Raw genomic sequence first — 144,179 nt, forward strand, 5'->3', positions numbered from 1 at the left:
TCCACTTTCCTGATGCTGTGCAGAAACGCTTACATTTTTTTAATCCACTCCTTCCACTGTAGCCAGTATGACAACTGCAGAGTGTTTTTTTTTTTTTTAATGTTCAAGACTGTTCTCTTAAGTACTTTCAGAGCCCTTTTTCAAGTTTCTGTCTTGGCAATGGGGAGAGAGAGGGAAGCTTCCAAGAATTCAATGCTCACTTGTATCTTTGGAATCTTCTCTGCTTTTAGAAACAAAGTTTGAAGATTCTAGGCATCAGAAACATAATGAAATAGAAGAAGCTGAGAAGAAAGATAAGGATAGAAATTTATGAGCATGCCTTTATTGTGCTACAACTGCAAGGAAAAAAAGACAACTTGTCCATACTGAAAATAAAGTAGAAAGGGGAAGATGCCAACATAAAACTTCCAATCTGTCCTATCTCCCTTGTTTCCTTGTTTCTCTCATGAAATTTGCAAATTTGCAACTTTAAAGTAAACTTTGGCTCTTCCCTCTACCTCAGACTTCATATCTAACCAGTTACCACGTCTTGTTGCTCCCTTGTCCTTAACATCTTTCACATTCCCTTCTGTCCACTCACACAGCCTTTACCCTCATGTCCTTTCAACTCAACTATTCAAATGACTACCTAACTGGTGTCACTAACTTCAATTTTTTCTCTTTCCTATCCATCTACCACATAGCTGCCAAATTAAATGTTTCTAAAACACATAGCTCTCTAAATCTGCAATGGATTATGATATATTCCTTGTAAAATGGAATTTAAAAGTTCTCCTTCTGACATGTAAGAGCCTCCACAATTTGACTTCTACTTACCTTTTCAAGTCTTATTTTATACTAATCTTCACAATTTTTTGTTTTAGTCAAATTGAACTTTTAATTTTCTAATCTATTCTATCTTCCACTTCTGCCCAAGTGGTTCTCTTGGTTTAGAATTCACTCTTTCTTCATCTCTTCCCCATAGAATCCTTAGCTCCTATATGATGTCTTTCCTGAAGATCTTCCTTCTCTTTTTCATAGGTATTATCATTTTCTCCCTAATGTGTTACTATGGACAAGTTTTTTAATCTTTGAATTTCAAGCAACTTGGTGAGAACTTAATTATAGACAAGTTACAATCTGCATTGGTGAAGAGTTCCTACTTTGGGATTTCCCACATGACCACAGTATACTTCACATATCTATAGTAGTTAAGTCACATAGTATATGTCTATTTTACAAGGAGAGATTTAAAAATAAGCTAATGAATCTAGGCCACATAGAAAGTTAAGTTTGTACAATATAATCCCAACATTGATCAGACTAACCTTTACCTGTGCTTCTTTAACTATGTAAAACCAACTGACCTCAAGGAAAAGACATTGAAATAAGGGATTTGACATCTCTCTTAATACTTTAATTCTCTATTATTTCATCAGTATAGGTATTATTTTTACTAATTCAAATTACAACCTACTCTCATCCTTTCATTCTGTATAATTCTTGTGTGTGTCTTTCTAAAAATCTTAAACAAAACATTTGGAGGCCTACATCTGGTTTTTCTATGATTCTATGGATTCTATTATAACACTTGCATTGTACATTTCTTATTACCTTGTTCATTCCAAATATCTTAAAATAAGCATCTCTTTATATGATTCTAGTGAAAAATTTGAGGACAAATTTAGTCTTGTTATTTGAGTCACACAGAGAGGTACTTTCTTTTAAATGAATCCAGTCTAACAAAAAGAAATTATTGGGATAATACAACATCAAAGAATAATAAGGCTATTTACTACTAATCCTGAGGTAGTCTGTCAGAACCAATGGTTAATATCCTGGATCCAATATCAGGAATTATATTCCTAGCTTTCCCTCTTAATTTGCTTCCAAATTGAAGCATCCCATCTCATAAGATGAAATATTTTCCTTTATTAGAAGTAAATTTGTTAATTCTGCCCATAAAACTGCCAGGGCAATAGGTTCCAAATACTATGTTTGGTGGAAGCTTCTTGAGGGTAGAGACTGTTTTGGTTTGTATATGTCCTCTTACCTCAGGCAGTTTGTGGAGCATGGTCACCTTGTCCATAAAAAGTCTAAAAACACAAATGAGTGAGCCTCTTTTGAAATGCCCTCTTTTCTAATTGTTGTATGAGACTGACTTGGGCATAGCAGTTTCTAACTGGAAATGTGTGACAAGAAACTAGCATAGATTGGACCTAATTAGTTTGGATTGAGAGAAGAGGAAGCATGCCGTAGTGAAAAGAAAGTTTGTTCTGGGGACATAGAAGACTTTGAATTACTGTTCTACCCCTTTCTAATTGTGTGATTAGCAAGTTATTTTCCTTTTCTGTAGCTGTTTTCTAATCTATAAAACTGGCTAGATAATCTCTAGGATCTCTTCCAGAATTTCTGCTAAATTGATGAAGAATATATTTCTTCATTTATCGCAGTAGTCTTGTAGTTCCATTTAAATCAGCCCCCTTGTTAAATACCTCCTTAATTCGTCTTTCCCTGGGTTAAGCTGAAAACTTTCAAAAGCACAAATGAAAATTTTCAAATGATCCTTAAGAATACTTACATAGAAGTTACATTTTGAATTAGCCCATAGTCGTGCTCACAGACCTTGTTACTTACAAAAAGCACAACTGCACATTGTTCCTGAAATATGATCATGAATAGAACAGTCTTGGAATCATTTGACATTACCCATTGAACTTTGAGGATAGAATTACACTGACAACTTTTGTCTCCTGAGAAAACAAAGTACTATTCCTCTTAACTCAAAAAGTTGAAACAAAGAAATGTGGAAAGATAGAAAACAAAATGTTCTTACTTTTCCTCCTTGCATTCATCATTTGTCCTTGGGGCTCAGCTCCAACCCCCCTCCTATAATCAGAAAGAAATTTTCTAGGCCTCTCAAAATTTTTATTTAAAATATTTTATTTAAATTTTAATTTAATTTAAATTTTATTAAAAATAAAAATATTTAACTCTCAAATTTTTATTTCTAAGTATCATCTTTCCCTTCAACTCTATAATCACAATTCCAAAATATCCAAAAGGCATATTCATTTGAAAGTTCTATTACCACTGCAAATTCAACATATCCCAAATTTAACTCACTTTTCTTCCAAACCTTTGAAGTTCCCTATTTCAATTCATAGCAATGAGATGCTTCTTTTTTTTCCATATTAAAAATCTTACATCCTTTTAAAGCCTTTCCTATAGTCCTCACTCGCAATTGAATGGCAAATTCCACTGACTCTGGTACTGAAATAGACATCCCATTCATCCTCTCCCTTATATTTCTATATATTCCATTCCCTATCTAAGGTAGTTACTTTATCTACTCTAGGGTAGTATCTACTTTAGCTCATATTCTTTTTAACTCTTGCCTATGGTTGGCATAGATTCCTAAATGGTCTCGACTCCATTTTATATACATAATTTTATGTATATCTTTGCCAGCATACTCATCCTAAAACAACTCTGATAAAATAATTTCCCCCAGAATTCTTTAATAGGTTTTCATTTTCTAGCAAATAAATCCAAACACCATGCCTTAACATTCAAGAGCCGCATTCCTATAGGCTCTTTATTCAATGATGAGAATGGCTCAAAGGACCATGCTCAACTATTTTCCCTGTATTCTTAGACTGACGATATTCTCAGGGCCCTTCTCTTCTATCCAGAAAAAAAAGTCTTTTAGAATTCATATTCATAATAGGAAACATACTTTGCACATACAGAAAATTATTCTCTACTAGTGAGGGCAGAATCATTATATCATTGAGTATTTAAAGATTTTTCTCCTGGACTGTTGTCAAAAAGAACATGAATATCTTAACTTGAAGGATTCTGGGACTTTAGGAGTAAATATGGACCAATAAATAGTCAAGAAGTTTGATTTTTAGAAAATTAAAACCAACATAGAGAAACAGCAGAATAATAATAAAGAAAGAAGCTGAATGATGAGAAGTACTTTTTACCTATTGTATTTTTCTCCATAGGCAAGAAAGAGACTGTATGCAGCTGGGACATTGAATAAACTAGAATAATATGAATTCAGAGAATGAGGGCATCCTATGAGAGAAGGAAGCAAGATTCTAGGTCATCAAAGCCAATGGGGGAGGAGATGAGATCCAAGAAGAAAAAATTTAAATAGAGTTCAATTTCTAGCACAAAGTAAGCAGGAATAGGCAGAAGTTCTAGCCAATACTTAACTCAGGTCAAGGCAACTGGTATTTTGCCTCAGGGCCTCAATTTTGAGATTGAAAGTACATAGAGTCCTCCAAGATAGTAACTAATTAGCAAGAAAATTAATTAAAATAGGAACCTACTAGATAGTGGTCTGGGTTAATTCCTTCTTCTCCCTAACTCTCCTCTTCTCCTGCCCCAACCTTAATGACTTTCCTAAATTTCTTGCTACAGCTCAATTTATGATCAGAAAAATAGTAGAGACATAAGGGAAGGAGAGGCGAAAAATAATTTATATGATAATTATAATGTGTCAGGCATTATACTAAATGCTTTTTATAAATACTGTCTTATTTGATCCTTGTGAGATAAGTAGTGTTATCCTCATTTTATACTTAAAGAAACTGAGGCAGATAGAAATTAAATGAATTGCTCAGGATCACAGAACTCATATCTGAAACTGGATTTGAACTCAGATGCTTCTTCACTTTAGGCTTAGTGTTTTATCCATTGTGCCACCAGTTCTGGTTACAACTAGAACTAACAACTTATTGACATAGCAAAAGGTCTTAGCTTCACTTAGCATCTCCCCTATACTTACCCTAACTACCCCCTCTAAAAAATAAAAACAAAAGCACACTTATTACTTGAAGCTATGAAAGGATTTTTAGTGACTTAATAGCAGTTATTATATCCCAACTGAGTATTAGCTGCAGACATTTATTCCTTCCAGAACTCTCTCTGTCTTGCATTCCTAAAATCAAATTTTATGAGAATTAGAGGGCAATTTTGACACAGATATTTTGCTTAGAACTAATTTACTCTTAGTTTCTGATTAAGAAATATTAAATCATTCTCTTTCTGGAAATCCTCCATGGATATCTCATTGCATACAAGATGATGGTCTAATTATTTAAATCTGGCATTCAATGTCATCAACTATTAGGCTCCAAATAGGTTTAAAGCCTGTGATTTTTATGATTCTCACTGTTACTTCTCATTCCTTCCCTACATGAGCCTTCCATTGAAGCTGTTCTAGCTTATTTGTATTTCCTTCATTGTATACTATATATTCCAATCTCTGCCTTCTTAAGGCAATTCTACTTATGGGGAATGCTTTCACAGGCATTCCATATGTTAAAGTTATAGAAAGCAGAATCTCAGAGGTCAGAAGAAACTTGGAGGTCATGCTGACTAGTCCTCTACTCAATGTATTAACTCCCTTCAGTATATTCCTAACAAGTGGTCATCCAAATTCTACTTGAAGATTTCCAGTTACAGGAAATTCATTTTCCCCTAGGGTAGCTTGTTACAATTTTGGATAGCTCTAGTTGCTAAGAATTTCTTCCTTATGTGGAACTGAAATCTACCTTCCTGTCACTTTGCTTCGGAGGAGTCTTAGCTCTCTCCAGGGAACATAAAGAAGTATACATGAAATCTTCCTTGACTTATGTTGATTAAAAAACCAAAACACACGTGCACACACAGAAACTCTAGCAACATTTACTGTCTACACTACTCATCTGACAAATATAATTCCCTTTTATGAGAATAGTTTTTAAATATATCTATGTTGTCTCCTCAAGCAAGCTGTAGATATTTAAGGCCATGGAGAATATAAATTTCTTGATGTTTCCAACTGTAATGAAATAGTTAAATTGCCCAATACACCGATGAAATTCATCTAAATGATCTCAGGTGTTACTTCTTTTTCAATTGTGAAATGATAAATAAACATTATGTATTTTTGAGAAAAAAAATTATTCATTTACTTTAAAAAATAGGAGTTTTTTTTGGTCTACTACAAGTGATATAGTTCAAGAAATAGAGCACTGAGCCTGGAGTAAGGAAAACCTGTATTCAAATCTAGTTTCAGACATTTATTAGCTGTGTGATTCTGGTTAAGTTGCATAAGCTCTGTTTGCTTTAATTCATTGCATCCAGGGCCATCTCCAGTCATCCTGATCTATCTCTTGCCATTGGATCCAGATGATTCTGGAAGGGAAAGTGAGGCAGGTGACCTTGCACAGGCCTCTCTCACTTAAATCCAATTCACTTGCATGTCATGGCCTCAACTCCCTGATGTCATGGTCCTCTTTGAGAATGAAGGACAAACAACAACAACTGGAGAAGAAAATAGTAAGCCACTCCAGTTTCCTTGTCAAGAAAATCCCATGGATAGTACGATCCATCCAGTCAGGAAGAATCAGAGACAACTGAAAAACAATGTGCTATATACTGTTAGATGTGCTTTCTTTGGGGCCATTTTATATTTGAAAAATCAGATTATTTTTATTTGTTTATATTTATTAAATTAAAAAGATTTTGTCTTAAACAAACTCTACTTTTCCCATTCAATCTAACTTATCACAACAGTGCCACTGATAATGGTCCTTCCCTTCTATTCCTCAGGTTTTCCCAGGCAGTGTCTCATGCATGTGTACTGACATTCTATCTGTTTCTCTAGCTACAGACTAATTTGTAATTCAAAATATTAGTGACCAGTGGTTTTAGTGGTTCAGTGACTTTAATTAGAATTTCCAAAGGGCTGATAATAACTGGAATAATTAATGAGGGGCAAGGTCAAGAAAGAGAAAGATTAAAGAAAAAAAGAGTAATTGGCCAATCATTTATTTAACTATTTTAGTCCTTCAAAATACTGTTTTCGTTCTTCCAGCATTACATTAGCAAACTGTCTGGTGATTTTTGAATCTGAATATTACTTGAATAAATTTTCAGGATAAATGTGACAATCTAGAGCCACTCTGACAATGTGAAGTAGAAAATGGAAAGCTAATGCCAGATAGTGCCACCTAAGAAACCAGAATCTATTTAACAAAAATTTAACAAAAATTCCCTCAGTCAAGAATGTAGCTCTTCAAGTTAAGAGATTGAAGGTTTGGGCTATGTCTTAAGAAGTCAGTTTTATTTCAACTTTCACTCCAATTAATTATCTCTGACAGATGTCCCTTGATATTGGTGGTATCTTGCTATGCTATTTTGGAGGGCAGAGAGAACTTTCTCTGGCCTGGAAAAAAACCAAGAAAAACAGGGACAGTTTACAAACTGATTGATAGTATTAACCAAAAAAGACAAACTTGAACAAATAAAATTAAATTCAATTTTAAAAAATGAATAAGTGAAAAAAATGGAAAAAATATACAGAATCATTAGACATTTATCAGTTTCCTTATGTGATTTTATCATACCTTATTCTTTTGCCACCAATTCGGATTTCAAACTCCCTGTGTCATGGTAGATGTTCTTTGAATGAAGTACTATGACTGACAATGCCATGGTTTTGTTGCTAACAGGATGAGGAAGAGCTTTTTTTGAGGTTACATTAGTTGGCTCTTGGACAGCAGGGAACCATACAGTCAGCAAACCTGTGCTAGAAGCCTTTCCAGGAAGAAAAAGATTTGCTACAGTTTATATTTTGTTGAAATAGCCTTAGGGAATCCAGTTATCTTCCCATTATGATAGGTGCATGAGTCGATCTTTATTGGAGGCTGCTAAATAGTAACTTGAATTAAACTGATTAAATTCAGTTTTTAATTGCTTATTTTGTTTATCCTGCTCCTATCTATAAACTATTCCAGGCCATATTCATAAACTTTTATTCTGTTATTCCTAATGATTTTTATTCTTAGCCTCCTTGGCTTTACCATCAAATTTCCAAATCATGTCATAGGAAATCACAAAATTGCACTGATAAAAAAGCACAAAAATGCTATAAATTCATCTTCTCTGGTCTCAACTGAGCCCTCACTATGGTAGTTTTTTGTTTTTTTGTTTTTTTTTTTTTTTACTTTTCCCTTGTCTATTCCCTATAAATTTCCCCTAAATAGGGGAATGTTTCCCTTAGTTTCCAATCTAAACCCTTTTTGCTTATTACTTTCTCTTCTGATGATCTCATCAATTTTTGTAACTTCTATCATCACAGATACAAACCCGACTTCCTAATTAAAGTCCTCTAGATACTCCTTACCAAGCTCTAAAACCTTAAAGTCTCCTAAATGAGATTCATAATCCCATAATTTCATATTCATAATCCCATATTTCAAAAAAATCCCATTTTTTAAACCAAGAATCCTACTTTTCCCCCCAAATAGTTCTATAGACAGAACTTTGTAAGATTACAATAATGCTAAATTTAGCTCTTTTTTATATGTACTAAAATATAATTTGTATAATAGGTATTAAAAGTATAATTTTCATTCCAAAAATTAGTTATGTAGCACAAAAACACCATTCTAATGTACAATTTAGTTGTAATGAATGCAAGGAACATGTTATAAGGTATATAGAATTCATTGATGGGAGACATGTTTCTATACAAGCCTTTACCATCCTTTGTTAAATAAATATCATGAAAAAGAAAAAAAATAATTTTAAAAGAATCATTTTTATTTTTTAGAAACATTTGCTCAATATGTCTTCCTTTAGAAATAAAGAATTATGTTATTTATAAGAAATAGCAGAAATCAGATAACGAGTTGGATTTCTTTGTCATCTTTTTATCATATATCATTTACCATTTGAAATGTTTTGTGTTGTATTTTACCTTGGTATATTTTATGCTATATGCTGTTAATTGTTTGAATTCTCTTACATTACATAGAAAATTGTATTTAGTGCAAATCATCTTAAGGTGTTAACTGGATTTGGGCTGAGGAGTCACATTATCTCCTTCTCCTTTTCAGGATAATTCAATGGATTGGCCCCTCAGATTACTTGCTTACAACATACAATATTATATGTTGTAAAACTTTTGCAAGTAAAAAAACATTCAAAAATCTCTCAAAAATAATATCAGAAGTATGTTCAACATGAGAGAATGTATGTTAACACTTAATGAGGAAGAGGGTATGATGCATCTTCAAAAGAAAACCAAAGGTTGCACATTTACTTGTTAGTAGTTTTAAAAAAAAAAAGAAGTGAGAATGAATTTTTTAAAAAAGAATCACAAGTAGAAAATTCAACAGCAATTGGTACTGAGTGTAGAGGAATGAGTGACAAAAAAGTACACAGTGATGGAACAAAGCAGTGTGACAGAAAACCATATAAAAGGTATTGATTTTTCTTTAAAAGTCTTGATTTTAAAGGCATTTGTTTTCAAATTTTCAGAAAAACATAATCTAAATGCAGAGAGTTTGCTAGATTAGGAATTATCCTGCTTTGATAGATAACATCTCTTATCATGATGGCATATTAGATGAAAGCTGAATGGGAATTCAAGGGATTTAATTTTGGGGTGGTAGATTCTTAAAAATACTGATGGCAGACAAAAGGTTCAAGGCCACAAATTAAGCAATGTAAGGTGGTCCATTTAGGAGCTATTGCCTGCAGAGTGATTGTGACATGATCCTTTTTCTAAATAACTCATGCTTTTAGTGTTATTGTTGAAAGTGAGAATACTTTTTTTTTAACTAAGAAATTTATTCTTAGTTGACAAATTATGAATTACACTATAAATTTCTCCATAGTTCACTCTGTGTGTGGAAACTTTTTAAGTCTGTGTCCCTATTTTGGCATTCTCATATATCCATTCATTCATCCATTCATTCATTCATATCCAATCCATCTTGTAACAATGAAAACATAGGCCCACTGAATCAATCGACAATCATTTATTAAGTGCCTACTATGTGCCTGGTGCTGCACTAAGTGCTGAATACCAGTATGAAAATCTTGTACTAGCTATTTCTGTTTCTATATACATAATTTGGTCATGAACTTAATTCACTGAAAATATGTTATAATGTCTTCTGATCATATCTGAGCCCTACTGTTAACAAAAATTTTGAACAAGTTACCCTTGAACATTTTTCTTCATTGTTTTGATCTTCAGTCTTCTCATCTGTAAAAATAAGCATTTTAATTGGATGATTCCACAATTACTTTCTAGTTCTCAATGTAAGATCTTATGTTCTCTAGGATTTAATTCCCTCATCTATAAAATGAATGATTTTGAGATATTATCTAGCAGAGATGTCAAATACAGACCCGTGACAAGTAACTTTCTACTACAATTGCTTTTAATATCAGGTGCCATTGAGACAATGGGAAGATAAAATAGACTTTGGTGGGGGCTATAAAAATAGGTTCTTATTGTCACCATTTTGTTCTCTAATAAAGACCTTAGTCTTAGCCACAAACATTAACACCAATGATCATTATGGTACTGGATCTTTTTTCAATACAATTAAATTATTGTGGTAAAGGTTATTTAATAAGTATGGATAATTCCATACTCTCAGTGATTCATTGACTTTAGAAAGTCTTTTCCACTACAAATGCCTCTGGTTTCAAATTAAAACACTGATATTACTATTAGAGTGACTTAATGGTAAGACAAAGAAATTCATGTTAAAGAATGCAATGTCTTTGGAGAAAATTTAGTTAAGTACTGGGTCCTGTACTAATGTAACACCAGGGCAGAGATTAACAGAATGTAGGTTGTTTGACATCTGGAATTCTGGAGATTTACAGCTAAATTTTCATTGGGGAAAGAGAGAAAAACATGATAAAGGGGGGAACATATGCTAGTCCTGGGGAATCAAAGTAGAATAAGAGCCAATAACTGCAAGTAGTCCCAGAGTGATGGGGAAGAATCTGTAAAAGAATGAGAATGCATTGAAAAGATAATACCTGCTTCACAATTTTGTCTAAAGATGTTAGAGACTGGAAAGAGAAAGTAAAAGAGGCATGTAATCCAAAAGACATTAAAGAGAAGAAAATATGTTTTAAATGTTGTTTGAGAGATACACTCTAGGAATTCAAATTTCTTTCTTCAAAACACTGCTCTGTGCTATGTTCAATCTAGCATTCGTTTATTGACTGCCTAGAAAGTCCAGATCTTTTGATTGAAAACTATTGACAGTTCTCTGTGGTCATATTGCTCTGCTTATACTAACCAATCTAAAGAGTTTTAGGAGATTTCTAGAAAGATATTCTCTGGAAGGATATCTCTTGATATCCTTTTCTATGTTCAGATGAAAATCTGAATCTCTAAAATTTATCATAAATTGTTTATTTTTCTCCAGAAAATTTTACCTAATTCAATTTAACACCAACGAAGAAAAACATAAAGCCAGTAATTAACTTGGCCTTATTTTGAGAATGAACAGTATTATCCCGAACAAAACACCAGGGAGCAGAATTTTAGAAATTAATTTGGGGATAGGTAGGAGGCTGATCCAGATCTGTGGCATTATTAATGTGAGAACTCCCAATGTGGAAACTTCCTTTTAGAGAAATGTCAGCAATTCTGTGGAAACTTAGAAATACAGAATGTTGCTTGGATAGCACTACAAGATTAAGAGACTTGCTTATAGTCACACAGATAGTAAATGTCAAAAAGGGAACTTAAAATTGAGATCTTGAATAAAAGGACAGTTTTCTATTCAACACATTGCATTTTTCTCAACTGTTGTGTGCTTTTAATAAAAAGGACATGATCTATGGAGAATAAAAACATAAGAACAAAGTGATAGGGACTCATAACTCATCTTCAGTCTTGAATCTCTAAAAGTTGTAATGAGTAGAAGTAAGTCTGCAAATATGTGATTTCAAGGCAGAAGTTTTCATCCATTTGCCTGTTGCTATGATGATATTTTAGAGCAGAACATATATAGCACATTAGTTTGGAAAGACTATTTACCATAAATGTAAAATCAAACTATCAACATTCATATGAACAATATTTTAATAAAGTGGGCTCCATTCAGGATGTATTGAAACCATACCTTCAGAATGCTTTAAAAACTGATACTATAGTATTTATATTATCTCAAAAACATCACTAAGAATTTTGAGACACTGTATATAGAGCATAATTTGGAATTAGATATATAAGAAGAAAAAAAGAACAGGTTTTAACATATATATTAAAGATATTTCAGCAGGGGGAATGAGTAAGTAATTTAAAAATAACTGTTTTTTCATCTCCTCATAGTCATATAATGTCATTTAAATAGTTTCACTTAAATAAATATAATTCAATATTAGCAGATAATAAACTAAGCAGAATCTACTAGTCATATGCATCTGATTTCAATACTCTAAGTCTGTATAGTCGATACCAAAGTTTGAATTCTTGCAATCTCACCATTTTTATGAAAGTAATCTCTATATGATAAGAAAAGTTATGAAAATGCTTGAGGTGAAATGGCTTTAGGACATTGCCAGTGGCCTGACTTCAAAAAGACAGCATTTCAGTCACACCCAAATCATATGAATCATTGTGTTTTTAAAATGGTTGCAAAGATTTTTGCTATGTTAAAAAAAAAAAAAACAATAACAACAACAAAAGCACAGAATAATTCAAACTGTATAATAATCAGTTAAATAGAGCTTCAGTTTCCATAAATGTACTATATTTAGGCCATATAAATGTAGTCTGAGAGAAGATTCTGATGAATATGCCCTAGTTCCTGAAGAGTTATGTTTTAGTTTTGCCTTCCTTTGGGTTTTATTGCTAATCAGGACAACTTTATAATATAATTGAGTACCCAATATTATTTCTAGCGTCAGTACTTAATAGACAATTTCAAGCGATACTCTATCAAAAGTGAACATACATATCTAGGCAACAATTAGATCATTTGGTATTATCTGATTCATTTCAGGGGAATGCTTTTTTCACACAAATTCAATTCAATTAAGATATGAATTAAAATCCCTAGAGTAGGTAAGTAGTACACTAGTCTTTAGATATCATAGTTATAGTGGTGTAAGAAAATGCTAGAACTGAACAATCAAGGTAAGCTGTGTTTCCCTTCTGCATCTTGGAGCCATCTCCCAGAAGAGACAAGAAGGAGAAATATGTTTATATTTATGTTTATAATTTAGGAGGTTCATATTCATCAGGAAAAAAAAGAGTAAATCACATGTTTCTTGAAATAAAGGCCACATTGGGTATTTCTATAAACCCATATTCTATTTGGACATATTTTAACAGTTTAAGGAGAGATTATAAAAGCAAGAGCTTATTAACATGTATTTACCAAAAGAAATAGTTTCAATCATTGAAAAATAAACAAAAGCAAAAACTCTCCCTTTTAGGAAAGAATATTTTTATAGGATGACAGAGATTGTTACGAAACCCCTAATTTATTTGACAATATCCAGAGTTTAGTGGCAACCTTGTGGGACTATCTTAAAAATAAAACACAACCAACAAAATTACCTGTGATAAATGAGGGAACAATTATGGATAATAAAAACAGTTGATAATCCAAATAATCACTTATATTTATGGCCTTGGAACACAAAGAGACACATAGAACACTTAGACATAAACACAAACACACAAGCAAACATGCTAGAAACTCACAAACTTCCATCTGTGTTTAATCCTATTCCCATTCCATTCCCTGGATTTAACTGTTGGCTCTCCAAAATTTGGATGACAAGAAATACTAGTTAATACATTTAGTCTAGACTAATAATCTTATTACCAAAAGTGAAAGCTAATCACATGAATTTAGATTGCTCTATATCTTTTCCATAATGTTTGGTTCAGAAAAACTTGTATTGATGAAAGTGTTTCTAATAGGTAAATTTTTTAATAAATGTTCATATAGCTCCAAAGTCATTCATTTTGCAATATGGGCATTATTTTTTTATTTATATCTTTGATTTCATCAGTGTAGGGAGCTCCCTTCACTCCTGCAGATCAGCATCTTATCTGCACCTTTTAGAATTGCCTATATAGAATGTGTTGTTGAATTATCCATTATATACATACATATATATATATTTTAAGTTTCAAGAAGTATTCTATCATTTAATTTGAAAAATCATCCATTAAATCCTTACACTAACACAAATACTACTACAGAATCATTTTTCACACACTTGGTAAAATTTTTTTTCCTGAGAAAGGTATAGCACATTTATAAAAAAAAAATCATACAGATAAAGGTGGAAGATTTGTTTTTGTCAAGTGTATTGCTAATTCATTTAAAAGGTACTTAATATGAAAATGGCATGAATGTGTAGGTTGACATCTACCTTACCAAGAGATGGCATCTATATTAGATCCTCTAAAGTAGAACACAAACAAGTACAACAAACTAGTCAGGCATTCAGGTATTATTATTAGGTCCTTCTTACCATGCAAAAAAGTACTGACTTCCCAATAAGTGCAGAATTTTTATACCACAAACCAACCATGCTTCTCAGAACTGTTCAGTTCTCTCTTTCCTTCCCCACCCTTCTCTAGCTCCAAATTAAAAAAAAATGCATGTTTTGAGAGTCATATCATTTGGAATTTATGTAGATTTTCTCTGAAGGTGGCAGCATTGTGTTATGATGAAGGCTTGAAATGCACTAAAAAGATGGAGGGCAATGATCTTGAAATCTGAATGGCCCAAATTTAAATCCATTGAGATGTCTGGAAGCAAGCAATTTAACTCCTGGTAAACTCCATCTGTTTACAGGTAAAAATTAAATCTCAATCTATCACAATGCAACAGCCCTGAGCTTTTTAAGGCAAGGGGGGAATTTAAGACCTAAATATAAATACTTCAAGACCTCAAGACCTCATCCAGGGTAAAGTACATTTCTATAATCTGACTGCTGATAAAACAAACAAACAAACAAACAAAAAAAAAAAAACAGGCTCTTTGAATCCCTGTGGGCAAAGGACTCCAATCATGTGAACCAACTAAGTTTTTGGCAGCAAAGGAAGCTCTTGAAAGAAGTTAATATCTGAGAAATAAATACAATGTAAAACTTGTCAGAGAGACAAGTAAAAGATCATGGTTATTTCTAAACCTTAAATCTTAATTTTTCAGGGATCAGAATACTTTGATTTTCCTTAGAAGGGTAAAAAGAAATATATATACTCTCTAAATTCAGTTTGTTGCCAGTTCACAACTGTAAAACTGTAACTGATGTTATATAGGAATATAGATACATAATAACTTGTTTGAAGCAGAAAAAGAGAAAAGTCACCATAATTTAGGTGAGAATCAAAATATGTTTCTTCTTTGATAATATAAAGTGAATTATTCTTTTATACCAATAATTTTAAGAAAGAAGGTGACAACTGTAAAAACTGAAGGTGTTGGTATAGATTTACCCACTGCCCTAAAGTTCATTAGTCTAGATAGTATGACTACACAAAAACTTGATTAAGCATATGCTATTTCCCACCAATAAAATATAAGCTCTTTGAGGGCAGGTACTATTTTGCTTTGAGTCCCCAATGCTTGGTATATAATAGAAGCTTATTAAAGTTTTGTTGAATTGAACTGATAATTATTCACTACAGAGAATTTAGAACAAAGCAGACCTTTGCTTCATGTCCCTTTGCAGGGGAGTTTGTTACTAAAACACCAAAAGAAGCTCCTTAAGGTCTAGTTTCCCATGAATTGGAGTTCCCAAATTGTAGTGAGGCAAACATGAAGTAAAAGCTACCTCCTGTACTGAGCAATACAGAAAAGTATCTGTGGGTATTTTAGGCAGAACTCTCAGCTTCAGGAGGCTACTCTGGTACAAATTATGCAATTTTTCATTACAAAAGGGGGAAAATCAGCCCAACTATGGTGTTTTCTCAGTATAAAGGTTAAGAAGTGCTATAAGAATATTATCAAAGATACTCCACTAAGCTTGAATCTGTATATGATACATATTTTGCGATGCATATTGTTGCAGTTGGGGTGCCTAAGATAACTTTTTCTCTGAACCCCAAACATCATAGCTGAATACCTAAGTATTCTTATCTAAGTAAGAAATAACCAAAATATAAATATCAGTACTGCATATTTTCAAACTTTTAAAATAAACACAAAGGATATATAGATATACATGTTATAATTGTAAGATCAACACTAGCACATAACTTTGACTCACCTAAGTACATACCAGGATACTTCCTATTCAACACATGCACCTACAGACATGTTGTCATGCATACAAGCTCACTTTCTGCTGTTAGCAGGAACATTAGAATATATAAATATGTACACCATTTAAACATAAATCCAATTGGCAAATCAATGAGGATGATATTTAAAAAAAAAAAGCTGTGCTGAACTATTAAACAAAGGAAAAATACAGGAAGATGGTTCATCGGTTGATTAAAAACACTGAAGACTGATGAAAAGTTAAGATTGTTAACTGCTTGTTCTGTATATTGATAGATGGAATTCTTAATCTTGAAGGATACAGAGCAGGACACAACTGGCTACAAACACACAGAATGCTCTGTTTGTTAAGAAAGTCTAGAGCTTTGGCCATGGGATCTACCAATCCTGTCTTAGGAAGACTCAGACAACTGAGGTCTCTGATTGCAGAGAAAAAGAGTAGTCATACACAGTCTTCTTCAAGGCGAGGGGTGCAGATGGGGATCTGGGTGCCCATCGGGAAGGTGGGCGTCGATTTGCTGGCCGGGTAGGCCGAGAAAACCCTTTTCCATCAGTTGATTTCATTGCCACAGACTCCTAGAACACAAATACAGTCATTCACTTGGGGAAGTGCCCACCAATACTACAAAGTAACATTTCAACTGGGGAGCTTAGAAACATTTTTCTTAATACTGAAAAGACTCAGAGAGATATTTGTGTGGCATCAACCTGCATTCTAGAAACTTTTCTTAATGGCCATTTTCATATCATTCCTACTGTGAAATAAAGTATTTAGAGAGTTAACAAAACTTTCATATTTTCAAGATTTTTATTAGAAAAAATCCTTTTTATTCCCATTATGAACCCACATTTTAATAAATCGCTCTCCTCTGGGATGATTGGGGATCCAAAACCTTCCTTAGTGGAATCTTATTTTTTTTTAAATCTGTAAAGCTGCAATTTTTTAAAACCAGAAAGAGTTGGGTTCCATTCGTGATGGTGTTAGGGTTAGGGTTTACTAGAAGATAAATGAGAACTGAAAGAATAAAAAGATAGGGATTCTAGGCAAAGATAAGATAATTTCCCTGGTTCTGGGAACTCCTGGGTTAAGAAATTCTCTCTCCTGGTACCCACCAACACTTATACCTATTAAGAATTTTAGGTTCTTAAAAGTCTAAGATGATGCCTTTGAAGTCTTTGAATGTTTTGGTAACATAAAGAATCCCCAGTCCTAATATGCCTATTAGTAAATGCTTGCAATTTGTTAAGTTGTAATTGTTAAATCATAATGCTTTTTTAAGACCACAGGGGCTTTCTTGGTAGAGATAATGGAGGCTTGCCTTAGTCATTTTGCAGATGAAGAAATGGCGGCAAATAGGGTTAAAATAGGCCCAAGATACACAACTAGTATCTGGATCTAGATTTGAACTAAAGTCTTCCTGACATCAGGCCCAGTACTCTATACAGCATCTAGCTGCCCTGGAACTAGTAAGATCTTAATATATGCTTGTTGACTAACTATTTTCATCTCTTCTCTGCATCTTCTGCTCTCCTCATTTCTAATTTGATTTTTGTAAAGATTCTATTTCTTATGCCTAGGGTAGTCACAATTATTTTTGTGACCAGTTATTTTTCTTGTGGGTCATATAACTACTTCTTTTCATGAACAAAAAAAAAATGAGGCAGAAGGTAAAGAAAGAACATAACCTGACATTTTCTAGTTAACTGGCTCATTGTGAGGCAATTAGAAATGTAGAGAATTTTTCAGATCCTGATATTACTCCACTTTCCTTATAAAAATGTTGCAAGACTATCTTTCTGAGTCAAAATGAAGTAATGGAAAAACATTCAAGCAGGGATTCTTAGTTTGATATCATGTCACCCTTTGGCTTTCTGGTGAAACTTATGAACCCCTTCTCACAATGATTTTTTGAATGTATCAAATAAAAAAAAAAGGATTACAAAAGAAGTAAGATCTACTGAAATGCAATTATAAATCTTTTTAAAGTTTACAGAATCTAGTTTAAGAACTCCCTTATTAAATCAAAGTTCTCCTTTGGGCTATTTGACAAGATTCAAGTCTCTAATGGAATAGGTGAAAATTCATGTTCACACTAGGATTTGCAAAAGACAAAAAAGGAATGTGGGCGAGGGAAGTTGGATTAGATCATGCCCAAGATTCTTTTAAATTCAAAACATTTTGATAATTTAGTGTTAAATTTTTCACTTTAGCAAAAGGTATCTCTCAATGAAAATTATACTATATCATCCTTGCTTTGGCAGTTTTTATGCAATGTTACAAGAAATATTTTTAGGATGCTGGTGAACTAATGCAAGCAAAAACTTTTTCTAGCTAACCTCAGAAACAATAAGTAAAAAAATCCTGTATACTTTGCTTCAACACTTCTATCTTTAGTTTCCCTGTGGTACTCCATAAATAAAATCTGTGATGATAGACTAATTTTTTTAAAAAAAGACAGTCAGTCAGGGACTGTCATTCTTGCTATTATCCATAATAGGTTGTAATTTACATATATATATATATATATATAATCAAGTAAATGTCTATATTTTTATTTTCTTAGAGATGCTCTTTGATATCAAAGAACAAATCTGTCCAGAGATATGTCCATTGGTGAGATTCTTAACTAAAACAGATATGCATGTCTTTAATCTCATGAAGAAATAAATGAAGCTGATTCTGGAAAGAGTGAATCTAATATTACAAATTATTTAAAAAATCTTTTCAGTAAGATTTCCCCCCTCATCATCTCATGCTCAGACTATTACAAATTCCTACGGTTTATCTGCCTCAAGTCTCTCATCACTCAAGTCAATCCTCCACTCAATTGTAAAACAGTTCTTCATAAAGTACATGTCTGAGCATTTTATTCCCACCCCATTCCCACTCCATTCAATAAATTCCACTGGTTCCTGGTTAGCTCTAGAATAAAATATAAAATCCACTGGTTTTTAAAGTCCTTCATAACCTGACCCTTCCTATCTTTTTAGTCTCCCTATACCTTATTACCTTCATGTATTTTACAACTCAGTGATACTAGCCTCCTTGCTATTTCTCACTCACAACACTTGGTTTCCCAACTAATGTGTCTAATGACTGTCCCTCATGTCTGGAAAGCTTCCCATTCCTCAAGTCTACCTCTTAGCTTCCCTGACTTTCTTCAAATCTAAGTTAATGTTCTACTTTCTGCAAGAAGTCTTTTCCAGGGGTCAGAGGTAAGCCCAGGAATTTTGAACTTCAAGACCAGCTATCATTATAACCCTAAGCCTATTTAATGACACTTAAATTATCTTATGAGACTATAAAATTCATAAATGGTGGTTTATTGGTTCAAGTAGAATAAAATTCAACCTTCATTCAAATACTACTCTAAGGTCTCACCATGTAAAGAAGGTAACTCTGAGCTTTTGATGCTTATGGCAGCCAATGGCTACCAAATTGGAAAAGTTGGTAAGATAATCTGGTGATGAATTATATGTTTTCTGAGGACCAGAATAATCAAGTCTAAAGAAGCAATCTGCTAATGCACAAGGTTAGCTGAAAATTACTGAATTTTAAAATTTAATTTATTATAATTATTATTTTTGCAATGCAAAAAAATTATCTATAAAGGTATAGACGAGTATGTGATCTGTGTTAGTGAAGAAATATAGGAATGAATTTGTGAAGTTATAAATCCTCAAAATACCAAAGAAAATAATAAAGTTGAAACTTTTAAAGTTCAAAGTTAGTTATAGAATCAAAGTCCCAAAGGTTCAATAAGTTAAGAAATTGGCACATTATGAGTCATTTAGACTAAAGAATAATTGGCTAACTTAATGCTTACCTATTGCTAAATTCTGATTCAGCACTACACAAAAATGCAATATCTCCTCTTACCTTTGTTAAGTTTTTCCTCTCTATTCCTTCTTTGCTTTGCTGCTCCATAGACATAACTGACTTCATCTGAAGTTCTTGCTTTTCTTGTTCTGGTGGAAACATTTCTAAACACTGACTAAAGGTCTCATTGTCACTGTTAATGACATTGCAATCCAATTTTGTCCACTGATCTTGGAAGGATTTTGAGTTTTGTGACAAAGACCCTGTTGAGTTCTCATAATTTCTCAGCAGTTTTTCCACGACTCCATAGTTTGACTTGGGATCAGCTGATCGTGGACGACCTAACAAATTACTGGGTCTCCAGTTATGTTCATGAAGCATGTGATGATAATTGCTAGTATTAAGATGCTCCTGTGCTTGCTTAGCTTGCCCTCCCATGACTTTTTTGGTAAAACTATTTGACATTCTTTCTTTGAGCACTGAGAGGCTGTTCTGAGCGCAACACAGATTGTCATTTTCTTTTGCCTGAACTGCACATGTACATAATGGATCACAGGGCTTAGAGTCTTTGGAAGAATTTGAGAGCCTCTGATTATGCTGTACTGAACTGCAACATCTGTCTGTTCGAAATACAGTTCGGTTAAATTCATCTGTCTTTGCTGCCAATTTTTCATTCTTTGAAATCTTTTCAAAGTTGCAACCAGCTCCTGTAAATGAGTCACTGTTAGGTTTCAAAGAGGAATTCAGGTCATCCCTTTCATGAAAAGCAGCGCCAGAATTAGCCTGGTGACTTTGAATTAGCTTCTCATATGGAAGCTTATCAGAGTTAAGGCAAGTTTTTGGAAACCACAATATTGAGGGCATACTCTTCACACTTGTTCCAAGATTGCTTATTTCATGTGGCCATATATTAGTCACCAAGTCCTTATTACATTGAGTTTCACTATCTGTTTTGGCTATTTCCACTGAAGTGGCAAAAGGAATTTGATTTTTCAAAGTGTTCTGTTCATATGGGCTGGACACAGTTGCTTCATGTGGCTTTTCAGGGAAGTTATTACTATAATTCCTTTTACTGCTGCAGTCTTGTGTCTCCCACTTGTCTAAATTTTCCTTTGGACCATCAAAGACCAGGAAATCTCTAGAATATGAGCTTGGCAAGTTTCGAGAAGTACTCCTTGGAGGAGGGATTGGTGGAGTTTCATTTCTTTGCAAAAAAAGTGTATCCACAAGACTGTTTTTAATAGGAGTGTCATGGGCTATATTATCAAAATGGATTGGCTTTTTTCTATTTATTTGTTTTTCTATATCAAAACCAATTTGAGTCGTTGGGGGGCCATTGCTGACCATGTGATTCACATCAAGATTAACTGTTTCCTGGAGAAAAGGAGCTGACTTCATCCTGCATAGAAATTAAACAGAACAATTTAATGATAACATTATTTAGGAGAAGTCTTCTAGAAAAACAGTGGATTAGGTCTCAGGTGACTTAGTAAAGAGGAGACACTACATATTGCTTAAGCATTGCTTTCTGGCATCATTTTCCAGCACTAGAACTTCCTCCAATACTCTCTTTTCATGATTCTCAAGAGTCTTAATTATTTTGTTTTGGGTTTTTTTTTTTTTTTTTTTTTTTTTTGGTATCATAGATCCCTTTGGTAATCTAGTGAAGCATAGTGACCCGTTCTAAGAATAGTGTTTTTAAATGCGTAATATGAAATAGAAAATCAGGCTAACTCACTGTTGTGTTTGAATTTCATTTTTTTCTTATTAAACCTTTTGTTTGAGGAAGAAACTACAGGAAGAACTTGATATAAAACTAAGCGGCAGTGGAGGAGGATAACCAGCTTCAAGAGCTGTGTGGGAACCTTAATTAAATAAGGTGGCAATGGAAAGTAGATACAATAAAGAAAGTGACATGCTTCACCAAGTTATCTGTAAAAACAACCCCTACACATTAACTCTGTGAGAAATTTTTAAAAAATTATCTTGTGTATTGAGACTATCTGTACCCACTTCTGCAAAATTCCACTGGGTGTGTCTTATGTGTATAAAATTTAATTTGTTTGGAAATGAGTATAGATACAATGTCTACTTTTATGTCTCTAATTTGTTATATCTCTATTTTATGTCTCTAATCTATTGTGTCTATAATCAATTTCTTTTAGATATGAGCTATCATCTTAGAAAAAATTATGATTTGGTCCAAATATAACATATATAAAACTTAAATTCAATATGTATAACAGTCAATTTTAACAAACATATTTGTAAGGCTAGAAAATCAATCAGGCTATTCAAACTTAAAAATTTTTCAATAAATAATAGATATTTGGGGGGTTAGTTTAGTGAGGGAGAATATGCATTCTGTCTGGGGTCAAATTCTTTTTCTGATACCCATTACCTTTGTGACTTCAAATAAATCATTTATGTCTATGAGCCTTAGCTTCTTTCTCTGTACAAAAGGATTGGACTAGATAACATCTAGCATCCATTTCAACTCTGAATCCATGATCTAATCATTTTATCAGTCATAAGAATGACCAGACTATGTTAACACTCAAAAAAAAGAAATTTGTTTTTTTAAATAACAGCTTTTTATTTTCAAAATACATACAAAAATAATATTCAATATTTGCAAAATCTTATATTCTACTTTCTTCAAATAATCCAATATATTGACATTGATTTTTTTTTTAAATCGAGTTCCAAATTTTCTGACTTTCCCAATCTCCCTAAAAAGGTAAGTGGGTTGTTTTTTTTTTTTTTTGTTTGTTTTTTTTACAAATTTGTATTTTAATAGTGAAAATATATTAGTTACCAGAAGTCAGAAAACACATAATCATATTTGTATAGTTTTAAGAAAATGCTAACTATTCACATTAAGAAAATGACAGAGTATGTAATCAAATCAAGTTTCTACTGACTCTGGGTTTAATTTGGAGACATATTCAAATTCCAAATAGGGTCATTTTACAGAACAAGATCCTACATGAGCCAACATAAAAGAACCATAAATATATTAACTTACCTTCTAGGGTTAGATCTCTTTTGGATTTCCTCTTGAAAGTTGCATAATTCTTCACTAACTTTGGCAAGTTCCTCAAGAGCCTGTACACATATAAACAATGTCATGTTAGCACCCTTGAAATGTAAATATTTCTTTAGAAATAATCTTACATCAAGTTATATTTTACTCACTGTATTGAGAGCATGAGTACAGCTCCTTTTTTCTGCCTCAGAAATCTTCAAGTCAGATGCACCATCACATTTCTTTTGGTTCCCTGTAGTCAGAGGGTCCATGAACACCATTTTGGATTTATTCACTGATATATTTTCCTCAAGAAAGCTGCCTCCTTTCATAGAGTCTGGATTTGGACTTACAGGATAGAATCCATCATTCAGTACTGCAGTGTCACATTGTCCTGAATTTGAGGAATGTGGTCTAAATGGTGCTATTTTACTTTGGACATTCTTATTATGTTCAACAGTTTTGGAACAATCATTCTTCTTGCTCTCCCTCCTGAGCTTTACTTCCTGGCAAAGCTAGAAAGACAATAAAATAACATTTCACTCACAAAGTCAGTGATCCTTTCATAGTACTTTATATGTGAGGACCTCAAAGCTGCTTAAGAAGAAAGGATTTATTGATTGATCCTTATAGAACTGTTTATGGTAGCTAAGCTAAGGTCTAGTCCTAGACAAAATGACAATAAGAATAGCCCAACTAAGAGCAGCTACATGGCATAATGGATAGAATATTGGCTCTGGAATCAGGAGGACCTGAATTCAAATCCAGTTTCAGACTTCCCAATTGTGTGGCTCTGGGCAAGTCACTTAACCTTAATTGCCTCAAAAAAAGAGAAAGAAAAAAATAGAATAGCCCACCTATATCACAAAATTGTGATAATCACATAATAGGAATAAAGTATTGCACAAATATGGCATTTTATCAATTTTTACAATTCTTATTTATTTCATTCTTTGAGAAATTGAAGTTTGATGTAAGGAAAAATTTCTTAACAGTCAGAGTTTTCTGAAAGTGGAATAGGCTACTTGGAGAAGGAGTGGGTTTCTTCCAGTAGTGGTCTTTAATTAAAGACTGAATTTTCAGGTTACTCTTTTGTGTATACACCAGAATAAATATCCTCAAAAGTCCTTTTTAATTCCCAAATTCTTGGATTCTGTTCCTGTGATCCAGACTTTTTTTCATTTTCCTGACTATTCTAGAATAGAAGAGATGTTGGAGAAATGGTAATTAGAAAATAATACATAATACAGGTCCAAAGTTTTGTTTTTTGAGACAGACAGAAAAACTATATTAAATAAAATACCCCAAAATGCTTGATTGTGATAATTTTTATGTTCTTGTTTCTTTTTAAAACATAACAACTCCTGGATAATGATTTTTTCATGAGTACTAATGATTAAGTTCTGCAGAATCAAAATGCTTAAAGGAATCTAAGGTTGAAATTTTGACTATATGACTATATTAGGATATAATGTAATTAAATCAGTTTTGCTAATTTGTTGCAGCCTCCCCATTTAACTCCTCACTTTTGCAGCTAAACTATATCATTGCTGCAAGATTAAGCAAGAGATAATAATAAATTTTCAATATTAACAATATTAACAATAACTAAGCCTAGTTTTTAGATAGTGTTATAATGTTAATCATTTTAAATACAATTCACTCCATAACCATCCTTTAATTGAATGGTTCAGGGGTCCTCAAATTACGGCCCGCGGGTCAGATGCAGCAGCTGAGGATATTTATCCCCCTCCCCCAGGACTATGAAGTTTCTTTATTTAAAGGCCCACAAAACAAAGTTTTTGTTTTTACTATAGGCCAGCCCTCCAACAGTCTGAGGGACAGTGAACTGGCCCCCTATTTAAAAAATTTGAAGACCCCTGCTATAAGTATTCTTTTTTCCCTTCTATTTTATAAGTGAGGAAGGTGAGACTCTGAAATTTTGAGTCACCAAAGACCATACAAATAGTAAATAGGAACTTAGACTGAGACCTTCTGATTTACAGTGTCCTTTCAACTATATCATGTTGACCCTTGATGTCTTAGAGAGGAGCTACAGCACAACTCTTAAGATTATTTAGAATTGTGCTTGGTCCCAAAGGGACCAATTACCTAAGTGTGTACTATATTATAGTGTACAATCTTTGCTTGGGCAGTGAATAGCAAGGACATGAAGCATGAAAGAGCCAGAAGGAGAATGAGAGGAATTAATCCTAAAAGTTCATTATCACACCTATATTGTTTTACAGTAGAGTGCAGATACTCTTTGTTCAATTCATGCTAAAAGGCACAGTAGAGTCTGTAATCCATGTAAGTTACCTAATGTTCTGTATCTGGCTATAGATAACATAGTACAACTATAAATGAATAAATTTATGGTTTTGTCTAAGTAGGGATTAATTTAAAATAGGTGGTAGAATTACAAAACAAGTTTTTATTTTGTTTAGTCTGATACACCATTAAGTATCCAGCATCATGAAATCATAAAGTCAATGTCTTAATTCTACACACTCTTTTGTGCCATGCTGATTAATGTTTATTTGTCAAATTTATTCCAATTAAGGCATTATGCAATTTCAGTCTTTTAGAAAGGGCTGTAGTAACAAATATTTTAAATATTCATAATTAACTATGCTTATGAAATAATGTAACATAATTATTTCATTTTTAATGTCTTTAAATTGAGTAGATTCCCTCCTTTGTCCTGTAGAATATTTGTTCTGTCAACAATAGAATTAGGGACATGTTTCCTTGATCTCTTTCCCATCTAGTCTCTTTGTAGTCAGTAGAACACTATTGTCTATTTTAACCAAATATTATTACATAGGCATGAAAAATCCTATTAAAAGATTTAAACCAGGATTTCTTAACTTTTGGTCTGATAAGTTATTTAAAATATTTTTATAATTAGTCTCCTTTATGATCTTATGTATTTTATTTTATGAATTTTAAAACATGATTTTGAGAAGCATCTACAGGCTTCTCCAGACTGCCAAAGGGCAGATTTAATTGGAAGAACATTACTTAGCAAAATTACAATTGGAAAATATATCTTTCTAATCTGGAGATTTTATATGAATTCTGTCTCCCTGAAAAAATTATATGCTACATTTCTATTCAGCATTATAAAATGAGTGTATTCTCCTCTCTACCCAAAGCCATTGGATGAGATTATGTCTGTGTTGCTCATGTGGAAAAAGGGTAAAGGTGGTATTCAAAAGCCAGCATTAACAACATCCATTAACATGTATCTTGGCATTTATCAGATATCCACAATAAACGATCACTTACCTCTTCTATCTTCTTCTGCATAACTTTCCATTGGCTTTCCCATTCTTTTCTTTCATTGTCAAATTGGTCCAGCAATTCCATTCTTTCCTTAATCCAGTTTGTGTCCTTTGTCTCCCATTGCTTTTGAAGGTCCATGACAACTTATTCTTACTCTTAAGGGCCAGTGTAGAAGTGGGGATTTAAAAAAATTTTTTTTAAATTCTTCTTTATTTCTCCTTCCTGATTCTTGGAGGTTGGGAGTTACTTTTTTTGAGCCAATCTCTCTTGCCTTTGTGTCTAGCTTTTAAAATAGATCACAGTATAAATATAACAAGATACAGTTCCTCTTGCTTTCTTAAATGAATTTTATCATAATGTCAACGACCAATGAACAATAAACAAAATAGAAGAAAACTGGATGGGAAACTGTCTGCCAAAGAAAGGGAAATTAATACAGTCTGGAAACAGATCCAAAGCTTTTTTCTTTGAGAAAGACAGAAAAAACTATATTAAATAAAATACCCTAAATGCTTGATTGTGATACATTTGAATGTTGTTTCTTTTTAAAACATGACAACTCCTACATAGAGATTCTTTCATGAGTACTAATGATTAAATTCTGCTGAATCAAAATGCTTAAAGGAAACTAAGGTTGAGATCTTGGCTATATGACTCTGGCAGAATATAATGTAATTAAATCAGTTTTCCTAATTTGCTGCAGCCTTCCCATATAACCTCACATTCAAATTCAAACTACATCATTGCTGCATATTCAGAAACTCAGTTAACATGAAGTTAAAAGGATCTTTAAACCAAATCAAAAATTCTAAGTCAATCAGGTTAAAGTTTTAAAAATAATGATAAATTTAAAAATTATTAATAATTTAAATTATGCCTGGAATATTAAAATGACCTCAAGAGCCACAGTATAAAATCTGTACATACATATTTTTCCTTTCATATACTATATGCTATGACCCATATAGACAGTTAAAATTCAAGATGTTTAAGGAAATATTATACTCAAGTCTAGGAAAAACAAGGTTTGGCTAAGCAGTTATTAATAAAGGATAAAGAATATAATTGTTCTTTAATTATGAGCAACGAAATTACTGTTTACATTTAATTATAGTAGTAATTTTTTAAACAATAAATTCAGTTCAGTTCTTTGTCTCTATCTTTCTCAATAAGCAATTTCTCAATTCAAGAAATTTCATTAAATGCTATATGGATAATATATATTGCTAGGTATTAGGAATGATGTAAAGATAAATGGATCATGGGCCTTTTATGGTTTTTTTTTTTTTTTTGGTTTGTTTGTTTTTTTTATCCGGTATAATACTCATACTGCTGACTCCCACATCAATGCATGAAATAAGCTAATTTGGCAAGAATTGTTGCATTAGGCTATTTGCTTGTTAATAACTGTTTTATTTGAAACATGAGTCTATTAACCCTGTAATACTGGATATAGTTCCTTCCTATAAAAGAACTGAGGGAGTACTTTTGACATCCAACCATGTTCTATATGCCAACTAACACCTTAAACCAGTGGCATCAAGAGCCAAAATTTAACCTTTGGTGGCCTTGCCTAAAGTAGTTGTGAAAACCAGTATAAGAATGTAGTCAGCCTAGTAAAATCCCATGTCATTACATCAGTAAATAGAGGAAATTTCTTCAGCAATTCACATAGATTTGAATCTAAACAGTCTTAGAGGTTTACCTGAACTACAGGCAGATTAAATGCTTTGCCTATGGTCACAAAGCTACTAAATGTCAGGGATGGAATTTGAAACCGGATCTTAGTTCCAAATCTAACAGTCTATTTCTAGTGAGAGCACCACCATATTTCAGTCATCCAGGTTTAAAATTTCAGTCATTCTCTATTTTTCCTCTCCCTGACTTCTGAAAACTGATTTCTTGCCAAATCTTGGGTTCTCTATCTCTATATATTTTGCTTCCATTCCTTTCTCTCTATTCACATAGCATTTATTAATTTAGGTTTAGGCCCTCTTCTCTACCTATTAGACTAAACCTAATTGACCTCTATGTATCAGTACTTCTCTCCAATTCATTCACCATATATCTGAACATATTATCTTTTAAGGCACAGATCTAATGATGTCACTTCTTTGATTAAACATTTTAAAAAATTGTTCTACATGTCTTTTAAGTTAAAATAGGCACTTCTTAGCATAGCATTTAAAGCTCTCCACAGTTTCTCCAAACTTATATGATTTCTTTTTAATATTCACTATATATATGTTAAATTAGACTATTCCTTGAATTCGGTATTTCCTCTTCTGGCCCTATATAGATTGTCTTCCTGTGTCTGAAATATAATCCATGCTCTCTGCCCATCTCTTCTAATTCTTAGTTTCCTTCAAAGGTGAAGTTAGCCCTCTACACAAAGTTTTTGATGATGCACCATTTTAGTTTTCTCCTTACAAATTATTGTGGATATACTTATTTGCAGATATTTTTCTAAGAACTATGGCTATCCATAAATATCAATTTAGTCACTGATTCTCTAGGTGTGAGTTACCTGTCACATGATCATTGAGTAGATATACTGAATGAAATAATGAAAACTTAACATTCTTACTATTAAAAAAATAACAACAGAGAAGCAAATTAAAAGAATTTGTGGATTTGGTTTAATGAACATTAAAAGTCAATAAGAAAAAATCATTTTATGGACAACATAGCCATCTGGTATTGCCATAATTGTGATAATTATTTGCAGAAATGAACACCATGAAAATAACTATAACTTATATACCAACAGATGTCACAGAGAATAAAAAGAAATTTTTTGTAGAATTTAATAAGAACTTAATAAAACCCTCCAAATCTCTAATTTTATCCAGTATTCTGAATCATTGTTCATTTACTATAAATAATTTTACTTAAAAGAACAAAATGCCACTTCAAAACTCTCCTTCAACAAAGTAAATATCAACATATATAAAAATTATATGATATACCCAAATGAGGAATATATTAAATAAAGATATTTTCAATATTGCCAAAAAAGTGAAAGTTGAAGAGGAATTTCTTATTGATAATGAGATCCTCCAGTTGGTGCTATTTTCCAATGACATTATGCTGACTATGTAAAGCCACAAAAAGATGTCTTTAAACAGCTACCCACAATCATTTAAAAGAGTTTAGTATAACTATGCATCCAGTAAAAAGCAAGTCGATAAAGACTCCCTGATGTTGCAATTAAGATAAGTTAGAAGGACAACCTAGAGATTATATCTATCTATACATCTATAATTTATCTGTATACATCCATCCATATGCACATACATGTATATATTTATCTGTCTTTGGTTTATACTACAAATAACTTCTCCCTGCAAAAAAGACCAATCTTTTTAATGCCAAAATTCATTTGGTGATGTAGGGACACTATGGAACACTATATATTCTCTGAAGAACTAAAACTGACAATCACTCAAAAGGCAATGAGGAGGAGAGACAGAATGGAGATGGTAAAGACAAAGACACACCTGAGTTCTGCCAAATTCTCTTCCAAAGAAATTTAAAACAATGCTTTAAAAATTAATTCCATTGTGCCAAATCAAGAAAAAGTTGAGGTGAAACAATTTTCCAACTCAAGGTAACTTAGATCAGCAGAAAAATTTCTTTCATTAGGCATGAGAATGGAGCACAGTTCAGCATAGGCTACCCCAGCAGTATCCATACCCCAGCAAGCCAGCAGCAGGCCTTGGGGGGGGGATTGAATCAGCAAAGGTGATTGAATGAGCAGTTGGGGCTTCAGAAAATCTCAATTCAGAGACAGTAAGGGGATGAGATAACTGGTCAGAAGAAGATTACAGGGAACCCTTTGCTGGCATAGGGTGCATGATTCTCTTGCATTGCTCATAACTGGTTTCAGGTCATGGTCTCAGGGTGAGGAGGAGGGGCACTAGCACACTAGAGTGTATAGCCACTAAGGTACAGGAATCCTGGTAGTAGTTCTAGGGCAGAAAAGAGTGTTTGTGGTCACTTACAGATTGGACCACAGGCCAAAAGAGCAGTGACTATACTTCTATTCAAATAATACCATCTTGAAAGAACTGAAAACTATATTTATAGAGATACCTCTAAAATAAAAAAGCACAAAAAACTGATGTTTGGAATGGTATCTTTTTACCCCAGGAAAAAAGCCCAACTTTAAAATAAAATGAAAAATTATGAAATAAGATAAATTAGCAAATGAGAAAAGTGAACCTGTTCATTAAAAATGACTCTGCAGATAGCAAAGATCAAAACATAAACTCAAAAGAAGTCCACAAAGCTAAAATTGCTTTTCGGGTTTTTACAAAGTTTCAAAATAAGATGTGAATTGGTCTCAGACTCCAAAAGAATTTCCAGAAGAGCTCAAAAAATCATTTTTAAAATTAAATATGAGGAATAGAGAAAAATGGGAAACAAGAAAACATGAAAAAAAAGAATTAAAAGATTGGTAAAAGAGAAACCAAAATATTGAAGAAAATAATAGCTTAAAAAAGAAAAGAGGTCAAATGGTAAAAGGCAGCACAAAAATCAATTCAAGAGTAAAGATGCCTTAAAAAGAAGAATTGGTCAAATAAAAAAAATGCCTAAAATTTTTAAAGAGAATTCCTTAAAAAGTAGAAGTGTCACATAGAAAAATGTACAAAAATTCACTGAACAAAAGAGCTATTTATAATGTAGAATTGGTCAAATGGGAAAGGAGATACAAGAGTTCACTGAATAAAATAATTGATTAAAAATTAAAATTGAGAAAGTGGAAATTAATGATTTATGAGACATCAAACAACAACAAAACAAACAATGAAAAAATCAAAACAATGAAAAAATAGAAAAAATGTAAAATAATTTAAAAATTAAATTAAAAAATTAAAAAAAGAAAATTTTAAAAATCTGATCCAGAAGATAGATGCAGGAGAGATAATTTAAGAATTATTAGACTATCTGAAAACCATGGGGGAAAGAAGAGCCTAGACATCATCTTTCAAGAAATTATCAAGAAAAATTGCACTGATAGAACCAGAGGATAAAACAGGAATTTTAAAATCCACCAATCATCTTAATTAATTAATTAATTGTAGCCAAATTCTAGAACTTTCCAGTCATGGAAAAAATATTGCAAGCAGTCAGAAAAAAAGCAGTCTGAGCCACAGAAAGTATAATACAAAATTCAGCAGCTTCTACCTAAAAGGACCAGAGGTCTTAGAATATGCTATTCTGGAGGGCAAAGAAGCTGTGATTATTAGTAAGAATAACTTACACATCAAAAGTCTAATATAATCTTTTGGAGAGGGGGCAGAATAGATTTTTAATGAAATAGAGGCGTTTCAGGCATTACTGATGAAAAGACCAAAGTTGAATAGAAAATCTGACTTCCAAATACAAGATTCCAAAAAGGCAAAAAAGATGAAAAGGAAAGAGAAACATAAGGAATTAAGTAAGGTTAAACTGTTTATGTTCCTACAAGGGGAGATGATACTTGTAACTTCTAAGAACTTTATCATTATTAGGGTAGTTAAAGTAATATTTCTATGGACAAAGAACATGGGTGAGAACTAAATCTGATAGGATGATAACTTAAAAAAATAAAATTAAAGGGTGAAAAGGAGGGATCCACTGAGAGGAAGGGGAAGGAGGAGGTAAAATATTTCACATAAAAGAGACACCAAAAAGTTTTTATAATAGAGAAAATGTGGGAAAATCAGAAAAACACTCTCATCAAAATTGAACCAAAAAGGGAATAGCTCACATACTTAGTGTATCACTAAATATATCCTATCCTAAAGGAAAGAAGGAAGGGAAAGGTATAAGAGAAGGGAGGGAGACTGATAGAAGACAGGATGCTCAAAAGTAAAATATTTTTGAGGGAGAATGGGATGAAAAGAGAGAAAGAAAGGGGGTAAATAGTAGAAAAATAGGATGGAGGGAAATACACAATAATGATAAATGTGGGAAATATTTTACAACAAGGTTTTTTGATAAAGACCTAATTTCTGAAATACATAGAGAAATGACTCAAATTTATAAGAATATGTCATTCCCTGATGAATAAGTGGTTAAAAATGTGAACAGGTAATTTTGGGGATAAAAAAAATTAAGCTACAAAGTCACATGAAAAAATGCTCTAAATCATTATTGACTAGAAAAATGCAAATTAAAACAATTCTAAGCTACTACCTCACACCTATCAGATTGGCTAATATGACAGAAAGGAGAAAAGATAAATGTTGGAAGGAACTGGGATAATTAGGACATGAAAGCATCATTGTTGGGACTGAAAACTGACTGTGGAGAGCAACTTCAAATTGTGTCCAAAAGGCTACAAAACCATGCATACTCTTTGATCCAATCATATTTCTAGTATGTCTCTGTCCCAAAGAAAACTTTTTTTTTTAAAAAAAGAACCTATATGCACAAAAATATTTATAGAACCTCTTTTTGTGTTAACAAAAAATTGGAAAATGAGGGGGCATATCAACTAGAGAAGAGCTATAAACAAGTTGTGGCATATGACTAAAATGGAATATTCTTGCACTATAAGTTGTAACAAACATTGCTTTCAGAAAAAATCTGGAAGGATTTATATGAACTGATGTAAAGTGAAGTGAGCAGAACTAGGAGAACATAGTATGCAGTAACAGCAATATTGCATGATGATCAGCTATAGATGACTCAGTTATTCTCAGCAATACAAAGGATCCAAGATAATTCCCAAAAATTTATGTTGAAAAATGTAATCCCTCTAGAGAAGGAACTGATAAAGTCTGAATACAGGCTGAAGCAAACTGTTTTTTACATTTTTATTTTTGGGGAGGAGAGGGTATTTCTGTATTTTCTTTTACAACATGGCTAATATGTAAATATGTTGTGCATGACTTCACATGTATAATATAGCAAATTGTTTGCCTTCTCAATGAGCAGAGGGTAAGTTGGGAGAGAAGTGGAAATTCAAATTTTTAAAAAATGAATGTTAAAAATAGTTTTTACATGTAATTGTGGAAAAATAAGATATTTTAAAGAGAATGAAAAAGAGAATATACTCGGAGTTTAACAGGCTACAGTATCCAACAAGCAAGGAATCATAAAGGAGAAGCAATATAAATGATGTCTTAAGAGAAATACATGGTTGAAAAAGCAGATGTGATGATCATATGACAAGAGCAAAGGTTAACAATTGGGGTACTTTGGTATCCCCACAATTCAAGAGAACTCAAAGAAGGATACTGACATCTTGGGTGAAATTCTTGTGGCAAAGTTATAGGAGACTACAGATTTTCACAGGATGGGAGGCAATAATGTATTTCAATCTCAACCACTGAAGATAATACCTATATTGACAACTTTTGAATGCAGATGCAATATCTTTCTATTAAAATGTAAGTTTTTTTGAAGAAGGAGGAATGGTTGCTTTTTAAGTTGCACTCTTCAGTGTAGCATAGTGACATAGTAAGCAGTCAATAAATGTATATTGAATTGAATTTTTTAAATTGTATTTTTCCCTATTCTACTCATCTAATTTGCCTTAGGGATAACAAGTAATCTTTAGGCATGGGCAAAGTAGGTAGATGTTGGTTTTTATAAACTGGCTTAAAAGTTGGTTATAGTTAACTGGGGAGAAAATGACATGCTGAATAGAAAATCTTAGTTTATTAGAATTCCTTTGTGTTGTGATAATTTTGTATCATTTATATTAGGAAAGAAAAAAGTGAGAATGACATCTGTAAGGGCATATTTAATCAAGGGTACTTTAAAAAGTTAGCATATCAGTTTCAAGTCCTAAGAAAAGAAATGAAGACCTGCCTAGTTTTACCAGGCAAATCAATAACAATGGTGAATTATGGGAATCATTTATTCACCACTAACTTTGATGAATTCTCCCCTCTCCTCCAAAGAGTAGAGCCTTTCTTGGCTTGTCTGATACTCACATTTTGAATGTTTTAACTTCAAATGTTTCATCATTTCTGTTCTTAGTTATTTCTGATCCTATTCTAAACTAGAGTATAAATTCAGGCAAAGTTTTTCTGTTTTCATTCCCTAAAGAATATCTATAGGAAAAATAAATTAGCATTTCCTCAAGAAACACAATTTCCCCTTAGCCAAGTGATTTTCCTAAAGGAAAATCTAATTCTGTACTTATTCAAGTAAATCCCAACTCCTCACTTAATAAGGAAGAAAGCCAGTGGACAGAATTTGAACTTCTCCAGGGCCAAAGCTCTTGCTTAGTGTCAGGAATGTGATGCTTGGAGATCAAAAACAAGCACTGGTATACAGTAATTTTGTGGTTCTCTTTATGTTGGAATTTGTGCAGACATTTAAAGCCCCTTATCTTTGCTTTGGATCCATTATAAATCATTAAATGAAGGAAGATGAAAAAAGAGAAATGGAGGTTGATGATTATGAAGGGCACATGATGAAGAGAGCTACTGAGTATAAAGAAGATTTGAAACTCAAAAGATTGAAGATAGATGATGGAGTGTCATCAAGAGCTCCAATTAACTGCTTTGGGAATATGGGACCTAGAGTTGAGTGGTGAAGGAATAAGCACAGTGATCTTTTGTCTAGCTTTTTCTAGGTTTCTTCCTATGGTTACCATTTTCTTCTTTTTAGGCTTCTTATTACCTCTTCCCAGACACCTTTATATTCACTTTATATCCCCAAACTCCTGATTGTCTCTCATCTTGCCCTCATCTCAAATTTTCTAGCTATCCTTGTTCTCCAAGTGACTCATCAGATCTATTTCCACCTATTTCCAGGTTCCTTATCTTCCTTCAAATTTTCTTCCCTGTTCTTCTTTCAGATCTCCTACATGTTTATTACCCTGTGTGGAGAGTGAAAGTTGATTCCCTTCTTGACATAATTTAATAAAGAAACCATTATATGCTTCTAAAAGGCAATAATATGAGATAATAATTTGCTTCTCTGAAATACAGATTTTAATTTTGCCCTTAATTACATGTTTCCAAAGAAGCCCAATTGTGTATAAGCTCTTCCATTCTTAATTATTCTTTCTCATCAGTCTTAAGTGTCCCAGTGGTAGAGAATACAGAATAAATATGTAGAGGTAAGCTCCCTCATAATTTAAATGAACATAGATAATACTGATACAATACTAGCCTCTAATAACCACTGCTTCATTATAAAGCAAATTATTATCAAACTAAGAACACTCTTACATGAAGAGAGATCCGCAATAAAACAGTGAAATATATGTCACAGAAGGAAGGATATATAAAAAAAAATGTGGCTCCACTGCAATCACCATTTACTAATATTGAAACAACTATAAAAGTCCATTCTGTTCCCAGCTCCTACAGGCTTCTCTGTTGCCTCCTCTCCTACAGACTTTGGTATCTGTGTGGGAGAAAGGGAAGATTTCTAGGGTCTAGAGTCTCTGTTGTTCTAACTGTCCCATTCCATTCCATTCAGATCTGGAGATTTTTAAGGTCTACAGTCTCTGTTGTTCAATCAAGATGGTCTAGTGAAAACAATAGGAAAGTAACAGGAGAACTGAGTAATTCTATCACTGCTGATTTTCTTTTATGGCTCCAAAAACTGAAAGAGAGCTGGTGCTTGAGGACAATTAAGCAAGAAATATGATAAACAAGAAAGATAGCATGACAACAGAAAGATCTGGAGCCAGAGATTCTGGGTTCAAATCTCAGTTTTGTCAACCATCTGGCTGATTGTGGGCAACTAACAACATTGCTGATTTCAAATTCTTCATTTGTAAAGATGAGGTGGTTGGAATAGATGGGTTTTTAGGCCCCTTTCACCTCTATAATCTCTGTTTTAGTATGACAAGTCATTTTTCAGTCATGTCCAGTTCTTTGTGGCTCCATTTTGGTGTTCCCCTGGCAAAAATACTAGAGTGGTTTGCCATTTTCTTCTCCAGTTTATTTTTTACAGATAAAGAAACTAAGGCAAACAGGGTTAAGTGACTGACTTAAGGTCACACAGTGGGTGTTTGGGCCTGGATTTGAACTTATGAAGATGAGTCTTCCTGATTCCTAGGTATGCACTCTAACCACTATACCACCAAACTGTACTTGATTCTATAAGTGCCTACTACATGTAAGGTACTGAGCTAGGTGTTGGGGATAGAAAGATAGAATATGGCTGTAATGGAAAGGAGAGGGCCTAGATTCGAATCCCACTTCTGATGCTTATACTAAGTTTCTTCATATATAAAAATTATGGGTTTGGATCTGGAAACCTATGTTTTGTGTGTCCTTGGGTAAATAACTTAATCTCCATGAGCTTCAGATCCCTTACCTGTTAAATGAGGGAGCTGGACCAGATATGCTCTGAAGTCTGATTCAGCCCTACAGGATAAGATAGAATCCTCAATCTCAGGAAGCTATTTCGGATAACTTTCCAGACCAGGATGGTATGATGCTATGAGAGTTATCACAGAAATTACTTTCATTACTATCATTAGTCAAAACAGTACCTTCCAATCAAAGGAATGCTCTATTTTTTTTTTTTGCTGTCTCTTTAAAATACTACTGCTTTTTTTTTTAAAAAACCTGTCATAGCTCTTATCCAAAATCTATTTTGGTCCTTTGGTTTTTATTATTTAGTTATTTCAGTTCTATCTGATTCCCTGTGACCCCATTTGGGGTTTTCTTGGCAAAGATACTGATGATTTGCTCTTTCCTTCTCCAGCTCATTTTACAGATGAGAAAACTGAGGTAAATAAGGTTAAATTACTTGTCTAGGATCACACAGCTAGGCTGGATTTGAACTCTGGTCTTCCTGACTACAGATGTGGTGATTTATCCACTGTGCTACCTACCTACCTACCTACCCTATGATTTAGTTAGGATAGCTTTACTGAATTTTTTATACTTAAGTCTATTGAGCATTATCAAGAGTTAGAACACAGACTTCAACAGTAGCTTCCTTTTCTCAAAAGGCCTCTTTCTACTTCTTCTCCAGTGAAGAGTCTATTTTATCCATTCACATAAGCATCTTTTCATCAATTTAAAGCTTCCTGGACTTTGGAAAGTTTTGTGTAGAGTCACAGAGTTAGTATATATCAGAGACGAGATTAAACATAGGTTTCACTAACTAAGAAACATAGTTTTCTTTAGATGTGACATTAAATTGCCTGTCTTTCAAGAAGTAATTATAATCATAAAATAATTGGTTTTAAAATAAACCTTTGACATAAAGATGCAGGTATCTAAAGTTAACTTGCTTTTATGTCAGAGGATATAATGATCCCCATCCCTCTTTTAACACATTAACCTATTAAGGAGATGAAATTCTCTCTATATTTGATCAGTATACCTAATGTTCAATAAGAAAATGATAAGCTTGGATGACAGTAAGTGTATTTAACTTTAAAATCTTGAGGCTGAGCATTTTGATAACTGTACATTTAGAAAAATTAAGCCTCCCCAAAGTCCCTTTCTAAAAACTCTAGTCAAACAAAAGAATAAGCCAGACTATTTGATGACATTGTCAGCATTTTCTCATTGGAAAAAAAAAAATCAAAGTCTAAAAACACTGTTTAAGAACTGAACGTTTTTTTTTCCTCCTGAAACTCAGAACAATCCATTACAACATACCTCATTGTTTTCAAGTACAGACATGGGCAGACAGATGTTTAAATAATCCTGGGCTCCAATAGTTTCAAGCCATTCCCTCTCTCCTTTTTTTTTTTTAAACAATTCGATGGCACTTTTAGGCTGCCAGAAATAAAACATACCTTTTTTTTTGCAAGGAGAAAAATCCTTTGAAAGTTCAGTCAGTCCACTGATAAATCTAGCAGTAAAAACAATGTATAGCTAAGAGAATAGAAAATAAAATCCAGCTCTGTGAATTTCACTCCTTTAGGAGACACCAAAGCAGACGAGACAATTCAGCACAGCAACACTAATAAGCCTTTTGAAATCTTCACTACTTTTTACAAAGTAAAAAAAAAAAAAAAAAAAAAAGCCCAACAGTTCAGCTCAGAGTCAGACCAGCTGGGACTGGTGTGACGTCAGCTGTGAGGAGGATGGCCTTAGAGCCACCTCTTCCAACCCTAGCTCTGTAACTTAAGATCTGTTCATATTTTGTGTAAACAAGTTTAGGTCCAGGACATTTTTAGCTTTATAGCATAGCCCAGTATTTTCAAGCTTGCCAAAAGAGCTGATGTTAATATCAAACGGATGACAATGGCCCATTTTAGATCTCATTTGTTAGGGAAATTTAACTCTTGTTTTCAAGATCTTATTTTTTAAAAGTACCCTACTTGCAATCTCAATGTATGTATTTCACTGTCACCTGAAGTTGTGTGGTTAGGTGCTGATATACCAAATAAGATAGGCACTCACTACTTACATGGTAAATTTCAAAGTGGGTATGTGTGGGGGGAAGAAAGGAAATACTGTTCTTTCCAACTCTAGATTGCTCAAACTCTATGATTAAAAACCGAGCAAGTCCTAATTTATTTTATATTAAATGCCACTTGGAAAATGTGTTTTTGCTCAGAAGATGTATGACATATATGAAAAACCATTATAGACCTTAATTCTCTTAGTATTTCCCAATAGCCATTCTTCCAGCTAGTAAATCGTTAATTTTTTTTAAATGCTAGTATTATATACTACTTTAAGTTTTACAAATCACTTTACCTATATAATTTCATTTAATCCTTACCATTATCCTGTGAGGTAACAATTTTTTCATGTCAGGAAATATTGTTACATGTATCAGGTCATACAGTTCTAAAGTGGAATTTAAAATTAGGTCTTCTTAACTCCAACTCTTACACACTTTCTATAACACTAAGCTGCCTCTCAAAAGAAAAACAGCTCTTTCTGTCCATTCCTACAATTGAACATACATACTAAATAGGAAGGAGTAATGAAGCAGAAAGGCACCTACGTGGTGCAGTGGATAGAATCATGGGCCTGGAGTCAGGAGGACTAATTTTCCTGAGTTTAAATCTAGTCTCAGATGCTTACTAGCTGTGTGACTCTGGGTGCAAGTCATTTATCCCTGTTTACCTCAATTTCCTCATTTATAAAATGAACTGGAGAAGGAAATAGCAAATCACTCCAGTATCTTTGCTGAGAAAACCTTAAATGGGATCATAAAGAGTCAGAGATAACTGAACAAGAAATGCATTTCTCACTGTCCTAATAAGATATACCCTGTGAAATGCTTGCTCCATTTGAATAAACTCTTCAGTAGATTTCCAGTCCAAACAGTCAATGAAATAAATTCTTGTCATAAATCTTGTCAACTGAAACCAGGAGTATGGAAAAAATACAAGTGATTACAAATATTTTCAGGAGCCAGAAATGGGCAATAGTGATGTACTCGTAGAATGTTAGACTTGGATCAGGAGGACCTAGTTTTGAATTCCTTTTCATATATTCTGTAGCTATGTGACCCTGGGCAATTCAGTTTCATCATCTGTAAAACATATATAATAACTCCAACATGTAATCTATGTGAGGATCAGATGAACTAGGTTATATATAAGGTAGTATGTGAATATAGTTGTTATTGATTTATTATTATTTTTACTATTAGGTGCTCTTCACACTCCTGAGATTTTTTTGGCACTCTTTTGCTCTTTGGTCAACATATTATTTTATTAAAAGTGTTAATAAATTTATTTTGGGAAGTGAAAACTGTAAATACTTTGCATATTGTAGATATTTAATTGGTCTATGTTTGAAAGTGTCACTAGAATTCTCATCTTTTCATAATAAATGTGTAATGCCTTTGTTAAGTAAACGTACCAAAGCAGTTAACAAAGAGAATACTGGTAAAGTATTAATACTGTTGCTATTATTGTTACTTCTCCTCCTCCTCCTCTTCTCTCCTGCTCTTTCTTCTTTTCCTCCTCCTCCTACTATGGTTTAAGTTCTGCCTCTTACATATCTTAACTGTTTGACCTGTGCAGAATAGGACACCTTCTCACTGTTCTACACAACCCTCAAAGACAATAAGTTGCTGAAAAATGGCCTGCATCAGCATATAAGGGATATGACAGGTTCAGTCCTATATAGTTATAACAATAATAATAATAATAATAATAATAATGTACTGTGGTGGATTTAAATTAAAAAAAAACTTTAGTTTTAAATCCTGGTTCTATTATTTATTATCAGTGCAAATTTAAGAAACCACTTTTACTTTCCTGGGCCTTAATTGCCTCTATAAAATGAGGGGGTTGGACTAGATGGATATTTCATAGTTTGAATAGATCTGTTCATACTCATATAGAATGGGCCAAAGAAAATGTCTTTTTTAACTGGTTACCCATAAATGATTAAGAAAAGCATGTTGATACTTAAACATTAGGCTATAAAATCTTAAGTATGGTCCTATTTAGTTTTTGGTATATTTCTTGAAATAGAAATGTAACTAGTCATATAAAGGACTCATCTCGAGTAATCTCCTTAATTTTATTTGTTCATATATGATAACTACTTCCAAGAGAAAAAGTAACTATATTAGTAATCAAGTACTTTGTTATGGTGGGAAAGAATTGGGTTATATAGACAGAAGATATTGGGAGTGTGTAATCACTAATGAGCATGCCTACTGTTCAAAGCTCTGCCCTTAACCCTCTCTTCTTTACTACCCTAAGTTATTCAGTGATTCACCTACATAGATAGCTCCTCTGAAATCTCTATCACTCAGGAAAAGATAATGATAAATGTTGGAGGGAATGTGGTAAACTGGGATAATACATTGTTGGTGGACTTTGGAACTGATCCAACCGTTCTGGAGAGCAATTTGGAACTATACCCAAGGGCTATCAAATGGTGTATCCAATAGTGCCTCATTGAGTCTGTATCCCAAGGAAATCATAAAGGAGGGAAAAGAACCCATATGTGTTTATAGGTTATAGAAGCTTATAGCAGTCCTTTTTGTAGTGACAAGAAACTTGAAATTGAGTGGATGCCCATCAGTTGGAGAATGGCTGAATAAGTTATGATAGGTGAGTGTTATGGAATATTATTGTCCTATTAGAAATTATCAGCAAGAGGATTTCAGAGAGGCCTGGAGATACTTACATAAACTGATGCTAAATGAAATGAATAGAAACAAGAGATCATTATACACAGGAACATCAAGATTATGCAATGATCAATTTTGATGGACATGACTCTTTTCAACAATGAGATGATTGAGGCCAGTTCCAATACACTTGTGATGGAGAGAGCTATCTGAATCCAGAAAGAGGGGACTGAATATGGATCACAGCATAGTCTTTTTCTATTGTTGTTTGCTTGCTTTTTGTTTTCTTTTTCATTTCTTTTTTCCTTTTTGATCTCCTTTTCCTTGTGTAGCATGAAAATTGTTCAAATATGCATAGAAGAAATGCACTTGTTTAACATATCTTGGATTACTTGCTGTCTAAAGGAGGGGGTAAAAGGGAAAAAAAAATTGAAACACAAGATTTTGCAAGGGTGAATGATGAAAACTATGCAAGTATTTTGAAAATAAAAAACTAACTAAATAAATGAAATCTCTGTCACTAGTTCTATTTTTTGTCCTGAGTTTCAAACTTCATTTCCAATTGTCTATTGCACATGTCCATGTAATCCTAAAACATGTCCCAAATTGAACTCACCATTCCTCATGACATTTTCCCTTTAATGTCTCTATTTTAATGATGACAACATCCTTCTGCTCACCACCCAGATCTAGGACCTAAGCGTCCACTTTGACTAAGCCACATTTACATCCAATCCATGGTCAAACTCTATGATTTCTACTTTTAAAATATCTCCTTTTGATTTTTCTCAATACCTTTTTGAATATCTACCATGAGTCTACTAATAGTTTTTTTTTTACCTCCAATCTTTTTTTTTCTCCAAGTCATCCTTCATACTGCTACCTGGTAGTAGTCTTATTTCATTGACTTGATCACTCCATTACCTAGCTTTAAAAAGCCATCACTTGTTTTTTATTGGTTACTGAATAAAATATAAATTCAAATTGACATTTAAATCCACAATCTGGCTCTTCCAGATATTTTATGGTTCTCTCTTTCACACAGTCTGCACTCCAGCTAATATGTATTCCTTGTTAATCTTTTCTTGAACTTTCATAAAATTTCCCACTGGACAGGACTCTCCTCCCAAGATTTACACTGATTGAAATCCTTACTGTTTTTTGAGATCCAGCTTAGGTACCAAGTTATTTGTGAATGTTTCTCAAATTTCCCTAGTTAAAGAAAAATTCTGCTCCAAATCTCCAGTGGTACCATGCTTGATACCAACTAAGAACAGAATTATTTTCTAAATAATATTATGGTATTTTTTCTTTACCTGATTAAAAATAGCGAGCATTTACATACTTATTAAGGTTGGCAAAACACTTTACATGTTTTCTTATTTAATAAAAGATCTCATTTGATAATATTTGATAACTAATATCCTATACTAGACAGTTTGATTTTGACAGCAGGAATTATGCCATCTTTATCTTTGTATCTTCAGTACCTAGCAAAGAGTCTCATATAATTAGTTAGTCAATAAATATCTATTAAGCACCTGCTGTGTTCCAAGTACTGCATTAAGCTTTGGGGATTCTAAACAATGCAAAAATTAGAACAAAACAAAAACAGTCCTGGATCTCAAGTTGCTCACAGCTTAATGGGGAAAACAGCATACAAATGTTGTCTAGTGGGCTAGATTTTTAAAATTAATTAAATTGAAGGCAATTTAAACCAAGATAACTGATAAGTGATTATATTCACTCACTACAGTCACTCTTGGTTTTTGGAGGTTGTAGTATTGAAGAAGGGACTCTGAAACTCTGAAAATCCTTAAAAGAGAAAATCTCCTTCAACTCTGCCTCAGTGAGGGACTCTGCCCCAAGGACCAACAGTTTCATCTTTGTTATTTGGGTGGGGTCGGCTCAGTCCTGAAATCCATTGAATTCAATTCAAATTCCAGCTGGAAGCTGAAACCCAGCTAGGAGTCAACTTGAGACTCCACCCACAAGCCCTCTTCAGCTTGTAGCCAAAGCCCCCTATTATAAAAGAGCCAAACTAAAACCCTCTCTTTGCAGAGGTTCCAAATATGCCAGCCATACCATGCTTGGCACCCCAAGGAGCTTCTGCTCACTGAAATACTCTTTTTCAGTGCCATCTTCTCTTTACCCTCACCTATTTCCTTAATCAGACTTTAACTTTACTTCCAATCCCCATAATAAACTTCTTTTATCAATCTAGATTTTCAGGTCTGTAAATTCCTTTACAGGGAGCCTCTGTGCCACCAGAAGGGAGTTCCCCAAAACTCCCTACCCTTGCGACAAATCCTGAGGGGTTGCAAGGGAGCCAAAGCCCTCCATTTGATTCCCTGAACCCCTAACCTGCCACCAGACCTTATTTAATTCCTTGACCACCAGAAACCCTAATTTATTTTGGGTTCCCCAAATCTAAACCTCATCAGTATTATTTATATATCAAACTTAACAAGGGTTGTTTTCTAAATCCTTCCAGATTCAGAAAATGATTTGGACTTGTTGTGATTTATAACAGTAAACCTTAAGGAGGAATTTTCTCTTTTCATTTTAAAAGAAGTTTCAATGAAAAAGTAACATAGGTGCTTTGTATCAAGGCATAAAATTCAGAAATTGTGTACTGACAGCATCACTGGCTCTGAGAGGCTCTGGACAGATCTTCTACTAAAGTTTCTTAAAATTTTTGTATTAGTAACCACTTTTTACCTGAGAAATTTGTATGTGACCTCAGGTATATAAGTATATAAAATGGGCATACAAACCAACATTTACTGACAATAAATCATAGTATTATGATGCTCACCTTCAGTTATGTGACCTCCTGTGGGGCCATAAACCACAGTCTAAGAAACTGGGCATCTAGTCCATCTCTAAGATGTCATACAAGGCCATATATAAAGCATTCCAGACAAATAACAATTAGTTCTTTTTAAAAAAGATCTCCAAAGAAAGAGATTCTACAATGTCCATTGGCTGCTGCTTCCAATGTTTAATAACACTTGTTACTGGAAATTCCCTTATTATATGTAAATTAGTTTCCTTTTTCTGCCATTTACACATAAGAAGAAACAAAGGAGCCAGTTAAAGTAACAAGACAAATAGTTTCTCAGTGTATTTTTAAACCCTTTCAGGAAAAAACAATTACATCTTAAGATGAGTGCTTAGAGTTCTTACAGAAATATAAATAAAATGGAAGATGATCTCATGAAGCAGGGATAACATAACACCCTACAATGATACTTTGACCTTTCCATTGCTATTTAATATTTTAAAGAAAGTGTCAGAAAGGCTTAAATTATGATGGAAAAATACTACATTTATGTAAGGATAAATGAGCATTTTTGGAGCTCTTAATCAAGTCACTAAATTTATTGGAATTTTTTTTCCCCTCCCCTCTTGGGGAGGATTTTGATTTTTGTTAATCATGATATACATTTTTTGTGGGGGAACCAGACTTGATTCTGTTGTTATAAGGAACTCCAAGGTGAGGAAACCACTTCTACTGATGCTAATTGGGCACTTACTCACTAACTGTAGTCATACAATTGCCTGGAGCTCTTACAGATCAAATGACTTGCACAGGAGTCACACAATCAGTATGTCAAAAATAGGACTTAAACCCAAATCTTTCTCACTCTCAGACAAGCTCTCTCCATTACACCATACTACCCATAATTTTCTGCTTTTATATTCAGTCTAAAACCTAAAGATGTTGTCATGATATATATTAAACCAAAAACCCAAAGTAAAAGAATTTTTGAAGAGTAGGAGGACAATGAGGGACAGCACCAAAAATCTATAGGATTACAGAATTTTCCAACTTAAATGGACCTTAAAGTCTCTAACACCTCTCCCACTCAACCTTATATTTTGTTTTATGTGAGGAAGCTGGAGATCAGAAAGCTTTACGTTTACTTACTCAAAGTTATATATATTTATTTAGCAACAGATCTCATAATAGAACCCAGGGCTTATGACTGCCAGCCTGATGTCCCATATCAGATTCTAATTTAAAAGAAGACATTAAGTCCTAAGAGATGTGTTTCATAGGCATCTCTTTCGTAAACAGGATGGCTGAGCTTTGTGGTTTGAATGTACCAAAGATTAAGTAGGTATGGTAGAGTGAAAAGGTCACTGGATAGAAAGTCAGGAGACCCATATTTTCATCCCAGTTCTTCCATTAATTAGTCATATAAGGTGATAAAGGGTTGTATTAGATAAACTCTCAATCTTCCAATTCCTAAATTGTCTAGCTTTCTTATCAATTTAATAGGAAGGAAGTAATCATATATACACATATGTATACACACACATACATATATACAGCCCTCTATACCTTCACATTCTTCAAAGATATGTGATTTCATGTGGCATGAATTTACTGACAACCTTATATGTCTTATTTTTTATGAGCTGCTGTATCTGAAAAAAAATTACCTGGTGTTTAACCTTCCCATCATGTACTAAAAATGCTTTGTTCAAAGGTCATCTAAGAACTGACCTAGCTGTCGGTTATTGGGAGCAGCCATAACTTGATATATTTCTAGGCATATTTCAATATGCTAGGAATATATTGACACAGTCTTTGAGAGTTTATGAGTCACCTCCATACATCAATAAGAAATTGAAATAGAATATTAGTGAAGAAATGATTACTTTAAATGTATGTATTACATTCTAGTTATAAAGAGCTTCATATCATTATCTTATTTACCTATTTAAATAGGGTGTGTAACAAAGGATTACTTCAATTGATACCAGGTTGTGAAGTCATTGGTGGAGGCATTTATTCATCCTCAAATAGTATGTTAGCCTACTGTGAATATTGAAAGGGATCCTTAGAAAAATATTTATCTTATTATTAGGATAGTATGAGCTATAGAAATGCAGGATCACAAGGCAGAAATGGAAAAATCAAAAGTTGTGACTGAAAAATATGAAGGATTGATGGCACCAACCTTTCTAGTAGTATTATAGACTGAGTGAAATTAATAATTGTTACCCTAGACCCTGGAGGGAGATACAAAAACATCACTAGGAAATTATTTATTGAATCCTCTTGCACAGTGAGCCAAGGTTCTATTAATTTGAATGATATTAGAACTTTAACAGCATAGCTTGACAGCGTCATGTTTTTTGCTACACACAAATACTTTTTTGGTCTTTTTTTTCCCCATAAGTGTTTGCAACCATCCTTTTAAAGTGGATAATTTTTTTTTCAAATGTCCATAGGTGAAACATTAATGGCCTTCAAAAAAAGGAAATGCTTTCTTATGCCATGGAAACCTTTGAAATTATATCCTTTCTGGGGACTTTTAGAGGTGACGTGGCTTAACTCACTTCAAAACTTACAATCATGCCCAATTTCAGAAGCTTAATCCTAGAACTTATCTAACATGTAGAGAATGTTTTACTGTTTCTAAATCATATAAATCATATAAATACATTAACATATGTCTTCTATACTGCTCTAAAATTATATTCTACTTTCCTGGGCATTTTTCTTCTTTTTAGGAGTTCATAAATTAAATTAAAATCCTTGTTCTTTATATAAAGTACATTATGGGTTGATTCAAAAGTTATATGTTTTTATGACCAATGACTATGAAATGACAGTCCAATATCAAAACAAAGTTACAAAGCAGAATTTTAATTATCTTCTCCTAGATTTTGAGATATGACAAAAATTTTGATCACATCAAAGGCAAAGATGAAATTTGATCTTCTGTTACTTGAATCCTCTATTAGTAAAAGAAAAACTCTCCTCTTCAATTCTGTCCAAATAATTGTGGGAGACACATGCAAATTTGGTAATGACAACTTCATTCATGAATTGTACTTCAGTCAACATGTTCTTTTCTTCTTTGTTATGTCTAGCCCCAACTTCATAGGGATATTCTGCTTCTAGTTTTGAAGTCTTGTGACACTTCCTTATTGAACATATCTAATATCTAGGATTTATGTACAGATGTTTTCAGATGACAGAAATATTTCCCCTTTGGAAAATTTTCAACTATCTTCTCTTCTTCAAATGTTGCTCTGTGTTTATTTTGCAAAAACAGCGGAAAATCTTTAGGAATGAAGGCTACTTATTAACTACATTTATTTAATTTTTTTCATTTCTGTGACTTAGATCTAAATATAACATTTCCAAATTCACTATCTGGGAAAGTTTGTATTATTTAAATAAGGATGACCCACTTTGTCATACTTGCTCAATGAACAGAGAAGGCTATCCACCACTAGAGGGTGCTTTGAGTCTTTGTTTTTGCAGCCTATCTCCTTGGATTTGTATTACAAAACCAACAGGGAGAAAATTTGCTTTTTCTAGGTTTGGATTCAGAGATGGGCTTTTGACTTAGATATAAAAAGGAGTCACCTGTAGGGTGTGATTTGAGTGGTGTTTCCAATGTATTTCCTCTTCCAGCCTAGTCCCTCTTAGAAATGTCATTCCTTTGGGTTATTGCACTGTTTTATGAAGAGTTCCTGCATCAATTACCCCAGATATTTATTAAGCCTGTACTATTTACAAAGCACAGGAAATACAAATATGTAAAAAAATTATATTTTTTCTGTGTGTATGTGTATGTGTGTATGTATGTGTAATAGAGAAAGTGGTAGGTGTTAGAACAATCATAAAACATGTAGAAAGTTAAGAAAATCCAAAATATTTACCAAATGTATTTAAATTCTGCACTACCCATTAATAGCTTTGCTTAGATTATGTTATTGGTTAGTTCTTACAGTTCTAAAATATTCTGATTATAAAGCTACTTTTTAACTTCAGCTAGCTCAGACTAGGCTCCTAGTAGCAAGCAATATAAGACAAGTAACTTTGATGAGAAAGGGTTATATGTTCCTTTCCTGGAGCATGGGACCTTGCAAGCCATTAAAAAAAAAAAAAAAACCACTCAAATGAACTGACAAAGGGCAATACCAAGAGTCTTGTTTTTTAGGGAAGTATGAGGAAACATATTCAATGGAAGGAGTCAGATTTCCAATATGATGAAAAAGGAATAAAACTAAAGATACCAAAGGGAAGGAAAAAAAAGTTTACTTTACAATTTTAATGGGATTTCTTTGGTTGTATGAATTCTAAAAATCGGTCTACTCTGATTTTCAAAATACCAGGTAGTCTCCAGAGGGCATCAGACTACTAATGCATCATTTTCTACCTTCTAAAAGTCAAATAGCTGCAGGTCACCCCATAGATCACTAGGTAAGTGCCCAGTGGGAGATTTTCTAGTGCTAACTCTGGAATTAAGTTGTGTCCACCTAGGGAGGAAAGAGGTAATCTTTTATTCCAAAAGGAACTTAATTAGTTTTGATATGTATACCACACTATATTATCATCTACCAGTTAGGGGGCCAGTTCACTGTCCCTCAGACTGTTGGAGGGGCGGATTATAGTAAAAACAAAAACTTTGTTTTGTGGGCCTTTAAATATACATACATACATACACACACACATATCTAAATAAGCTTTGCCAATCTAAAAGAGCCATATAAATGCAAATTATTACCTTAATAATAATATGTTGTTATTATTAAGATTATTAAGATGCCATATATAGCAAAATGACTGGCTAGGAAAACTTTTGTGAATTTTCCCTTCTCTATTTATCTTCTTTCCTCTCTTCTTTTCTAACTCTTCCTGATAATATTAAATGGTCTCAGACAAACAGCTATGTTCCATTACATAGACCTTGAAGAAAGTTATAGATCCATAATATCTTTATATAGAGGCTCCTCACCTCAGATCTATTTAATGAGAGAATAGATATTTAAACTTGCTCCATTCACTTAGTTCATTTTGAACCTGCCTCTATATGTTTGTTATACATACTGATCCAAATGATACTTTCTTCCTATTGCATTTCTTTAAAAAAATTAAATTAAATCAATTAAAATAGCACTATTGACAAAATTAATCTTACAGTTCTGGTGAAAATAAATTAAATAAATTGTTAAGCCTTAAAGATGTCCATGTTTCCCCAATATTTAAATAAAGTCCTAGGACCATACTAGTCATTTAAGACTTGATATACATTTGGATGTCTTAACAAAATTTGGATTATATAATTTTATTCTATTTTCTTCTCTATAGAAGCAAGACCAATAGTTGTTTTGGTGGGTCTGGAGGAAGATACGTGTAAAAAAGAATTAAATCATGTCTTAAGGTTTCTTACTATAGTCTGTCAGAAGTATAGAATTACACCTTTCATTTTTATTGCTTAGCACTGCCTCTGGATTCCTCTCACAATACAGAGAGATATTTTCTCCAACTGTGGGGGTTTTTTAGAGCCAGTTTCAGTACTTTGCACAATGCCTTATATATACAGCACATATAGTTTGCACAAGGGAAGCCTTCAAAACCAAATGTTGATTGATCTTTGAAAGCTTTTAAAATAACTAATGAGTATCTTATTAGAATAATTAAATACATCTACTCATAAATCACTGGTCTTCTGAGCCAAATCTTCCATCTGCAAGTTGGAGAACTAAGCTGAATGTTGCATTGCATTTTTTACATTGTTTTCTCTACACTACTATAATTCTGAACATAAATTACCTGTAGAAATTGACTCTGGCAATTAATTCACTATGAGTTATACTTAATTTATATTTATCACAACAGTGGCATAGAAGGATCCAATTCCATTTTAAAGAATTGAAACAATTAATTCAATCTGAATCCAAGGGATGTAAGTAATAGTATCATTTAAATGATTGTCTCCTCTCTCTGATTCAGTGTCCAAAAAGGCAACCAAATTTGTCTGTGAAGGCACGCCCATACTTAAGACAAAGGAGAGTCATAGTAGTCAAAAATTAGAAAAAATCATGTGTAACAATGCACTTATCATATGACCTCCAAAATGTTTAATTCTGCTTAAAAAGCTTGGAAAGCTTCAGAGAATCATTAATCTGTAGAGCTGAAGAGGAACTTAGAGACCACTTAGTATAACTCTCTCTCTTACTAAAATAAGATTATTAATACCTTTCCTGAAATACCTCTTCTTCACCTTAATTGAATGCTCAATTGCAACACAAAAAAGCAATTAATCAAAACATTTTCCATCTGTTCTTTATCTTTACCTGAAGAATGGAAGCTTGTTTCATCTACTATTCTTCTTCCTCACTTTATTGATCTAGAAATTTTGACTTGTCCAAAGGCTTACAACTAACTAGTTGGTGGTAGAGTTGGAATGAAAAACCTAGATTTTCCCAATTCCCATCTTAATGTGCTTTTTATAACACTCTATTACTTCTCATTCCCACAGACCTAAATGAATAATACTTTGTCATGATCAAAAGGTTCATTTTTTTTTCCAGAACAATTTTGTGTCCAAGTAGGAAGCATACATTTCTTCTGATCTTCCTTTAAAAAATATAAACAGTAGCATTTAAGTTAACTATGCCTCTTTATTGTTTCTACTTAACAGTAGTATGGATTATTGGTAAAATGTGTTAAAGTTTTAAATTTCAAAAACCCTTTTAAAAGCTAAGTGTCAGGGAGAAGTAAGTATTAAAAATGCTTCCAAACTACCTCTTCACTATTGAGTGGGAAATTCAGTTGATTCTCTTTCATCTTTTTTTTTTTAATGTGAGAATATGCTACCTTCCAGGTTTCCCCCTACAAAATATGATGAGAAGAAATGAAAAAAAAAGTTCATAAAATCATTTCAAAATGTGAAAATTTTGTGAAAATGCCCTAAATACAAACACAGCAAAGAAAAACCTGAATTGAATGACAATACTTTAACTATTTGAGGGTATATGACTGAAAACATGTTTTTAATTGCTTTCATGGGGGGGGAAGCAATAGAATGAGATAAAGGAAAGAGGACTTACTAAACTTTTTGACTTTAATTTCTGTAAGACTGTATAATGCATTATATGTTATATAGTCTCCTCTGAAAAGTTTGAAAAAAGAAAAAAAGGTTTAGCTGTTTACAACACTGGGATAGTTTGGGTACAAACCTAGGGGATGCATTTCTCACGACCTCTCACTCCTATTGTTCTATAACAAGGCAGACACATTTCAACATTAATTCAAAAGCCTATGACAATATTGAAAGGCAAAGTTTTTGACTATGAAAGGAATGGTGGTTGGAGACAGGTGGATAGAATGTTAGACCTGGAGAAAGGAAAATTTGAGTTTGAATCTTGTCTCAGATGCTTTACTACCTGTATGACCCTGGATAAGTCACCTTGCTAAGGTTACTCATCCCCCTCTATAAAATAGGGATATTTATCTTGCAAGTTTGAATTGAGAATGAAAAATCTTTATACTATATATAAATGTTAACAAACAGCCTCTGCTCTCAGGGAACTCATATTCTAATGGAGGAGATCTAGTAATTCACATGATATTCTATGCAGAAAACCTTAAGGTCTCTTGCTCACCTTCAAGAAGAATAATTATTTTGCTCTTTAATCCTTTAAATCACTCCTGCCAACACCCTCAAGTTATCTGGAGGAGGTAATTCCAGGGTATACTTCTTAAGCTATCCCAGTATTTTAGCAATTTGTCAAGAAGGACATCCTAATTTAGAAATGATATGTCTTTCTATACTCATACATTTTTCATTTTTATGAACCAAAGGGTCTCAACTGATTAAAAGAATTGTGAATATATTTTAGAGCTATTTAGTGCATTGTTATACTACTGTTGATCTGGGATACAGACAAATCCCAGAAAGTAGGTTTATTTGCATAACATAAAACTTTCTGCCAATAGAAGCTTCTATCAGATATGTCTATTATACTTCTCATAGGACAACTATCATGGTACATGTCACTGAAGATTCTATTTAGGAAGAAGTAGCTTATGTAGAGAATGCTTGTTTCCTCATTTAGCTTATACACACATATATGACCTACATATATATATGTTTATATATATATATATAAATATATATATAAACATATATATATGACCTACACACACACACACACACACACACACACACACACACACACACAAACTTACTTTCCATTCTTCCTTCTTTACCACAGAATTACAGATGGAAGAAATCACTTAATCTCTTCAATTCCTTCTTCTTTCGATAAGGGAATTCAGGGCAATTAAATAACATAACAGAATCTGACCCCTGGTCCTGGAGTTCAAAAACCAAGTGCTCTTTTCCATCTCCTTATACTATTTTCTTCCTACCGTCCTTCCCTCAAACATTTATTTACTGCTAAACATTTATAATCTACTATACTCAAGGTGTTATATATATCCAGAAGAGCATATAAAGATCAATAAGCAATAATCCCTAAAGTATTGTCCAATAAAGCCAGTAAGTTTACCAAGCCTTGGTTATTGGCAGGTATATTTTTACAAAATTTGCTCTTTGTAGTATTAAACTTCCAAAATGTAATAATTAATATTCAATTTTTTTTTGACATTTCCACCTAACTCCACTATCCTCCCACTTCTCCACCCAAAAACAAATCCTATAAGTTTTATATCTTGGAATTGAATCGTGTAGTCTAAAGTGAGGGGTAATTTTGGAAGAACATAGCTATAAACATTTTTTTAAATGTAGAGTTAAGACTAAGCCCTATGCTAGCATGCATTTATTTTCTGGCAGCTGCTTAAACAACCCCATCCCACTCCACTCCTTGAATAAAAGTGAGGGCTAGGACTGCCCGCCAACTCACATTCCAGCCCCTGCTCTGAAGTTTTTCTTTGTTTTATGAGTTTGAGTCAGTTAGGCTTAAAAATAACCAGCTGAATTCCTTTTATCAAAGTCAGACTACCAATCACCTGCATTCTATACCAAAGTCCATGCATTAATGATTTGTTTCAGGAAGTGGGGGGGGATTTCTAATTGGGATGCTATTTTTAAATGGTACAGTTTAAAATGTGCTATGTGATACAGAAGTTTTCTCTAGAAAGGAAAAATGTTTCCAAGAATATTATTCTCCTAGCAGAAGGAAGTCCTAAAATTTCTCATATATAATTTTATATATTACTTTTCAGATTCATGCATTTATCCATTAGGATAGGAGTGGGGGGAGTGTAGAAAAGACAAGAGGGAAAATATTTCTACAGTATGGAGGATCTTTTTTGAGAGGGAGAGGGGCAGTTAAAACACTATTCTTGCGTATTGCTTTTCCTAGATCTATTATGTGAGCTAAGGAAAAGAGCCATTCTAGTCACATTGGAGGAGTATATAATTAAGTAGGAGGTAGAAATAGAAAGGATAGGGGGTGGTTAGAAAGGCAACTTCCTCCTCCAAGGTATGCTGTTGTCACCACTACCAGCAAGTGGGAAGAGTTTGATGGGGACAGGTTTCTCTGGGTGATAAGAGTCACATGCTACTCACATGTGCTGTCAGTAGAGATGTTAAGGAGTTGTGTTGGAAAAATCCATCCTGAAAAAAATGGAAGGAATAAATTCCCCATTGCTTTGAAGAATATATCCAGAGACTCTACTTTGAAACAACCCCTTCCTTGTCTCCAGTCAGTTAATCAATAAATATTCATTAAGTGCCTACTATGTGCCAGGTAGTGTGCTGTTCATTCTGAATACAAAAAAAAAAGCATAAGACAATTCTTGAATGAAAGGAGCTCACAGTTTGATGTGGTAAACAACTTGCAAATAACTATAGATAAAAAAGCTATATGGGGGGGGGAGTTAAGAAGAACTGTTAAAAAGCTTCATATAAAATGTGGTATTTTAGCTGAGACTTGAAGGAAGCCTGGAAACCCAAAAATTCCAGAGTTGAAAGATGGAAGATCTTGTTCATGGAACAACAAGGAGGATAGATCACTGGATCAAAGTATGAGTGAGTGTGTGTGTGTGTGTGTGTGTGTGTGGTGTGTGTGTGTGTGTGTTTGATGGTGGTAGTTTCTGGAGTAAGAAGCCTAGAAAGGTGGAGAAGGGGGGCTAGATTGTAAAGAGGTTTGATCTCTAAACTGAGGTATGTGTATTTGATCCTGAAAGTGATAGGAAGCAGGGTTTATTGAGTGCGGGGTAAAGGCAGAATGACATTAGGAAAATCATTTTGGTTGCTGAATGGAAGATGAACTGGAGTGGGGAGAGACTGTTGACAAACCAACCAACCAGCAGAACCATTTCAATATTTTAGGCCTGAGGTGATAAGGGCTAACACTAGAGTGATATCAGTATCAAAGGAGAGAGAAGGGGTGGGGGGAGGGATATTGAAGACATGTTATAAAGCTGAAATCAGTAGGCTTTGGCAACAAGTTGAATAAGGAGCCAGAGGAGGAAGGGGTGCCACTATATATGAAAAATAGTGATAAATTCAGGGTGACACATAGGTTGTGAATTAGGAGGATCAACAAGGATGTTAATGACTTGATACTGAAGAGGGGACCCCGAAACTCTAAAAATCCTTAAAGGAGAAAATCTCCTTCAATTCTGCCTCAGTGAGGGACCCCACCTTGAGGGACAAACAGTTTCACCCTTGCTATCTGGGTGGGATCGGATCAGTCCTGAAACTCATTGAATTCAATTCAAATTCCAAGCTGAAACCTAGCTATAAGCTAACTTGGGATTCCACTCACGAGTTCCCTTCAGCTAAAGCTCCCATTATAAAAAAGCCAAACTAAAACCCTCTCTTTGCAGAGGTTCCAAACATGCCAGCTCCATGCTTGGAGTGCCACGGAGCTTCTGTCCACTGGAATACTGTTTCCAGTGCCATCCTCTCTTTACCCTCACCTATTTCCCAAACCAGACTTCATGCCTCTGTCAGGATTTCTAATCTTACTTCCAATTCTCATAATAAACCCTTTTCTCAATCTAGGTTTTCGGGGTCTGTAAATTCCTTTACAGAGAATCTCTGCACCACCAGAAGGGAGTCCCCAAAACTCCCTATCCTTGCGCCAAATCCCAAGGGACTGCAGGGGAGCCAAACCTCTCCATTTGGTTCCCTAAACCCCGAACGTGCCACTATACCTTATCATTTAGCTCCCTGACCACCAGAAATCCTAATCTCATTTTGGTTCCCTAAATCTAAACCTTATCAATACCAATAGGGAAGTTTGGAATGGGTTAGGGTTAGCAGAAAAACAATGAGTTTAGTTCTGGAAATGTTGAGTTCAAGCTGTCTGCTGGACATCTAGTGTGAGATGGCTGAAGTACAGCTGGAGATGAGACTGGCCAGCAGCAGAGATGTTAGGGATGAATAGGTAAGTTTGAGAATCACCAGCATTGAAATGATAATTAAAGCCATGGGAACTAATGAGATCACCAAATGAAGGTATGTCCAAAGAAAAGAAAGGAAAGTCCAGGATAGAACCTTATGGGATAACCATAGTTAATGTACTTGACCTGAATAAAGATCTAGCAAAGAATTCTGAGAAGGAATGGCCAGATAGATAAGGAAGCGAACCAGAGAGAGATGTGTTCTGAACATCTAGAGTGAAGGGAGTTATCAAGGAGAAGATATCAAAGGCTGCTGAGAGATCAAGAATGAAAAGGGAGAAAAGACCACTGGGTTTAGAAATTAGGAGAGCATTGGTAACTTTAAAGAGAGCAGTTTTGGTAAAATAATGAGGTCAGAAGCTGGATGGTAGGGACTTAAAAAGACACTGAGAGGAGAAGAGGTAGCAGTATCTCTTATAGACAACCTTGTCAAGGAATTTTGCCACAAAGGGCAAAAGAGCTTCAGGGTGAATATGGAAATGGGAGGATCAAGTAGGTTTCTTTTGTTTGAGGAGAGGGAGATATGAGCATGTTTTTCAGCAGTAGAAGAACCAGTAAACAGTAAAATGATTTTTTTTCAATGAATATTGGATATGAAGCCAGGAAAATCTGATTTAGTATCCTGTGCATTAGGAAAATCATTTTGGTTGCTGAATGGAAGATGAACTGGAGTAGGAGAGACTGTTGGAAAACAAATCAACCAACAAACCATTATTAGTTTTGTGATCCTGGGCTAGTCATCTATCCACTTATCCTCAGTTTCCTCATCTGTAAAAATGGAGATAATGGACTAAATAAGTGAGAGAATGGGGATGACAGATGGGGTGATTTAATATAGGAGAACAGGATGGAATGGGATCACTTGTGTAAGGTAAGAGGCTTGCCTTAGCAAGAAGTAGGACCCACTCTTTCTATGAGATTGAGTGAAGGAGAAGGTAGTAGCAAAGGGCATCTGAGTAAAGGGAGATGATGAGGAGGGAATTCATGGCAGATGGCCTCATATTTTTTCTTTAAAATATGAGGTTTACAAATAGATATTCATTAAATATATGTAATTATATTAAATATTAAATATATGTAACATTCATTTAAATATATGTAATATATTTACACAAATAAATAAATATAAATAAAAATTCAGCTAAAAAGGTGGGGAGGAGCAACTAGGTGGTGCAATGGATAGAATACTAGCCCTGAAGTCAGGAGGACTCGAGTTCAAATCTGATCTTAGACACTTAACACTTCCTAGCTGTGTGATCCTGGGCAAGTTACTTAACCCCAACTGCCTCAAAAAAAAATGGGGAAGAGGGAGTCTTGTTTGGAGATTTGAGGACAGATGAAAATATTTGAAAAAAGCTGCTGTAAAGAGTAGGATAGAGAACTGAAAAAGGAATTGTAGAATGACTGCCTAGCAGAAGTGAGGGCTCAATTGATGTTGTGTAATATAAACCCACAGTAGATCCAATCAGAATAATAACTGCATGATTTTCTGCATTTTCATTCAGATGCATGTGGATAAAAAATATAATAAGGGCAAGAAGGACTTAAGGGGACAGTGTAGAACTGGTTCACTAGAGGGTCAAGATGGGGAAAAGAGTAGTTAGTGTAGGGAAGATAGGCGTCAGGAGAATGAATGACGAGTCCAGGAATAAAGTGATGCCGGCCTATATCATGGTGGTGGCAGGGTCAGAGGAAGAAACAGTTTACTAGAGAGATTTTGCCAAAGGCAAAATCAAGAATTTTTGTCAATAGATACTCAAAAGTATCAACTAGATTGCAAACCTAAGTGACCAGAATGATTGTGATAGTCTCAAAAGGAAGAGAGAAGTTAAAAAAAAAGTGAAGGGTTTTTGGGAGGATGAGGTGACATTAATGATTTTGGACAAGTGGAGTTTAACATGTCTATAGAACATCTTCTTGGAAACTTTGAATAGGCAGTCTGAGATATAAAACTAGGAGTCAAAAGAGAGGTTAAGGCTTTATAAGTATTGCCTCAGGAAAAAAAAAAAGGCAGTAACATAAAGCCAAAGAAAGGCTTTATAAGTAGATCTGAAAATCATCACCATAAAAGCAATAATTGCATCTGTGGGAGTTAAAGAGATCACTAAATGAAACAGTAGAGAGGGAAAAAGAGAAGAGGGTCTGGGGCTGAGCTTGTTGGTTACTCACAGTTAACAGGAATGATCAATATGAATTTCTAGCAAAGAAGACTAAGAGGGAATATTCAGATAGATAAGAAGAGAACCAAAAAAGAGTGGTGACCTGAAAACTCGAGAATATCAAGAAAAGGAAAATAAGGAGAGTGAAGGGAAGGATCAGTTATGTTATACTCTGCTGGTGGGAAGAGGGATATAGGAACAGTTTAAAGCTTTTTGAAATATACTGAAGTTCTGGATTTAGGTCAAGATGCCAGTCTGATTCAATTAAATAAGAAAAGATTTGAAGAAGAGAAGCGTTATAGATTAATGGATTTGAAGTTGGAGAACTAGATACAAATTCCATTCTCCCACTAGGTGGCCTATGTGACCTTCAGCAAGTGATTTAAATTCTCTGAACTTTAGTTTCTTAATCTGTAAAATTACAGGGGTGGATTCTATGACCTCTAAAGTTCCTTCCAACTCTAACTCCATAATCAGGTGGTCCCAAAAGTCTCTTCTAGGGAATTATGTAAGTCAAAAAGATTCATCATTCTGAGTCCAAATCTGGCCTCAGTTACTAGCTATATGACTATGGATGAGTTATATAATCCTGTTTGCCTCAATTTTCTCATCTGGAGAAGGAGGTGGCAAATCATTCCAGTATTTTTGCCAAGAAAACTCCAAATAGGGTCATGATGAGTCAGATATGATTGAAAATGACTGAATAACAAAAGTCACTTTTAGCTATAAATCTACAATCCTATGAGCTTAGTGGGTGTTTTGATTCCCAGTGATCTTTAATATAAAGAGTGCTAGATTTATACTCTAATATAAAGAGCACCTGGGTTCAAATTATGACTTTTCTCAATAATAGCATTTATACTTACCTTTAATGTATCTGTCTTAGAGATTTTGTGTCTAATCTGTGAAATTACATATAGAATGATAATCACATTTGCATAACTGTGTTCAATTCATTGAACATGACAGATCCCAAGGCGAATGTCATTTTCACTTTCATCCTAAAGAATTTTTTTACTTTGTTTTGATATGTTTTGGCTATGACCTGTGATTACATCACTGTGGTGAATTGGTTATGTATAAATTCCTTCAACCAATGTCTACCCAGTCACTATCAATGCACTAGTATTTTGTATTCTTCAGTAGGTAACTAAGATACTAACAAGCTATCTGCAATCCTGCAACCAGACTGTGTCAGAAGACCTTGAACTTCAACTTCCTAACTCCAAGAAAACTAATCCTCTATCTACTATGTAATGAGGTCTTTTTAGTTAAGGATATACTCTATGTTTTTTTTTTATTTTCAAAAGATTAATCACCTATTATTGTACAATTATGTGGTGATAAAACTCTTCACATGTTGCTAGACTCATCTCTAGACATATACAATATACTGGGTCTGGACTGAAAGCCTCTCCAGCCTTTCCACACTATAATGAAACAGTAGAGAAGGACTTTCTGTAAAGATTATGATAATGATGATAATACTAATTAACATCTATATAATAACACTAAGATTTGCAAAGAACTTTGCACAAAGATTATCTTACTTTGATCCTGAAAGGAATCCTAGGAAGTACATATTATTATTACCCCCATTTTACAGATAAGGAAACTGAGGTGGAGGGGCAGCTAAGTGGTACAGTGGATAGAGCACCAGCCTGAAGTCAGGAGGACCTGAGTTCAAATCTGATCTCAGACACTTAACACTTTCTAGCTGTGTGATCCTGGGCAAGTCAAATCCCAATTGCCTCAGGGAAAAAAAAAAAAAAAACTGAGGTGGAGTTTTAGATGCTTGTCCAGCATCTCACACTCTGTAGCAGGACTGAAACTCACACTCCGTTTCTCTATCCACTATGCCATCTATATACTACTATATGTCTTTATGATCTATAAAAAATTGTAAATAATTAAAAGGGAGTATGTGACCAATTTCTGGTTCCAAAATATTGATGTGAAGTATAAATGAATGCCACATTCTCCAAACTATGCATTTCATGTGAATATAATCCCTTTTGAAATTTGTAACAGTATTCCAACAGCATGTATGTACACAGATGGGAAAAGCCAAATCTAGTGTATTTTTAAATTTTTAAATAAGTTTTTCTTCCCAGTCACTTTCTTTTAGTAATAGAACCAAATGCTACTCTTGGAAAAATATTATTCCAAAAGTATATTTTAAAATCTTCATGCTAGAATTTGTTTTAGAGAGTAGATTGTGACTTTGGTTTGAGATCAAGGAACGTAGAAAAAGAAATCTGAATGATTCCATTTGAGTTATTTTATAAAGGACTAATCTCAATTTAACTGAACATCTTATAAATCTCTGCTTATGATCTTTGGCTCTCTGACTAAAAGAATCAATAGAAAGTGATGCTGTATTCTGACAAATTATGACTGCAACTAAGAATATTCAAAATTCACACTTTCTAAGTTTGTAAACAGTTTTAGCTATAATGAAGTATGTGTATATATGTAGGTTTATATACTCACACATGCATTTTTTTGATAAAAAAATCTATAAAGGATACACTTATAAATAAACTTATAAATATAAATAAATGATGTTGTATACCTATTAGGGGTTTCCAGAGCACTTTCTCTTTTTAGGGTAGAAGAATCTGATACGCTTCATAGTTAAGTACTTTTTATTTCTGGACCCAAGATACACTATCCCTATACTTCATCAAATTTCTTCAGCCATTACAAATTTACCACTAATTCTAGTGAACTCATAACTAAAATAAATACCTAAAAACATTTCTGGAGATTACTGGATCTGTAAGTATCAAAACTCAAATCACTAGAGAGATATCCATTCATTTGGTCCACAGAAGTCTATCCATATTTGTTAGAGCATGGGGAAGTTAAAAAATGACTTCTATATTTATGAAATATTGGGAATTTGAATGTGCCATTAAATACTTTCATTTCTGTGAGTAAAAACTGCAAATATTCATGTATTTTTCATTGAAATAGGTTTTCTTTTACAATATGACATGGAAGTGTTTTGCATAATTTCACATCAATGAGGAGAATAAAGATAAAGAGGGAGGGAGAGAATTTAGAATTCAAAATTTTAAAAACAAATGTTAAAAATTGTTTTATGTGTATCTGGGAGAAAAATATTATATTAAAACAAAAACAATTTGATATATTATAAAATTGTGAGGACATCAAAGGGGGCCTCCCTTGTTTGAGGAGGATGAATAGGGAGATAAGTTAAAAACATGAGAATATAGAGAAATAGGTGGAACTGATGAATGTAATTTTAATGGGAGCAAGTTGAAAGCTAAGCCACTGGAAACAGAACTGGAAATGGTAGATGATTTGAGAAGAGATTTGAAAATGGAAAACAAACACAATCCATTCCAATGACTAAAGAACTGAACTCTGAGCAAAGAAGATGAGAAGACCCTTACAAGTCATGGCCTATTTCAATTCTAACAATCTATGATTGGGTTTAAATACTTTTGAATGGTAAAGCCAGTTGAATTTACTGAAAGGAAGGACCATTTATAACTATTTTTAGGGATCATATTACAATTTCTGAGCTGACTACTGAGATAGGCTGGGGATAAAGAATATAATCTTTTATAATAGAAGACAATATCAAACAGGGTTGAACTGAAAATAATTTGCCTTTGTAGATTTTTTGTTTGTTTTACATTTCCCAAACCCTTAATTTTCTAGCAAAGCTTTTCAACTTCAACTTTTTTTATTTTAGATGAACCAAGGAAGAATAGACACTACTGACTCTGGGTCATGAGACTTGGTGGAAGAAAGAATGAGTCAGAGAATTAAAATGACTTCAGTATATATTTAAAGCTAATGATAGTTGAAGAGAAAAGGAAAAAAAAAAGACTTTAGAGAAGAAATTGAGAACTCAGATGCAGAAACTGTTTCCAATCTCTCTGGGAGGATTTCTTCACAATACACTGAATGTTATGTAGAATGCAAATTTGTATTCTTAGCATTTAGCTTAGTGTCTGCCATATAGTCAGTGCTTAGTTAATACTCATTTAATTGAATTGAAAATGTGGAATAAATTGGTGATAAACCTTTTAGGAAAATCATAATAACATAGCTAGGGAATTAGCCTTCCTTTTTTGGTGAAGGTTTGTTGTAGGGGTCTGTTACTGGATTCTAAATACAAGAAAAAAATACCTTACACATTAGACTACGAACTGATGGCTCTAGGTATGACAGAAGACAGCAGTTGTTGGATTTGTCTGATCTAGTTTAATGGAGCAATGCAATAACATTTACATTTCTAAATTAACTGAACTACTACCCACTTTTCTGTTACAATAGCACATCTTTTCAGAACATAATCTCCATTTCTGCATACTACCATGGTCCCAATCATTCCTATGCATCCCATTTCCAAGGAAGTTTCCTTGAGTAGTTATGGATTGATTATTGGACCTGGACTCAGGAAGATATGGACTTAAGATCCTCTGACACTTATGAGCTGTATGACCATGGATAAGTCACAAAACTTCTCAAAATTTCATTTTTCTAACCTGTAAAAATGGGGATAATACTTCATTCTTCAGAGGAATTGTTGTGAATCTCAAAAGACATAATATAAATAAAGTGGATTCCCCTTCCTCTCCTCCCCCACCAAGTGCCTTGCACATAGTAGACTCTTAACAATAAAGTTTAGACTGAACATTTAAATGAACCTGTCATTGTTAGAAAATGTAAATAAAGCTGTTTCAATTTTTCAAATATGCATTTTTATGACTATATGCATTTATGTGGCCAGTTAGAGCAATCATCATAGTATTCTTCTCTACCTTCTCCTGCCAAATTTTCTTTTTAGATTTGACATCTAAAAACATGGATCAACTGAGGAATTCAAAGAATTGTTCAGTCAAGATGATGAGGATAATTACAGTAAAAATTACCTAAAAGAAGAAATCCAAAGTTAAGGTGATTCACAGAAAATTATGCTGACTCTTTTCTTACCTGAAATATTCTTGTAGACAGGATTCTTATATCAATCAGTTGCTTTGGCTGTGTGTATATATGTGTCTTTTTTTTTTTTTTTTAAGAAACAAGCAGTCTTCAGTGTTTTTATACCATTGATTACTACAGAAACTATACTTCTGTTACTTCTTATCTTGGAAGGTGGACAAAATAAACAAATGAAAAATAATACTACAATGAACAATAAATGACGAAAAGCTTACAGCACAAAAAACAGTGTAAAAAGAAAGACAAGTTTAAATATTGTTGTGTAGGAAAGTGATGAAAATAATACAAGAATGAGAATAAGTAAAATGATAGGCTGGAACATCTGGGAAGGTAAATACAGAGACAAACAAAAGAGTTAATTAGTGACCATCCAAAAAACTACCATCCAATAAGCAACAATGCAATACCACCTTTAGTAAAGGAGGGGGAAATTCCATAGTTTTAGCCTATATTTCCCAAGAATATCTATCTGAAAACCCACTGTACAGACTATTTTCTCCCATGCAGAAGAGAAAGGCACTCTCTCACATCTTCCCTCCCTTTCCCACTTCAAGACCATTTTTGTCAAGTCATATGCTCACAATCCCTGTGAGTTGTGCCACAAGGAAACCCAAAGCAAATGTTTGGTATATTAAAAGAGAGGAAGATTTTAAGCTTTCAATTTCAAACCCAAGTTTCATCACTAAACTCATTATTCCTCAATCCATTCCCCTTTTTCCACCCTCCTCCACAGTTTGTCATAGAAAGATTACCAGAAAAGGTTTAAAGTAACAGAAGTTCATGCTGTTTCTAGGTGTTGCTGAAAATATTAAAGTAATCCAGAATTATGTGTCAGTAACTAAATGACCTCTTGATAAAAGCATATCAATACTTCAATATAATGATTTAGGTGTAGAATTGTTAAGGATTTTATTAATGGAAAGATGATATCAGGTTGGACTGGCCTCATATAATAATGCCAGTCTTTTTTGCTCTATACTCAATTGCTGATGTGCAGTTGATACACATAGCATGTATTCCTCTTTCTACAAGAGAAAAATTTAAATGGCTGGTGCTCTGAACTAAACATTACTTCTTCATCAGCCCCTGTTATGAAATCAGGAGAGAAGGAAGGGGGCTATTTTTTTCTTTCACAGAGACAATTATGCTATTCCCCCCTCCCCTGAAATGTATCTGTTTATCTTTTGGCTTATTATTGATTTAACCTATAAGATAAATCTACTTTTCTTAGCACTACCTACTTCAGAGTTTGTCTTGGGACAGAATTGTTCAAATGACATTGAAATCCTGTCCTTGTAGTGAAATGTACTTCTTAATTTTTTGTGTTAAATTTTTAGGTTCTACCTCTAAGGAGGATGAAATGGCAAATCTATGCTCCTGGATCTTGGAGAATGTATTTTAGCCTGTAGTCAGGCATTCGTAAAAACTGTAAAGTACCCCCTAAGAAAGCATGAGGAGAGGTGGGGGAAATAACCAATTCCAGGCTTTAAGATATCAAGAAATTTGGAATTTAAAGTTTTATTCTTAAATAAAATGTAAAGAAAACAATTACTAAGAAAATAATAAAGTTCAAGCATGAGGGAGCATAAAAAGATTGGGCATGTTATATGTACTTCAAAAGCAAACTCCATTGCAATATCCAAAAAGAATTGGTGAACTTTATCATACTTAGAAGCCAGTAAGCCAGGGAGTGTATCATAATAACTAACCTATAAATACAGACTAAATACATAGACCTCACCTATGAGGAAGTGATTTTTTCGACAACTTAGGATGCAATAGGAGGAACTGTACCTGACTAACAGACAATGGCTCATCTGCACTTCTGTCATCTGATGACTTTGGAACTTCTAGCCTGTCGATGAAAGTCTGGAGTTCTTTCCGAAATGCCTTCATCTGTGCATTTATCCGGTAAAGCAGTTCATGCTCCCGGATTCTGCTGCCATCATCCTCTTCATCCATCAGTCCAAACAGATCCCCATTAGCCACATAAATTCTTGCCTCGGTGATAATGGTACTAGTGTCTGATATCAGCCGGTCTATTGTCTTTCCCAGACGTTCTGCTTCTGAGCGGATGTCCTTCATTTGCTGCCGGTCTGTGAAGTTTTTTTGCCAGGTGGTTGGGGTTGGATAGAAGGATCTGGTTGGGGTGAGGCATCGGATATTACGGACCTCCTCTGAGTCGCTCTCTCCACCAATGGGCCCTTCCCTTTTGCGGTGTGGTGGACGGGAATCGTCATCACTTTCTTTCTTTCCAGCATCACTTTCAGCATCACTGTCCCTGGGGCTACCCCTAATACCCAGGTGGGAGGCCAAGTCATAACGCTGCATATTAGACATGAGTACTCGGTTTTCATACTGCAACTGCATAACCTTGCCACTTAGTTCATTAATCTGCATGCGTGCAGCCTTCAACTCCTCCTGAAGGGCTTCAGTCTTGGCGTTGTCATGGTGCCTGGAGCTTTCATGGGCCCCAGACTTGTACTTATACTTATTCAGCTCTGTAGTGATCCTTTTGTTTTGTTCCTCTAGGTCCGCCAAGTTCCTTCTGAGCAATTCTGTTTCATCTTCCACTAACTGCAGGTGTTGCCTTAGCTCAGAGAGGGATTCACTCTGCTCCCTCATGAGTGGATTAGATGACCCATTAAAGTCATCTCCTCTCAAATCATCAAGTTCAGCTTTCAAGCCTCTGTTCTCTACCTCCAGTTCCACTATTTTCCTTCCTAGGATGTTGGCTTCTTCTTCCACCAGTCTCAGACGAAGCTTAAGCTCAGCTTCCCTTGTGGTGGGAGGTCCTCCAGCTTCTCCTTTGGGTAAAGGACTGTCCAGATCTCCATAAAATGACCTGTATTTTTGGAGCTCATGCTCAAATCTGTCCTTCTCTTTATCAATCTTTGCCATCTTCTTTCGCATCAGAGCAGCTTCTTCCTTGACAAATTGCAGCTGGCATTTCAGATCTTCACTATCCTCCTCATTTTAAAAGAGAAAAAAGAATAGAAATCATTTTTATGTAAATCATGAAAATGAACAATCAAAAAAGACACCTGCAAAAATAATTTCCTTTCCCTCATGGCTAGGCTCCAATTCAAAGGTTGTGTATGTCAAGGAAAGGAAAGAAGATATAAAGAATAATTCTATTTGTGAGCCAAAGAAGTTTGTGCAATTACTTGGCAAATAAATGTTTGGGAAGTTGTAGTTCTGAATATGGAGTGAAAAAAGGATTATGATAAACAATTGTATGCACATACATTAATCATTGTCTATGATAACTGTACAATTATTGTTTACAATAGACAAATCTGACAGTCAGACAATATCATCAATCAACAAGCACTTATTAAGTGCTTACTCTGTGCCAGACATGGGGCTTGTCATAGAGGATACCAAAACAAAAGTCAAAGAATCCTCCTCTCAGGAAACTTATATTCTATCAGGGAATACAACATGTCCACATATAAACAAGTTTAAGACACATGTTGATAAAGATACAATGATAGGAGGCACTAATAACTGGGGACCTCAAGAATGGCACTTTACGAAGTCTTGAAGGGAATGAGATTCCAAGAGGTACTGATGAGGAGGGAAGGTGTTTCTCATATGGGTAACAGTCTGTGCAAAGGCAAAGAACTGGGAAATGGGAAGTTGTATAGAAAGGCATGACTAATTTAGTTAGCTTACAAAGTAATATATAATCAGCCAGGGAAGACAGATTGGCATCAATTGGTGTTTTAGATGCCAAAGTAATTTGCATTTTTAACCTAAAGGCAATGGGGAATCACTGAAACATCTTAAGTAGAGGAATGACATTCAGATAAATATATAAATATTTATTAGTACTTTAGGAATATTAATTTCACAGTTATACAAAGGATAGACTTGAGAGGAGAAAGATTGAATCCGAAGAGCAAAATTCAAATGTTATTGTAATCATAAATGCAAGAGGTGATGAGGGCTGCACTTGAGTGGTTGTGGTATAAGTGATAAGAACAGGGAAGTTGTAAGAGAGATTGAGGATATGAATAAACAACTTATCAGACAGAATAGAAAGTAGGAGTGAAAAACCAAGGTTGAGTCCTAGGTTATCATTCTGGATAATGAGAAGAAAGGTGTTGCACTCAGCTGAAAAAGGGAAATTAGAGGAAAGAGTATGTACTTAAATGGATATAATGAGTTCTGCTTTTATCATGTTGAGTTTGAAATACAGATGGGATATAGATAGTAAACAGTCGGAAATATGGGTTTAGAGAGCTAAGGAGATAGAAGAGGGTAGGAGTGGGACAAGGAAACATAGATCTCACCTTGAAAGAAAACACAGACTTACTCTGGAGAAAAACTTTTTGAACTTCTCAAGAAAGAGCTTTCTTTAAACACCAAGTACTTGGTGTTGTGACTGTATTCTTTTTTCCAAGCCTATGTTTCCTAATTTGTAAAATACAGACAGTAATATTTAAACGAACAACTTTATAATGCTGTTGTGAAGAATGTTGTTTGTGTAAACCACAAATATAAATGCAAGCAATCTATTTTAATTGTATAATATTGGTTATTATACTAAAATGATTTACTGGAAGGCAATTAGTATGAGAAGTCTGAAATTCATACCATATGAGAAATGGTTTAAGAAATTATAATTTTAAGACCAAAAAAGAAGAAATCAATGCATGCAAATATGATAGTTGTCTTCAAGTACTTAGAAGTATTAGACTTATTTTTTAATTTCCTAAAAATTAAAATAATCCCAAAGTAGAATGGGCTGATTCATACCAAATTTGGATGACAATTTGTCCAGTATATTATAAATGGAATATTTGCTTTTTTCTCCTCCAGTTATGCAAGGACTAGATGACCATTGAATTCTTATCATCACTGAAATTCTGTATAATTATTATATGTCCTGTTTCCATTTTTTCTTTTCTTTTTTTTAATGGAGTTCAGATACAAATGGCCTTGGCACAGAGCATTCTACTATTATTATTGTTAATTTATTATTATTACTATTAGTATTACTCTGAATTCTGCGAAATGGAGATAAAATGCTAGCTTTAACCATGGTATTTTTTGGTGAATATCAAATGGGTTTTGAGAGGTGTTATGCCATGAAAGATGGAGAAAAGGTTTGAAGTCAGGAAAACTTAGATTCAATCCATGCCTTCTTCATATATAAGCTATGTGTTTCTGGTAAACCACTTAATCCTTAATAGAGGTGTACTCCATTTAGTTTTTATTGGCTCTTGAGAGATGAAAGATTTTCATTGTGAACATTTATGCCTCTGAAATCATCAAATGCTACACATCAGAGTCTGACTTTTTTGTTGTTGATTGTATAGATTCAGGAAAGTAATGGAGAATATGTCAATAAAAGAGCTTAAACATTAGTCCTGTAGTCAGGAGGACCTGAGTTCAAATTTGTTTCAGACACAACACTTATTAGCTGTATGATCCTAGGCAAGTCACTTAACCTCAATTGTCTCACCAAAATAAACAAATAAAGGAAATTAAACCTGATAATGTTCTGTGCTTACATTTCCTTTCTTCCCCCAGAAAGCCAGTTATTAAACATTTGCTAGTGTAAATGTCTCTAGTCTCCAGTATTAGATCATTCTATAGAACTACAAATTATAGGGTGTGTCTAGAATTGGTAGAGGGTGTTGTTCTCATCAGGAATGCTCAAAGTAGATGAAATTTCAGGTCCAGGACAAAGCCAAAAATAAATAAGCTTCACCTATAGGAGTAGGCTAGTATTGGCAAGGGACAGCATATGCTACATATGATAATTCACTATAAGGACTGAGAAGTTACAGCAAATTAGACAGACTCAGAGACTGAGGAAGAAGAAGAGAGTGGGGAGATGACATACATGATATATTCAGATGGAGAAAAGAGACTTATTAGAGCAAATGTTGTAGCAGCGAACATTATCTACAGGAAAGCAGAGAATTGAAAGGAAGAAGTTGATGAAGAAGAAGATGATGGTGAAAGTGAAACAACAAATAAAGAGGAGGAAGAAAATGAAAAGAAATATAGGCAATGGTAGCTTCTTAATTTTTTTTTCTCTGTAAAAGAAGACAAAAGTGATGGGAACAGAATAAAGGAAATGAGAGAACCAATTGGGGGAAATAGGACAAATGGAAAACCATTTTAGAAAATTAATTATTGTGGAAACTATTTTGTCAGGCATGAAAATCACTGCTCAGCAAAAAAAAAAAAAAAATAGGATGAAGACTATAGTTACCAATTTGATTGGATTAAAACTAAAGTACATATCTGTAATGGTTAAAATCTCCAGAAGAAAAAAAAATTGACAGATACTACAGAGCAATAGAGAAAGTATATTTCTTTTGAAGAATATTGCACTAGAAAAAAGAAGGCTCAAACTTTTGAAATGAATTTTTGGTGGTTCCTTTTATTAAGTTTAAGTAAAAAATTTGCTCATCAATTTGGAACTATGCTCAAAAAGTTATCAAACCCTCTGAACCAGAAGTGTTTCTATTGGGTTTTTATCCCAAAGAGATCTTAAAGGAGGGAAAGGGACCCACATGTGCAAAAATGTTTGTGGCAGCCCTTTTTGTAGTGGCATGAAACTGGAAACTGAAAGGATGTCCATCAATTGGAGAAGAGCTAAATAAATAAATTTTATAATATGAATGTTATAGAATATTATTGTTCTATAAGGAATGACCAGCAGGATGATTTCAGAGAGGCCTGGAGAGACTTACATGAACTGATGCTAAGTGAAATGAGAAGGACCAGGAGATCATTATACATGGCAACAACAAGACTATACAATGATCAATTGTGATGGACATGGTTCTCTTCAACAATGATATGATTCAAACCAGTTCCAATTGTTCAGTGATGAAGAAAGTCATCTACATCCAGAGAGAGGACCGTAGAAACTGAGTGTGGATCACAACATAGCATTTTCACTCTTTCTGTTGTTGTTTGCTTGCATTTTGTTTTCTTTCTCAGTAATTTTTTCCTTCTTGATCCGATTTTTCTTGTGCAGCAAGTAATGGTATACATATATTGGATTTAACATATATTTTAACATATTTAATATGTATTGGACTACCTGCCATCTAGGGAAGGGATTGGGGGAAAGGAGGGGAAAATTTGGAAGAGAAGATTTTGCAAGGGTCAACGCTGAAAAATTATCCAAACATATGTTTTGTAAATAAAAAATTAAATATTAAAAAAAATTTTTAAAGAAGAATTTGCTCATTATTTTCAAGATTGAAATAATGTCTAGAAGATGCAGTATGATTTTATTTTAAAAGATACTGTGACATATTAATAGTTTCAAGAAAAATATCAGATTAGTTTGGGTTTCTGACAGTATAATATCAGTGTGAAATCAAACTCTGGGAAGTAGAAGATAGAAATAAAAGCATTTTTCTTTAAATAGATAAAGAAGGACACAATCACTAAAGGAAACAGTTTAAATCTCACTCAAGAAATCATATCAATCTAATAGGAAATCATTTCAGGGAAGCTTTCCATTAAAAAAAAAAACAGAACTATGTACAATCTTTGTGGGAAATAAGGATATGATATATTTGTACAAACTATCCCAGTGGAGAGTTGATTAAAGAAATACTGATATAAAACTTCACTAGTAATAACTAACATTTTCTAAAGAACTTTAAGATTTATAAATTACTTTATGACTCCATTTGATCTTCACAAAACCATGAAACAGGTATTATTATTATGCCCATTTTGTAGATGAGGCAACTAAAGCTAAGAGATTAAATGGCTTCCCAAGTGGCATACAGGTATTAAGTGTCACTAGTGGGATGTGAATTCAGATCCTATTGATTTAATGTACAAAAGTTTTTTCTACTATAATAACTACTAAAAAAGTGAAACTAGGAGGGAACTGGCATTTTTTTGTCCAAATTAATGTTGGAAAGCTGTCTAAGGATGTCAGAGGAAGATAAAGATGATAAAAGAGCTGACATTCTTATAGAGCTTTTAAAATTAATAAGTTTACACATGTTATTCCATTTATTCTTTACAACAGCACAAAGAGGTAGCTGCTATTGATTAGTCCCATTTTAAATGTGAGAATGGGTTAGATAGAAGTTAAATGACTTGTCGAGGATTATACAGCCAATAAGTGTCAGAGACAAGATTTGAACTCAGACTCATCTTCCTGACTCCAAACCCAGAACTCTATATATTGTCCTGCCTAAGTTGCCACTCATTGCCTTATACTTACCTTTATGACATCCTTCTATTATGTCTTTGCTATCTCTTCTTCTTTCTCTCATATTTTTATCTATCTATCTATCCTAGTTGGTAGAGCTCAGACTAAGATTAGTAGTAAGAGACGAAGATAATGAGCAAATTCTTTATCTAAACTTGATAAATGGAACCACCACAAATTCATGTCAAAAGTTTGAGCCTTTTATTTTCTAGTGCAGTATTGTTCAAAGAAATATATTTTCTCTGTTGTTTTATAGTTTCTGTCAAAGTTTTTTTTTTTTTTCCCCTTCTGGAGATTTTAACAATTACCGATATGTACTTTGGTTTCAGTCCATCAAATTGGTAATCCTGGTCTCCAGCCCATGACTTATTTTTGGCTGGGCAGTGATTTTCATGCCTGACAAAATAGTTTCCACAATAATCAATCTTTCAAAATAGTCCTCCATTTGCCCTATTCCCCCATACAAAAGCTATATTGATTATCTTGTCTCCTTCTTTTATTCTCATCCCTTTCTGTGTTCTTTTACAAAGAACAAAATATAAAAGTTACCATGACCTGTATCTTTTTTCCTTTTCTCTTTTCTTTATTTTTTGCTTCACTTCTATTATTTTCTTCTTCATCAACTTCTTCCTTTCAACTCTCTTCTCCCTTCTCAAGAGAGTTTCAGGGGCTGGCTTGTAAGAAAGTGAAAAAGCAAATAGCTAAACTAAAAAAGGAAGCTAGGTATCATAGGGCACAGAATATTGGCTAGGGAGCCAGGAAGACCTGTATTAACAACCTGCTTTAGACATTTATTAACTTTGAGACATTTAACTACTCTCATCTGCACTTTACTCATGTAAAGTGGGGATAATAATAAATCAAATGAAATAATATAAATGTGACATAATTTGGAAACCTTAAGGCATTATATGACTATTATTGTTATTATTATGATCTGAGATTCAGTTGTGAATTCTAGCTTTCTTTCACCTGATATATTTTTTTACATGAAGATTAAAAGATATCTAATATAGGAAACATAGGAAAATACCCTTGATGAAGAAAGAAAATAAGTTTATTCTACCTCAATTAAAACTGCATTTATGAACCTTACAGTGAAGGAAAGAAATTGGTAATAAAAGAACTTTTAGAGAAATGGAGAGAAGAGCCAGAAAGGAGGAGAAATAGGGAACAAGCTCACTATCAATGAAACCCATATACAACAATAATCAGGACTATAGGGGGTGGATTAGGGAGGGAGGTAATAGCAGCTAAGAAAAATGTAAAATGTCAAAAGAGGAAAGTCAAAATTGGAAGGAAAAAAGAAATTCTGAAGAAAATCTTGAACATTTTTAAATAGATGAAGCATGATTGTTTGAATTACTTAAAATAGGAACATGTAATACAAATTGTATAACGATACTAAAGGTTAGAGATATAATCCTCTATATATTGATCTCTGATGTTCACTAATGGAGAAGAAAAATTGATATAATATTAGCTAAAAAAATAAGACTAAATATAAAGAAAGAAAATTGTGATTTAAATGGAATGGTTTTAAGGTACTGCTATTCAAAAGGGGAGAATAAAAAAGAGAGAGGGGGGAAAGAGAGAGAGAGAATAGGAGGGAGAAAAAGAGACAGCAAGCATACTATATTAAGAGTGAATTTTAATTTAACATACATACATGTTATTGTTCAAAAGATAAAATGGGTTGGCAGATTATGCATTCATGAAAGTGCACTAGAGAAGGACAAAGGTCAGCTCCCCTATTCCCTACTTGGAAAAAATTATCTTATTTAAGGGAAATATTTATTTAAAGTTATACTACTTTTCCTATATTTAACAAGAAAAGAAAATGCTATGCGAATTTAACTGTAACTTGAGGGAAACAGGTAGGGATGAAAATACTCCCTGCCCTAAAATGACCCACAAAGCCAACTACTTAGTATTAGTTTGTATTAAATTATAGAATTTAAGCTCCTTGATTACAAATAAAAACTGATTAAAATACATTAATAAAAAGGGAAGTGATCCAGTTAAGATTGATAAGGGTTTATGTGTAAAAAGAATAAAGAATGTGGGGTATAAAATTAAAAATACCACTTTATTCTATAAATATGTGACTATTCCTAGCAATGATATTAGTGTAAATTCATTTCTTAAAAACTAGAAAAGTTGACTCTAAATAGAAAAGGAGCTTGATGTCCTGAAGAGGAGTTTATTAGCTTTCAGGCTTGCTCTTTAAAGCAGAAATAAGAGAGCCCAAATGCTAATTATGCCACTCTTCATGAGTCTTCCTATGTGACATGTTCTCTTATTCTATCCTCCCAGACATTAGTACCCACTCTTCAAATTACATTTCAATTACTTGTTGGTATGCAAGTTATATTGTGCAATAGCATGTAAGTTGCTTAACAGTACTTTCTTGAGAGTAATATTTTTGATTTTGTGTGACAGACCACTTTGTACATGGTGGATCATTCAATAATGTCTCTTGAATGTGTTCCTGTTAGTAATATAGAAAAGCTAAATTCACAAAGAAGTGCAATGCTAGCATTAGCAAGTAGTTAAAGAAGTTGTTTCCGTCAACTAGTTTCCAATATCAGAGCCTTGAGATCTCCAAGAAAGGGTCTAAATTAGATGAAATAAGATTTTTATACCCTGAAACCCATGGGGGGAAAAACTTAAGATAACAGGTTCAGAGATTGAGGAAATAAAACATATTAAAGTTATGGTCAACCATTCTATCTCTGAAGGGATGATAGAAAATGATTTGCTTATCAATGTAAAAGGCTTCTGTGACTAAATGGAAGGATTAAGAGGCTAGATTCTAAAAAGACTGAGATATTTAAAACTTGTAAGATGTAATTCACTGGATAAAGCCCAAGCTATAAGGACATAACTCAAGTATATCTAACCAAGGTAACATTGACAAGATCTCAGAGAACTAAGGGGTAAATCAGATGAAGAAAAGATCATAGAAACTGACCTGACAAGAGTCTTATGACTAGAAAAGACTTAAGTGAAAGGCACTGAGAGTTTAGATAAAATAATCTCTAAGAGATTTTTTAAAATGGCATTTCAGTATCAAATTCAACCTCATTTTAAAGATGAAGAAATTGAGATTCAGAGACCTGCAGTAACTTGCCCTAAGTTAAAGGAGCAATAAGTAGCAGACCTAAGATAAGAAACTAGGTCTCCTAACTCTAAACTTGTTCTTTCTATTATGTTCTACTCTTCAGTTTTTGATTTTATTTATTTTTGTTGTTGTTGTTGTTGTTTGTTTGTCTGTTTAAGTGTAAAAGAGTTAGGATAAATTTTTATCAGTATACATGATAGAATGCGTCAAAGTTTTTTGAGGATCTATACCTAGCCTGCCCTATGAGAAAAGACAAAGGTCTTTGCTTTCTACTGCTCCTCAAAATAGAAGGTACTCCTTTCTTTTATGTGTTAATACTAAGTACTATTGGAAAACATAACGAAGTTACAATATGTTCCTATCTGACTGTATCCTTTTCCATAGGCCAGGCTGTATAGACTCTCAACCAGATAAAAGAAGTGGTGCCTTCATACATAGGCACATATGATAATGTGTTTTATCTTATGGGCAAATCATTTATTTGCCTTTCATTGCTTCCCTACACTCATGCTAATTTATCAGGACAGGGAAGCTATAAGCAGTATTCATAATCATCTGTCCTTTGTGATTGAGAAATATGTGTCAAGGATGTAATTTCCTTTTTTTTTTTTTTTTTTTATCTTGCATTTGTTTCAAGGTACCTTTTAGAATCCTGATTGTCATCCAAACAATTTGCCATCCCTTCCAATTTTGTGTCATCTATATATTATATAAGCATTCCATTTTTGCCTGTATATGAATAACCTCATCTGTAAAATAAGGTGCTTACCCACAAGACTATTATAGGGATTAAAAGAGATGATATATGTAAAATATTTTTGAAATCTTAAGGTGAGTTATTATTATTATTGACCAAAAACAGATTGTGTCAAACTAATTTAATTTCTTTTTTGTTTGTTTTTGTAAAATTAACAGACTGTTAGATCATTTGGGTTCTACAGAAAGATTCTCCTTAGATTTTTGCAAGCATTTGACATTTTTTTCATACTGTTTTTATGGACAAAATGAAATTTGAGCTAGACAGTAATTTCAGGGAGGTAAATTCAATGTGTAGATTCAAAGAATGGTCAACCAATATAAGTTGGAGGAAAATTATTACTAGAAGTTCCTCATGGATATCCCTTTCATTCTGCAATTTAGCATTTTAATAAATGATAGATACAGGCAAAAATGGAATGCTTATACAATATATAGATGACACAAAATTGGAAGGGATGGCAAATTGGTTGGATGACAGTCAGGATTCTAAAAATTCTTGGCAGATATTTATTACTGTTTAGCTCTGGAGCAATGAAGTATAACTTGATAGAGATAAATGTAAAGTTCTATTTGGGTTCAATAAATAACCTTACAAGATGGAGTCATATGTACAACAAGATGGAGGACTAAACATTTTCTCTGATCCCTACAAATTCTCAAATCTTTCCAAAATAGAAAGTGTTATCAGAGATAAAGCAATTTCAGCTGTCTCCCTGATCTAGAACAAGAGCCCAAAGTTAAAGATTTTATTAACTATAACACCCATTTCACCCTCACTCAGCACCCTGTCCCCTACCATTCACCAGGCAGTGAAGTTTCACTAACTAACCCAACTCCCTAAACTTGCAAAAGGATGCAATTCCATATCTTAAACTCCTTCTTGCCAGTGCCTGAAGATTCAGACTTTAAGACAGATAGGGGTTCGGTTCTGCAAATATATATTGTATCTAGGATATACTGCAACATATCTAACATATATAGGACTGCTTGCCATCTAGGGGAGGGGGTGGAGGGAGGGAAGGGAAAAATCGAAACAGAAGCGAGTGCAAGGGATAATGTTGTAAAAAAAAATTACCCTGGCATGGATTCTGTCAATATAAAGTTATTATTAAATAAAATAAAATTAAAAAAAAAAAGACAGATAGGGATAGGGATATGGTAGCAGCAGCACAGCAAGAACTTTGTAACTTTAACCCAGAAAATTGAGAAACAGAGGCAACGTGGTAGGACATTTTATTCCGGGGAAGCTGTGTGGCACTCACTAATCCTGAAGGAAAGAGATCATTCAGATGGAACCAGTTCTGTCCTCCCTAAAAGTCAGTAAGGATAGAGATCTAGCTCAGGGAGCTATGAATTGCCCAGCAAGGGAAGAAGCTGAAGCCCTCTGAAATTCAGCCCCTTGGGAAACCACCAGAAGTGAGTAAGAGGGGAAAATAATGATAAAAAGTTTGAAATTAGTAAAGGTAGCAAAAAAAGAAAAAAAAAACCTTACAGATAAGTAAATAAACAAACAGGGAAGACATTAGGAGCAGAAATATGGCCTTCAAATTTAGTAAACAGTTTCAGATATTTATGAAAAAATACTGCAAAAAAAAAAAAAGAAAATGATTCAACATCTAATAAGATATAGAACTATAGATTTCATGGTAATATAGAATCACTTTGTGCTATTCCTGAGAGGTTTAAAAGAGAAATTAAAATTGTCAGAGTAGAATTTAGGGCCTTCACAGCAGAAATAATTGGCAGAATAGAAAAAAAAAATGTGAATACGAGGGACATTTTCACTAAAGACACAAAAGAGAAGACACATTATTGAGAATGCAAATATAAAGTGAAGGATAGGATAATCTAGAAAAAGAAAAGCAAACATCTGTAACATTAAAAGAAAACATACTATCCATGCAAATAGAAGATCTGAAAGGTATGGATACTCATCGATTGTTAGATAAAGACCTCAGAGTCTTTATCTGTAACTTTGCTTGGTTTCAACTCCATGAACAAAATATACACTGTTGTCTCTTAACCCCAAGAGCTTTTCAGTTTCCTTTAGGCAGGGTTTTGTTTTGGTTTTTTTGTATCCCTATTGCTTAGGGCAGTGCCTGGCACATAGTAGGAGCTTAATAAAATGTTTATTGAATCGAACTGAATATAAACCAATTATGAGTTTAACCATGACTTATGGCAGCTACATAAGGATTAATGCAGTTTTAACCTGATTTACCTGATTTAAAAGAGGCCTGGTATCTAGTGTCTAGAATAAAGAAGGTAACTATGTGTTCAGTTCTAAGAGATACATTTTAGAAAATATTTTAATAAACTAGAGAATGTCTAAAGGAGGCAACCAAGATGGGGAAAGAATGGAGATAGTCTGGAGAAGAAAGAACTTGGGAACATGAGAGCTGTCTTAAAGTGTTATATGAAAGAGAAAAGAGATTTCTTCTAGGGTTAAAGAACAGAATTAGGAGCAAGGGTGCAAAAGGCAAAAAAAAAAAAAAAGAAGAAGATAGTTATATGAGATATAAGGAAAAATTTCTCAGATAATTAGTACACATAAATGGGATGGAATACCTTGAGATGAAACAGTTTCACAATTGTTAGAAGTGTTCAAACAATGGCTAGATGATTATATGTAAGAGATATAAGAGATTCTAGATCACATACAATTTGTGCTCTTATCCAAATCTGAAATTATGGGATTAAATGAATGCATTAAACTAGTAATACATGTTTTCAAGAATATACTGATTAAGTATCTTTGTTATGGATATATGCATGTTACCCTACATCTATGCCTGCATAGAAAGATATGTAGCACCAACTTTAATGGCCTTTCCTACAGAAACTATGGATACCATTATTGTTTTTTTTAAAGGCAATGGAATTTTGAGTAATAAAGTCTCTTCTAAAGAGAGATTGGAAGAAGTACAAAAAAGAAAGAACTAAAATAAATTCCTTTCCTGAGAGAACTTTTATTTTATTCTTATTTTATAATTTTAAAAAAATGTGAAGAGAATTCTCAAAAAGAGAATTTAATTGGTTTTCTGAAAAAACTGAATCTGGGCCTGTACTTACAGAATTAAGAAGTCAGCAGGAACAGTGATCTAAATGATTCAAGTTGCTTGCTTTCTTACAGTTGATACACAGCAAATATTTATATATGTTTTATTATTTGTTTCTATTTATATATTGTGTAACCAGTTAATTGTCAAGTTTAAGTTTAGGAGATTTGAGGGCTTGATTTAAAGAAGGAGAAATGGGAAAAAGACTTATAGGAAATTATTTCTCTGGTCTATTTAATAAATATATGTTTAAAAAGACAAGATTTGAGATAGTTCAAATTTTTTTTTAAATTAACTTACCTCTGTAGGAGTCTGCTGTGACTTTTTATCAGATTTTTGCAAGTCTTTACTTCCTCTTCTTTTCAGTGATAACTGCAACAAAGAATAGGCATATTTATTGTTGGCTTAGTATAAAATCTAAATAATTTTTATTTTCTGAAAGGTATTCACCAATGATATGATAGTCATGACACAAGCTAATATCAATCATTCTATACAAAAAGCAACATTAAGGATAAAAAAAATTGATAAAATAAAAATAGCTTCATTTAGGGAAGATTGCAAAGTACAGAAAATGATCAGTGAGTGTGAAGAGTCTTGAAGCAAACTATTCTGATAATAAAGAATTAAAACTGAATTCAAGACATCTGACTTTTTTAGTTTTATGTATCTGTATGAACTTCTTAGATATTTTCTATATATCTAATAGCCATAAAGCAGTATTGTTTTCTTAGGACAGAGGGGCATTATGGTTAGATTATGAGGTGAAATTTGATCCTGTCCCAAACTCTAGCCTTATGCAATAAACAAAAGTTTCCACAACAATAAAGATTAGGCAAAGAAATTTGATACCTTAAATTTAATTATGTCAGTTCACCAATCCTAAAACACTCTATAATATTAAATTAAGACAGGAAAGACAGGAGGCAGGAAAAAAGTAAAGTTTGCTTCAATCACATTAAATTCAGTGTGAAATTGGGACCATAAGAATTAAATGAACATCCCAGGTCTTTATTTACTTTCATATCTTTAATACTTCTTGTAAACACATTAGAGACAAAAATTACAATACTGATGATGATGATATAATACTTGCTATTTATATAATAATTTATAGTTATAAAGTGCTACCATATAATTTTCTTCTTCAATCATGTGAGATTGACAGTTCCCTGAAGGCCAGGCTTATATGAGCAGGTCAATCCTCCATTCTTGCATTCACATATAATATTTTGTAAAACTCTCACAAAGACCACAAGAAGTATGAAAGACAGGTATAATTATTACTTGAAGAAATTAAAACTTAGATAAGATTCACTGATTTGTTTATATTAGCATACCTAGTATGGGACAGAGTAACTTAAACCCAGGTCTTTTGATTAAATGTTTAATTCTGTTTTCACTGTACCATTCAGTAGCTAACTAGCCAGTTAGAAGGCCGAGCCTAAAGTCAGAAATACTTATCTTCCTGAGTTCAAATCTGGTCTTAGAAATTTATTAGCTCTGTGACCCTCACTTAATTCACTTTGCCTTAGTTTCCTCATTTGAAAAATGTGCTGGAAAACTAAATGGCAAACCACTCTAGCATCTTTCCCAAGAAAATCTCAAAATGGGGTCATGAAGAGTTGGTCATAAGAAAAATAACTACTTAGTTATTTTTGGCCTATTTAGTATTTTCTAAATTTGTTATTATTTCATCTCTAGCATTTTGATCCTGACTGATTAGATGAAGTTTTCTCAGTTTATGAGATCAGGCCTTAGACCCTGGATTGCAGGAAATCACATGATCTCTAAAGGTTAAAAACCTTAGCTCAGCTACCGGAAGTGATGTGAATCACAAGAACCAGACAATATTGGTGACCATTGGTCAAGGATGGTTACTTCCTTTTATTCTATCCAATGAAAAGGGTCTTTTGCTATTTAAATCATGACAAGCTTCTGGCTTGTCAGGCCTACAAACATGGGGACAGATGGGAGCTGGGATGCGGAGCTGGGATGCCTCCTGGGTGTCTCTGGGCTTCTCCCTGCAAGGACTAAATAAATGCTTTCTCTCTGTATCTGAAGATATCTCTGATTAGTTAATTTGGGAAAGGGGGAAATCCTTACATCCACTTTTCCCAGGGAGGGAGTGGAGGACAAGAACACTGGTTGCAAGGGTATAATTCCTGGGATACTTTCCTGCTTGTCCTGTTAAATCCTGCTGTCCTCCATGTTTGGAATGCACTCCATCTGGCTTCTTAATATCACTACCTGCTCTTAAACACTCAAGGGCCACTTCCTTTTTGGAAACTCTTCTGGATATCCAGAATTATTAATGCTATTTACTGCTTTACATTATTATGTAAACTTATTTGTTTACATGTTATCTCTTTCCTCCTCCCCTTTCCCATATAGAATACAACTTCCCTGAAGACAAGAGCGGTTTTTTGTTAGGATTTGGGTTGGTTTTTTTTTTTTTTTTTTGTCTTATCTTTGTAAATCTAGGAAAACAAAACTGGATTGCATTGGGTAGCTTAGTATTAGTAATTTTCTTTTAAGCTCTACTCTTTCCTGGATGGAGCAGTGCAGGTGGGACTCTAATGCTGGAGTCTGGAGTCAGGAAACCCAGAGTTCAAAACCAGCTCAGGCATTTACTAGCTTTTCTGTAAAATGAATTAGAAAGGAAAGCCAGCATCTTTGACAAGAAAACCCCAAATGGGTTTGTGAATAATCAGACACAATTGAACAACAACCAGCCCTTTCCCAGATGTGTATCCAAACCTTGCCAAGATTGCAGACCCTGCCTGGGCAATGGCCACCCTTATGTTCTCTGGGCAACAAGTGGGCAGAGAACACAACAGAAGTGACTTCAGGGAAAGTTTTGGTCTATGGCCTTAAAACAGAACTCTTGTTATCAGTTCTCATGCTCATCTCTATTCCTTCCCCTTAGAGCATGACCCCTCTTTAAAAAAATGAATTGTAACCAATGTTCTTTTTCACATTCTCCACTGTCTCTCAGGAGAGGACAGATATAGAGTTTTAAATTTTTGTTTAAGAAATGATCTTGGGGGTAGAAAGGGGACTGGAGGAAGGGTGAACTGCATCTAATTTAATTCTCTTTCTGCTTTTCTGGCAAATATATTGAGAAGAGCAATTATGGTGGCGAGTAGAGAGGGGCAGATAAAAGGTCCAAAGGAAAAGGAACATTTTAGAATTATACTCAGTAGGAATGGATGCAATTGCTTTCAATATTAAAATTTTTAAAAATTGCAAGAAAGAATAGTTAAAATGAGATCTAATTTGTTTTGTTCTATATAATTTTTATTTGTTTTTCAGCCCCCCTTCTTTACTCTTACCAATTTTTTGTTCCCATTGGAGTACTCCCCAAAAAACTTGCTAAGGAATTCCCATTATAATCTTTCTGCTACTGCCAATTCTTCTCCCCCTGCCTCTATTGTACTTTGTTCCTACAATCTGTGGGATTTGTAGATTTTTCCTCTGTTACCTTGTTCTCACCACAAAATCCCCTGTGGCCTTTCTGGTCCCTCAGGAGACCATGCACCAGAGCATGGGTCACCAAATGTCTCAGGGATTACTATTTACTTAGCTGTTTTGGGGAGTTCTGTTTTTATGGGGGCTCTAGAGGCCATAGGATTTGGAATAAAAAATATTTGTATTTGAATTCTGCCTCAAGCACTTAATGGCTCTTGTCACCCTGGGCAAGTCACTAAGAGCCTGAAAGAGAATTGAAATTTAAATCTTATATAGATTTAGTGACCTATTTAGGGCCACAGACAAAGTAACCTTATCTAGAACATTAATGAGGTTGGAATCAATGACCTCCCCTAAAGTCTCATCAATTCTAAATCTAGGATCTATCCTGCATGAAAAAGGCTGTCCATGCTAGTCATTTTTCCCCAGAGTCTTCAGTCTCCCAACCTTTCTTTTTGAAAATAGTACTTTAAGAAAGAAGACACGATGTAGCCCAACACTGGTATCTAGATGGCTGAGTGGATAGAGTGCTGCGCCTGAAGTCAGGAAAATCTGAGTTCAAATCCAACCTCAGAGACTTATTAATTGTGTATCCTGGGTATGTAATCCAATTTGACTCAATTTCCTTATCTGTAAAATGAGCTAGAGAAGGAAATGCCAAACCACTCCAGTATCTATGCCAAGAAATCTTCACTGAATAGCAACAAAAACCATTGAATAAAAACCCAAATATTCAACTAATACCAAAGGTCCAGTAAGTTCAAGATTAATAAAGACTACTGTGAAACTCAAGTTTATTCTAGGATATAATTCTACACAATGTTCGATTGTCCTACTTGAATCTCAGGTCTCATTCTTCTTCCCAGAAAAAAGTACTGAATACTCCATGGTGGTCCACCTTCTAAATTAATCTCTAAATCTAGAAAAATTTGAATTTTCGTTACTCATTCCTTCCATCATTTTCTAAGCATGCTCAGGAATATATGTTTTAAAAATTAATTCACTAATGATTAATGGCCTTCAATTTCAACTTGTCTCTTCAATCAAGACAATTTTACAGAGTGGAAACAAGGAGAAGTGAAATGCCTTGAAATTGTGCCAGCTGGATTTAGATGATAATGGATTTCTTTTCTTAAACCCTCTTCTAAGTGTCAGGAGAAAATCTAAGAGCCTAGAAAAGAGATAAGAAGTGAATAAAAGAAAGGAAATAGCATTAGTCCACTCACTCTAACAAACAATGGGAATAAATTATCAATTATCCCAGAAAGTTATAGGAAAGTGAGGTCAATAATTTATTTCTTAAAAGATGATAAGTAAAGAGCTTTATATTCTTAAGCAGAATGAAGAATAATTCTAAGAGCAAAATATCACATAACAGGAGACCTAACATCTGAAGACTGTAAATCAGCTCCACCTCTTCCACCTAGGGGGAAAAAAAAATCTAGGATTTCAGTCTTTTCTTTCCTCGTTCCCTAATCCCAATGTTGTCCCTTCCCCTCTTTGCTGTCACACTTCTTCTCTCACTATTATGAGGCTGCTCAACATTTCTCCATCTCTGTGTATTTTTTGGGGGGAGGGGAAACACATAAAGGACCTTTCAAGTTAGTAAACCACCTTTTCTTTTTTTTGACAAGAAATAAGTTTTAAAAGGGCTGCTACAGACACAAGCAATAAAAAACATAAGATGGAAGGGGATGATTGAATTCTTTCTTTTTTTCTTATTTCTTTGAGTTGAAATGGGCGTCTTAACACTAATCAAATATCCTAGACTGAAATATGAAACATATTTCTAAAAAATCTTCAGAGGAATTGACAGTGAGTTAACCCCAAAGCAAGACACATTATTTCAAATATTGAAAAAAAAATCTTCCTAACATAAAAATACTAATTGTGCATGTCACAAATGTCCCCAGACATACCCAATTCATAGAAAAATATTTATGAACAAGAAAGTGTCAGGCTAACATATTAATTTTCTATCTGTACCCTTAGAGTATTTGAAGGGATCTAATAAAAAATTACTTTAAGCCAAACACATAACTTCTGGTTTCTTCCCTATTCTCTTTCAATATGATCAAATCTTCTCCATCTGAAAAAAAAAAAAAAAACAAACAAAATAAAACAAAATAACAACCAAAAAAACCCACCTTCACTAGACTCTCTTACTCTCTTACTCCCTCAAACTCATCCTACACTCACTTTTTTCAGCCAATTAACTTTTGGAAAAGTTTTCTATACCTTCGGCTTCTACTTCTCACTTCACATCTTTATCCTTTGCAATCTGGTTTCCAATACCCACCATTCAGCTGAACTCCTCTCTCTACAGCTATCAACAATCATTTAATTGCCAAGTCTGATAGTCTTTTCACATGCCTCAGCCTTCTAGATTCATTAGATATATTTGATACTGTTGACCATCCTTTTGATAGCCCTTTTAATGGTTGACCATTTGATACTGTAGACCTTTAATGATATTTTTATCTCTCTGAATTTTTGTGACATTGTTCTTTCTTGGATTTCCTCCTACCTGACTGATTACCTCTCAATCTCCCTTTGATAGATCATCTTTCATATCATGCTTCCTAACTGTGAGTGTTCCACAAAGTTCAGCCTTAGTCCTCTTTTCTTTTCTCTCAATACTTCTTGATGGCCTCTTCAATTTCACTGAATTTTTTAGTTATCATCCATGATCATAGATCAATATCATCCTCCCCAGATCTCTCACTAGATGGATGGTACAATGGGTAGTTCTCTGGGCCTACTTTCAGGAATACTCTCATCTTTGAGAGTTCAAGTTTGGTTTTAGACTCTTCCTTATTGTGTAACTCTGGGCAAATTATTTAACCCTGTTTGCTTCAGGTTCCTTATCTGTAAAGTGATCTGGAGAAAAAAATGGGAAAACACTCTAGTATCTTTGGCAAATAATAATAATAATAATAAAAAAAACCCAAAAGAGGTCACAAAGAGTCAGACACAATTGAAAAATGACAGAACAACAGGTTGTGCCTAGAGACCTGTTGTTCTGTCATTTTTCAGTTGTGTCTGACTTCAATCAGTCTTACATGACCAATTGCTTCTTACACATTTCAAACTGTATGTCCCAGAGACATCTCAAACTAAACAAAACCAAAACAGAATGCATTCTTTCCTGCTAAAGCCACCCTTCTTCTAAACTTCTCTCTTCCAACCTCTTAGGCTCATCATTTATTTCAGCCTTTTCCTAGATTCCTCACTTTCCCTCACTCTCCTGAAAGACCAATTAACGAATCTTGCCTTTTTGCCATACACTCAAAATCTACTGCACCTGACTCCTCTCTTTTCCTTCCATGCATGTAGTTTCCACCTTAATTCAGACACTCATTATCTATTGCTTAGATTTCAACAGTTCTTAATTGGTTTCCCTGTCTCATGCCGCTGTTTATTCCAGTACATTCTTCATACTGCTGCAGAAATGATTTTTAAGTACAGATCCAACGATATCACTTTTTTACTCATTACATTCTAGGAACTTCTGATTTCTTCTTCGTTCTTGTATGAGGTAATTGGGTTAAATGACTTACCTAGGGTCACACAGAAAGTATTAAGTGTCTGAAATCAAATTTGAATTCAGATCCTCTATAGACTCCAGAGTCAGTGTTTTATCTACTGTATCATCTAATTGCCCTTGTTGTCTTCTTCAATAAAATAAAAACTCTGTTAATTTTAAGCCTTTTACCAACTGGCTTGAATCAAGTTTTCCAGCCTCACTGGATATCACTACCTCTCTTATCCTCTTCAGACTAGCAGAGTAGGTCTTTCTCCTACCTTCACATATCACATTCTCACTATCTTTGCACTGGTTGTCCCCTGTGCCCGGAAAATCAACATTTTTTCACCCCCACTTTATGGAATCCTCCTCTTCCTTTAAGGTGTACCTTAAATATAGTCTTCTAAGGAAAACGTCCTGATCCTCAATTGCTAGTACCCTCACAAACTACTTTATATTTAGCTACTTTGAATTTATTTATATTTATTTAGTATTTACTTAAATACACAATTAAGTGTATTTGCTTTGTATTGTCCAGTACCTCAGTGGGATGAAGGAACTTAGGATGTGTATTTATCTTGAGGAGAGATGGGGTGGGGTGATGGGGTAAATCCTCCAAATATTTAAAGGATTTTTACTGGAGTCAAGCTTATTCTTATTGCTCTAGAGAGCAGAATAGGGGCCTGACACAGAGTAGGTATTTAAAAATCCTTAATACTTGATTTATTGAATGAATGAAAGGAACCATAGTGAAATAGTGTTTATAATGGTAACTAGTAATGAACTTTACATTATTTTCCTTTCTGCTTTAATCCATTTAACAGAATGACTCCAAAAACACGATTATAGCTTTAATTAAACAGAAATTGATCTAAGAAAATTATGTTTACACAGTAACAACAGTTCTTCACAGTTATTTTAAAAATGACGAATTTTGACAGTCATGATAAATGACTGTTCAGTCATCACTCATTACATAAAATGATAACCTGGATGCCTTTTAACACCTAATGAATTTGTCCTGCCTTTCAAAGTTTATGCAACCCTGAATTAATCTAGCTCATGTGTGCCTTATTAGACTTAAAATCCTGACAGAAACTGCCAATTAAATGAGACAATGTGATAGAAACTGTTTTGTGCATGAGATATTTCAAATTCCTAAGGAGGTAAGAAAGGGATACTGAGAAAAAACAGCTAAATTTACAAGATCCTTTAATTCTTGATGAATAAAATCATATGACCTTAGAGTTGTAATGGACTTTAGAATTAATCTAGTCCAATCTCCTAGTCTCTGTCCAGTGACAGCTCATTTTTCAGGTGAGATAATGTATTCAAAGGACTTTAAAGTGACAAAGTACTACAACAAGATATATGAATTATTTTTTTAATCTAATTATTTTGCTCACAACAAGATGGAATCTGCCTTTCTCTAACTTCTTTTCCTTTATCTTGTTCTGTCTCTAGAACAACATGAATAAAACTACTTCTTCAGGAATAGCCCTTTAAATATCTGGAAATATTTACCACACTTCCTCTTCCCAATCCATTTCTTCTTCAAGATAAATATACAAAGTCAATTCCTTCAATTATTCCTCTTATGACAGGATATCTATATTCCTCAATATGCTTGTTGCTCATCTTCAGATGTGCTCTTACTAATGTTTTTCCTTCCTTCTTTCCTTCTTTCCTTCCTTCCTTCCTCCTTCCCTCTCTCTCCATTTTTCTTTTTTTCCTGAGGCAATCGGGGTTAAATGACTTGCCTAGGGTCAAAGAGCTAGGAAGTTTTAAGTGCCTGAGACCAGATAGTCACCTAGCTGCCCTTACTAATGTTTTTAAAATTTCTTTTAAAATATGGTGCCCAGAATTAAACATAATACTTGAGATTTGGTCTGGCATGTCAGAATATAAATGAGAACACTAGCACCCTTGCTCTGGACCTTGTACTTCTATTAACATGGCTTAAAATTATGATGCTTTTCACACTCATGTTACACTGTTGATCTATATTAAGTTTATGGTCAGATATGGTCCTCCCTCTACTTTATTCATGAAAACTGTTATCAAGATCTCTTGATGTATAAATGGATATTTAAAAAAAGAAAGATCTTATAATTTGCATTTATTCCACTGAAAGTTTTCTTGATGGTTTCAGTCTAAAATGTCAAGATGATTTTTGATCTTGTTTGCCATCATTACATCATTTCCTATTTTAAAGATGTTTTAAAATACAATCAATAATAAGTGAGTTAATATACAACTGATTAATGAATGATAGAGCATGAAGCAAAAATTTTATAAATGATTAGAATAAAAGAAACCATTTCATATCCTATAAAAATTGTTTAAAATAAAGATAAATTAGCACAAATCTTTACATTTTGGGAAAAAAATCAGACGGTATTTGCCCCAGTAATGTTTTTTTTTTTCCAAATTGAAATTTGAATAAATCATCAGAGCTTTAAGGAAAATGATCCTCATAAATGCAGTTTGCCTAAACAAGATAGAATCTTCCAAATTCACAAATCTCCTGCTAGCATAATGATGGCTGTCATTAATGAAGCTTTTTGAAAATTGTGTCTATGAAACTGTATCTCTGATGAGCAGGGAAGCAGTGCATTTATTGACATACCAACATATCATTTATTCATTATTCATTTGAATAAATCGTAAATTGAGTTTTCTAATTATTTTCACTATTATTCAAGACTCTTGGCCAATGAGATGGTATGAAATCTTACTTTGTCAAGCACAGAAAAACAACAGCAGCTAATTTCATTAAAATATTAACTACTGTGTTTAATTGACTATGATAATGAAAACAAACTACGTAAACAATTGATTTAGTCAGAAGATTAATAAGGCATAGTTGGAATTTTTTTTTTTGGTCATAAGGACTTTCTGCATTTAATCTCCATGAGAACAAATAATAGACCTTGTCCCTTTCTAAAGATAAGTAGGCAGGTAAAGAAAAGGGAAATTAAAGAGAGAAACTAAATGACAGGCCCAAATGTCATTCATCTTTTGAATAAAGAGGTTCCCCCCCCTCCAAGAATGAACAGTATGTCCATTTAAAATAGCAATAAGATGAAAGCAGTGATGAGTCATGTCATCTTATTTCCTCTAAAATATATATTCAAGTATAAAATCCTAGAAGAATAAAATAAAATTGCAATATGGGCAATATTTTCCATCATTTGTTAATGTGTTTGGGTAACCATTTTATACTTACTTTAAAAAATCATATAGATATTGTAAGCAAATAAACTAATTCAAGTACATGAAACAATCATTCTTTTTCTTTATCTTCTCCTTTTTTCTTATATTTTTCTTTCTTGCATTTTTCATTATAATCATTTATTGAGAAGAAATGTAGAAGTTATATCAGGTGTTGTAGTAGTAGAGGGGGCAGTTAGATAGTGCAGTGATAAAGTGGCTCAAAGTCCTGAGTTCAAATGTGGCCTCAGATACTTCCTAGATGTGTCTCATCTTGCCTCATCTATAAAATTAGCTGGAAAAAGAAATTGCAAGCCACTCCACTATTTTTGCCAAGAAAACTCAAATGGAATCATCAAAAATTGGAGATGACTGCAAACATCTGGACAACAACAACAATAATAGGAGAGGGACATAAGTAGGAAAGGAGCAGGAAGCTGGTATTGAAAAAAATATATATAAAAAAACAAAACTCAGAAGTTATAACCTTCAAATTTCTTGAGAGATACTCCTAAGAAAATAAAACTATTTTTTTATGTATGTCCAACAGGTCGGATAGAATTTCCATGGATGGTATTATTAGGCTCATTTTACAGGTAAGAAAACTGAGATTAATTGACTTTTCCTAGTCATACATCAGAGAGGGTTAGAATCCAGATTTTTCTGACTCTAAATCCAGTGTTTTATTCACTATATTGTAATCTACAGTATTAAAAAGTTATGGAGAGGTTGTAATCTTCTTCAGTTTAGAAAGCAAAATCATTGATTCATTAACGATAAAAATGAAATCTTAATTATCTAATGTTGAACAATGAAACTCTTTTACAGAACATTATAGAATTAGAAGAACTCTAGAAGACTCAAGAGCTCTGACTTTTTTCCAAGATTCCTTCTTCTTCAGAGAGCCCACATTCAGGAAGCTGGCCTAATTCTGCAATAGATGGTTTTAAAATGGGAATGATATAATCAAAGCAATGTTTAAGGCAAATTAATCTGGCCATCACATGGATGGCTTCAAAGATCAAAGTCTAGAGTCAAGCAAACTAATTTCTGCTAACTCAAATTGTGTGGAGTATTAAAGGTTTTGGAATGGGATTGTGTCATCAAGAATAGAGAGAAAAAGATACTTATGAAAGATATTTTGAAGAAATAATAACAACTAGCACATATATAGTGCTTTAAGATTTGCAAAATATTTTATAAATATTATCTTATTTCATCCTCATAATAACCTAGAAGGCAGATTTTATCATTGCCTCCATCCTACAAAGGAAAGAACCTGAGATAGATAGAAGTTAAGTGAATTTCTCAGAGTCACACAGTAAGTGACTGAGGCAAGATTTGAATTCAGGTATTAGTTATTGGCTAAAATCAATATGTTGTAGTATATGTATCAACCATGATTCTGTCATCCTAGAAAATCCCTATCCTAATGCATTAACTTAGGACTTAAATTTTGTTTCCTGAGGCTCAGACAAGTTAAGTGATTTGTATACAGTCACATAGTAAGTGACTAAGTTAAGAACTGAGTCAGAGTCTTCCTGAATCCAAGTCCAGAACTCTATACACTATGCTTCCTTTCTAAGTGTGGGTGACAAAAGCCAAAGAATTAAAGATGCTGAGGTGACTAAAAGATGAGTGATATGATTCATAAAGACAGAGAACTTTGCAGCTAGAAATTGTTTAAGAGTGTGAATGAATTTGGTTTTGGACATATTAAATTTAAGGTAACGTGTGTGTAACTGTTGGTGATATCAGATTGGGATCTGGATAGAAGGAGAAAGCAGGACTGATGATAAATACATTTAGAAGTCCTCAACATTCAAATATAGTAGTTCAAGTAAGAAGAATGAATGAGTTCTTGAGAGCACAGAGAGAGAAAGATAAAAGGCTTTAAGGATTAGATAAATCTTGTAGAATATTCACAAAGGCAATATTGCTAGCTTCTAAATAAGTCATACATAATTTAATAAAAATCTAAGAAAATATTTAAAGTTATATATGAAAACATTTAAAGTTAATTATATAAACTTTATTCTTTGTAGCAATTTTACTACTTCTATTTTTTTTCATTATATTTTTTCAAGAAAATATTGATAGGTATTCTGGAATTGTTGGGGAAAGTACCATTTTGGAAAGAAATTTAGAATGAAGCCCAGAAAGTTTCCAAATTATATATACCATTTGATTCAGCCATTCTACTACTACTACTAGGCCTACCCACCCCCCCAAAAAAAATCAAAGAAAAAGGATCTACAGGTACAAAAATCATTATAGAAGTTATTTTTCTTGTAGCCAAAACAGGAAATGTACTCAATGACAATCACTAAACAAATTGTGTTATATGAGTATAATGGAATAATATTGTACCATAATAAGTGACAAAAATAGGTAATTTTAGAGGAAATTAGGAAGACCTTTGTGTATTGATGCAGAATGAAGTAAGAAAAATTAAGAGAATAATTTATACAGTGACAGTTATCTATATACACAAATAATTATATGTGATTTATGTAATAACATTACACAGAAAAAGTTTTGAAAGATTTTGTAACGAATCAGTGCAATGACAAACTATGAGTCCAAAAGAATGAAGATAAAGTACATCATTCACGTCTTGACAGATGACAAACTTAAAATGCAGAAAGTAACATACATTTTTGAACGTGATTAATGAGGAAATTTGTTTGCAGCTAGAAATTGTTTAAGGGTGTGGATGAATTTGGTTTTGGACATGTTAAATTTAAGGTGACATAACTTTAAGGTATATTGGTGATAACAGATTGGGATCTGTATATATATATATATTTACATACAATATATATACATGTTTCTTTTTAAAAATTGCTAAATAGAGTGGTTAATGGGAAGGGCAGATTAATGTTAAAAATACTTATTATCTGAAAAACAAAGGAAAAAAAATCGATGAATTCTAATACCAGTTTCTTTTCTTTAAGATACCATAGAAATCTATGTTTACAATTGAAATTTTTAAAAAATGAAAATACTAAGAAAAGAAAGTCCTACCATCCTTTGAAAAAGCAAAACAATTTCAAAGAAACACAAGCTCATAGGCAGTGTTTTCTCCAACCTACTTCTGCAATAGATGGTTTTAAAATGGGAATGATTTAATCAAAGCAATGTTTAAGACAAATTAATCTGGCCATCATATGGATGGATTGAAATGTCAAAGTCTAGAGTCAAGCAGATTAATTTCTGCTAACTCAAATTGTGTGGAGTATTAAAGGTTTTGGTAAAATCAGGTAAATTTAGGAAATGATGCAGCATAGAATCTAATAAAGAGTGAAACAGTTGACCTGTTATCAGACTACATATAACCTAGTCCTTCTTCAAATCTCAGAAAAAAAATATTTTTTTTAAAAGCAAATTCCAATAGAAAGTTGTTTGTTGTTTTTTCCTCTGAAGAACCTGTAGAAATGCAAAAAGTTGTCTTAAGATGGATGCTATTATATGATGCCAGAATGGTTAAGAGCCCTCTAGAGCAAGAAATGGGAAAAGCTAAGAAAATAATACTCACAAGATAGAAAATGTGGAGTTTGAAAAGAAAATAATTCTTTTGGAGAGAGAGTAGTGATGGGGAGGGGGGTTAGAGAGATACAGACAGATGGAAGAAGGGAGGAAGGGAAGGAAGGGAAGAGAAGAGAGAAATGAAACTGAAACCCCCTAATTTAAATAAAATGGCATACACAAATACTTTATATTAGCAATTAAAAAGGCAGTTGCTTTGGCTCTGTTGCTATCTTGTCAGTAACCGAAATCTCCTTAAGCATGATAACTGAATGACTATGACACAAATATTTTCTATGCTATTAGTAGAAATAATTTGTATCTGGAGTTCACAGGTGCCAAAGTGCACTAAGAGGTCCCACGGGCTTTCATTTGGCTGTGAACATTGGCTAGCTATCTTCCATACTGTTGCGTTGAAAGAAAAAAAACAACTGAATTATTATAGAACAACTTGCTGTCTTATAGACACTTCCCACCCTCCTCATTTCCCTTGCTTCCATTTCCCAAGGCAAGAGACAGGCAGAAATGTGTGAGGTATTACCTGCAAGATGAGAGCAACTGGTCAATGTCCTTAAAGCCAGTTAAACCCTAAACACCACAGCTTCCAGTATCTAGCAGATGGTTCATTGGTCTCTCTAGTGTTGTGCAACATCTGCATATCAATTAAAGCCAGAGATTGACTTTTCTTCGTTCTATTGTAGTTTATATTTCATGATGGTATGAAATTAGTTTCTTCTATCACATAATGGAATATTAGAATTAATTCCTCTTTCCTGAATTAGTGGTTTATCTCAAAGGTTAAAATTCACCACAGACTTGCACATGATACTGTTTAACAACCAAAGAAGCAGATGGCTAACTGTCGTTATCAAAAGCCAAACAGGTATAAATTTAGGCTTAGAATTCATAGTATTTACACATCCCAAGGCTCTTTCCAATCTAATTCCCTCCTATCCAACTCCAAGTGTGTACATATATATACATATATAGCTTACACTTATGTAAGACTTTAAATTTTGCAAAGTATACAGTGAGAAAGTTAATATAAGTTTTATTACTCTGAAACTCAGAAAACTTAATTGGTCATATAGCTAGTCAAGATTTAAGCTTTCATAATCTGACTCCAAGATCAGTGAACTTTCTACTATATTATTGCCTTTCTTTTTTCTTTTTTAAAATATTGTTCCCTTTCTTAGCTTGCCTCAGGTCTTCTAAACTATGTCTCACCCTCATCCACTTTCTAGTTCCTTCCATTAGTGCCTTAAAAGTGCACTCTGTTTTTCTGTGTACAAAGTAAAGTAACCCTCTCTACTAATTGTTGTTGGTTTTCTTAAATTTGACTAATTAATGACTAGGTGATGGATCACTACTATATCTTCATAAAACTATGGCTGATTCCAATACATATCTAGTCTCCATTGTTTCCACCACTGTTATTAATATTATTATAATGTTTAAAGCAGAAGGGTTTGGAATAAATCTTACCAAGACATAAAAAACACACCTTCCCAATGTTGCATTTAGAAAAATTCAAATCCCCTTTTCCCCGCTCTTCCTTCCTCTCTCTCTCTCCTTCTTATAAAATTGAAGCATCCATTATTTTACCTTATGGACACTAAGAATTACTGCCAGTTTCTGGTCACTCTCTCCCCACTCTCAAGAGAAAAATAAAAAACACAAAAAAAGAAAAATTATTGCTCCTAAATTTCTTTAATTTCCATTTGAATTCTTATTTCAATGACACCATAAGGTATATGTAAAATTACTAGCTTTTTTTCCGTTTTTGGAGCAGTAAGCATTTGCATTCTTCTGTTTTTATTCCTGTGTTTGGCAGATTATAGATGGAATGCTGAAAATGTAGTCTGAAAAGGAAATAGGATCATCAGGTTGCTTTTGCTGCACTGGTTTTTTAAATGGCTTCCTATTTTGATTTTTCTTGGAAATCAAATCACATAAGTAGATAATCAATACTATATTGTATGACCCATACTTAAATTTCATAGTACCGTTGGGATCCAAATTGGTTTTTGTCTGTATTGCTATTTCTCATTTCTTTCTTCGTAAACAGTATATGCCATGCATTATAAATTTCCTTGTGTTTATTAAAATTGGGTTTTGAATATTTGAGTATCACAGAAATAACGATTATCTTTTGTGTTCTGGTTAAACATTGCAAAGTTATTACAGAAATAAATTTTAAGGAAAAAAGCAAAAGCAAAAAAAAAAGGACCTTAACAAGCAGAAACTTCAATCACACCTCTTTTCTTTCTACTGTCCCCAAAATTATGTGCTACAAAGATTTTCAAAATATTTTGAAAACATCTTCATTCCCACTATCAGGCACTGCAGTGGTAGACTGTTGGCAAAGTGATCACCATTAGAGATATGAAGCACATGATCATCCTTAGAGACATGAAGTAGTAAAATAATTGGTCTTAGTTACAATGTACAAACCAGTAAGAAGTAAGGAAAAGAATCTAAGTCTTTTGGATCCAGTGGTCTCCATTAGTATTCGCTAGAGAATTTCATACATTCAAGTACTTGAAATCACAAGATCATCTGCCAATTATGAAGGCAGTCAGCATAGACTGAACTATGCATTCTTAGGCAATTTTCAAAGTAAAATGGCATTGTACATCAAATAATAAGGTAATTAAGACAGTAAGATCTTGTCAAACATTTTTCTAGATCCAGATACCCCATTCTTGACCTCAAGAGATTAAATTTTCCCATTCCCCACTGTAAAAACATTCATTCACTTATCCATCTATCCTTCTTGACACATTTATGTTTTTAAAGTAGTTAGTGAAATTTCTTTTATTAAAATTCTTTCCCAGATAACAATGGTAAAGTTGTTCTTTAATGGTTGATATACTAACCTAATTTACAGAATAAATACTAAAATTTTCTTGATTAATTCTTGGTATAGACTATATCAACCAATCAATAATCTTTTATTCATGAAAATTCTATGAATGCAATAATTTTTACTTTCAAGATTTGAACCATTCTAACATATTTTATTATCATTTCCAGCACCTACCACAGTGCTTACTTAAGCATTTAAAAAATATTCGTTGAATGATCAAATAAATGATCCCCAGCAAAATCTGGAAAGAGAGCTAGACTTGGAGATAGGAGTAGATTCAAATACTACCTCAAATACTGTATAGTTGTGGACAAGTCCCTAAAACTCTTAGAACCTCTGTGTATTCATCTGTAAAATGGGATTATAATACTTACGATTATGAACATATAATGCTTTAAGGTTAGAAAAACTTCACAAACTTTAATTTAATTATTGTATCTTGTACTACCTATCTCATAGAGTTGTTGAGGAAAGCTGTAAAGAACCCCCCAAAATGTTAATTGTGATCATTATTACTTTTACTCTTCTGTCTAGGTCAGGCAAATATTTGATAATAATAATCATAACTAACACATACAGCACATGCTTACTATGTGCTAAGAACTGTGCTAAGTACTTTACAATTATTTTCTTATTTGATCCCTCATACCAGTCCTGGGAGATAAGTGCTATTATTATACAGATGAAGAGACTGAGGCAAACAGAGGTTAAGTGACTTGCCCAGGATCTTACCCAGTTAGAAAGTATCTGAGGTCATTTTAGTATTCAGATCTTCCTGACTCCAGGCCCAGGAATCTATCTCTCCATTGAAATGCCTAGACAGTGTGACCTGTTTGCCAGTCATTGCATAAATGACAGAATTCCACATAAACAAGTACCTCTTAATTACATGTTTCATGGAGAGAATGATACTCAACAAGTCATCCCAAATTAAATTAGTTTTTTTAAAGAGCTTAAAAAACACACTATAAAATAATGCAACACTGACCTCTTTCATTTTTTCCAATTCATTCTGTAAAGCCTGTTTTGCAATCTCAACTTCTATAAGCTGTTGCCTCAATTTCTCATTTTCATCTTCTGTTGTGGTACGTTTTTCTTCTACATTTTCCAATTCATGGTGAAGTCTCACTGAAACATCCTTCGCAACCTAAATTAAATTATATTTTCAAAATCACTAGATGTGATTATATTTTGATTAGGGGGGATAGTTTTCAATAAATAGAAAAAATGTTTTTTGTAATACTTTATTTTAGTTTTCAGCACTAAATCTGTATGATAAAGGCCTTTCTTTATATTTTCTAGGGGAACAAATGCAAACATTCTTAGCAGGTTTTAATTATATTATCCTTGGAAATTTGGCTTTGATTTTAGTAGTAGGGCTGAACCTAGTGAATACTGGAATTCAATGAAAAAAGAAGTCTCTTGGATTTCCTTGAAAATAAGAATAAATCAAATAAAAAATCCAAGCCCTGTGTTCTCCTGTCATAGGAGACATGTCACAGAAATGTGTCTGTGTCATAGAAATCAATCTTATATGTGATTACTGATAATGACAACAGATTTTTGTGGTTGAATTTTCAACTCAGATTCCAAAAGGAGGGTGGGAGGGGAAACAAAACTACTATTGCTGATAACACCTGTTTGATAATTTTCAATTTTTCAATGATGAGATTTTCTCCCATGGTGGAGGTTTTGAAAATCAGCTTATTTCAGTTTAAGTGCAAAATTCACCGATGATTTCATTTTCTCCACTTCTTGAGTTCTTCAGAAAGCAGCAAATGGGCTGAATTTAGTTTTGAAAGAGAGTGTAAGGAGTGGTAAAAGGGAAATATGAGGAAGGGAGGAGTTTGGATTATAACTGAATTTTAGAAGTTGGGAGGAACATTAGAAATCATCTAGTCCAGTTTTCATATTTTTCAGATGAAGAAATTGTGGGCAAGAGATTTTTGCTTCAGGTCACTAAAGTACAGAAAGATTGCTCCTGTATACAGACCCTATTCTTAGTTTCAGTATTTCTCCCTTTTCTGTGTCTTTCATTATGGCCTCCCACTGAAGAGATTCTCATTCTCTTAATCCTGGGAATCCAATATTCCAATAAAGTTCAGATGTGAACAACTCAAAGAGACCAAATTTTCAGTAAATCTTGCTATCACCACTTCTTTGCCAATCTCTAAGGAATAAAAAGGTACCTCTTCCCCCTGAATACATCTGTTTTCATCTTGAGGATATATATAAAGAATTCTATCCGGCAAGAAACCCCATATCTGTAGCTAATTCTTTATTTCTTTTTTGGGGCCTGGTTATCTTGCTGCATACTCCACCCAACCTCTAACCCTCTGCAGAGCCCTGCCCACCCACCTCAACTTCCTCTAAATGCCCCACCCACTAGGCTCTCCAAAGATTCCAGGATACTCTACTCCTATTCTGCACAAACCTTAAGATCTTGCTCCATACTTCTTAGTAGCTCCCCATCAATTTCCCCCGTCTGCGCATAGCGGAGTCTCTTGCGTTCTGCTTTGCGGAGGCGGTACTGCAGAATTCGGCAGTTTTTGTTGGCTCTTTCCAACTCGTGGCGCATTTCCTGCAGCTGACAGGCATCCTCCTCAAAGAAACTGTCCCTCATCTCATCCATTTCGGTCCTTAGTTCATCAATTTCATTCTGAGGAGAGGAAAGGAAGGAAGGGGAAGTAGAAAATGGGGAAAGCAGTAAGAAACCGAGTCTACATTAACACCCCCTTAAAAAAAAGCCCCACCCTACAACAATTCATCCCCAATAAAGAGTAGTGAGAAAGGAATATCAGGGAAAGGGGAGAAAGTCGTAAATTAAGCCCTCCCTGGTTTTCTTTCTCCCTCGGGCTTTCTTTTCCAGAAAATGTGGGACAAATTATGATCACGAAAGAATTAAAGGCCCAGAAGTGGGTTTTCAATAAAATCGAATATTATCGAATCCATACTCTATCATTTTCTTCAAAAACAAACACTTAGGAACTAGGAAAATGAATAATAGTCAATAAAGGGAGGAACTGGCCTTTACGTTTGGGGTTTGCTTAACCTTTTCCTCCTTGGATTTCCTTCCTTTCAGTCCAGAGTGCATAACAGGTTAGAAGCATCTCACCCTTAACTCGACACACCCTATTTCTTTCAGGCCCACACCCTTCCTCTCCCATTTTTCCACACCCTCACCTTGAGGGTTTCGTTCTCCTCTCGCAGCTTCTCCATTTCTTCTTGCATCTCTTCTTGTTCCTGTAACTGCTGCTGTTGCTGCGGTGGTAAGGGCGGAGCAGTCGCTTGCATCCCCCCGCTGCTTGGACTGCCCCCTGCCCCCTGCTGTAGGCCCTCTGCTGCAGCCGCCATTGGGGAGGGGGAAGGGGAGGAAAGAGGCTCCGAGGCGGCTGTGGCGACTGGAGAACTGCTATTGCTACTGCTGCTGCTCTTGGTTTGCATTTGAGCTGCTGCTGCCGCTGCTGCCGCCGCCCGCTCCTTCTTAAGATGAAACTGGATGAGCTCAGACTGCAGACATCCCTCTTTCCAGTAGCCACCACCGCCCCCAGCAACGACACTCCCAGGGTTTCTACTGGTGGGGACCGGGGTTTTGCCAGTAGAGGAGGAGGAAGACGGTGAAGAAGAGGCCACCTCGCCTCCGCCGCTGCCACCTCTCTGTGGCGTGCGCCCGGCTTTACCTCGCCAGCCCCTGGGCGGCGGCGGCGGTTGCAGAGCGCCCCCCTCCCTTTCCCCGGAGCCTCCTCCTGCTCCTGCTCCTCCTCCTCCTCCTCCACTTCCCCCTCCTCCTCCCCCTCCTCCTAGCTGAATCTTCTCCGACGGTTTGGGGGTCGCGGTTTCCCCATCCCGAGGAGGCTCCTCAGTGGGCAAAAGTCTCCTGTTCCCCACCGTGGTTGGGGTACCGGCTGGAGATGCTTCAGCACCACCTCCAGATTGGACAGCTCCCAGCGGGGCGCCTTTGAGCGTAGCAGGCGGCTGCTGCTTTTCCCCGGCCCCTCCCCCTCCTTCTCCTCCTCCTCCTCCGCTGCTGCTGCCTCCACCGCCTCCCCGGATGCCAGCAGGAGTCACTAGGCGACTGCTATTGGATTTTGATCCCTGCTGTTGCTGCTGCTGCTGAAGCTGCTGCTGCCTGGCAGAGTTGAGTTTGGTGCCCGTTCCTACAGGGGATCTGGCGGCAGTGGCAGTCTGTCGGACTGTACTGTCCCTGAGTCTGGCCGGTGACTGAGCCCTCTGCTGTTTTCTGCTACTGCCCTCAGGATGCAGGCGAGGCTCCGCGGTGGCGGCAGCGGCAGCAGCTGCAGCTGCAGCAGCAGAGGCAGCTGGGGAAGCGCCCCCGACAGGTAGCTGATTCATGGCGGGCGCTGGATGGTTTATCTAGATTCACATTCCCCAAAGGGATTAAACGACTTTCATCATTCGATGATCCTCCTTCTCAATCTTCGCCATCGCCGACTGCCTTATCTTTAAATCTGAGAGACAAATAGGAGACAAACAAGCTTGCCTTGATTGTTACAGGGCAAAAGGGTATTCTCCCTCTGGAGAGATCGCTGGATGAAGAATGATGATGCTTGGGAGGTACTTAATACAAACGTATTTTTGTCCTAATGGAGGAAAACGCCAAGTTTCTACTTCCCATAATAATTTTGGGAGATGATGTGCTACCATTATTATCCTCCATAGCAATATTGAGACACAGAAACCTTTTAGGTAGGGTTCTATTTTTGATGCTGTGTTGCATTCGATATAATCAGATATATAATGTGGACAATCGAATGTGATTATGTAGTGAGGGACTTGAGCATGAAGGAGTAAGAGGCGAAAAGTGAGAAATAATGGGAGGAAGGGAGCAGGTGAAAAGGGAGCATAAAAAGCTCAGAAGAAGAGGAATGGGGAAAGGAAAGAAAGAAAAAGGAAGAAAAGTATTACAACAATGATTATAGATGGGCAAAACAATTCTAAATCTCTATGTTCTGGTTGGTATAAGAACATCCATATTACATGTGACTTTAAAGCATAGTGTTTCAACAGTTTCATTTGAAAAGGAAGAAAACAGCTTGGTGCAGCAGGAAAAAAAAAAGGCAGTAAGTTGGGCATTCACATTTTGGTTCTAGTTCAGTTTCTGCCAATCATAGGCTTCATAACCTTGAGCAAGATCCTTAGCTTCTGTTCTTCTTGGTTTTCTCAATGATAAAATGAAGGAGCTGAACTAAATAATATGCTAAGTCGCAGGATTTATAACTGGAAGGATCCTCAGAGCCATCAACTTCAACCCTCCCATTTTATAGATGAGGAAACCAAGACTCAAAGTTTGAATGATTTGTCCATAATTACACAGATAGAAAGGGAAAGATTCTGAGTTTGAATTTAGTTTTGCTAACTCCAAACTCAGAAGTCTTTGTAATCTACTCTGCTGCCTATAGTTTAGTTTAAAAAGCAAAACAACCCAAAAAAACAAAACTTCTTACAGCATGAAATAACATAGCTTTTCAAAATACTAAGGAATTGTTTTTTGAGGAATCTGTCTTAAAATGCAACCTAACACTGGTCTTTACAGAGTAAACTTTTTTTCAACTTTGTAGAATCTCTAAACTTATATTAGACTAGGATAGGATCAATTCTATACTACAATAATATATAATAGCAATGTCTTACATTCATATAGCATTTTAAGAGGCAGCATACAATAGTATACAATGGTTAGAGTTCTGGATTTAAAGTCAGGAAGACTTGGGTTTATATTTTACCTCTTTCCTTTCCTAGGTATGACCAGGAACAAATTACTTAACCTCTCTGAGCTTCAGAATATAAATGATAGATAGGCTATGGTTCTTAATCCACCAGCGAAATCCAAGATTTAAAAACAAAAACAAAAACAAAAAACATTCCTTACCACAAAGAAACTGAAGCACAAAAAAGCTAAATTACTTCAATTAAAACGAAACTCCTAAACAAATTCAGAAAATTTCTGTATCTTACAAAACCAACTCTCTATCTTCTAGAAAATAAACCCAGGAAAACTTTTCTTTAATTCATTATTATCTTCTGTAATCATAATGGGGAATGTTAGCTCCTTTTGAATGAAGGGACTTTTTTCACTGGGACCATGGACCTATCTCTTTTCCCTGTGAGAAATGATATATAACCCTTTGAAATAAGATGTATTGCCAGTCATAGTAACCATTCTACATCTTATTGGTCTATTGACTCTGTATTTGCATTCATAATTTTATCAGCCTATAAGATTGATATTTGGACATACTTGAAATATTTAACATTTTGCATATAAATGAATGTAGATATATATTTAAAGTATCAAATCCCAAACTTCTTTTCCCTTCAGTTTTTTTTTTTATGTGTCCTGTTGAAAATTGATATAAATTTTCTAGGGTTTTTCAAACAAAGGATTATATTTTCAAGACATTCATTAATCCAAACTACCTGTATCTTAGAAGAGAATGATTTAGAGAAGCAGTCCTGACTCGTTTTGGCAAGGTCAGAGACCATTTTATGTCCTTTGTGAAAATTAGATTATAGAATAGTCTCCGTTGAAAAAGGCCAAGTAGCAATAATGGGATTACCAGCAATCTTGATATTCCTCCACCCTCACCCACCAAGGGAAGCTCCTAAAAATGATTGCAGGAAAAGTGCATGACTTGGCAGAAAGTTCCCAAGTATTAATTGTTTCTAGAACTCTAGTTTCTGACTACTCTGGGGACTGCATAGAATTCATATATTATTCCCTCTAGTATTCCACATATCGTTTCATATATTAATCTTCCTCTAGTATTTTAAATATCATTTTTCCTCTGCCAATATTCAATAGGCATTGAATTGAATTCGTATTGCACTTAGAATTAGCGGATACCCACCCCCATAAAAATGGAGAACAAAGAAAACCTTAAAGAAAGTTGTTTCAACTTGCTTTCTTCCTCTTCTCCCCGAATTCTATTTATTCACAGCATATCTGCAAGTCCTCCTGGAATTTCACTGCATCAAAATCTTTGGAAGGGGCCAAACAGATCTAAGTTGAATTACAATACCAGTGGACACTAAGGAGTCGATACTATGTTTGGCTCTAACTGGCAGGGACCACCTGCAATCCAGTGCACAATTGGCAGGTCACCATTAGACTGCAGTCTGTCCTACTGCTTCCTGCCCAGAAACAATGTCCTAGTCCGCTTTAAGTCAGCAACACGCTCCGGCGATCAGTTATCACGTGGTTGTCAGAAAGTGACAGAACGTAGCCGCTCTAGCTTTTCTTATTGAAATTTCCGTTCAAGAAACCAAGAGAGCCAAGGAAAAACAGAATCACTAACAGCTACAGCAACAATAACAAACGCCCTCAATCCCTCCCAAAAGCACAGGTTTCACCGTCCGCTAGGCTGCCTCATCAGGAATTCAGAATTTCGTTTTAGAAGTGCTTCTCTCACACAATTGATCCAACCAGTTTGGAGAGGATACTAGTCTCCAGCGGGTTTTTTTTTTTTTTTTTTAATCTTTTGGGAACAGTAGGGGAAGGTTTGTAGTGGACCCGTTCTTTAAAAGTGGAGAAAAGTTCCAGTTTCGCGGCATAACTACCTTCCCATGGCCCCTTCCCCATCCGAGCCTCAGAACAATGGCGTTAATGTTAGGCAGCGTGGGTGGTGGCAGCAAACGAGAGTGAGCAAGCATTCATTACTCACCCAGGATGCCAGCTGCCCGGCTGCTGTTACTAAGACACGTCCACGCGAGGTACCAAGCGGGGCCAGGCTATCCTCAGGAAGTGCAGTAGAATTCAGGAGCTGACCTCACCGGGACTGACTGAAGAGGGAATCACAGACTGAAGAGATAAAGAAGAAAGGAGCAAGCAAAGCAAAGAAGGAGGAAAAAAAAAAAAAACCGCTTCAGCTAGGCACCGCGTCTAAAGAAGCCACGCCCAAAGCTGGACCAGCAAGATCCACTCCCAGCGCCCAGTCCTCATCTACTTGCACGTGGCCAGAGATAACAAAGCCAATAGAAAAAAAAGAGGGCTTTGCTCATCGCTCTCGATGTGGATGGAGGCAAGATTTTCTCTTTGGTTTAGCCCGCCCCAGGAGGCTCGATCTTCTGGATCAATTATTTATTTGCACTTTCATAGGAAGGCTGACTTGAACTGCTAGTAGAGCTGTGACGTCTCCTGATGCGGCGACACAGTGCTTGCTAGCAGCAGGGGGTGAGGGGTGGGGGGAGTTTTCTTTGTTTGCTCACTTTAATTTCCATCCGAGCTTTTTACACTGTGTTCTCCTCTAACCGGACAATTTCCCCAAGGCGATAATGGTTAGCCTTATCCTACTGTCCCACAGACCAAGGATTTCTACGAAGTCACTTAGAAGTAAGGAATGAAAAAAATCAAGAATATATCCATAAAGGAAATCATTTCCCGTTGGGTGTGCCCTTTTACATTTCTTTGTCTCCTCGTTTCTTAAATGCCCCCCGTATCCCCCCCCCCCCTAACTCCCCGCCTCTGCCCCACCCTTCTCTTCTGACGCTAGGGACAGCAGCTTAGAAAGGCATCTTTTTCAAGATCTATAGCTTGATTTTAATATTGGAAAGAAGGATAAAAAAAAATTACACATCAAGCTAAGAAAAAAAGGGGGGGGTTAAGACAGCACAGGACCTTTTCTTTGAGTATTGATAAAAATAAATGTAGTTACAAAACAATTTATACAGCGAATGTTTTCTTTTTCTTACTTTTTGGCAAGAAATGCTTATTATAACTGTTTCTGGTCAAGGAAAAATCTTATCATGAGTCGGAAAGACTCAAAATTGAACAGATTACCTCCCTGAAATTTTAATTCTCCTCCAATCCATAATACACATTTGATAGTAAAATTCTGTAAGCTTAGTAATACTTCCTGGAATAGTGACTAGAGTGCTGCTGGGCTATGACTCAGAAAAATGGATAGAGCACTGGGCTTTGAGTCAGGAAAACCTGAGCTTGAATTCTGACTTGTTAGTTGTGTGACCCAAGAAAGTCTTCTTCAACCCTTCATTTGTGAAATAGTGATAATCGAATTTACTTCACAGGGTTATTAAAAAAAGATCAAATGATATAACTTCTGTAAAGTGACTTTAAAGCCTTAAAGATTATAGAAATATTAATTATTACCCTTTATTACACCTGCTACTGTTGCTGCTACTGAGGAAATTCCACCTTAGGGACTATCTCTCCAATTTGGGTGAGTCTTTATATCTCTCTATGTCTCAGTTTCCTCTAAATGCCTTACAAGGTCGTTGACAGAAGAGGACTTTGTAAAATATAAAGTTTTTTTTTGTTGTTTTTTTACAGCATAAAGGTGGATTCCCTTTATAGAAGGTGGAAAATACATAGTACTTGAAATTGTCATCTTGAGATCCAGTTCAATTTCTTCCTACTGCTTTTATCTAGGGCACCCTTTCCTTATCTTCATATAGTTTACTAAACTAAGATTTTTGAATATAGAGTCTATTTTATTCCTTATACTGTATTTCTAGCACAATAGCTATCTATTAAGTGCTTAATAAGCATCTTTTGGATTTATTTGATGTTGAATGTTAAAAACAAGCAATAATGGAAGAGTTTTACTATAATTGAAACTCATTGGCAAATTCTTGCAAAGAGTTCAGGTAATATCTAGAAAATAACAATAACAACAAAGGGTGATTAGATGCCAGATTATCGAGGGAATATTTCAAGCAGCATTTGATACAAAAAAAAATCATCGTAATCATCTATGACTTGTGATGTCATTGTGATCTCTTTTATTGACAAAGATACTGGAGTGGTGTACTATTTTCTGCTCTAGCCTATTTGACAGATGAGGAAACTGAGGTCAAAATAGTTAAGTGACTTGTTTGGGATCACAAAGCAAGTAAGTGTTTGGAGCTGGCTTTGAGCCCAGGTCTTTCTGATTTCAGACAAGATGCTTTTATCTACTGTACCACCTCGATAACCTTTTGATAATCATATTTCTTTATGATAATTTTTATAATCATAAGCATTTTATTTTGTGCATTTAAAAACATTATTTTGAACATAGATTCATTGTTCTTTTTCTTTTCTAGATTTCACTAGACAGCCAAAGGGAATCATGAAACAAAAAAGGTTAAGAACTGCTCTAGGTGGTTCCACTCTATGTTCCACTTCCATGGCAATATATATTTCTCTTAATGTAATGCCATTAATTTCAGTAGCATTAAATTCAGTAGCATTAAGATCAGCAGATCTTAAAAAAATTCATTTATTGACCAAAAATTTATATAATTAAATTTAGCAGTTAATGTCACTAACTTCTTCACTTTGAAATTTGTTATGACTATGTTTTCTGCATACTAGTAGGTTGCCAGGCCTTGCCCAATTACCTGCACAAAATCTTTTTTATGCATTCCCTTCTCTCTAATCAAACAATGACCACTCTAGATCCAGTTCTCATTACCTCCCCTTGGACTTTTAATATAGTTTGCTAATTAGTCTCCTTACATTGTCTATCTCTTCTTGAATTTGGCCTTGTCAGATCTGACAAAGTGAACTTCCTTAAGTGAAGTTCTTATTATATCCCTCTTGTACCAAAGTACTCAGTATACTTCAGTGGCTTCTTATTGTCTTCAAGATAAAATGTAAATTTTTGTCTTTTTAAAGTCTTTTACAATTCTACCCCACTTAATTTTCCAGAATTATTATATACGCCTTCTTTTCCCACACTCTTTAAAACAGGCAGCTTTCCTACCATCCCTCATTCATAACATTCTATCTTATATCAATGTGCCTTTGCACTGGTTATTCCCCATGTCTGGAATACTCTCCCTTTACACCATTACCTTGTAAATTTTCTTATTATTATAATTGTTATTTTTTTGTAAAGCACCACAGCTCAGACATCAAATAGTACATGAAGCTTTTCCTCTCTCCAAAAATGTCTTGAATGCAGTTTGTATTTATTCTGTATATAAGTATATATCTACATCTTGGCCCAGCGATAGAATAGAAGCTCCTTGAAGGCAGGCATTGTTTCATTTTTTGTCTTTGTATCCCCCCGGTTAATTTAGCACAATGCCTAGCATGTAGGCACTTAAATACTTTAATGATTAAGGGAGTAAACCTCAAAGGAGAAGAGGTTGCTATGATTCTCACAGAAGGAAAAAGAAAAGCAAGAAAAAGCAAGGAATATATTGATTTCCTCAATAGCATTATTGATATTTTTCTCTCTCTATTTTATTTTTTTACTGCTTCAAATCTAAAATCTTTCTCTGATCTTTTAAATTCCTTTAGAATCTTAGCTCCTTCTGCCATCCAGCTTTAGTTCCTTCCTATTTTTCTAACTCCCCTCCAGTCAGGTTTATCTTGCCACTGTCTCCATGTACATATCATGCTCATTCTCAGCTCTGTAGTTTAGTTCAGCTTATTTCCTCTCCTGAAATATCTTTTGCCATCCCCTTTAAAACCCACCAATCCTTAAAGGCCAGATCAATTTTTTTTATGCTCTTTGATAAATGTTCCAGCCCATCCCACCTCCTTTCTTTTCTGAACTTTTACTGTATTGTCTAATTCCAAAATTATTTTCAGAGTATTATTTTTGTCTCCTCCAAGTAGATTGTTAGTGCCTAGGATTGTGTTTCTTTTATGATGGCTACTCAGTCAGCATTAGTTCCTTGTTTGATTGATTACAATAGGTCCCAACTAAACAGAGATGTGAAAGAAAAAAGTCTGCTTTTATATCCTCCTACTACTTTTAGAGTGCAGCAAGCTTGGAGGTGTGTCATTGTCTTCATTTCTATTGTTCTAAATGGACATTCGCAACCCACACCTGCCTCTTGCTATGCTTTAGATGGTGACAAATGAATCATAGTCTCCTTGAGCTGGAAGTAGCATGATTCATCTTTTTATCACTAGGCAGAATTGTAGTCATACAATAATAAATTGTTGCTTATTTAATTCTTAAAGTTTTCCTATAAATTATCTTGCTAATCAAAGACATTCCACAATATCCCTGGTAGTGGGTAAAGGCAGGGGGAACTACAAAAGATTTAAGGCTCTTGATTCTTATGCTGTGGATTTTCAGAAATAGCTCTCTGGGTGTGACATCTAAACTTCTTGTTACAGGTTATTTTTGCTCTGGGTATGACATCTGCTCTTGTCTAGTACCCTCTCTATTTTTTTTTTTTTTGTACTTTCCTCCAGTCTTGAACCCTTCATGCTGGAGACTTCCATTCTCTAGTGCAACCTCTTTGATTGGTTTCTTCCTATCCATGACACCAAAGATGGTGAACTAATGAAGTACACTAGCTAAAAACTTTCTTTTTCTCATCTCTTTAAAACTCTGACTCTTGTCCTTAGGGTTGGTTGAGTGGTTTTATTTTGTGGCATGAGATCCACTGAATGAGGAGGAGTGACAAGAGCTGGGTACAAGGTTGTGCTAGGTAAGAAGGTCATTGCCACAATGTCAGAAGGTCATTGATCCTCTTCCTTTTCAGCTATGACCCACTGAACATCACAGGCAAGGTCAAAAGGACCTTAGGCTAGTTGACTTATAAATGGATATAGTCTTCTCCAGAAGTATAGCTGTGTCTATCTCTCTGACAAAGTGAGAGTGGAGTTCTTAAACTTTTTTTTTTGTCATGGATCCCTTTGGCATTCTGGTGAAAGCTATAAACCTTTATCAGAACAATGTTTTTAATATTTAAAATATACAAGATTCCAAAGGAAACCAATTATATTGAAATATTTTAAAATATTATCAAATTAGTTATTAATCATCATTATCATAATCTTTTTGAAAATTCACAGATCCCAGGTTAACAGACTTTATGCTGTAGATGTAAACTTTAACCTAAATCCCTCTAAGCCTCTCTTGCTTATGATTCCCTAATCTCCAAATAAGACCTACCTATGGTACAGGTAAAGATGTTCCAAATAAAGATCTTTTGTTCTTTGCATTGCATGCTTGGACAATTTCTTTTGTGAAAATCTTTAAGTCTCAAAATCCAGTTACAATGACCTAAGATAGTCAGCAAAGGCTGTCTCATAAGTGCAGTGTTGGAGAATGATGCTTCCCAGAAACTGCTTTATCTGTACATCATTTTGCTGACATGCTATGATTCAGATGGATCAATCTTCCAGTCTAGTAAAATCTGTCCTTGCTTATCCAAATCTGTTCTTAGTAACTTGTCTTGGTATCTACCCACTCTTTAAAGGAAGGACAAGATCCTAGAGATAAAACTTTTTTTTATGGTATTTCTAACTTAAGTGTGTTAGCTCATCTTGTTTTCAGTGAAGAAAAAAAAATTTAAAAAAATGTTCTTGAATCCTGCCCTAACCCAACCTTTAAAATACCATTAAGTGTTCCATTAAGTCTTCTCTAGCTATAATAACTTGAGCCCTAAGACTTTCTCACTCAGATGCTTACAGGGGTCCTCAAACTATGTCCCGAGGACCAGATGCGGCAACTGAGGACCATTATCCCCCTCACCCAAGGCTATGAAGTTTCTTTGTTTAAAGGCCCACAAAACAAAGTTTTTGTTTTTATTATAGTCCAGCCCTCCAACAGTCTGAGAGACAGTGAATTGGCTCCCTATTTTAAAAGTTTGAGGACCCCTGAATTCTAAACTAACCCTTGCCTAACCCTGGAAGCATAGATAACTTAAAAGTACAACAAAACCCCTGAAGCTCCAAAGGAAAGCTGCTATTTCACCAAAGCCCAAGGGACTTAATTCACCTGTCCTCAAGGACAACAGGAGACATCCTCCTGGCCCCTAGAAAAAATCCCTGATAGACCTCTACCCACTCCTGCACTCCTTGTGGGCAATGGATAAGCATAAACTCAACATCCCATGCATAATCTCCTTGCAGGAACACCTGTTAGCCCCATACTAGGAAACTGCAGCAAGTTTCCTGTTCTCTTAAGCCTTAGGAGTTGTTTTTCACTCAGCCCCCTCCCCCTTGAGGTTTTTGCTCCTAATAAACTTCATTCTCTCTCCATTAATACCTGCTCAGATTTGGGGCCCTTCGCCCTTGCAGGAGGATCTTTCAATAAATTTCCAAATTTCTGTTGGGTCTTATCTCAATCTGTTTTGCCATAACAAAGGGACCTTAGTAATCATGTGACATAATTTAGCCCATTTTGCCATTTCTTCCTCTTCTCCCAGTAAAAGCCCTTTTCCACTCCAAATTTCTTTTTCATATGATGGCATTAAAGTCAATTTATACCTACATCCTGTAAGTATATCCTTTCTAATTGCTCCGACAAAGATACAATTCTCAAGTTACATATATCATCTTCCCATGTAGGGATGTAAACATTTTAATCTTTAAAAAGCATAGTTTTTTCCCTCTTCCCTTCTTACCTTTTCATGCTTCTCTTGAGTCTTGTATTTGAAAATCAAATTTTCTGTTCAGCTCTGTTTTTTTCAACAAAATGATTGAAAACCCCCTATTTCATTGAATGTTTATCTTTCTTCCTGAAAGATAATTCTTAATTATGCTGGGTATAAATTCCTTTGCCTTCCAGAATGTCATTTTCCAGGGCCTTTGAAACTTTGAAGGGAAAGCTGCTAGGTCCTGGGTAATCGTGGTTGTGACTCTTTGATATTTGAATTGTTTCTTTCTGGCTGCTTGCAATATTTTCTCCTTGATCTGATAATTCTGAAATTTAGCTATCATGTTCTTTGGAGTTTTCATTTTGTGATCTCTTTCAGCTGATTAATGGATTCTTTCAGTGATTATCAGGGCAGTTTTCTTTGATGATTTCTTGAGAGATGTTGTCCAGGCTTTCTCCCCCCCCCCCCCATGGCTTTCAGATAGTCCAGTAATTCTTGGTTATTCTCTCCTGAATCTATTTTCCAAGTCAGTTGTTTTTGCAATAAGGTAATTTGCATTCTATTTTTTTTTCATTTTTGGTTCTTTAATTGATTTTTTTATGTCTCATTGAGTCATTTCCTGCCATTTGTCCAATTTGAATTTTTAGTTAATTATTTTCCTCAATTAGCTTTTTTAACCTCCTTTTGCATTTGGCCAATTGTATTTTTAAAGGAGTTGTTTTGTTCAGTGGATATTTTTTTCCATTTCCCCATTTGTTTTTAAGGAATTGTTTGCTTTTTCAATTTCACCAATTCTATTTTTCAATGATTTTTTTCTTTTTCCATTTTGCTAAATTAATTTTTCGAAAGATGTTTTCTTCATATATTTTTTCCCATTTTCCCAAATGTATTTTTTAAGTTATTTACTTTGGGCAATTCCTGTTCTTCCTTTTCCATACTCTTGGCTTTTTTCAATTTTCCTGCATAGCTCTCATTTCTTTTCCCCATTTTTTTTCTATGTGTCTTTCAAGATCGTTTATGAACTATTCCAAAAAAGTCTTTTGAGCTGAAAAATGCTTCATATCCTTTTCTGAGGCCTCACCTGAAGATATTTTGCCTTTGCTGTCCTCTTCTGGGGTTTGTGTTTTCATTTTCTCTATCTCCATAGTAGTTTCCTATAATCAGAACTCTTTTTAATTTTTTACTCATTTTTAAAAGTTGAGCTCTGCTCCTAAGGCACAGGGAAAATTGTCCCAAGCTTTTTTTGCAGGGGGACAGAGGCTTATCACTGACTCTGCTGGGCTGGGACTAGGGCTTGTGATGCTGCAGGCTTTCCCACTGGGCTGAGTGGGCCTGGCCAAGTCCCAACTACTAAGCTGGGATTTAGAGGTTCATAATTTGCCTTTTCTAGTTGTGTTGGAGGTCTTACAATTGTTCTGCTGATCCACTGGTCTTTTGAACAAGAACAGAGTAATCAATGCTCTTGCATTTTGGCATCTCCCGTCCTGGGTCCCCATAAACAATATAAAACTTCCCTTCAGGGTGAACATAGAGTGGTTAAAAACAAATAAGAGTTGGGGCAGAATAGTAGTCCTTCTGAGACAATTGGAGATCTGAAGAAAGATGCCAAAAAGGAAGTTTGGCCCATGTGAAGTGTAAACACCTCTAGTCTAGTTCCCCTGAAACAATAAGCAGGTGAGCCCTGGGTTAGCTGAGTTGGGAGGTAGCCTGACCCTTAGGCACAGAAACTCCTTAATTCTCCGATAGTGTGGGAAATCATCTATTTGAGTCAAGGTATATTGAGGGAACTTTTGCTGATAAAGGACATCAGTGTGCTGAGGAGACAGAGATGGGGACTCAGCTCTGAGTGAGAAGGAATTAGCCCATACACTAGGTAAGTGTAGAAGCAATAAGGTAAGAACAGTGCTGGCTGTGGGCACTTATAGGAGGGCTGAAATCTTAGTTTGGTGTTCCAGGCCAAAGGGGAGACCTGAAGGAAGAAATGAAACCAGAGACATTATTCCCTCCCCCCACCCCCCTGCAACTCCTCATCCCCCCACCCCGGTTTCAGGGGTAAAGTTGATGACATTAACAAGCCCTTAACAAAAAAAAAAAAAAAAATAATCAGGCAAAGGAGAAAGAACTCAACCATTTATTGTTACTATGAAAATAGGAAAGACCAAGGTTTATCTTCAGAGGAGGATACTGAAGCCTCTCCTACCTTAAAAAATAACATCAAATGATCACTTGCTCCAAAAGAATTAATTGAAGAACTCAAAAAATACTTTAAAAATCAAATGAGAGAGATTGAAAAATGAGGAAAAAACAAAAAAAGAACAATCTAGGAAAAACAAAATTATGAAAAAAAAAGTCAATCAGCCAGGATAAGGGGATCCAGAGACTTTTTTTTTTTTAAATATTTTTTCCCAATTACATATAAAACAATTTTAAAAAATATTTGTTTTTAAAATTATGAGTTCCACATTCTCTCTTTTTTCTTTGAGAAGGCACATGTGCAGCTATGCAAAACATTTCTATAAAAGTCATGTTGTAAAAGAAAACATGGATCTCCACTCCCCTTGTCTTGCCCCCAAAAAACCTTTTAAGAACAATAAAGCTTTTTTTTTTTTTAAAGTATGTTTCACTACATATTCAGACACAACCAGTTCGTTCTCTGGGGAGAGATAGCATTTTCATCATGAGTCTTTCAAAATAGTCATGTATCATTGCATGCTGAGAATAGTTAGATCTTTCTCAACTGATCATCTTATAGTATTGTTACTTTGTACACAATTTAACTTTGCATGACTCATGAAAGGTTTTACAGGTTTTTCTGAGAGCATCCAGATCATCATTTCCCATAGGACAATAATATTCCATCATAATCACATACCACAATTTATTCAGCCATTCCCCAATTGATGGGTATCCCATTGATGTCAATTCTTTTCCTTAGAAAAGAGCTGCTATATGTAATTTTGTACATATCAATCCTTTTCATTAAAAAAATATCTTTTTTGGCATACATGCCTAATAGTATTGTTATTTAAAAAGGTATGCATGGTTTTATATTTTTTAAGCATAGATTATATTTTTTGATCATTTATCAACTGGAGAATGGCTCTTTTATTATATATAAATTTGCCTCAGTTCCCTAACTTTTGAGAAATGACACCCTAATCAGAAAAACTTGTTTCAAAATTATTTTCACAATTACTATCACTAACTGTATTCCTCCCCCCTCCCCCACTTACTCTATTCTCTTGTTATTTTCTCTTTGAGCCAATTCTGATGAAAGTAAGACTCATTCACTCTTCCTCCTCTTCCCCTCTTTCCTTTCACTCCACCTCTTGCCTCTTTTGTGGCAGATAATTTACTTCATTCTACCGCTTCCTTTCCTTTTTCACTAATACATTCCTTTCTCAGCACTTAATTTTACTTTTTAAAGATATTATCCCTTCATATTCAACTCAAACCTGTGTCATATATCTATATACATACTCCTAACTGTCATAATAATAAGAGGGTTCTAATGAATTATAGTAATTCATGTATGATAATAAAGAGATAAAGCTTATTACATTCCTTATGATACCCATTTCCTGATTACCTCCTATGTTTCTACTGAGTTCTGTATTTGAAAATCAAATTTTCTATTCAATGTCTATTCTTGTCTTTTCACCATGAATGCTTGAAAATTCTCTATTTCATTGAATTTTCACCTTTTCCTCTGAAAGATTAAACTCAGTTTTACTGGGTAGGTAATTCTTGGTTGTAATAATAACTCCATTGCTCTCTAGAATATCATATTCCAAATGCTCCAGTTCTTTAATAAAGAAGATGTTAAATATTGTGTTATCATGACTTTGGCTTCACTATACTTGAATTTTTTCTTTTTGGATGCTTGCAATATTTTCTTTTTAACCTGGGAGTTTGGCTACTATTCTTGGGAGCTTTCATCTTGGGATCTCTTTGAGGAAGGGATCCGTGGATTCTTTCAATTTCTATTTTACCTTCTGATTCTAGAATATCAAGAATATTTTCCTTTCTTGAAAGATGATCTCCAGGCTCTGTTTTTTGATCATGACTTTCAGGTAAACCAGTAATTGTTAAATTATCTCTCCTGGACCTATTTTCCAGATCAGTTGTTGTTCCAATGAGATATTTCACATTTTTGCCCTGTTTTTTCACTTTTTTGGTTTTCCTTTATTGTATCTTGATTTCTCAAAAAGTTGTTAGCTTCAATTTGCTCACTTCTAATTTTTAAGGAATTATTTTCTTCAATGAGATTTTGTATCTCCTTTTCTATTTGGCAATTCTGCTTTTTAAGACATTCTTCTCATAAGCTTTTTGTATTTCCTTTTGCATCATTCTCATTTCTCTTCCCAGTTTTTCCCCTACCTCTCTTATTTTCAAAATCTCTTTTGAGTTCTTCCTTGGCCTGAGACCAATTTTTATTTCTTTTTGGATATGGGAGCTTTCACTTTGATGTCTTCTTCTGAGTGTATATTTTGATCATCCTTGTCACTATAGTAACGTTCTATGGTCAGATTCTTTTTCTATTATCTATTCATTTCCCCAATTTATTACTCTTTTAATTCTTAGTTAAAGTAGAAATCTGTTCCAGGGTAAATGGTGCAATATTCTAAGCTTCAGGAGTTATATGCAGATTTTTTCAAAAATTCTAGGAACTGATCTGTGACTCAGCTCTGCAACTGGGATCTAAATATGGGCAAAGCAGCAGAGTCCTATATCAATTCTAGTAAAGAGACCTCCTGAAATCTCTTTCTGACCAGTTGTTCAGATCTCTTACTTGTGGGCTGAGACCTCCAGAAGTTGCTGCTGTGGCTGCTATTTATTCAGGATTGTTGGGGATCCTTTCACACCCTAGTGTGACAAACCTTTCTGGCCAATTTCCAAGTTGTCTTTGGCGTCTGTGGGCCGAGAGGTTTGGAAACCTCCATTGCTGCTATTCATTCAGAGGCCTTGATGTGTGCTCCTGGTATGCTGGGACCCAGGCTGTGCTTTCTTGCTGACCATTTAAGTTGCCTTCAGCTGGAAAATTGTTTTACTCTGTCTTTTTGTGGGTTCTAATGCTCTAAATTTTGTTTAGTGTCATTATTTAAAGTTATTTGGAATGGTTTGGGGGAGACCTCAGGTGAGTCCCTGCTTTTACTCAGTCATCTTGGCTCTGCCTTAAGATTCAGAGTCTTAAGAAAGAAAAAAAACTCTTTGAAAATTATAATTGGGCAAGGGGAAGCCAGCAAAGTCATAAGAAACCAAGAAATAATAAGACAAAATAGAAAGAATGAAAAAATAGAAGAGAATGTGACATCTTATAAGAAAAACAACAGATCTGGAAAACAGATCTAGAAAACTTAAGAATAATTAGACTATCTGAAAATTGCAACCAAGGAAAAGACCTGATATAATAATACTAGAAATAAAGAAATTGTTTCTGAAATGCTAGAAAAAGAGAAAGTTGAAATAGAAATAATCTACTGATCACTATCTGAAAATGATCCCATAAGGAAAATCTATAGAAATATCACTGCTAAATTTTGAAAACTTCAAATTCCAGATCAAAGAGAAAATTTTACAAGTAACAACAACAAACAAACAATTCAAAATATGCAGGAGACACAATTAGAATCACACATATCAGCAAATACAATAAATAGACTACAGGTCTTAGAATACTATAATTGGAGAATAAAAGAACCAGAGTTGTGGCCAAAATTTTCATAGCCATCAAAATTACGTATATTCCTCAATGAAAAAAAGAATATTCAATGAATTGCCAGACTTTCAGGATTTCCTTGTAAAAAAAAAAAAACAAAAACATACAATAAACAACAACAATAAATCTTCAGCACAAACCTGAACTTAACAGAAAATTTGACATATAAGAAATATAAAGTAAACATCAAAGACTAATTTCAAGAGTCTCAATAAGGATAAACTGTGTTTTATATATGAAAATATAAACCATGTCTAAGATTGTCAATAGCAACTGGGTAGCTTAAAAGAAATATTGGGATAGAGCTGAGTGGAATGTGACTAAAAAGCAAAAGTGTCTTGGAAAAGGTAAAAACAATAATTATGTCCTATGAATGAAGTGCAAGAGTAAGAACTAACAAAGAGGAATTAGATGGGGGATGAGGGTTGGTAGTTCTGAAGAAATTGGTCAAAGGGGTAACAATGAATATATACATATATATATATATTACATATATATATATATACACATATACATATACACATATACATATACATATATATCTAGAAGGTATAAAACCAAAATTTATAAAGAAATAAGAGGGAGAAGCAATAGGATAAGGTCTTTCCTGAGCGGAATATAGAAGGTTATGTAGATTAACAGGAATAGAATATAGAAGAAGGGAAACAGTGGTAGGGAAAGAATAAGGTAGATGGCCTGAATTCAATGAATAATTTTGCCATCTTCAGTATTGGACTAAATTCTAAGTGCTCCACTGCATCTGCTTCAGTTACCTTTATGATCACTGGAACAAATTGTCCTTATCTACCCATTCCACCAGGGAAAGATTTTTTGTATGTTTGGGGTAAATATTCCCCCAATTTACTTATTGATTAGAAAGCTTGTTGGTTAACCTTACCCTGGACTAGATTGTTTATGAGATGGTTTTAGTAGAGCATAGCCACTGCAGAGATACAGCTTCTTGAAGTCATAGGTGAGAGTTTTGACTAAACACAAAAACTTGATGCAGGAAAGGCAAACACTATTACACACACTTACTATGTGCTCAATATTGAGGAAACAAAGACAAAAGTTAAAGAGTTTCTGCCTTCCAAAAATTTATATTCTCTTGGAGGTATACAGTAGTTACATATATAAATACATACAAAATTATTTGACTAGGAAGAGAATCCTGAGGGATCCTGTTGGGATTAGAAAAGGTTTCCAACAGATAGCAGCATCTGAACTAAGCCTTGAAACATCCTAAAATATGTATATAAAGAATAAGTGCATTCTAGATCTGTATAAAGGTATAAGAAGGACTATCATTGGGATATGGGAGTGGAATATCAAGTGCAAAAAAGAGCTAGGGGTCCACTTTTATCAAACCAATGAGTACATGAAAGAGAATAATGTGCAGTAAGTCTGGAAAAGCATTCTTCAGCTGAATCTTTACAGTTTGCCTGAGTTCAGCCCTAAGAAAGCTTGACTTCTAAGTAAGGGAAATATACTCTCCATTTTTCCATTCATTACCCCTGCCTTCCATATCTCAAGCAAATATGCTAATTCTTATAATAGTTAAAGCCTAGAAGTTTAAGATTTCCCCAAAAGGGAGAAGTAAAAGAAATACTTACTATCCATTAGAAATCGGGTATAGGATAAACCATTTATTCCCACATAAAAAGAAATTATAAGAATATGAATCATAATATGGCTTAATAGAATGATTTAGATAGAGCTCAATATCTTAATTTATTATTATTTATAATAATAGATGGAAGGCTTACATTCATGCTTTGTTGGATCATAAAATAGATTTTGTAATACTGCTAAAAAGTAAAGTTATATTTTACCTCCTTTGGCATTGTCACATTAGACAGCTCAGTTGTCTGATGACCTGCTTCTGATGCCTTTTCTTGGCTTCACTCCACTTCAACAGCTTCTGTATTCAGCAACCAATGTGTGGACTTTCACATATAAGTTGCATATGACCAAATGTAATTTTAATATAGGGCAGATTTAACATAAACTTTAAAAATAGAACTGACAAGATCAGAAAACTAATTGCATATTGGGGTTGAGAGAGAAGTGTTGAATATAACTCTGATATTGTAAACCTGCTTGATTATAAAAATAATGAAGGGTAGCTAGGTGGCATAGGTGATAGAGCACCAGCCCTGGATTCAGAAGGACCTTAGTCCAAATCTAGACTCAAACACTTAGCAATTACTAGCTGAGACCCTGGGCAAGTCACTTAAACACAATTGCCTCATCAAAAAAAATTAAAAAATAAAAAATAAAAATAATGCATCACTCAACAGATATGAAGCTTGAAAGAGAAATGACAAAAAGGGAAATACTTTTAATACATCAATGTCTATTGGACGTCATTGTGGAGATGTCTAGTAGCAATAGTTGGTAATATAGGACTGGAATTCAGGAACATTTGAGACTGGAGACATAGATTTGAGAATCAGCAATGAAGAGATATTAATTAAACAGATAAGAACTAAAGAGATCACCAAAAGAGGCATTGAACAAAAAAAAGAAATAGGCCTAGGACAGAGACCTACAGTGTATAGAAAGGTAAGACATGAATAATGATACTGCAAAGAAGATTTTCTTTTCTTTTCTTTTCTTTCTTTCTTTTCTTTTCTTTTTTTGGCTGAGGCAATTGGGGTTAAGTGACTTGCCCAGGCTCACACAGCTAGAAAGTGTAAAGTGTCTGAGGCTAGATTTGAACTCAGGTCCTCCTGATTTCAGGGCTGCGCCACCTAGCTGCCCCCAAAGAAGACTTTCAAAGGAACATTCAGACAGGTAGGATTTGAACCATGAGAGATCTTTGTCATGGAAGCCAAGAAGAAAAAGTATCCAGGAAGAGAAAATGGAAGACAGTATCACAAGCTGATGAGAGGTTCAGTAGGATAGAGACTGAGAAAAGAGTTACTGGAAATACACACATACACACACACACACACACACACACACACATATATATATATATGTATATATATATATATATATATATATATATATATATATATATATATATATATATATAGTATCTACATATACACATATATGTGTATGTGTATGTATAATTATACCTCACACAAAAAGACCTCTTCTGAGAGTCAGTAAGGAAGGGGTTAATTAAAAGATTGTTAGCTTGAAAAGAAAAGAAATTTAGACTCTTCACTGTGGAAAAGGTCAAAGAGGATGGATAATAGAATTGCCATGAAGCAGAAAGAAACCCAATTGAGATTATATAATATAATATTATAGAATATAATATGTGCAGTTCCTCTCTCATTCCTCAGCTTCTTCTAGTCTTTGTAGTAGACAGATGTCCAATACCTAGTGGTTGAGAAGGGAAGTGTGCAACAGTAAGTGATGAAACTCTGCTAAGCATTTCTGCCAAGCACTGTGCCAAGTTCTGAAGATTCAAACAAAGACCCTGATCTTAACAAATATACAATATAATGGAAATATTCAACATGCAAATAACTAGTTATACAAAAGATATATATAGAGAGAGAGACAGAGAGACAGAGAGAGACAGAAAGAGAGAGAGAGAGGTAGAGAGAGACAGAGACAGAGAAAGAGACAGAGAGAGAGAGAGAAAGAGAGAGAGGTAGAGAGAGAGAGAGACAGAGAGAGACAGACAGAAACAGAGAGAGAGAAAGAGAGACAGAGAGAGACAGACAGAAACAGAGAGAGAGAAAGAGAGACAGAGAGAGAGAGCGCGCGAGTGAGAGAGAGAAAGAGAGACAGAGACAGAAACAGAGAGAGAGAGAGAGAGAAAGAGAGAGAGACAGACAGAAATAGAGAGAGAGAAAAAGAGACACAGAGAGAGAGACACAGAGAGAGAGACACAGAGAGAGAGACAGAGAGACAGAGAGAGAGAGAGAGAGAGAGAGAGAGAAACAGAGAGAGACATAGGAGAGAAAGAGAGAGAGACAGATACAGAGAGAGAGAGAGAAAGAGAGAGAAAAAGAGACAGAGAGAGACAGAGAGAGAAAGAGAGAGAGAAAAATGACTATGGAAGCTGAATGGAAATAGGTTGATGTGGAGAGAGTTTTGAGGTAGGTAGATAAGTTAGAAGACTATGAAAATAGTACAGGGGAAGAATGATGAAAACCTAAATTTAGGTTATATGAGTGGAATGAAGAGGATATATACAAAGAGATGTTGTGAAGGTAGAAATGACAAGATTGGAAACAGAACTGTGTTCTGTTTATATGGATGAGTGAGCATTGAAAGTTGAAAATTACATTAAGGTTGTAACCTGGGTGGTGGGAAGAGAAGAGCTTTCTCTGGGGGTGGGAGCCAGAAAGATAAGAAGTTCTATTTTAGAAATGGAGAGTTTGAGATGCCTGTGCAAATTGAGACACCTAAAAGGCAAGTGGTAATGTGTGACTCTGAGGAGAGGCTAAGTTTGTGTAAAACTGAAAATCATCTTTAGATGCTTAAATCATGGGAGCTGATGAACAATAGAAAGAGGTTCCATGGTCACAATCAAGGAGAGGTAGTAGTCACAGCCAAGGCAATGGTAGATTTTCTTTGCTAGGCCTAGTAATGGAATCTACTCATTTTGCTATATAAACTCTTATTTAGATGTAGTGATAAGTAAATAGAAATTCCTACCAGCAACAGGACACTCAAAGGAAAATCACCAATCATTAGGAGTTCCAGTTTGCATGGATGCTAAATCCATTTCTTATCCTGTGATGGATCCAGAATTCCCTGATCTTCATCTAATAATTAAACTAACTAGGCCTGCAAATTGAATATCATTTGCAAACTATGTCATCCATTGCTTTTAGTAGAAGTAGTTATGGAATTAAACAAATTTGGCTGTACATTTCCTAAAACTCCTAAGTTTAGAGCAGCTTATGTACTATCAGGTCTAGAGAAGACTGTTGGCATGAAACTACATAATAGATTGTTTATTATCTATTTATTTATTGCTTTTATTGATTACAAGCCTAGAGTAAAACATAGTATACAGCTAAACATACTTTTTCTTTTCCTGTGTCGATGCAACTCATTTAAATGACTAGAGGTCAGTTAAATATTGCATAAGGAAAGGGAAGGTACTTGAGAACTCATCCAATTTAGTTAAATTCATTCCAAAGATACATTCTAAGTATTGAGTCAGGAAAAAAACCAAAAAAAAAGTAGAAGTGGCAAGATAAAATGTTATCATTCTAAGAGAGTTAATTTAGAAAGTATAGCACTTCCTCAGAATTTCTAGTTCATGGTTACATGTTGTACACCTTTTCCAGAAGTTTTCAGCTGCACATAAATAGGGGAGAACAGGATGGTGGGAGATAAACTAGGGTTGTGCTTTGCCAAAATTTAGGTGGTGATGGAATAAGGGCACAAAGTGTTAAAGGTAAGAAATAGCATATTGTTAAACAGGCCAAGAAAATGAAGGGAACAAAGGGAAGAAAGAGAGAAGAGGGAAGGTTAGTAAGACTAGAGGTTCTTGCTAGTATGAATAATAGATTCAGGAGTTGTGAGACAGAGGAAGAGATGGAAGGATTTTATTTTATGGTTGTTTTTCAATTGTTCTGACTCCATGACTCTTATTTGATTTTCTTGTCAAAGATGCTAGATTAGTTTGCTATTACCTTCTCCACTTCATTTGACAGATGAGGAAATGGAAGCAAACTGGGCTAAGTGACATTCTCAAAATCACACTGCTAATTAGTGTCTAAGGCTAGATTTGTACTCATGAAAATAAGTCTTCCTGATTTCAAGCCCAGGGCTTTACTCATTGTACCATCTTGCTGTCCACTGGAGAAGTAGGATTATTTAATTGAAGAGTATAATTTCAGTATTTAAGGTCATAGAGGAAGTACAACTATGCACAATAATCTGATATAAGATGTGACCATTCCTATAAGACAAAGTAGAAATATGGGAAATTGATAAGCTAGAGCCAGTTTTAGGGGACATCGTTATGTATACTAAATGTATACTACTGTATACTAACATACTAATATGTACACTAAAGTCTCTGGTATGAATATAGGAACTGTTGTGGATGAAAAAACTATTACTGACCTTTTTGAGAATGAATTGTAGGCTGGTAAATGACAAGGAGAACCAAAATGGGTAATACAGATTAATGAGGTAAAACTCGAAGAAGCAGAAGTTTTGGAAAAATAGTAGCAAAGGGACAGTTTCTTTCTTTCTTTTTTTATTTTATTTTATAATAACTTTATATTGACAGAATCCATGCCAGGGTAATTTTTTTACAACATTATCCCTTGCACTCATTTCTGTTCTGATTTTTCCCCTCCCTCCCTCCACCCCCTCCCCTAGATGGCAAGCAGTTTTATATATGTTAGATATGTTGCAGTATATCCTAGATACAATATATGTTTGCAGAACCGAACAGTTCTCTTGTTGCACAGGGAGAATTGGATTCAGAAGGTAAAAATAACCCAGGAAGAAAAACAAAAATGCAGATAGTTCACATTCGTTTTCCAGTGTTCTTTCTTTGGGTGTAGCTGCTTCTGTCCGTCATTTATCAACTGAAACTCAGTTAGGTCTCTTTGTCAAAGAAATCCACTTCCATCAAAATATGTCCTCATACAATATCGTTATCGAAGTGTATAATGATCTCCTGGTTCTGCTCATTTCACTTAGCATCAGTTCATGTAAGTCTTGCCAGTCCTCTCTGTATTCATCCTGCTGGTCATTTCTTCCAGAACAATAATATTCCATAACATCCATATACCACAATTTATCCAGCCATTCTCCAAGTGATGGGCATCCATTCGATTTCTAGTTTCTAGCCACTACAAACAGGGCTGCCACAAACATTTTGGCACATATAGGTCCCTTTCCCTTCTTTAGTATCTCTTTGGGGCATAAGCCCAGTAGAAACACTGCTGGATCAAAGGGTATGCACAGTTTGATAACTTTTGGGGCATAATTCCAGATTGCTCTCCAGAATGGTTGGATTTGTTCACAACTCCACCAACAATGCATCAGTGTCCAAAGGGACAGTTTCAAAGAGGGAAAGAAAAGGAAGAAATATTTCAACCCATCCTTAGCCAGTGCATTGCAGAATTTGTCAGAAGAAACAAGAATATTAGGGAGAGTGGACAGAGATTTAGTGTTTTTCAGAAGTCAAGTTACTATGAATATAAAATTGAAAGAATGAAATATAAAATTGAAAAGGAAGAAGAATGGAAATTTGTTAACAATAGAGTAAGAGTTCCAGAAGGCATTATGGAAATATAGGAATAATATGAAATGATCATAGAGGCAAGTTTGATGTTTCCCTCACTCCTCAAGTAGTAGCAACTCAATCACATGAATTAGGGGAGGAAAAGGTGGGAGACTACTGATCATAAAATGAGAGAGAGAGCAGAGAGAGAGAGAGAAAGACAGAGAGATAGAGAGAGAAAGAGAGAGACAGACAGACAGACAGAGAGAGAGCGACAGAGAGAGAGAGAGAGAGAGAGAGAGAGAGAGAGAGAGAGAGAGAGACAGAGACAGAGACAGAGACAGAGACAGGGAGAAAGACAGAAAGAGAGACAGGCAGAGAAAGAGAGAGAGAGAGAGAGAGTGACAGACAGAGAGAGAGAGAGAGAGAGAGAGAGAGAGAGAGAGAGAGAGAGAGAGAGAGAGAGAGTGCTTTTTATTTCCTTTGATTTGAGGGGAAAAAAAATTGGAAGAAAGAATAAATTACCAGGCTGGTTCCCTTGTGATAGCACTTTTGTCATTAAAAAGGAATTCCAAAGCTTCTTTATGAACTTATTCTAAATTCTTGAAACCTGATGTTTTTTCAATACATATATACAGTCTGTCGCCTTAGTAACAAGTCTTCTAATATAGACTTCTAAAAAGGTAGCTTTTAAAGATTTGAAATTATTAAGATTTCAATCCTTATTGGACTCATTTTTAACAACATGAAAAAAATGATCATGATTTTAAAATAGATATATAGTTATTTTTCTATTAAAAATGACTTTCTATGTGAATTAGCTAGGCAGCATAGTTAATAGAATGCCAGACCTGATATAAGGAAGACCAGAGTTCATATCCTGCCACAAACACCAAACTATCTCTGTGATTGTAGAGAAATTACCATGCCTCTTATCCTCACTTTTCTCATCCCCCAAATATGAATTAATAATTTTATGTGTTGTGATTGTTCAATCATATTTCAGTTGTGTCCAACTCTTCATGGCCCCATTTTGGCTTGCCACTTCATTTTCCAACTTATTTTATAGATGAGGAAACTGAGACAAATAGAGTTAAGTGACTTGCTCAGGGTCATACCACTAAAACGCATCTGGGGTCAGAGTTGAACCCAGATCTTTCTGACTCTAGCCTCAGCACTCTGTTTACTGTGCCATCTAGCTACCCATTGGTCTACAGTGTGGATCAAATAAGATGACCTGTGTAAAGTAAGTGCAAATATTAATGCTTTTTAAATTTTCTCATTTTGATATTTGTTTTTTATATCTCTTAATTTATATGAGAAAACTCTTAGATAAGTATAACATGCTGCATCAGAGGAATCAAATGCAAAGCCCACAAGTGACAATTCTTCAATGAAACTAGAGCCAAATTAAAATACAATTGGGAAATATTTAACAAAATATATAAAAATACAATACAACATAGATAATGTTAATTTATGGTTTCCTAAGTCAAGAATTCTTTTTTATTTGAATTTGACACCACTGTTCTACCTTAAATAAAGTATTTTTTAAAACATTTTTCTAGTCTTTCAAATAAGATTTTCAAAAAAGAAAGAACCAATTGTAGAAAGCCATATTATTATGTTCTTATAAGTCATTGCAACATTATTTTGTGAAGTCCTTTGTGGATAGACAGCTTCCACATTAACAGCATGTGCTCACATACTAGATAATATTAAAATGGTACCTAGCAGTGAGCATTTTGAGATTATAGAATTTCAGACTGGAGGAGTTCACAGACATCATCCACCATTTCTTATATGGAGAAGTTGAAAGGCTTTGTGTCCAGATGATAAAACTGGATATTCATGAGATAAATATTTATTGATATTATAAAGACCCAGAGAAAAGTGTTCTGTTAGGATTTCCCAACCATGAAACTATTGCTTTTCTCCTCATCATTTCCTTCTAGTTCAGCAAGGTATTTCTTATTTATTGACCTATCCAGCAATTTCATAGTACTTTTTTAAAAAGAAGGTACTGTAATGCTGAAGAAACTGAGGCAAAATAGAGATTAGAGAGTTTTTAATATTTTATGAATTGGAGAGTATGATTGACTGGATAGGACTTTTGTCTCAAAAGTATCCAGTGGCGAATATGAGGATCCCGGGTTTTTTATAGGGCTTTGAAATAAAGAAAGAAAAGAGCAGGAAGTTTCTGGACCATAAGGAAGGGTAAAACTAGGGAGCCATAGTCAGGATATCTGAATAAACAGAAGTAAAGATGTCAATGAAGTATCCGAGCTAGTCTTATCTTTTAAAGGGGGGTATTTCCATAAATTCTTGAGGATAGATTGAGTTAGGAGCCAGGAAGTCTAATCTCCCCCTTAGAGAAGTGGCCCTCAGTCTTAATGGACCGGGAGGGGGGTTTTACAATTAAGGGGATTGAGGCAGTACAGTTAAGGAAACTGAGGCAGAACAATTCAGGGAAACTCAGTCAGGACAATTAGGGAAACTAGTGCAGGGAAATTGAGGTAGAACAGTTCAAGGAGACTGTAGCATAAGAGCACTAGCAATCTTTCCTAAAAGATATGAAAAACAAGGGAAGGAATTGAATGTCCAAAAATAATGATTGTTATTTTCATTGGTTGGAGCTTGGTTTCTGTGATCCTATAAGCCCCTAGTTTTCTTCTTTCCTTTCATCTGCTACTATTATGTTATGATTTTGTCTCTTCTTCAATACTCATGTTTTTTCTCTCTCCCAATGTAATGTTTTCTCTCTTAAACCTGAAATTTTTCTTAAATTATTTACAACCCTGGTAATGGCTTAGTTTCATCTGTTACTGAATTGAAACACTTTATACCAAATGATATCTAGCTATCTCAAAACAATGGTGATAAACCCTTAAAAAACCAATAAGTGGCCAAATCCTCAGATTTGGATGAGAAATTTGACACACTGAAGCCATGTGAAAGATTGGTACCAAGAACAGGAAATTGTTTTAGTAATCAAGTGCTTTGTTTTCCCACTTGTTGTTTGGAAAATTCAGTTCCTACATACTTTTCATACTCGCTATACTATACTGTAAACTTTGCACTTAGGCCTACACTTGAGCCTGATTCTTCTGAGTTAATGTTTATGCTTTTGAATCCCTATCTTATATAACTTCTAATATTTATTTTGTCCTTGCCCTCTGCTTATCCACGCTATTTTTGAGTAAAGGGTGACCAGTCTGTTTATTTCTCTCTTTCCAGTTTCCAGTTTCCTGGACATCTTTGTTTAATTATGGCTCTCATTAGGCAATTCTTAAAGTGATTTTACTCTGTATTTCTTTGCTTTTTTAATGAGGTAACACTGCTCATAATTTTTTCATCATCCCTCTGTAAGGTTTTACAAATTAGTTCCTATTCTGAATAAGTGTTGCTCTTATTTATCACTTCTCTCATTGGCAAGTAAGTCAAGTGTTTGCTGATTAAGGCACTTTTTAGACTTTTAGTTTTTTCATAAAGACGATTTATTTTAGTTGAACATGAAATTTTTAAGTGTCTCTTTCATTTCTCTTTTTAATACCCTACTTAAAAATAATAAATAAATTGTTTAATGAGATCAAGGTTCAGTTTTTATAATTGTTCACCATCTTTTTCTTTTTTAAACTTTTTTGGTACAAATATTTATCTTTTCTGTAACATAATAGGCTTTTGGTCTGATTGCACACAGATATCTGAATAATAAAGACATACATAAATAAAGAATGATTTTTTTCTTGTTTGTTAAAATGTAATTAATTTCATTTTTGTTATGTTGTGTAGTGATTTACACACACACACACACACACACACACACACATATATACATTTTGCTGATATATTGCATCAAGATATACCAATAGGTTATAGCAGTGCAGTAATAATCTAGTGGTATATTTTATTGGTCATGATCTTTGAAGCAATTAAGATGAAAGATCCTTTCTACATTTCTGAAGCTATATTCAAAGTCTTTTCAATGTGGTAGAATATTTGAGAGCATATATTCAACATACATAACCTTTAAGAATCCAAGGTTACCTCTAGTCACAACATAAGAAAGCATCAATCTTGGATTTTCTTGGAGAATAACCACAAAATCAATCCCAGGATTGGAGGGGCAGAGGCACAGAGATGCTGGGTTAGATAAATATGGAGATAGAAAATGGAACACGAAGGTTTAAGAAGGAGGCCATTTAGGATTTGGTTAATTAATGTTTGTGGGTATTGGGAAAGAATATTGCTTCCTAATTTATTTTATTTATTTTCAGGGGCAAGTTTGTCTTAAAAAAAAACTCAATGTACTATTTGTATTTTAAATTTTTTAAATTTTCTCCAGTTACATGTAAAAAGGCCAAAAAAAAAAGGTTATATATGTACATTCTTTTTTTTTTTACATATTTCCTTATGAATCATAATAGGGGAGAAAAATCAGAACAAAAAGGAAAAACCACAAGAGGAAAATAACAGAAGAAAAAGGAAAAAAAAAGTGAACATAGCATATCTTGATTTATATCCAGTCTCCATAGTTCTCTCTCTAGATGTGGATGGCATTTTTCATCCAGACTTTATTGGAATTGCCTTGGATCATTGAACTGCTGAGAAGAACCAAGTCTGTCATAGTTGATCATTACAGTCTTATTGCTTCCTATTTTAACAAATTAATTTTTGCCAGCTCCATGCTAAGTTCAGTGGTTTCTACCTTCTTAAGTAGTGTTAGAGACCTCTAAAATTCAGAACAAAGCTCTAACTAACCTTTCATTTTAGTTGTGACTCTGCTCCTGATAATTCCTATAGCATTGTACCTGTGCTTGTCTTATGCCCATTTTTAGACATTATCATGTGTGTTATTTGTGTATGTTAAGTGGTACTTATATGTGGGTTTTAGGTGACCAGGGACAGTATTATTTCTCCAAAGCTTTGCACAATGCTCTTTATGGCATTGATATTTAAGTTTTTATTGACTTAAATTGAATTGAACATGGGACACTGACAAGGAAGGACAGGACTCACTGGGCAATCCTAAATTACCATGAGACAGCACATACTGAGGGAGAAGGGAATGCTGAAAGGAGAAATGGAAATATACTAAAGAAATACAAATTTTTAAAAATTTTTTCCATATTTTGTTAAATTGTTAGACAAATATTTTTAAACAATCAAACTTACTAGAAAGATAATGTTTGGGATTTAGTATGAGTGAATCAGAGGGGAAAAGTAAACCATTTTTAATGGGCTGATTAGAATTGCTGCATTACTTAGAAATGATGCATCTACTCATCTCACTAAAAATGTTTAACATAAGAGTTCTCTTATGTTCCGTGAAACTGGGAAACAGTGGGAAATAAGAATGTAACTTACAGTGTTTGAAAGTATTAGGAGAACTGAACTATATGTTCATGTGCTAAAGCAATCTTTATGATAATAACTGAATGATGCAATAGAAAGAAGATAGGATTTGGAATCAGAGAGCAGGAGTCAAAATTCAGATTTGTGACTTATTACTTATGAAATGTGGATATATTTCTTTCTTATCAATACCTGGAATATGCACAAATATTCCTTGCCTGGTCTCAAACCATAATATGGAACTTTGGAGTTATATTTCTGGCCATCTGTGCCCAAGGTACTTGTATTGTGTACTGAAGAATTGGCTGCTGAGCCAGAAAGAACTTTTCACTCAGGGAGTGGTGATTCACAGCTCGATAGATAAACAAAATAGATAACTAATCTTTTCTTTTTTCTTTCCTTTGTAATTACAGTTGAGGTAGGATGACTTTGAGCTGCCCCCTCAGAGCTTGATAGGGGAAGGGCAGTTCCTATTTGAAATGACAACTATGAGTACCACAACTGCTACTATCTTTTTTACATCTTTTTTGATATTAGGTGAATAAATATTCTGGGATAGGATTGTCCAAGTGGTGATGCTGTGAGTTTTGTAAGGTTTAAAGTCATGCAAATGTGATGTCAGTCTCAGTATTCATCAAGGCAGTAGAAGTGATTACATAAGAAAACAAAAGACATACCAAAAAAAAAAAAAAAAAAAAACCCAAACCCCAAAAACAGGTTTAGGGAGAATGATTCATTATGGTGGAAAGAAGACCTAGTTACATACTTAAGAAAGAGAAGAATCCTTTGAGCCTAACTGAGTGACCTACACTGCAAAGTTATAAAACATTTTAATGAGTCTTTCAAGCCTAGAATACTCCCCCTCCTCATTTTGTCCTTTTACTTTCCTCAAGTCTCAGCTAAAGCCCCAACTTCTGTAAGAAATATTTTCTAGTCTTTCTTAATCTTAGTGTGTTCCCTCTGAAATCACTCTCAATTTATTCTGTATATATTTTAGTTTGTCCATAGTAGTCTACATATTGTCTCCTCCATTAGAGTATAAGCATGAGATTAGATTTTCTTACCCCAGTTCTTTAGCACAGTGCCTGCCAAATAGTAAATACTTAATATACACTAATTGACTAACTTCTCCCACAGAGGGAGAAAATGACTTCTAGGGATGGGAGTTCTTTGCTGTTTCCCTTACTCGGAAAGTATTCCATTCTTTTGAAGCTTCAGAGTTCTTCTTTTCCTTTAAGATGCATTTCAATAAGTATCTTTTTTGTGAAGTCTTTTCTGTTTCTTCTAACTGCTATTTCATTAAAAAGTGTCTTATATTTAACTTCTTTCAATTTACTTGTATTTATTAATTTTATATTTATGCTTTCTATAAGGAAAGCTGGATGGTGCAGTGGATATAGTGCCAGGCTACAGCTTTAGGCAATTGAGCAGGTCACTTAATTTGCTTCCTTTTTCTCATCTATTTTTCAGTGTGATTGTGAGGATCAAATGAGATAATTGTAAAGTTCTTAATATCTTGCCTGGCAAATAGTCAGTACTATATAAATATTAGTTATTATTATATATTTGTATATGTATTTGTCGCCTGCATTCGAGTGTGTTTACCATGAGTAAGAATTATTGCATTATTTATATCTCAATGGTTAACACAGAGTAAATGCTTAATAAACATTTATAAATTGATTATCCAAAGCTTTGAACATGCATGTTTGTTACTTACATATGTGTCTCATAGTCACTGAATTCTAACAAATTTTACTCTGTTCTTGAACTTTTTCTTTTCTTTTCTTTTCTTTTTTTTTTTTTTTTTTTTTTTTTTTTTTTTTTTTTTTTTTTGCTGAGGCAAGGGATTAACTGATTTGCCTAGGATCACACAGCTAGGAAGCTAGGAAGTGTTAAATGTCAGAGACCAGATTTGAACTCAGGTCCTCCTGACTTCAGGGGTGGTGCTCTATCCACTTCACCACCAAGCTGCCTCCATATTCTTGAACTTTTAAAGTAGCATTTTTGTTTATTTTAAGAGGGATTCCGATGAGTCTGGAGGAGAGAGTGAGGCTAATGATGTTGCATAGTTCTGCTTCACTTAAATCCAATTCACTTGCAAGTCAAGACCCTCTCCTTCAGAACATTGTTCATCATCAAGAATGAAGGATGACCAACAAAATCATTTAAAGAGAAATTTGCCTCTCTGAAGTCACCTCTTTACTGGCAACCTTTTATCCTGGTACGTATAATTGTCCTGAATGGAATGCCCTTCTGCCCCAAATCTACCTATTAAAATTTTACCCATTCTTTGTATCAGTCATGGTAATCATATTAATTATAAATAACTCACTACTTTGACCTGCCACACTATAGCTTTTTTTCGCCAACATTGATATTTATTGATAATAGTTTTAATTCTTTCCTATACCATTGGTTGGGGAATAATGCCATCGTTAGGAGGATTTTGGAATAGGAAGACCACCACACTCATTTTTTATGAAATATATATGTTTAATTGATTAAGGAATACCACAGAGTTAGGCAGGAAGGGCTGAAAGTAGGGTAGAGACAAAAGGACGGGTTAAAGTACACCAAAAAATTGAAATACTTTGGTCATTGAGTCTAGTCTATTTATAGATTTCATTTATAAAACTGATCCTTTTGAGTTTTTCAGAGGCAAGCAACTATATAAATCTTCCCTCAAAATAATGAGTAGAAAGAAATAATATTTTAAGGTTCAGTCTTTACCATATACATGAGTTTTTGACATTGAGAATTTTTTCTGTTCACTAGAATGTTCAAATTTCATTTCTAAAATAAAAATATAAATTGAGGATTTTAAAAAATATTGGATAGATACTTTGAATGAGTCCTAATAAAACCCAGTTTTTCTGTTAATCACTTTTCCTTTTCTGTATGATAACAAGCATCAGTTGTGGGTTTGAGAACAACACAGCATACTAATTAGGAGAATGGAATCTCATTATTCTCACTGAACAGCAAGTGGTTTTCCAGTGAACTTGCTGCTGGTTTGTGCATATCAATGCCAGATTTTTCAAAAGATTTACTACTCTGAGCTATGTCGTATACCAGTGGGGCTCTTTGTGCCTTTCACGGTGGACTGTCGTCATCTTTGTTGAAGGCACTTTTTTTTTTTTGAGCAGGGCAGTCTTCTGTTTTCTTCTGTCGTTTTTCAATGACATGGGAAGCACAAGAGCCTGGGAGAGTAGACTTCTTTCAGGTCTGTGCAATTTTCACTCTAGTCTTTATCTTGAATCCAAGAAAAATATTTTATGGACTGTCACATATACACATACAATACTTACAATTCATAGGATTAAATTAGTTTCTCAGAGGAAATCAATATTACAATTAATTCACAGGATCATTTGGCTGTTTCCAGATATTTGAAAAAATCAAGGATCTTTGTTTTTAATAGTGTGAAATAAAACTTCTTTACATAGTCCTCATGAGTTGTAGTAGCAAATAAAATTCATTAGTTGAAGGGGTAAACCCTCCATACTTAGACACCTATCCTTTAGAAACTACTGATCTGTCCTCAAACCACATTTTAAGTCTTTCCAATTTGTATAAAATTTATCACAACTTGTCCTCTGCTGGTATCTCCCTTAAGAATCCAGGCTTACCTCTGTGTCATGATGAGTGGTTAGAATAGATCATGAGTAGAAAAGAGAGTTAAACATTTAAATGAAAACTTACCTAAAAAAAATTAATTTGAAGCTAGCTTTGTATTTCCAACTTTCTGCTTGATTGCTTATTTTTCTTCCCACTATTTCTTCCCCTGAAGCTCTGGGCCCTCATACTGTGAATAAATTGGATGTTCTTCTTCATTTTATGTTTTAGGTATAGGCATATTATTTTAAATTTATTTTATGAATATATATCATATTATTCTTGGTGAGGAAGATGCAATGACATAGTTACTGAGTTAGTGATCACATAGTAATGTGTGGGCAGACCTGTGAAGTCTTAGGCAGGTGATGATGGTCATTCCTAATTGGCCTTGGCAGATTATTGTCATACAGGTATACTTTCTAATGAGTAAACTCAAAAATATGTAAGGTGGGTAAAAATAAGCCAAATAGACTGGAACATGGAAAAGGACTGCACTATTTAGTACCCTAGAATAAAGAATGAATGAACCCAAATAAGGTTGCATGATGCATGAGGTTAACTCAGATTCTTAGAATTCATAATAATAATAAAAAAAAGAGTAAACTCATATGTAGTCTGATCTCTGGTTTTTAAAAGAATGATTGCATAAAATTCAGAGAAAGGATAGTTAGAATTTTATGACCTGAACTTCTTCTGGATAATCTTTTCTTTTTTCTTCTTCTTTAAAAAGTTTTCAATAATACCTTTTTTCCAAATTCATATAAAAATAATGTTCAACAATTCATTTTCGTAAGATTGTGTCCCAAATTTTTCTCCCTCCTTCCCTTCCCTCTCCCCTTCAACTCAGCAAGTAATATGATATATGTTAGATATATGCAATTCTTTTAAACATATTTCCACATTTATCATATTGTGCAAGAAACATCAGACCCAAAGAGGGGAAAAAAAAAACATGAGAAAGAAAACAAAACAAAAATGAAAATACTGTGCTTTGATCCATATTCAGTCTCCATGGTTCTCTTTCTGGATGCAGACAGCAATTTTCCATCCCAAGTCTATTGGAATTTTCTTGAATCACCTTATTGTTGAAAAAAGCCAAGTCCATCACAGTTGAACATCATATAATTTTGCTGTTACTATGTACAATGTTTTCTTGGTTCTGCTCACTTCACTCAGCATCAGTTCATGAAAGTCTTTTCAGGGTTTTCTGAAATTAGCCTGCTCATCATTTCTTATAGAAAATTAATATTTCATTACTTTCATATACCATACCATACTTATTTAGCTGTTCCCTAATCAATGGGCATACACTTAATTTCCAATTCTTTGCCATGATAAAAAGGATTGCTACAAATATTTTTGGTCAATCTTTTCAAAAATGAAATTATGAAAACAAAACTAGAAATTATTCATATGAGGAAGAAAACAAAGAGACATCAAATGAGACCAATATGGATGCTTAGGGTACTCACTGATAAACTTAGATTTTTAAAAGGCATATGTAGGAGACAGAAAAAATGGCAGAATGACAGGGAAATCAAAATGAATATATAAGAAGCACAATCAAATAATACTAGGGTTTTTTTTTCTTTTTCTTTCTTTCTTTTTTACTGAGGTAATTGGGGTTAATATTTGTCCAGGCACAGGCGTCCTCAAACTATGGCCCGTGAGCCAGATGTGGCAGCTGAGGATGATTATCCCCCTCACCCAGGGCTATAAAGTTTCTTTATTTAAAGGCCCACAAAACAAAGTTTTTGTTTTTACTATAGTCCAGCCCTCCAACAGTCTGAGGGACAGTGAACTGGTCCTCTACTTAAAAAGTTTGAGGATCCCTAGACTCCAGAATCACACAACTAGGAAGTGTTAAGTTCCTGAGACCAGATTTGAACTCAGGTTCTCCTGACTTCAAGGTTGGTGCTCTAGCCACTGCACCATCTAGTTGCCCCAAAATAATACTAGTTTAATAAACACTAAAGTTTAGGGTCAACTAAATTTTGTGAATTATAAACAATACCAAATCAGTTGATGGTGGATATCAAAAGAAAGAAATTAAAGAACTGAAATTTCACTAGTTAGTCCTGAACATATGGTAATAAGAAATAGCAAAACTCCTCAATTTGCTTTGCTTTATATTTTCTCTGGCTAGGAGCTTCTATGAGTATTTTTGATACAAGTATGTCCTTTTCCCTTAAAAATATTTTCTTTGGGAGCGGAGAAGACACACACATCATACTAAGCTCCCTCACTACTAATTACCAAATTCACCTCAGAAACAGTGCTTGACTGGTAAAATCCACGAAAATTGGGAGTACAACAAATTACTGGCCAAAGATAATCTGGAAGATCGCCAGAAAAGGTTTGTCCTGATCAGGCTGGAGGAGGCCAGTGCAGGCAGGGAGACAGAACATGGAGGATAGCACATTGAATGGACCGAGGATGGGGTGGAGAATTTGCAGGGAGGACTCTACCACAGGTTGGCTGCTCTGCTTTGGTTGCAAAGCTGTAGATCAGCAGAGAAGTTACACAAATGCCAAAGGTAGAGTGTTTTCCCAAAAATGTCAGAATCTAACAGGGTCTGGCTACATCCACCCAACACCGGAAGTGACTCAGCATGGACCACAGCACGGCTCTGCAGCCATAGTCCACAGTGTGGAGCTTTTGCCCAGGGTAGCCATAAATCTGCAGGAGAGGAAAGGGGGATCTGCCCAGGGCAGTAGAACTTCCGCTGCATGGCCCCTTCTCCCGGGGCAGCCACCCTTCTGCATGGCAGGGGGGCTCTATCTGGGGCAGCCAAACTTCCCCACTGACTTCTAACCAGGACAGAGTAGTCAATGCTGCTGTATTTTGGCGAAGAGCCTACCAGTAGATTCCTTGGCTCACAGACACCACTCTGCCCTGGGACCCTGTGCGGTTCCTGTGCTTGGCCACTTCTCCCTCTGTTCCTCCTGCCCTGTGCCTGATTGAAACGGACCTTTTCCAAAGTTCTTTCAAAAATATCTTCTGCTGGAAATTTGTTACAGTCCAAATATATGTGAGTTCTGCCACTCCAAAACCAGCTCAGAGGCTTGATCTGTTGTTGATCTGAGGGATGCCAGGAATAGTTCAGGTAAAGACCTGTCTACTCTCCACCATTTTGGCTCTGCCCTTAAACTGAGAAATATTTAATGAAATAAATGAAAATACAATTCAATATAAATAACATTATATTTTAAATTTGATTGAATGTTTGACCAATACTGAGATCCTTACGTATGAAGTAGTGTTCTCTATTTGTATTTGCATCTGACACCATTAAGCCACATCATGCTGCCACACAGGGAATTTGGTAGTGAGTTTTAAAAAAAAAATTATCTTTCACAACAAGATATCCTGAAATCTTGGGTCTTGTGCTAAAGGACAAAAAAAGAAGAAAAGTTATACTTCATTAAAGAATGGAACTATTCCTTCAAAAACCCCAGAATGCAAATATTTTATATTATAAAACAAAAAAAAAATTCCAGAAAACAAAAAACTTATTAGAAAATACTTGAATAAAAGAAAAGAAGTGACATAATATGGTCAAGTCAACTTTTCATACTTATTATATAGGTTCCTATTGGAAAGAATAATGAAACAATTGCTTAAAATTGAAAAAAAACTTCAATTGCAATGTGAAATCTTTATCTTATAGCAAATGAAATTATATTATTGGAAGAACATGTAAATATTGACATGATAAATGATACACATGATAAATGATATCTAAAGACAAAAAGATTGTAATTAAATGGAATAAAGATGCATAAGTCCTCCTTAGAGGAACAAACAAATGAGTTGGCTGGGTTGCTTTCTCTGTGTGTCCTAAGGTAATAAGAAATATAATTTCATATGACACTTGGACATCTTATCTTAGAAAACTCTGAATAAGTATAAGCTAGAGTAATGCTGTGAAGATAGATGAAATTCATTTGCTATAGAGAATAAAGGGGAATTTTTATGAAGTACTTGATAAGATTTTCAGACCAAATAAACTTATACTTGCCCAATTTCAATGTAAAGATGAACATAGAGGAGAGTGGTAAAAAGTGTGTTGCAAAAATCTCACTTTAGCTAAAGAAAAGAAAAAAACCCCAAAGACTTGTAGAATTCACATATACTGTGAATATTTTCTTCAGAGAGAGAGTTGGTACACTGGACATAATAAGTACTCAACAACATTGCAAAAAAACGAGTAAATTGCAAGAAGGCAAAGACCAGATATAGTTACCATATCAAAACTATCTTTGTGTAGTCAACAATTTTGAGGATAGGTCAAAATTAATGTTAAATTTGGAGAAACTGTAAAAAATATGCTTATAGGGTAATGTTTAATCACTTTTAGTTCTTTCCTTTAATGTGGTTAATTCATATGAAATCTGTGACCTTTTTTTTATTCATATTCTATAAAACTATTTGAAAAACCCTCTATTTGTAGTTATCTGTATGTGTCACTTCAGGGTAGACAGTCCTGGCCCTGAATCATATATGGTAACCTTCATCTTAGTGAATGTTCAATAATACCATCAAATCCTGGAACTGAGGGTGATTATGTCATTGTACTTCACATGTTTCTAATTATTATCCTTCACTTAATGAATCATTGATTTGATCTGCTGAGGATGAATATGGATTTATCTTCCTTTCCTAAATACCTGATCTATTTATCAAACATAATGAAACTATGACCATTGAACTCTCAATATCTGATATCCTCTATATCTGATAAATTATATGAGAAAGTATAGGTATCCCTTAAGAACATCAACTTTTCAAGAATAGGAGCTTTGTTAGATCAAATACCACAGGAAATCTATGGTACAAGTGACACAATCTTGAAAATATTTTGCAAGATGTCCCAAGAGGGGGAAAATACCAATAGTATGAGAGAAAACCATCTTATGTGTTCTGGCAAAAAAAAAAATTAAACATAGTCAGCTGACATTGTATATTCCTGATTTCTTATTTTTAAGAAATATTTGTAAGAGTAAGATACATTAATATTAGAGGTGTCCTTCTTGGTCATATGAAAAAGAAATTGGTAGGTATTTGTTAATTTTCTTCCACAGTATATTTTTATAGTCTCATAATTGACTGAAAGGTGTAGAAAACACAAAATCCTGCTGTTTCTTTATTGATTACAAAAGAGCATTAAATTCAATAGAGCAAATTTCAACCTTAAAGGATTTCCTTCAACAAATTGTCTCTCATGCATATGTTAAGATTATTCGAGATTTTTAAGAAAGGCAACTGTAAAGATAAATCTACTTTATAACTCTACATTTAATAACATTGTGAGGTATCAAAGGTGTTCTCTACCATCATGATTATTCTATAAAGGACTCAACCAGAAAAGATTCAACTTTCATATTACAGTTCATCTCACGTTCCCTATCTTTACAGGTTTCCTTAGGGAGATTAATGATTATTTAAAAGATAATGTTTTAGCAATTCATAACCAAATGGATGAATAATGGCTATTACTGGATTTTGGGTGGCCATAATTTATGATATGATAAACATTAAAAAGAGAAGCAGAATGCCTTAATGGGTAGAATTCTGACTTAGAATTAGGGAGATCTGGATTCATATCCTGCCCCTGATGATTATGTATGTATGACCACGAAAAAGTCACCTAATTTCTCAAATCCCTAGTTTCCTCAAATGAAAATGAGAAGATTGGACTAGAAGTACTGAAAGCTGGGATATGTTTTTTTTGGGTGTTTTTTATTAAGCACCTAGAAAATAAAGGACTGACTCTTTTGGTTCTATCAAATCCAGCAATGCAAGACACAAAAAATGGCCTTAGTTTATCTAAATATAATCTTAATACAGCTAAAGTTATAATTATAACATATTTGCATGCCACATATATATTTTTTCAAAGCTCTGGCACATTTTACAACAACCCTATCAGATTAAGAAGGCAAAGATTATTATCCTTATTTGACAGTTGAGGTATCAGAAGAAGAGGGAGTTTAAGTGAGTTGCTTAAAGTGATCAAGCTAATTGGTTATTGGTTGCAGGTACTAGAATTTCTAGCCTCTTGATTCCACTACGAGGAACAAACCAATGTAACATTATCTGTTTATTTGATTATCTTTACCACACTTTTGTATGGCAGGGGAAAGGATATGCCTTATCTAGGTTTGCACACCATTCCCATTCTCACAATGAAATAGTTCAACAATAAGACAAACAGCATGAAATGACAAGTGAACATGCATTTCTTTTTACCTTTTATCTTTTTCTAGGCCCCCAAAGTAGAACCAACTTTGGACTTTAAAGGAAGCAAAGTAAAAGATACAGTGGTCCCACTGAAGTTTATGTGTTTCTGTCAGCTTGATTAAAGAGCAAATTTTTGAATTAATGGAAGGTAGGTGACATGTAGGACACTTGAAAAAAGACAGAATACCAATAGGACCACTGAGTCTACTTATAGTAATGTTTCATGTGTATTGCTTATTACTACTGGTAAATTTTGTTTTGTTTTGTTTTGCAATAATTGGAGGAGATTTTAGAAGAAATGGGGTCTGAATTATATGCATTGATAGATTATATGCATTGATAGCATAATGGAAATGGGATTAATATTTGAATGCTTTCATGCATCTGTTATCTCATTGCTATAGGCACTCTTTCCATTGTTATAGCCATCCATCCAACTCATGCCATTTCATCTTGTGTGATTTTTGATCTTGTTCGTACATAGATCACATGGAATATTTACCCCATGCCCTAAAGGTGAAAAAGTAAAATAAAAAAATAAACTCCTTTCAATGTGTTACATATTTCTTTGATCTTACTAAGAGATAGCATGGCAAAGATTTTATGTTTAGATAAGCTTCTGGAAGGAGTAGAATAGAATATAAAAGATAGGAAGTACCTTAAAGATTATTTAGACAAGTTACCTAATTTTTCAGAGAAGGAAACAGGTATAGAAAGGTTACTGATGAAGAAGCTAAGGTTGAAGACAGAGACTTGGTGTAGCATAAGCATTGATTTTGGAATAATAAAAATAGTAATGATAAGAATTTAAAAAGTACTTTATATTCTACAAAGTGTTTTATGTATGTTAATTGGATTTCAGAAAGATTCAAGTTGAATTAAGCTACAGATTGACTCTGATTTTGATCTTTGCTTTGACATCCATTAGCAGGCTGATGTTGGTCAAATAATTTATTAAACCTCAGTTATCTCATCTGAAAAATGGGGATAATAATTCTTTTACATACCTTCTTCACGGGATTCTTCTGGGTAAAGGAAATTGTAGAAGTGTGAGTTATTTTTAAGTGACCTGCATAGTCACATAGTTTGTCTGTCCCAGAGCTGAAATGATTACCCAGGTCCCTTGATATATAGTTCAGTGTTCTGTTACATTGTTATAGTCACCTCTATTAAAAGATTATTTTTCATCTATATAGGTCCAGGTCTTTGAATGACATTGTTATTGAAGGTTCATCTGGCTAATTGAATCTCTGGCTTCTACATTTCTGATGAAAAAGAAGACACATTTCCTGTTAAGGTAAAGGATCAAATTTGATTACACAGATTTCCAGGAGTGGTGTGCTCATTTTCTTTTATTTTTGAACAATGTTGGAAGAAAAGCAAAATCCAAGGACTCAACATAGTCAAACCTAGAGGGAAAATTTGACAATTGTTTGGATGTTGAATTCTTCCACATTGGATCATTAATGGAGTCATTCAGTTGGGTTGCAAGTGTCAAAAGTTTCCAAGGGAGCTGTTAGTGTATATCAGGTCATTATTTCTTTTCACATATACCTGGGGCTAAGGAAAGTTAAGGTATGATAAGGCACACTTTAAAAAAATACAATTCTATAATTTTTTAGATATAATTATGTAGTCTTTCATAGATTAATATATTTTCATGCTGTTTAGTGTTCATTGAAAATTCCACATTATATCATGCATAGTTCAGTCAATTTTACTTGAAATTCTGTCATCTTAAATTGAACATTTTTCTTTTATACTAAGACCCTCATGTTACAAGGAGGGCTCAAAAGTGTCAGTAGAAAAGTAAGAGGGTGAGGGATATGGAAATTGCAAGCTTTCTTTAGGGTCAAAGTTCTCCTACCGCAATTTGATATCCTTAGGATGTGGTGTATAGGATGTTCAGGGAAGACTAGTACCTCTGGTGTTTTAAGAGCTGCCTAGTCCTTTTTAGGCTGCTCACCTACTTTTGGTGTCTAACTTCACCCAAATCTCTCCTGTGGCACAGCTACCACAGCCTAGGAAACTATCTCAGTAGATGGGCTAAACTAGGCTGACAGTAGCCAAAAGGCATCAAATCCATAGGTGAGTTAGAGAGATATCTGTCTCAAGCATTGAATATTTTCTCTAAGAAATGGGCTGATGAGAACAATTTATTCCAACAGCCATGTAGGTGGCACTGGAACACTTAGAGCTGCTCAGATATTAAAGAAGTGAAGGTTATCCATTGCATCCTAGGCCATTATCAGTCATCTTGACTTTTATCCTACCACAGGACTTTGATGACTCAGGAAGAAAGAATAAGGCTGACATCTTTGTGAGATTGCTTCACTTAAATCCAATTCACCCCAATGCCTGTGATGTCACTGGTTCTCTTCAAAAATAAAGACAAAACAACAGCTATACTTAAGGTCATAGAATTCTATAACTAGAGCTAGAAGGGACTTCACAGTCCATGTAATCCATGTAAAACCCACTTTATTTTCCAGACGAAAAAAAAATACTAATGTTAAATGATTTACCTAAGGTCTCACAAAGATTATCACAGGCTGGATTTTAATTTAAATCTTCTAACTGCAGAACCAAATGCTCTTAATACTTCACTGATGAGTTTCTCTTTGATGCTACTTTTTCATCTTTTATCCTATCATGATTGAACTCTTTTGGAGTTTCCCCCATAATTATTTTAATTGGATTCAAATTAACTAAGGAAGAATGTCTCAACTGAGAAATTAAACCCTAATGACTCAGCAAGTGACAGGTGCAGCTGGTCTGATGTTGGAGAAGTTCTGCAGACTTCAGATCTTAATTTACCAAGTTAAGTGGCTCTCACATGGCTTAGGCAATTAAAACAATTAGGGTTTCCAGGCAGGGGAGGGCATACTTAACTTTAAGAAGTGAATAGCTTGGCTTGGGTAGTAAGTAGAAGGACTGAGCAATCAATAAAATTTTGAGACTTAAGTTACCATTATCTTGTTTTAACAAGAGCAGAATTTATCCTGATATTATTCTTGCAATTAAAAAAAATCTTAACGTTTAATTTTTTTCCTGAATTACATGTATCAAATGGACCAAGACCTGTGGGATGCAAATAGAATTTAATTAATTTCAGAGTGAGGAAAATGTTCCCTGTAGGCAGAACTCTTTCCCTCTCTTTCCTCTTCCCCCAAGAAGGAGGACTTAATATTACTGATTCTGGGTTCACTTAAATACCTGAAGGGGCTTGACTCACTACACAATCATCCTTTGATAGTGAGATACTTTTCATGATTAGCATTTTTTGGTGTTCTAGAACAGATATCGTTTGAAATTTTTGGGGGGTCATTGCTACCCTGTGGGGCACAGAACCAGTGTTCTGTGACAGGAACAGGAATTATCAGGAACAGGGATTGTGAACATGTGATGGAAAACCCTGAGAAATAAAGGGAGCTAAATCCTTCAGGGAACATCTGATGCTGGTTCTAGCAATACACTTTGCCAGAGGATGATATCATCTTGAGTGCAAAGGATTGATATTGTGCCAAGCTTAGGACACAGCCTGCTATGCCCTTAACTTTGAGAAACGGTATTTTGACTCATGTCAAAAACAAATATTTTTTCCCCAAATTTTGAGTTCCAAATTCTCTCTCCCCTTCCTTTCTTCTCCTGTTTCCTCCAATTGGGAAGGCAAATAATTTGACATAGGTTATACATGTGTAGTTATACAAAACATTTTCATGTAAATCATTCTGTGAAAGAAAACACTGACCAAAAAAACCCCAAGAAAAAGCAAAGAAAAAGCATCTTGAGTCTATATCCAGACTCTACCAGTTCTTTTTCTAGAGATGGACAGAACCTTTCATAAAAGTCCTATAGAAGTCTTGGATAATTGTATTGCTGAGTTATTCATCATACAATATTGCTGTTACTGTGTACAATGTTCTTCTGGTTCTGTTCATTTCATTTTGCATCAGTTCACATAAGTCTTTCCATATTTTTCTGAGAGCATCCTGCCTATTATTTCTTAAAGCACAATAGTATTCTATCACAAGCCTATACAATAATGTATTTAGCCATTCCTCAGTTTTTAGAATCCCTTCAATTTCCAATTCTTTTCATCACTAAAAGAGTTGCAGTAGATATTTTTGTACATATAGATCCTTTTTCTTTTTAATCTTTTTTGGAATATAGACTAGTCATGGCATTGCTTGGTCAAAGGGTATGTATGATTTTCTCTCCTTTTGGAAATAGTTCCAAATTGCTCTCTAGAATGGTTGAATCAGTACACAACTTCACCAATAGTACATTATTGTTGTAATTTTCCCACATATTTTCCAACATTTGTCATTTTTTCTTCTGTCACAGTCTGTGAGATAGTAGCTCAGGTTGCTTTAACTTGCATTTCCCTCATCAATAATGATTTACAGTACTTTTATATGAATATAGATAGCTTTTATTATTTTAAATAAAACTTCATATCTTTTAAATAAAACTGTTCATACCTTTTGATCATGTATCAATTGAGAAATGACTTATTTCTATAAATTTGATCCAATTTTGTATGTTTGAGAAATGAATTCTTTATCAGAGAAACTCACTGTTAAATATTTCTCAGAGTAATGATTATTATGTATTTTCCTCTACCCTTTCTCTCCTTCCATTTATTAGATTTTCTTTCTCCTTTTACCATGTACATTCTCAAAAATGCTTTGCTTCTGACTTTTACCTCTATCAAAATGCTCTCCCTTTTATCAACTCCATGTACTAACCCTTATCCCCTTCCATTTTTACTTCCCTAGTAAATTTCTACATCTAAGTGAATGTGGATGTTTTTCCCTCTTTGAGTCAATTTCAAAGAGTGAATGGTTCATGTACTCTTCTCTCCACTTACCCCATTTCCGACTCAATTGTAAAATCTCTTTTAGAACTTTTATGTCAGATAATTTAACACATTTTACCCTTCCTCTTTCCCCTGTACATTCTTCTTTCTTATCTCCTAATTTTATTGTTATTTTTTAGATAACTGTACCATTACATTTAACTCACACCTCTGCTTTCTATCTCTGTATCTTCCGAAGTGTCCTAATAATGAGAAATTTTGTTTGTTTGTTTGTTTTTTTATTAAAGCTTTTTATTTACAAAGCATATGCATGGAAGGTCATATTTTCTATTAGGCTTTTTTTTTCCCAATTAGGAATACTTAAAAGTCCTGTATTTCATTGAATATCCGCTTTCCTTTCCGTCCTCCTCACCCCCTCCCGGGATTATACTCAATTTTGCTGGGTAGGTGATTTTTGGTTATAATCCTAGCTCTTTTGCTTTCTGGAATATATTACTGCAAGTCCTCTAATCCTTTAATGTACAAACTCTAAATTTTGTGTTATCCTGACTGTAGTTCTATAATATTTGAATAATTTATTTTTGGCTGCTTGCAGTATTTTCTTTTTGACCTGGGAGCTCTGAAATTTATATCTCATAAAATCATTAGCTTTCACTTGTCCACTTCCAACTTTTAAAAAATTATTTTTTTTAATGAAGGATTTCATTCTCCTTTTGTTACTTCCTTTTCCATTGGGCATTTCTACTTTTTAAAGAGTACTTTTCTTCATTAGATTTTTATGTCTCTTTAACCTTTGATCTTTCTATTTTTAAAGTGTTATTTTCTGCAATATTTTTGGTGTCTCCTTTACAAAGATATTGACTCTTTTTTTCCCCATGATTTTTTTGCATCACTCATTTCTTTTCTCATTTTTTCTTCTATTTCTTTTTCTTGGCTTAAAAAAATTGAGCTCTCCTATGAACTGAGACTAATTCATATATTTATTGGAATCTTTGGATGAAGGAATTTTGACTTTGTTGTATTCTGAGTGTGTGTTTTGATCTTCCTTGTTACCATAGTAATTTTCTATAATCAAATTTTTTTTGTTGTTTCTTCATTCTCCAATCTGGATTTTTAACTATGCTCAAGTGGGGCTCTGCTTCTCAGGTGGAAGGGGCAATGTTCCAAGCTTCATGTTTTTTGTAGAGCTGTTTTCAGAGATAATTTTGGGGATCTCTACATTTTTTGCCTATTCCAATGTGACATGATTTAAAAATGTGCTTACTATTCTTCTATACTGTGTATTGGTTTGTGAGCAACCACAAACACAATTCAATCCTGGAATTGCACAGAGTCCCTGTTTCCCTGCAGCCTCAAGCTTTGCTGGGCTACAGCGCCTCCTCTCACTAGGACTAAGACTCAGATTTAGACCCTTATCCAAGTATAGACAATGCAACAGAGCTCTGCTCCTGGTGCTAGCAAAGGGATCCCTATAAATTTCCTTGACCCATTTTGAGATCCTTTTACCCTCTGTGGGCTGAGAGGTCTGAAAATTACCACTGCTGCCACTGAGACCTGCTCCTGTCAAAGGGAGACCTGCTTCTGTCACAGGGAGACCTGTGCCTGGTTTTCTAGGGCCTGCTCTATTTTGGTACTGCTTGTACTGGACTGAGCTCTTCTTATTCTGGTGTACAGACCTTTCCTGATGACCTAAGCTGTTTAGGGCTGGACAGTCTTTTCCTTCCATCTTTTTGTGGGTTCTGCCATTTATTAAAAGGTATTGGGATGGGCTTGGGGGAGAACTCATGTGAGTCCCTATCTTTATTCTGCCATCTTGGATCTGCCTCCTAGATCACATTCTCTTGTAAGTTTTTTTTTTTCAATGATAACACTCTTCTCCCCTCCACTCCATGTAAAACACAGCAAAGATTCCAAGAAGCTCAGTTTGTTAAAAAGAAAAAAGAAAGGTACATTTTGTATCTGAACAAATTAGAAAAGAGACTCCATTCACCTTCACTGAAATGCTGTTACTCAGAGCTGAATTTTTTTTCAATAAAATGTGTATTATTCATAGCTAAATGCCCACTATATTGACTTTTTCCACAAAGCTTATACTTTTTGAGGATAACAATAATTTTGTCTCTTTTGTATCATCTTCTTGGGCTTAGAAATGGTTCCCTGGACATAGGTGCTCAGTACAAATTGTTCTTCCTCTTGGTCAGATGACTACCTAGCCACTCTTTAAAATTTAATTCAAATGCCATCTCCTCCAGGAAGTATCCTATTGTCAATAATAATCTTGCCCTCTTGTATCTCATATATTATTCTGTGGTTCTCTCATGCATTTAGCAAGTAATATTGTAAATTTTTATTTTCCCCCTTTCTCATAGTCCTTAAACTCTTTACAACCAGGATTGTGTCTCATCTAAATTTTTTATCTCCCATATTCTGTTCTTAGTAGAAACATAAAAATATTCATTGGTAAATAATAATAGAAATTTATATAGAACTTTAAGGTTTTTGAATTACTTTACAAGTATCTCAAGATTCAAAACAATGTTTGGAAGCAGATATTATTATTATTCCCATTTTATAGATAGGAGAACTGAAGCAGACAAATGTCATGTAACTTGCCCAAGATATTTGAACTCAGGACTTCCTGAGCAAAGTCCAACTCTCTATTCACTGGGCAATTTAGAAT

General features: G+C 34.3%; 2 protein-coding genes and 1 long non-coding RNA gene across 4 annotated transcripts; 1 reads left to right on the plus strand and 2 right to left on the minus strand.

The window, feature by feature from the left end:
- Positions 1–11,869: 11,869 nt before the first annotated feature.
- On the minus strand, positions 11,870–26,335 carry KIAA0408 (KIAA0408 ortholog). The gene is made up of 5 exons (XM_051997715.1): positions 26,195–26,335; positions 23,074–23,418; positions 22,904–22,983; positions 19,936–21,274; positions 11,870–16,631 (listed from the first exon to the last, which is right to left on the minus strand). Exons 1-5 carry the CDS (start codon positions 26,327–26,329, stop codon positions 16,458–16,460), a joined length of 2,073 nt encoding a protein of 690 aa, XP_051853675.1. The 5' UTR covers positions 26,330–26,335; the 3' UTR covers positions 11,870–16,457.
- A 40-nt stretch (positions 26,336–26,375) lies between these two features.
- On the minus strand, positions 26,376–102,944 carry SOGA3 (SOGA family member 3). 2 transcript variants are annotated; one of them, XM_051997714.1, is made up of 8 exons: positions 101,947–102,944; positions 97,448–98,733; positions 96,699–96,923; positions 95,253–95,411; positions 77,958–78,029; positions 64,301–65,473; positions 62,498–62,828; positions 26,376–26,474 (listed from the first exon to the last, which is right to left on the minus strand). In XM_051997714.1, exons 2-7 carry the CDS (start codon positions 98,615–98,617, stop codon positions 62,718–62,720), a joined length of 2,910 nt encoding a protein of 969 aa, XP_051853674.1. In that variant the 5' UTR covers positions 98,618–98,733; positions 101,947–102,944; the 3' UTR covers positions 26,376–26,474; positions 62,498–62,717. The 2 variants fall into 2 exon arrangements, with proteins under 2 accessions (XP_051853674.1, XP_051853673.1); XM_051997713.1 differs by having other exon boundaries at positions 64,301–65,476; positions 101,947–102,943.
- Positions 98,740–102,947, plus strand: LOC127562194 (uncharacterized). Its single transcript, XR_007953630.1, has 2 exons — positions 98,740–98,839; positions 101,224–102,947. It is a non-coding gene; the product is annotated as an uncharacterized LOC127562194 (long non-coding RNA).
- Positions 102,948–144,179: the final 41,232 nt, after the last annotated feature.

The sequence above is a fragment of the Antechinus flavipes genome, chromosome 4 (genome assembly GCF_016432865.1).
Source record: "Antechinus flavipes isolate AdamAnt ecotype Samford, QLD, Australia chromosome 4, AdamAnt_v2, whole genome shotgun sequence".
NCBI classification, from domain to species: Eukaryota; Metazoa; Chordata; class Mammalia; order Dasyuromorphia; family Dasyuridae; genus Antechinus; species Antechinus flavipes.

What these genes read in the sequence shown, in the direction of transcription:
- KIAA0408 (XM_051997715.1), bottom strand. Translation starts at nt 26,329, where the DNA reads ATGGACCTTCAAAAGCAATGGGAGACAAAGGACACAAACTGGATTAAG. An exon ending in TGCAGAAGAAGATAGAAGAG is followed by an intron (nt 23,419 to 26,194) that starts GTAAGTGATCGT and finishes TTGTCTTTCTAG; the next exon opens with CTTTGCCAGGAAGTAAAGCT. An exon ending in AGAGGAAAAACTTAACAAAG is followed by an intron (nt 16,632 to 19,935) that starts GTAAGAGGAGAT and finishes TTTGTGTTCTAG; the next exon opens with GAGTCTGTGGCAATGAAATC.
- SOGA3 (XM_051997713.1), bottom strand. Translation starts at nt 98,617, where the DNA reads ATGAATCAGCTACCTGTCGGGGGCGCTTCCCCAGCTGCCTCTGCTGCT. An exon ending in GTATGGAGCAAGATCTTAAG is followed by an intron (nt 95,412 to 96,698) that starts GTTTGTGCAGAA and finishes AATTTAATTTAG; the next exon opens with GTTGCGAAGGATGTTTCAGT. An exon ending in CACAGCAGACTCCTACAGAG is followed by an intron (nt 65,477 to 77,957) that starts GTAAGTTAATTT and finishes TTTTAAAATGAG; the next exon opens with GAGGATAGTGAAGATCTGAA.